The sequence below is a fragment of the Triticum urartu genome, chromosome 6, assembly GCF_003073215.2.
Source record: "Triticum urartu cultivar G1812 chromosome 6, Tu2.1, whole genome shotgun sequence".
Taxonomy (NCBI): Eukaryota; Viridiplantae; Streptophyta; class Magnoliopsida; order Poales; family Poaceae; genus Triticum; species Triticum urartu.
In genome coordinates this window covers 184,848,976-184,993,154 of record NC_053027.1, presented here as the reverse complement: position 1 = coordinate 184,993,154, position 144,179 = coordinate 184,848,976, and positions in this window count along the sequence as shown.

Here is a 144,179-nt window from a genome sequence, read left to right as displayed (position 1 = left end):
ACCTTGTAGCTCGGACCTCAGCCCTTCGCAGCAGAGCTCGTCTTCGGGGGATCTTCTTCCGGAGATGATGGAGAGCGGGACGCCTCCCCCTGCCATGCCGCCCAGCAAGGCGGGCGAACCTGAGGTGTCGTCGCGGAGGGTTTCTCCGAATCCGGCAGGGGCGGAAGATAGCTATGTGGCCCCCCGAGGTTCTCTGCGTCCGACCTTCGAAAGAGGTCATAGGGCAAGTCCGGCACCGTCTGGTGCTCGGCCGGAGGAACTAAAGATTCTGCTGGGGTGACTTCTATCTCAGAAGAGCACCGTGCATTGATGGGCACGGTGATTGAAAGGATTTCATCCGTAGAAAGCGGATTGCATGAGGCCGTCAAAAGTTTACTGACGGGTTTTGAGGTACGTTAGATAATGTACACTTTTGTCAGTTGCGCATAAATAAGATGCGCCCTGTGTAGATAGTAGCCCCTGAGACTCTGCGCGTTGTCAAGAAATGATGGCACGCAGAGGATCATAATCCCTGGTCTAAGATGTCGCCTTTGAGTGTAGGTGGCGAGGTGTCCGGAATCAAGCCGAACTGATGATGTGGCCGAACTAAAGCGGCAACTGGACGTGGCAGATGCCGACATCACGCTTGTCAACAAGTGGCTTGATGAGGCTCAAGGTATGTAATTCTTCGGGCGGCATTAGGTAACAGGAGCTTCATGCCAGTGTCTTACAATGTGTATGCTTGACGCAGATGGTACGGCCGCTGTGGAGAATCTTAGGGCAGAACTTGCGTGAGCTAAGGAGCAAGCCAGAAAAAGCGATGCGGCTGCCAAGAAGGCCCTTGAAGAGCTGAGAGCTGAACAGGCTGCTCACTGCCGAAGAAAAGAAGAGATGGCCGAGATGGCCGAGAAGTTGAAGAGTGCTGCAGACCGTTGCAAACTTCTTGAGAAAGAAGACCGGGCAAGATAGACCGATTTAGAGAAGGCCGTTGTCGGTGCCAAGGACGCTCGCTCTGCGATGATAGCTGCGAAAGAGGAGCTGCGTCAGGCCGAACAGATTGCGGCTGGAAAGCCCTTTATGCTGCGGAGGAAGGTTTGTGATCCGAAGTTTGCTCCGTTGGACCGGATTTGGAGTGTGGAGGACACCTATCTGGATTTGGCAGCAAGTGCTGCTGATGCGACCGAACACTTTCGAGATCTGGAAGATCGTGAAGTGGAAAAGCTTTTCTGGTCACAATTTCACAATCCAGAGCGTCCACTGGTAGTGGACGATCGCCTGGCTCAGTGGGCCGAGCTGAATAGATTGTCCGGACTCGCCATGAAGTATGTCATGGGTCATCTGTGACCTGGGAGATCGGAGCCGAAGAGTTATTTCAGCTTGGTGTAGCAATTCCTTAACGCGGTGCTGCGTATAGATGCAATGAAGAGGTCAACATGCATAGAGGGCGCTAGGATGGCTCTTGCCCGTGTTAAGACATACTGGGCAGAGATGGAGACCACCGTTGTTGCATCCCGAGATTCGGACAAAAGCCGAGTATCTTCCGAGCACTATTTTTAGGAAGTCCTTGAGGGCGCTCGTGTAATAGAGACGCAGTGCTCGAAAGATGCTATGTTATGATATCATATGTAATTGAAAAGTAGTATTTTGATAAACTGTAGTGGCCTTTTTTATACTTGTGCCTCCAAGTATTATTAACACCTTCTATGCGGCCGTTTTAAGATATATATATATACATGTATAGAATCTGAAAGATGGCAGTCGTTGGCTTCAGCCCCCACGCACATAGTGCGGGGGTGCTCGCAGAAGACGCATTTTCACACTTAACCCAACGTCTTGGTCCTACAAAGGAGGTGATAGCGCAGCGGGCCAGGCAACCGGACTATCATGCTTTAACACTTTCACTTAGCCATAGGAGTTTGAAAATGAGACTCTTTAGGTAGCTCCTTGGTGGCAACTGCGCTCGTCCGAATTCGGGGCGCGTATGTGCCTGACCGGGAAGCGGTCCTTCGTTAAAGCGGAGGAATCCGATAGATTCCGATCGGTCATCGAGTGGCTGACCAGTCTCACGCTACATCATGACAGTCAGTTTTCGGCTTTCTCTACTGAGGTGCTCGCCCTGGCCGAACTGGGGGCACAATCATAGTAGTTCTCCTGGTGCTACCTTAGCCGATAGAGCGGAACGTAAGGTAGCCGAACTCAGGAGCCGGGCAACCCAACATTTGACCAAAGACATGATTCGGAGCTGATGCATATAATGCCAAAACTCGCGATGCCGAACACTCCCTAAGGTGTTCGGTCTTTATGAGTGCGGGCCAAACAGCACTCTTTATTAAAAAAGCCCATAGTGTCCAGGTACGTGCAAAAATTCTGACGAGGCCACATGCCAAGACGCCAGCCTCCTCCTTGGTTATACTAGAAAGAAAAAACCAGGGGATGTGTAGCAACAAGAGACAGTAAAAAAGGTTTACGCAGGGTCTTAATCTAAAAAGAATCCTTTAGGACGGGTCCCCACTGCACGTCTGCGCCTGTGTCTCCGTTGTGCCGTATCCTGGACGGGCGCCGCACGATGTTCATCTGTAAAAGAGAGGAACTGAATTTAAAACGGGTCGCGCCGGAAAAGTTTAAAATAAGCAAAGTATAAAGTAAGATATATGAGATTGAGCTTTATTATCTCTTATTGTATATGCATGGAGCCCCTAGTGCGGGGGTATATGGCTTCTAGGCCTGCATCAATGATGATTTTGCACCGAACTCGTCTATCCGTGTTCGTGGTCTTGAATGACCTATTTTGAAGTTTATTGGCCAGTGAGGCCATTTCGCTGTGGGGCTGTCAAAGCGGCCGCACATTCCTCCGCTTGGGGAGGCGCACTTTAGTGCTTCCCCTTCAAAGAGATGATGCCTCGTGGACCGGGCATTTTGAGCGTAAGAGATGCGTAATGCGGTATTGCATTAAAGCGAGTGAAAGCTTCGCGTCCCAGTAGTGCTTGATAGCGACTTGAGAACGGGACGATATGCAAGGTCAGCTTTTCGCGGCGGAGGTTATCGGCAGAGCCGAATGAGACTGTGAGCCGGAGAAAACCCGTACAATGGGTGTCCGGACTAGGTATTACCCCTTGAAAGGAGGTTTTACTGCGGTGGATTCTTGCTGGGTTTATCCCCATGCGCTGGATTGTATCCTGATATATCAGGTGTAGTCCACTACCGCCGTCCATAAGGACATTTGAAAACTTGAGTCCGCCAATTATTGGATCGAGTATCAAGGCAGTCCAGCCTACATTCATGATATTCCTAGAATAATCTAGCTGATCGAAGATGATCGGTTTTGACAACCAGTGGCAGGACCCTTTGGGCCGTGTGGTGCGTACCTTTACGGGCGCCGCACATTTTGTTATGTGAAGTGAGTTCACTGTTTTTACTTCTTGTGGGAAGTTCTTTTGTTTCCTGGTGTTCTGCTTTTGGGGTTCGTCCTCGTCTTCGCTTGGCGTGTCGAGCCCCTTGTGTCCGGCATTGAGTCTGCCGGATTGTTTGAAAACCCAACAGTCTCTGTGGTATGGTTAGCAGGTTTCCCGGGAGTACTGTGTATTTGACATATCCTGTCCAGGATTTTATTTAGGTTGGATGGATCATCCCTGTTATCCTGGGGGGGCGATTTTTCCTGATTTTGCCGTGAGCCTTCGAATCCGGCATTGACTGCCGTGCTCTTCGGACTTTTGCCCTTAGTCCAGCGACGGTCCCTGTTGCGTCGCGATTTTCCGTTTCCATCCTTGGTTTCGGATGTACTTGGGTCGCTGGGGCTGCACCTTGCCAACCAGCTGTCTTCCCCCGCACAAAAGCGGGTCATGAGGCTTGTTAGTGCGGCCATTGTCCTTGGATTTTCTTGGCCGAGGTGTCTGGTGAGCCATTCGTCTCGGACATTATGCCTGAAAGCTGCTAAGGCTTCGGCATCCGGACAGTCGACTATCTCATTCTTTTTAGTGAGGAATCTATTCCAGAATTGCCGACCTGATTCCCCAGGTTGTTGAGTTATGTGACTAAGATCGTCTGCATCCGGGGGAAGGACATAGGTCCCTTGAAAGTTTGCTCGGAAAGCATCCTCGAGCTCTTCCCAGCTTTCGATTGTGTTTTCTAGAAGGCTTTTAAGCCAATGCCGAGCTGGCCCTTTAAGCTTAAGGGGTAGATATTTTATGGCGTGGAGATCATCTCCTCTAGCCATGTGTATGTGGAGGATATAATCCTCGATCCAGACTCCAGGGTCTATTGTTCCATCATATGCCTCTATGTTTACGGGTTTGAATCCCTCTGGGAATTCATAGTCCAGGACCTCATCGGTGAAACATAGAGGGTGTGCGGCGCCCCTGTATTTGGGTGTGCCGGATTCTGATGATGGCTTCATAGCGTTGCTTACGAGAGCTTGCTTTCTTGGCCCGTAAATGGACCTGACTGGGCCATGATGCGAATCCTCAAGAGGGTCGCATGCCGATTTAGGTGCGGCGCTGCTTGCCGCTTTATGGGGTCGTCTATCCGACCGTGTGGCTTTTTCATTTTTTGAATGCGAGGGCTCTAGGGCCTCTTCGTCGAATTCAGGCAGTAGCTTTCTTTTCGGATAGCTTTTAGTGCGGCGACTATCGCCGTACTTATCTGTTGTATTGGTTACTTTGCTCCATCTAATCCGGAGTGCATCTTCCGCTGTTTTTAGCTTCCGCTTCTGCTTTTTTGGGCTGCATGCAGTTGCAACAAGCCTCTCGTGGAGATTCTTCTGCTCCATAGGTTTATTCGGCGTGAGGTTGTCTGGGATGCTGTTTTCGCCGGGGGAGGGATGTTCGGTTTCTCTATCCGTGTTTCCCTGTTCGGATGGTTTCTCTAAGGCCTGCTCGTCGTCTACCAGCTCGTCCTGCTCTATGGCTGGGTTTTTGTCGAGGCGGGGCTTGGGTCAGCGTTTACGCCGACGCTTTGATTGCTTTTCGGGGGGTCGATCTCCCGTCCCATCCCCTTTTTCCTCGTTGTTGCTTCCTTTAGGGGTATCCACCATGTACACATCGTGGGATGAGGTGGCTGTCCAATGCCCTATGGGCGCTGGTTCGTCGGTATCTCCTGCATCGTCATCCATGCTGTCGATGTCTTCGGAGTCGAAGTTGAGCACGTCGTGTAAATTGTCGACAGTGGCTACCAAGTGGGTGGTGGGTGGGCTTTGAATTTCTTCATCGTTTGTATCCCATCCTCGCTGACCGTAATCCGGCCAGGGCTCTCCTGATAAAGAGAGAGACTTTAGAGAATTCAGGATGTCGCCGAAGGGTGAGTGCTGAAAGATGTCCGCGGCGGTGAACTCCATTATTGGTGCCCAATCGGGTTCGATCGGCAGGGACGCGAGGGGTTCGGAGTTCGGAAAGGAACCCGGCTCCTTGGAGTCACGGGCCGTGCAGAGTGCGGGGCTGGCGTTTGGCTCGATCGCCTTTGAGATTACAGCCCCCGAGGTGACGTCCAACCGCTCACCCTTGATTGGCGCAGCTGGCTCCGGATTAGGGGTCAGAGCCAGTGCGTTTGCGGCCTCCAGGGTACTGTTCGGCGGCAGAGCTAGATCATGCCCCACGAGACAGCACGGCGCGCATGGCTGTGGCTCGAATCCGTCGAAGATCAAGTCTTCGCAGATGTCAGCCGTATAGTTTAGGCTTCCAAACCTGACTTAATGGCCAGGGGCGTAGCTTTCGATCTGCTCAAGGTGGCCAAGCAAATTGGCCCGCAATGCGAAGCCGCCGAAGACGAAGATCTGTCCGGGGAGAAAAGTCTCACCCTGGACTGCATCGTTGTTGATGATCGAAGGAGCCATCGGTCCTAAAGGCCTGTCCGGCTGATCCTTTTGCTCTCCCTAAAAGTAATCCTAAAGGCAACATGTGTGGATTACCAACATGCGCATCCTAAAAGTAATCCACACACATGCGCCAAGTGCCGTTTTTCTTAAGTACCAACACTGGGTTAGCCAACCATTAAGGATGAAAAACTTTAATTATAAACCCGGCCGCCAAGAGTTGGGCCACTTCTTCACCAATGGCCTTGCGACCCTCTTCATTAAAACGACGAAGGAATTGCTTGACCGGTTTAAACTTTGGATCAACATTGAGAGTGTGCTAAGAGAGTTCTCTCGGTACACCTGGCATGTCTGAAGGCTTCCATGCAAAGATGTCCCGTTTCTCACGGATGAACTCGATGAGCTCGCTTTCCTATTTTGGATCCATACTAGCACTGATACTGAACTACTTGGATGAATTGCCAGGAACAAAATAAACCTGCTTGGTGTCATCTGCCTATTTAAACTTCAACAAAGGGTCATGCTCTGTGGTTGGATTCTTCAAGGGGGTCATATCCGCCGGGTCAACATTATCTTTGTAGAACTTTAACTCCTCTATTGCACAAACAGACTCAACATAGGCAGCATCACCCTCTTCACACTCCAAAGCTATCTTCCTATCACCATGCACCATGATGGTACCCTTACGACCCGACATTTTAAGCTGCAGATAAACATAACAAGGCTGTTCCATAAACTTGGAATAAGCCGGGCGTCCAAACAAGGCGTGATAAGGGTCTTGATCTTGACCACCTCAAAAGTCAATGTTTCAGCCATGTAGTCATGCTCATTGCCAAAAGCCACTTCTAAGGCTATCTTACCCACCGGATATGCAGACTTACCGGGCACCACCCCATGAAAAACAGTAGAAGACGGCTTAAGGTCTTTGTTAGTCAAATTCATATGGTGAAAAGTATCATAATAAAGGATATTGATACTGCTGCCCCTGTCCATAAGCACCTTTGTGAACTTGTATCCTCCAACCCGAGGAGGAACCACCAAAGCCAGCCGACCCGGGTTGTCAACTCGGGGCAAGTGATCCTCATGGTTCCATACAATAGGCTGCTCTGAGCATCGCAAGTATCGAGGGACAGCCGGCTCAACCGCGCTCACCGCTCGTTTATGAACCTTCTGGTCTTGCTTGCATAAGCTTGTGGTAAAAACATGATGCTGGCCACTATTCAGCTGCTTTCGATTACTCTGAGAACCAGACTGCTGCTGCTGATTACCTTGACTGGGCTGCTGACTAAAACCACCTTGATTGCCCTGGCCTTGAAATCCAGAGTTTGAGACGCCACCTTCAAAGTCGGGCCCGTGATTGCTGGATCCTGACCCACCATGCGGGCCATGCTTGTCCTGATAAAAGCCAGAATTTCTATACTCCCTGATGATGAAGCACTCTTTCCATAGATGAGTGGCCGGCTTCTCTTGAGAACCATGCTTTGGGAAAGGCTGATTCATTATCGCCTCAAGGTTGAACTTTGGCCCGCCAAACCGGGGCATTGATGATTTCCCCTTACGATGCGGATTATTATTCTGCGTATTGGTATTTGCCACAAAGTCTGAACTGCCGTCAGTTTGCATGCGCTTACCATTATTACCTTGACCCGCCGGATTATGCTGATGTCCCTTTGCATTGCCGTTCTTCTTCCCCTTGCTAGCCTTCTCCTCATCAGACTTAGGGTCTTTAGTATTATCAGAGTCGGCGTATTTGATGAGAGCCTCCATGAGCTCTCCCATATCATTGCAGTGGCGCTTAAGCCGCCCCAGCCTCTGTTTGAGGGGAAGGAAGCGGCAATTTTTCTCTGAAATCAGGACGGCTGAGCCGGCGTTGATGCTATCCTATGAGTGGATAATAGTCAAAATCCGGCGTACCCAATGGGCGGTTGACTCAACCTCACTCTGAATACAAGTGCCTAAATCAAGAATCGACAGAGGCTACTTGCATGTGTCCTTGAAATTCCGAATAAAGTGCGTCTTCAATTCAGCCCATGATCTGATGGAGTTAGGGAGCAGTCCTTTTAGCCAGGTGTGAGCCAGCCCATCCAACATCATGGTGAAATACTTAGCGCACACAGTGTCATTGACGTCCAACATCTCCATGGCTAGCTCATAGCTCTCAATCCATGCCTCCGAGGGTTGATCCGCTGTGTAATTGGGCACCTTGCGGAGGCCCTTAAAATCCTTGGGTAGGCGCTCATTATGCAAAGCCGGCACTAAGCATGGCACACGAATGGTTCTAGAAGTCATCCCAGCCTCCACAGACACCGACGGGTTAAGCTGAGGTTGCTGATGAGCTGCTAACTGAGCCACCAACGCAGCCTCCCGATGTGCCCTGGCCTGGTTCACCAAAACCTGAGCGTGGTTATCAGCATGTGGCGGGTCACGCCCATGAGGCTAGTTATGGCGCCACTCATTGCTGGAAACCGCCGGTGACTCAATATGTTGGGTATAACTTCGACTGGGGCGTGGAGTCAAATGAATTCGCTCGAGGTTGTATGAATACGCCGCTTGTTGAGCTACCGCGGTTTGAAGAAGCTCCCTGCCCTTCGTATCTCGACCACCGCGGGAGACTCGCCTTGCGCCTAGAGAGCTGTCAGCCATGACGCCACATCAATCATGTTATCTAGAGGGTTAGAATAATGACCTGGCGGTGTCGGCACCTGCTGAGGCGGGGTCAACTTCAGACGAGGCGGGTCTGCGAGACGTGGTTGAGCCATTGCCCCGGTCACGGGCCCCTCGACAGCCCGGTTTACCTTAGGCGGATTACTCGGCCCAACTCTAGGCGTGTTAAAAAGATTCCTCACATCGTACTCCAAAGGTAGATGAGTCTAGTGCCTTCTTTACAGAACGGCGTTGGATGCATTCTGGTCTAGCTTAACTGGAAATTTTATGCTTGAAGACTCAGCGCCCAGGGGGGCTCATTCTGTCTCCATTCTAGCATTCTTAGCGTTTAGCTCCTCCTTGGCATGTGCTATCTCATCTTGCAGTTTCGTGACGTCCACCTTATGTTGTGCTTGAGTCTCTAGTGTTACCTATGCAGCTAATAAGGTTGCCAAAGCATCCAAAAGCTCGGATAAAACTTGAGCCGGCGGGCGCACCGAACCGCTCGCCCTGGTCGTCACTGCAGCTGCTGAACTGGAAGTCATAGCCGCAGCGGTTGAGGAATTGAGCACCGGTTGGGTGCCAGCCATGAAGATCGTGACCCTGTTCCGTGACTCATAGGGGTCCGGAATACTGTTGCCATCGGAATAGCCCCCAAGCCCTCCGTCTTACAGTTGATACATTGAATTGGTCTCACCGGTTGAGGAATCATCATCAGAGTAGATGGTCGTCTCTCCACCGGATATAGATCCTTCCTCAAGATCTACTCCATGAATAAAGCCAACAAAGGTGTGTGTGCTTCATGGCGGCTTGAACCTTGGCGGGTTGTGCGCGCCGAGCCGTCTCGATGATGCATGTCGGTGTAGGCGTCCGGCTCAGGCTCCGGTTCGTCGATCTTGCCGATGAAGACGTGGATTCCGCCAAAGGGGACCCGGTACCCATATTCGATTGAATCGGCCTCGGGTCCCCAGTCTGCATCATCGATGTAGATCTTGCCGCGGCGACTCTTGGTCATCCGGCACACGACATATCACTTGATCCCTGAGAAGATGCCCTTCAAGAACTCGAAACCACCGTGCGCTGGCCCCATGGTGGGTGCCAACTATCATGGACTTAACACGATAGATGCCCTAGCAAAAGGACTTAGGTGTGGAACCACCGCAACTAGGTTAACTTGAAGGTGTTGAACGGGACAAAGGACACAAAGAGTTTACCCAGGTTCGGCCCCTCTCAGTGAGGTAAAAGCCTACTCCTTCTTTAGATTGTATTTCTTGGGTTTCGATTACTAGGGAGAGAATACACTTGACCTTGCTCTCGATTGATTGTTTCTTGAGTTAACCTGCCGCCGGGTCACCCCTTTATATTCAGTTTGATGCCCGGCGGCTTACAGAGTCCCGGCCGGCTCACACAAACGTGACCGACCAGCTCACACAAACAGAACAAGTTTAACATATGGCAGCTCACACCTTTGGGCCTCAAGTCTCCTTCGGATCTTGGGCCTTCAACAAGCTTGTCCCATGAACCGCCGTCTTCATGTTTAAGTTGCCAATGGTATGACCCAGCCCCTCCTGGGCGGGTCATACCTAGTAGTTATATGCCCAACACAAGTATCAAATGACTCATAATCAAGTGATTCGAAAAGTCCATCTGCAAGGAGTTTCTTCATGCGCTTTACACCAATATGACATAAACGGCAGTGCCACAAATATGTTGCACTATCATTATCAAGTTTGCATCTTTTGGCATCACTATTATGAATATGTGTATCACTATGATCGAGATTCAATAAACCATTGACATTGGGTGTATGATCATAGAAGGTTTTATTCATGTAAAGAAAACAACAATTGTTCTCTGACTTAAATGAATAATCGTATTGCAATAAACATGATCTAATCACATTCATGCTCAAAGCAAACACCAAATAACATTTATTTAGGTTCGACACTAATCCCGAAGGTAGAGTGAGTGTGCAATGTTGATCATATCAACCTTGGAATCAATTCCAACACTCATCGTCACCTCGCCCTTAACTAGTCTCTTTTTATTCTTCAACTCCTGTTTCGAGTTACTAATCTTAGCAACTAAACTGGTATCAAATACCCAAGGGCTACTACGAATACTCGTAAGTTACACATCAGTAACCTGTATATCAAATATACCTTTGTTCACTTTGCCATCCTTCTTATCAGCCAAATGTTTTGGGCAGTTCTGCTTCCAGTGACCATTTCCTCTGTAGTAGAAGCACTCAGTTTCAGGCTTGGGTCCAGATTTGGGCTTCTTCACGGGAGTGGCAACTTGCTTGCCATTCTTCTTGAAGTTCCCTTTCTTTCCCTTTGCCCTTTTTCTTGAAACTAGTGTTTTTGTTACCATCAACACTTTATGCTCTGGAAGATTAACTCCCACTTGATTCAAGTGATTGTAGTACCCAGACATTCTGAGCACATGCTCACTGGTCAAGCTATTCTCCTCCATCTTGTAGGCAAAGTAATTGTCATAGGTCTCATACCTCTCGACACGGGCATGAGTCTGAAATACCAATTCCAGCTCTTGGAACCTCTCATATGCTTCGTGGCATTCAAAACTTTTTTGAAGTCCCGGTTCTAAGCCGTAAAGCATGGTGCACTAAACTATTAAGTAGTCATCATATCGAGCTTGCCAAACGTTCATAACATCTACATCTGCTCTGCAATAGGTCTGTCACCTAGCGGTACATCAAGGACATAATTCTTCTGTGCAGCCATGAGGATAATCCTCAGATCATGGACCCAGTCCGCATCATTGCTACTATCATCTTTCAACTTATTTTTCTCTAGGAACATATCAAAAATATATAGGAGCTATACCGCGAGCTATTTATCTACAACATAGATATGCAAAACTAGCAAGACTAAGTTCATGATAAATTAAGTTCAATTAATCAAATTACTAATGAACTCCCACTTAAATAAACATCCATCAAGTTTATCTAAGTGATACATGATCCAAATCAACTTACCCGTGTCCAATCATCACGTGAGATGGGGTAGTCTTCAATGGTGAACATCTCTATGTTGATCATATCTACTATATGATTCATGTTCGACCTTTCGGTCTCCAGTGTTCTGAGGCCATGTCTGTACATGATAGGCTCGTCAAGTTTAACCCAAGTATTCCGCATGTGCAAATTTGTCTTGCACCCATTGTATGTGAATGTAGAGTCTATCACACCTGATCATCATGTGGTGTCTCAACATGATGAACTGTAGCAACAAGGCATACTCAGGGAGAACACTTTTACCTTGAAATTTAGTGAAAGGATCATCTTATAATGTTGCCGTCGTACTAAGCAAAATAAGATGCATAAAAGATAAACATCACATGCAATCAAAATATGTGACATGATATGGTCATCATCATCTTGTGCTTTTTATCTCCATCTCCAAAGCATCGTCATGATCTCCATCGTCACCGGCTTGACACCTTGATCTCCATCATAGCGTCATGGTCGTCTCACCAACTATTGCTTCTACAACTATCGCTAACACATAGTGATAAGTAAAAGCAATTAGATGGCGTTTGCATTTCATACCATAAAGAGACAACCATAAGGCTCCTGCCGGTTGCCGATAACTTACAAAAGATGATCATCTCATACAATAATGATTATTACATCATGTCTTGACCATATCACATCACAACATACCCTGCAAAACAAGTTAGACTTCCTCTACTTTGTTGTTGCAAGTTTTACGTGGTTGTTACGGGCTTCTAGCAAGAACCGTTCTTACCTACGCATAAAACCACAATGGTGTTTCGTCAAGTTTGTTGTTTTAACCTTCTTCAAGGACCGTCCACAGTCAAATTCGATTCAACCACCTTTAAGCAAAACTAGTTGCATGTCTGTCTGTGGAACCGGTCTCATGTGCGTGGACATGTAAGGTTGGTTGGGGCCGCTTCATCCCACAATACCGCCGAATCAAAATAAGACGTTGGTGGTAAGCTGTATGACTATCACCTCCCACAACTTTTTGTGTTCTACTCATGCATATCATCTACGTATAGACCTGGCTCTGATACCACTATTGGGAAACATTGCATGGAAAACAAAAAACTTCTACACACATGCAATGATCTATCCATGGAGATGTATAGCAACAAGGGGGAGAGTGTGTATATGTTCCCTCGTAGACCGTAAGCGGAAGCATTTCACAACGCAGTTGACGTAGTCGAACTTCTTCGCGCTTCAACTGATCAAGTACCAAACGCACGGCACCTCCGCGTTCTGCACACGTTCAGCTTGGTGATGTCCCTCGCCTTCTTGATCCAGCAAGACGTCGAGGTAGTAGATGAGTTCCGTCAGCATGATGGTGTGGTGACGGTGATGGTTAAGTGATCCTCGGAGGGCTTCACCAAAGCACTACAAAATATGACCGGGGGTGTAAACGGTGGAGGGGGGCACCGCACAGGGCTAAACAATTGTCTGGGTTATGCTAGGCGCCCCGTCCTCATATATATAGGTGGGAGGGAGAGGGAAGAGGCCAAGGGGCGCCCCAAGTAGGTCTGAATCCTACTTGGGCTACTGCCCTTGGTCGCGCCCCGTGCCATGTTTGTTGGAGGGGGAAGCAAAGAGGGGGGAGGGAGAGGGAAGGAAGTGGGAATCCTAATCCACACTTACCTTTCCCTTCTCTCCTTTCCTTCTCCTCCTTAGGCCGGCCCATATGGGTGGGCGCACCAGCCCCTTGTGGCTAGAGCGTTTCCCCTCTTGGTCCATAAGGCCCATATCTTTTGCCGGTGGTGCCCGGAACCCCTTGCGGTGACCCGATAAGTACCCGGTACCCCCAAACACTTCCGGTGTCCGAATACCTTCATCCTATATATCAATCTTTACCTCTCAACCATTTCGAGACTCCTCGTCATGTCCGTGATCTCATCCGGGACTCCGAACATCATTCGGTCACCAAATCATATAACTCATATAATACTATATCGTCATCAAACGTTAAGCGTGCGGACCCTACGGGCTCGAGAACTATGTATACATGACCGAGACACCTCTCCGGTCAATAAACAATAGAGGAACCTGGATGCCCATATTGGCTCCTACATATTCTATGAAGATCTCTATCGGTCAAACAATTATGACAACATACGTAATTCCCTTTGTCCATCGGTATGTTACTTGCCCGAGATTCGATCGTCGGTATCTTCATACCTAGCTAGTTCAATATCGTTACTGGCAAGTCTCTTTACTCGTTCCGTAATACATCACCTTGTGACTAACTACACAGTCATTTGCTTTCAAGCTTATGATGTGTATTACCGAGAGGGCCCACAGATACCTCTCTGATACTCGGAGTGACAAATCCTAATCTCGATCTATGCCAACTCAACAAACACCTTCAGAGATACCTGTAGAGCATCTTTATAATCACCTAGTTATGTTGTGACGTTTGATAGCACACAAGGCATTCCTCCGGTATCCGGGAATTGCATAATCTCATAGTCGAAGGAATATGTATTCGACATGAAGAAAGCAATAGCAATAAAACTGAACGATCATTATGCTAAGCTAACGAATGGGTCTTGTCCATCACATCATTCTCCTAATGATGTGATCCTGTTATCAAATGACAATTCATGTCCATGGTTAGGAAACCTTAATCATCTTTCATCAACGAGCTAGTCAAGTAGAGGCTCACTAGGGACACGGTGTTTGTTTATGTATTCACACATGTATTTAGGTGTCCAATCAATAGAATTGTAGCATGAATAATAAACCTTTATCATGAATAAGGAAATATAAAATAACAACTTTATTATTGACTCTAGGGCATATTTCCTTCATATATATCAATATTTACCTCCGGAGCTCCTCGTCATGTCTGTGTTCTCATCCGGGACTCCGAACAACATTTGGTCACCAAATCACATAACTCATATAATATTAATGGTCTACGGCATCTTGACGTGCTTGCTCCGCCTGAGCCTCTGAATAAAGTTCCACTCGGGGTGCATTGTGAAACAGATCGCTAGGTAGCACGGCTTCAGCTCCATACACCATGAAGAAAGGGGTTCGGTTAGTGGATCGATTGGGAGTAGTCCTCAATCCCAACAAAACAGACGGCAGTTCATTCACCCAAGATCTAGCTGCGTTTTCAAGGTCACACATGAGTCGAAGTTTCAACCCTTGGAGAATCAGACCATTTGCTATTTCTGCTTGACCATTCGACTGCGGGTGTGCAACGAATGCGTAATCTACCCGAGTGCCCTGGGAAGCGCAGAACTCTCTGAACTCTTCTGAATCGAAGTTTGAGCCATAGTCTATGATAATGTTGTGTGGAGCTCCATATCAGAATACCAACTCTTTTATAAACTTGATGGCTGTGCTTGAATCTAACTTATTGATAGGCTTGGCTTCAATCCACTTGGTAAATTTTTCGACTGCTATAGGTAGATGAGTGAAACCACTTCTGCCGGTCCTGAGGGGCCCAATCATGTCCAATCCCCACACAACAAATGGCCAGACGAGTGGAATGCTTTTCATGGCAGATGCCGGCTTGTGGGACATGTTTGCGTAGAACTGGCAACCTTCACACTTCTGAATGATTTCCTTTGCAGCTTCATTGGCCCGTGGCCAGTAGAATCCGGCTCGGTATGCTTTGGCCATGATGGTTCGAGAGGATGCATGGTGACCACAGGTCCCCGAGTGGATCTCATCCAAAATCATTCGACCCTTTTCTAGAGAAATACACCGCTAAGATACGCCAGTAACACTCTCTCTATAGAGCTGTCCGCCTATCACTGTGAAGGCCTTGGACCTACGAATGATCTGACGTGCTTCTTCATCTTTTGGAAGCTCTTGCCTGAGCAGATACGCAATGTACGTCGCTGTCTAGTCGGGGGTGATTACTAGGATCTCCATAACCAGATCAATAACTGCTGGTACCTTGATTTTTAGTCGGATTGGTAGGACTCATTGCTTGGGGAGGTTCTTCAGTAAAAGGACCCTCTTGCAATGATGGGGAATGGAGTTGCTCAAGAAACACATTGCTGGGGATAGTATTCCGAGTGGAACCTATTTATGCCAGATTGTCGGCTGCTTGATTCTTGATTTGGGGAATGTGGTGGAGTTCCAATCCCTCAAACTTTTCCCCTAACTTCCTCACTGTGTTGCAGTATCCAGTCATGGCAGGGTTCCTGACATCCCACTCCTTCATCACCTGATTGACCACCAACTCCGAGTCACCGTAGACCATCAGGGGACAAACGCCGAGTGAGATGTCCATACGCAACCTGTCGTGGTTTTGTCATGGCAGATGTCCTAGAGAAAGGACTTAGTCGTGGAGCCATCGCGATGGGTTAGCTTGAAGGGGTTAAAGCGGACACAAGGACGCAAGAGAATTTATACTAGTTCGGCCCCTTCGAGGAAGGTAAAGCCTACGTCTAGTTGTGATGGAATTGATGGGGTTTCGATGACTAGGGAGCAAACAAGCTTCGCCTATGTCTCGAGTTGTTGTCAGTCGTCCTTGAACCGCCGTCGGGTCGTCCCCTTATATACATGGGTGACGCCTGCCGGTTCAGAGAGTCCCAACAACAGTTCATACTCGTATCTGGGTTGGTCTCTCCTTGTTCCTAACTTATATTACAAGTATATGCACAAAGCTGATGTACGGCTACAGGTTGTAAAACCGCCTACGGGCCCTGGGCCTTTATCTGCCTCTTTGGGCTTTAACATCTTTAAACTACTGATGGAGTTTTTCCGGCCCAGGTAGGCCGGTTTATGCCCAGTAGTAATATCCCCAACATTAGGCCCCAGATTGATTTGAACAGGTTCATGTCAATCCTTAGCAAAAAATCTCTGTCTTCAACATCTTCTTGTAGTTGTTGAACCGCCGTGACGTCATCTTCTCTGTTTGCTATAAACCTGCGTGACATCATCTGTCATAAAGAAAACATCCATGATATCTTCTTGTTTAATAGATTCGCAATGACCGAGGTGACCGCCCTACTTCCAAAATCTGCGGTCCCTTGATTCCCGCGCCTGACACATGTCCTTTGCCTTATAAATAGGTCCGAAGGGTCATTTCGTTTCTCCCCTTCATGCCCTTCCTCTTCGTCTTCTTCGCGTCGCCAGTCTCAGAGCTCCGCCGCCGCCGTCGTCTTCTGCATCATCTTTGGCCGCTGCATCAACCTGAACGCACCAGAAAACCGCGGCGACCTTCCGCGTCTTCCTCAGCTCTGGCAGGTCTTCTGCTCTTCTCAACATAGATCTGATTTAGGGCTTCGTGTTCTTGCGGTGTTCATCACCTGTTCATACGCATGTACTAGCTCCTGGATCCACATGTGAACCCTTGCTTTGTGTAGCGGTAACTTTTAGTATCCGTCGTTAGTTTCCTTCCCAAAACCGTAGATCTCACATATACTTCTGCCCATTGATTCAATACTGTTCTACTTTGATCTTCGACTATTTTTCTTATTTTCTGAACTTGCTTCAGATCCAACGTCGTAACAAGACCTAGTGAAACCTGTTTCTGCATACTTAACCATCCGCAATCTCAATTGCTTCAATGTTTAGATCAGGCGGTTTAACCTGATAGAAAATTTTCCAAACCGGTATATGCCATTAGTCCCCTTGTTGAACCGCCATATGTTGTTGCTTCATAAAACTCCGGTTTAGATAGATCTGCTTCCGGTTGAACGTTGCACATATCAATGTACCTTGTAGATTTCATCATGGCCAAGCAAGTGTATGAGTGCAACTGGGTCCCTTCTCGCGTCACAGAGGATCAACTGGACGATTTAGTCCTGATTGGTGCCTTGGGAAGCAAAGACACCATCCATTGGAGGGCTCCTGGCAAAGAATGCCCCCCCACACCTCGAGAAGGAGAGGTTGTTGTCTTCGTAGACCACTTAGCCTGGGGTTTTAAACTACCCGGTTCTAAATTTTACCGGGATGTTCTAGCTGATTTCCAACTCCATCCGCAAGACACTGGCCCCAACTCTGTTACAAATATGTGCCACTTCCAAGTGCTCTGTGAGGTGTTCTTTCAAGAGGAGCCCACAGTGGAATTATTCAGAGATCTTTTCCATCTAAACCGCCGTACTGAGTTTACTGATGGCTCTAATACGGAGTTGGGTGGCATGGCGATTCAAAAAAGGAAAGAGGTCACATACCCTCACGCCAAGCTGCACAGTCACCCCAAGGAGTGGAATCAGACATGGTTCTACTGCAAAGACACCTCCCCTGCTGGTGAGAATCCCTTGCCTGGTTTTCGTCCGGAGCGGCTCAGCAATACCCATCCTTTTCCTCAACGATTGACTGCCCAGGAGAGAAGCAAATATGCTCCCCAGCTGTCAAAGCTCAAAGCCTTTATGGCCAACGGTTTAACAGGGGTTGACCTTGCTCGCTGTTGGATATCATGGAGCATACTGCCCCTTAATCAGCGCTCCGGTTTGATGTGCGAATATACTGATAGTGTGGATGACCCACTGCGACATTCAAGACTCCAGCTGTCCGGTGAAGAAATCATGGAGGCTGTGCGTAAGATACTAAATGAACCAGAGCACATCTACGCTAGAACCGGCCTGCTTCCCTTCTGCGCCACCAACAAACCGCCAGCTGTAAGACTTTGATTTTTCTCTTTGCTGAATCTGTTATCGATATGTCTGGCCATTGTTTCTAATATTAGTGTCTGCATAATCAGGGTGATGATCCGTTTTGGAGCAAAAAGCTACCGCAGGAAAAACTAGAGAAAACAGATAAACCAGAAAGAGTAACCCGGCAAAAAACTAAAGCTGTGAAGAAGACTGCCCATCGGAAAAGAACCACTGCATCTTCTAATCCGGCCCCTAATGACGAGGTGGATAATCCGGACTTTGAGGTAGAGCTTGACTTACTTGGTTTATTTTTCATGCATCTTATTAATGATGATATTTGTCAGGATGATGCCGAAGCCAGCCATGCGGATGTTGCAGAGGTAATTATTCTCTCTTCCGATTCAGAAACTTTGCCTTCACAAAAAATCCATCAGGTAAACCAGAAAGTTAAATTTTCTCATCCTCTTTCTTATTTGGATCCTAAACTTCTTATGAAGACTCAACAACACGAAGCTCGCCGCACCACTCGGCACAGCAGCCAGGTAGTTACCTCTGCCGGTTTACCGAACAGTATGGTTCGGAAACGTCATTCCGAGGTTCTAATTCGCTTGTCAGTACTTGTCCTAAAGAGGGCTGCTTTCGTCAACCTCTTAATCCGTCTGACTCCAATTATCAGGCTATTCCCCACTCATCTTCCAGCGAGTCGTCGGCTACTCAGCTCCCACCGCTCAAAACGGTGCTTGGGTAAGCTATATTTTTTGTGATGTTTGCAGTATATTGCCTTAGAACATATGCTGTATTTAATTTGTTATTTTTCTCAGGGCCAAACCTAGGCCGAGCAAGAAGGCCCGCCTGGATAAAGCGGCCGAAGAAGATGTCATTCTTGAACCAGGCACAACACCCAATCTTGTAGCGGCTATTCCTGAGGATATTCCCAATGATCCACCACAGCCAGATGATGATCTTACTGCTGAGGAAAGACCTACTGATACCTCAGGTCCTATCCATCAGCCCACAGGTTCCCTCCGGGTTGAAAGCTCCACCGGTCTCGCGAAACCTACTGACCAGCCAACAGCTCTAGTGCAAACCGGCGGTACAAATGATGATGAAGTTGTCATTACTGGCACTGGCCATACTGAGCCAAGCGACCCTGTCGCTTTATCCAAACATTCTGCCAAGGAGGAATTAGCTTCTTTTGGCAAAGGCAACTGGAATGCTGATCTGACGGCTTACGCTGCTCTGAACGCCTGAGATATGCATTCCGGCTATCTGAACCGGCTATATACCAGCCGTGACTATGAAGTCGGTCTGGTTAATATGATGAAGGATAAATATGAGGTAACTTCCATATGCTCCTTTTTGCTTGTATGCTTTCATTCTTGTTGACTCTCCTAGCCCCTAAGGACCGATTTGAAATACTCTTTCAAACCGGGACTTAATAATATGAATCTTGATGCTTTGAAATTTGCTGATGTAGTCCCCAAGGGCCGGTTCAACTTAGCGTAATTAAACCGGTACTTTAAGTAAATGAAACTACCGCATCAGAATACATATGATCAAATAGCCATTAGCCCCCAAGTGCCAAGTTGAATACTTGTATTGAGCTTGGGACTTTGTAAACAATTGAAAGATGAAGATCGAATATGCATTAGCCCCCAAGTGCCAAGTTGAATACTTGTATTGAGCTTGGGACTTTGTAAACCATTGAAAGATGAAGATCGAATATGCATTAGCCCCCAAGTGTTAAGCTCATAACTTGTTATGTGGTTGGCACTTGAATCCTTCTGCCGATTTGTTGAAACATATATCTGCCTGCCTGCAGGCGGAGCTGAAGGCGAAAGAAAACCAAGTCATCGATCTTCAAGAAAACTTGAAAACCCAACAAGCTGAAACCTCCAAAGCAAAAGAGGAATTGGCCAGGGCCTTAAGCGCCATGGAACAACTTAAGGAGAACTTCAAGAAGAAACGGGCGGATTGGGCCACTGAAAAGTCCGCTTTGACCAAACGAGCAGAGGATGCCGAGGCTGCATTAAAACCAGTGACAGATGAACTGACCAGCATAAAGCGGCACGTTCATGCCATGACCACTGCTATCTTTGGTAAGCCATCTTGTCTTCTGAATTGGTTCTGCCTTCTTTACAGGGTCGCCGGTTTATTAACCCTTTATGGTATTTCAGGGACACGCATTGGTCACTTGGGGTCAGATGTCTGGAGGAAACTGAAAGCCGCCTATACCTTAGTTGAACAATTGTACACTGGTGCCCAGCGGATCATCTGCACCGCATCTCATAACAAACCGGCGCCCAATTTGATTCAAGATACTCTGATGAAACTGTCAGTGCTTCCTGCCCGGGTTGAAGAGCTGAAGAAATCTGCTGTTCGAACCGGTGCAATCAACACTTTAATCCGGGCAAAAGCCTGGGTGCCGGATTTTGATCCTATTGAAGCGGCTCAGGGTTATCCCAGCTTGAAGGAAGACGGGTCAGAATTTGGTGAAGCAGATTTGCGAGCCATAAACCGGGAGGTACGTCCGCTAGCTTGTCAACTGGCTGAGGAGGCAGATTTGTCTCATTATCAAGCCAAATATGACAGCCAGAACAAGCGAATAGCTGCACCAATCCATGAATCGGAAAACCTGACCCCTCCAATCCGTAAGCATACTTACGCTCCCGATATTGATCCATCTTTGCTAATACATGACGAAGCTATTTTTCAAGCATTAATGGGAATTGACTGGACAACTGTGGATTTCCAGCCACTGGGTAGAGAAACGGAAGCTGAAGCGGCGCAAGATGACCCACAACCATCAGGCCAGGCTGGTGGCCAATCTTAAACCGGAAGCCGGTTTTAAAACTGTCTCTCCTTTGTGAAAAACAATTATGTTATTATGGGCACCATGTTGCCTTGTAATAGGCTAGCTGATACCTTTGACGTTGATATGCCTTCGTGCATAACGTGTTCTTCCTGCGGTAATGAACTTTCCAAAATACTTTCTGAAATAAGAAATTCGTTAAGTGCCACCGCGGTTGTACCGTCAGGCGGAATATGATGTATGTACGTATAAAGTCAAAACATCCAAAAAATTTTTTTAAGTATATATGATCAAAAAAATTGCAATACATAATACCTGCCACCGTTGAGTGTGAAGTTGGCTTGGCCAACCTTGAAGCGGAGTTTTGTAAACCCGCACTGTTGGAGGAAATAACGACTCCTGTATATATGTATAGTCAAATATGAAATATATCATACCTGTGACATTGAATCACATCGTTGGTTTTACCAACTTTTTGTAGTAAGGGTGATAACCCAAAATTTGAGTACTGATAATTCCTTCCATATTGTGCCGGTTTATAATAAAACCGTGCCGGGTTGTGATAAACACTATGTTACTCCGTAAGAGGATGTTAACAACAAGGATCAAACCGGGCAAATAGTCTCCGGATTGACGTGAACTGTGTTCCATCAATTGATTGGTTAAAAAACTTTGCTGGTTTAAAGAACACAATAAAAAGCAAACACCCCCCTTCAAAGAAAAGTATGAAGCAAAAGCAACGGCAAAAACGTTGGCCAAAAAAGATTTATTTAAGGTGATCAAATGGCGTAACCATGGTCAAACACGATCAAGCTCCCGTTAGGTGTAACTATGGTTCTAGTTAGCCAGGTCCCCAAGTGATTCTTGTGGCATTTATGCCGACCAAATGGCGTGGTCATGGTTCGGGTTCGACCAAGCCCCCAAGTGATTCTGTGGCCTTAGGCCGACCAAGAGGCGTGACTGGTTCAGACATGACCAAGTCCCCAAGTGATCTGGTGGCTTTCGCCTATCAAGAGGCATGGTATTGGTTCGGACACGACCAATCCTCCAAGTGATATAACACGATGCTGTTAGCAAAGCGAACTCAAGGGGTAAACCGGAGGCCATTTTAGAGCAACTCTGTGTAACCTCACATGATGTAAAAGAAGAGATACCCCGCTTTAGCTGAGGTTCCGGTTTATTATACTTAATCATAATATATACATTGTATGTACATAAGTATAGCCAATGGCTCAGGTATAGTAAGGCCGAAGATGAGCTATATTGCACGGCATGTTAGTCTCTTCCTCTGATGTACGTGAGTCCTTATGCTCTCAAATATCGATCAGATAGTATGACCCATTGTGCAAATTCTTGCTGACCACGAAAGGCCCCTCCCAAGGTGGGGATAGCTTATGCATATCAGTCTGATCTTGGATGAGCCGAAGCACCAAATCTCCTTCCTAGAAGGCTCTGGTTCTGACTCGGCGACTATGATAACGATGGAGATCCTGCTGGTAAATCGCCGACCGGGCGGCTGCGATGTCACGCTCTTCATCCAACCGGTCCAAAGCATCTTGCCGTGCTGTCTCATTGTCCTCTTCAACATAAGCCGTGACACGAGGTGAGTCATGACGGATATCACTGGGGAGAACCGCCTCGGCTCCATAAACCATGAAGAACGGTGTGTATCCTGTTGATCTGTTGGGTGTTGTATTGATGCTCCATAACACAGATGGTAATTCTTCTACCCAACAACCCGGTGTTCTCTGCAAAGGAACCATGAGTCGGGGCTTGATGCCTCTCAAGATCTCTTGATTAGCTCTTTTTGCTTGACCATTGGACTATGGATGTGCCACTGATGAAACGTCGAGCCGGATGTGCTCCCGTTCGCAAAACTCCTTCATAGCACCTTTGGACAAATTGGTACCGTTGTCTGTGATAATACTGTCCGGAAATCCAAACCGGAAAATCACCTTTTTGATGAACTGAACCGCTGTGGCCGCATCACATTTGCTAACAGGTTCTACCTCCACCCACTTTGTAAACTTGTCCACCGCCACCAGGAGGTGGGTCTTCTTATCTTTGGACCTTTTGAAAGGCCCAACCATATCCAGCCCCCAAGTCGCAAACGGCCAAGTAATTGGAATCATCCTCAATTCTTGAGCCGGTACATGAGCACGTCTTGAAAACCTTTGGCAACCATCACATCGTCTGACCAGATCCTTCGCATCAGCATGAGCAGTTAACCAATAGAAACCATGGCGAAACGCTTTAGCCACCAGAGACTTTGAACCGGAGTGGTGACCACAATCTCCTTCGTGGATCTCACGCAAAATTTCAAGGCCTTCTTCAGGAGACACGCAACGTTGAAAAGCTCCTGACACACTGCAATGATGCAACTCATCGTTGATGATAGCCGTGGACTTGGATCGCCGGATTGTCTGCCGGGCCAGAATCTCATCTTCTGGCAACTCACCCCGGTTCTTATACGCCAGGTAAGGAAGTGTCCAATCTGGAATAACATGAAGAACTGCCACCAATTGAGCCTCCGTATCAGGAATAACCAAATCCTCTTCACCAGGGATCTTCACCGACGGATTGTGCAGCACATCCAGAAAAACATTGGGCGGGACCAGTTTGCGCTGAGAGCCCAGCCGACTTAAAGTGTCCGCCGCTTCATTTTTCCGCCGGTCCACGTGGTCCACCTGATAGCCTCGGAAATAACCTGCAACAATATCCACCTCTCGACGACATGCTGCCATGAGTGGGTCCATTGAATCCCAAGTGCCAGACACTTGCTGAGCCACAAGGTCCGAGTCACCGAAGCACTTAACTCGACTTAGATTCATCTCTTTAGCCATCCGGAGACCATGGAGCAAGGCTTCATACTCAGCTGCATTGTTAGTACAAGGGAACATTAAACGGAGAACATAACAAAACTTATCTCCTCATGGGGAAGTTAATACGACTCCAGCCCCCGAGCCTTCGAACTGCCTGGATCCGTCAAAATGAATGGTCCAATACGTATGATCCGGCTTTTCTTCAGGTGCTTGCATTTCCGTCCAATCATTGATGAAATCAACAAGTTCTTGAGACTTAACCGTTGTTCGAGGCACATACTTTAAACCGTACGGTCCCAGCTCTATAGCCAACTTTGCAATCCGGCCCGTTGCTTCCTGGTTCTGGATGATATCCCCCAAAGGAGCAGAACTGACCACTGTAATTGGGTGCCCTTGGAAGTATTGCTTAAGCTTCCGGCTTGCCATAAAAACTCCGTACACCAGCTTCTGCCAATGTGGATACCTTTGCTTGGACTCAATGAGTACCTCGCTGATATAATAGACCGGATGTTGAACCGGATGCTCCTTACCTGTCTCCTTTCGCTCCACCACAATAGCCACGCTGACCGCACGAACATTAGCAGAAACATATAGCAGTAACGGCTCCTTGTCAATGGGAGCGGCGAGCACAGGCGGATTGGCCAATTGCCGCTTTAAGTCCTCAAATGCTTCATCCGCAGCAGAACTCCAGATGAACTGATCCGTCTTCTTTAACATCTGATATAAAGGAATCACCTTCTCCCCAAGGCGGCTGATAAACCGGCTTAACGCGGCAATCCGGCCTGCCAGGCGTTGAACATCATTGATACACTTTGGTTTAGCCAGGGAGGTGATGGCTGTGATCTTCTCCGGATTAGCCTCAATTCCCCTATTGGACACCAGAAAACCCAATAACTTGCCCGCCGGTACACCAAAGACACACTTGTCCAGATTGAGCATCATCTTGTACGTCCTTAGGTTATCAAAGGTTTCCTTCAAATCATCAATTAGAGTCTCCTTCTCCCTGGATTTAACTACGATATCATCCACGTAAGCATGTACATTATGGCCAATCTGCTTGTGAAGACAATTTTGTACACACCGTTGATAAGTTGCTTGGGCACGTTTGAGCCCAAAAGGCATAGACACATAGCAGAAGGCTCCAAAGGGAGTTATGAATGCCGTCTTCTCTTGGTCCTTAACTGCCATCTTGATCTGATGATAGCCAGAATATGCATCCAAAAAACTTAAACGCTCACAACCCGCCGTAGCATCAATGATTCGATCAATACGGGGGAGGGCAAAAGGATCTGCTGGACAAGCCTTATTAAGATCTTTGTAATCTACACACATGCGCCAGGTGCCGTTTTTCTTAAGGACCAGCACCGAATTGGCAAGCCACTCAGGGTGAAAAACTTCAATAATAAAGCCAGCTGCTAAGAGCCTGGCTACCTCTTCTCCAACTGCCATACGTCTTTCTTCGTTAAACCGGCGGAGGAACCGTTTCACCGATTTATATTTACGATCCAAATTAAGTGTGTGCTCAGCGAGTTGCCTCGGTACACCTGGCATGTCAGAGGGTTTCCATGCAAAAATGTCTCGATTCTCATGGATGAACTCGATGAGCGCGCTTTCCTATTTTGGATCCAAGTTGGCACTGATGTTGAACTATTTGGACGAATCACCAGGTACGAAGTCAACCAGCTTAGTTTCTGCTGCCGATTTGAACTTCAGGGCCGGATCGTGCTCCGTAGTTGGCTTCTTCAACGGAGCCATGTTCGCCGGATCAACATTGTCTTTATAGTATTTCAACTCCTCAGTGGCACAAACCGACTCTGCATAAGCCGCATCTCCTTCCTCGCATTCCAAAGCGATTTTGCGGCTTCCGTGAACTGTTATTGTCCCCTTGTGACTCGGCATCTTGAGCTGCAAATACACATAACAGGGCCGAGCCATAAACTTGGCGTATGCCGGACGCCCAAACAGGGCATGATATGGACTTTGGATTTTCACCACCTCAAACGTTAATGTCTCCGACCTGGAATCATGATCATCCCCAAAGGCCACTTCAAGAGCTATCTTACCAACGGGATATGCTGATCTGCCAGGCACTACACTGTGGAATACTGTATTGGATGGTTTGAGATTCTTATCTGTTAGTCCCATATGACGAAAGGTCTCATAGTATAGGATGTTAATGCTGCTCCCTCCATCCATGAGCACCTTGGTGAACTTGTAACCTCCCATCTGAGGCGCCACCACCAGAGCCAACTGACCCGGATTATCGACCTGGAGTGGGTGATCCTCTCTGCTCCATATGATTGGTTGTTCAGACCAACATAGATAACGGGGTGTGGCCGGTTCAACAGAGTTGACTGCCCGCCTCTGAACCTTCCGGTCTCGCTTGTCCAAGCTAGTGGTAAAGACAAGGTACTGCCCACTACTCAACTGCTTTGGGTTGCTTTGGTAACCTGACTGTTGCTGCTGTTGGTTGTAACCACCCTGGTTGTTCTGACTATTTTGACCATTATGCCCGCCCGGATTACCATTAAATCCTGAACCGGAACTTCCTGCACCATAACCCGGCTTGGATCCTGAGCCGCCGCCAGATCCGTGATCATACCGGAAATTATTAGAATTCTTGAACTCCTGCATAATAAAACAATCCTTCCAAAGGTGGTTTGCAGGCTCCTCCTTCGTCCCATGTTTTGGACAGGGCTGGTTTAGCAAATAGTTCAGGCGGTTTGGGTTGGGGTTGGGCGCTCCACTACAATTTTTCGGCCTGCCCTTGCACCGCTGGCCATTGTCCTGTACGTTGGTATTAGCCACAAAATCCATGTTGCCATCCGCTTTACGCTTGCCTCCTCCGCCATTGCCTACCCAGTGATGCTGGTGACCTTTGGAGCTGCTGTTCTTCTTCCCCTTCCCTGTCTTGTCATCATCAGACTCGGGATCCTTGGTACTATCAGAATCAGCATATTTTACCAAAGCGGCCATGAGGGTTCCCATGTCGATGCAATGACGCTTCATCCGTCCCAATTTCAACTTTAGGGGCCCAAACCGGCAGTTTCCTTCTAGGGTTAATACTGCAGTGTCAGTGTTGATGCGGTCTGAGGAGTGCAACACTTGTGAAACCCGGCGCACCCAATGAGTCGTTGACTCTCCTTCCTCCTGGACGCATGCAGCTAAGTCCACTATCGACATAGGCTATTTACAGGTATCCTTGAAATTGTTGATAAACTGGGCTCGTAATTGGGCCCATGAGCTGATAGAATTAGCGGGCAAGCTTTTTAGCCAAGTACGGGCCGTTCCTTCAAGCATCATGGTGAAGTATTTCGCACATGCCGTGTCGTCCACATCAAGCATCTCCATGGCCATCTCATAGCTCTCTACCCATGTCTCCGGTGGTTGATCCGCCGTATAATTTGGTACCTTGCGTGGGCCTTTGAAATCCTTGGGCAGGCGCATGTTGCATAAAGCGGGGACGAGGCAAGGCACCCCCAAAGAACTAGAAGTAACACCAGGTTCGATTGAAATGGTTGGACGAACCGGCATGAGCTGCCGAGCCTGATGTTGTGCGGCTAACTCAGCCTCCCTGCGCGCTCGGGCCCGGTTCACCACTTCCTGAGCGTCATCAGCACCACCCGTCGGGTTGTTACCACGGGGTGCTCCACGTCGTTCATTACTCGACACTGCTGGTTCATACATATGTCTGCTATAACTCCGGGTTGGACGTGGGGTCGAGTGGATCCGGTCGCGGCTGTACGAGTACGCTTCCTGTTGGGCCAAAGCTTTCCTCAGAAGTTCCTTGACCCGTCGCGTCTCTACTGCCTGTGGTGAGTCACCTTCAACTGGAATGGCCTCCAGCCGTGCAGCAGCGGCAACAAGATTGTCCATTGGGTTGGAGTAGTGACCCGGAGGTGTTAAAGCATCCCAAGGTATAACAGTGTTTTGACGAGGCGGGTCGATCTGACGAGGCTGAACCGGTGCACCGGTCCCAGGGGCTTCTGCCCGATTCCCCTCCAGCGGATTGCCGGCTCTCGGCCCTGGAGTGTTGAAAAGGACTCTGGCCTCGAAAACCGGAGGTAAGCGGGATCGGTGCTTCCTTCTCATGACTTCATGTGATGCGCTCTGGTCTAACATAAGCCTGTAGGCCTGTGCGTCTAAAGCAGCCCGCTCTGCGGCCATCCTGGTGTCCTCAGCCGCCAGATCCGCCTTGGCCTGGGTGATCAGTTCCTTTACCTTTACAATCTCCGTATTGTGAACGTCCTGATCTGGCGGATTAACTTCCGCCATAAGCACAGCCAACGCATCAAATAGCTCTGATAGAACCTGAGCCGGCGGGCGCACAGGGCCTCCTGCCCCGGCGGCCGTTGCTGCTGCTGAACCGGAAATCATTGCCGCAGCTGTCGAAGAATGAAGCGCTGGTTGTGTTCCGGCCATGAATATTCCAACCCGGTTGGGCAGATCAGAGGGGTCCGGAATACTGTCGCCATCGGAACAGCTCCCAATCCGGCCATCTTGTAGCTGATAAAGAGATTCGGTTTCTCCGGTCGAAGATTCGTCACCGGAACAAATGACAGTCGCCCCGCGAAATCCCGATCCATCCCCATGACTTCCTCCATGGATGACTCCCACGAAGGCATGTTTCATGGCCGGTTTAACCCGGGCGGATTGCACACGCTGAGCCGTCTCGACGAGGTCGGTGCAGATGTCCGGCTCAGGGCCCGATTCACCGATCTTACCAATGAAAACGTGAATGCTACCAAAGGGGACCCGGTACCCGTACTCAACTGAGTCGGCCTCGGGGCCCCAGCCTGCATCGTCGATGTAGAGCCTGCCGCGACGACTCTTATTCATCCGGCCTACAGCATAGCCCTCGAGTCCTTCAAAGCGGCCCTCCAAGAACTGGAAACCATCGTGCGATAGCCCCACGGTGGGCGCCAACTGTCGTGGATTTGTCACGGAAGATGTCCTAGAGAAAGGACTTAGTCGTGGAGCCATTGCGACGGGTTAGCTTGAAGGGGTTAAAGCGGAGACAAGGACACAAGAGAATTTATACTAGTTCGGCCCCTTCGAGGAAGGTAAAGCCTACGTCTAGTTGTGATGGAATTGATGGGGTTTCGATGACTAGGGAGCAAACAAGCTTCGCCTATGTCTCGAGTTGTTGTCTGTCGTCCTTGAACCGCCGCCGGGTCGTCCCCTTATATACATGGGTGACGCTTGCCGGTTCAAAGAGTCCCAACACCGGTTAATACTCGTATCCGGGTTGTCTCTCCTTGTTCCTAACTTATATTACAAGTATATGCACAAAGCTGATGTACGGCTACATGTTGTAAAACCGCCTACGGGCCCTGGGCCTATATCTGCCTCTTTGGGCTTTAACATCTTTGAACTACTGATGGAGTTAATCCGGCCCAGGTAGGCCGGTTTATGCCCAGTAGTAATATCCCCAACACAACCCGTAGAGGAGTGCTTCATACTTAGCTTTGTTATTGGAGGAATCAAAGTGAATCTGGAGGACATAACTGAGTTTATCACCTCTTGGGGACACCAGAACCACTCCGGTGCCAGAACCATTCAATATCTTAGATCCATCGAAGAACATAGTCCAGTGTTCCCAGTGAACTTAAGTCGGTTGTTGCTGTTCAATCCACCCGGCCAAGAAATTTGCGAGCGCTTGAGATTTGATCTCCTTCTTCACTTCAAACTTGATATCCAGAGGGAGAAGTTCAATTGCCCACTTAGCCACTCGACCAGTTGTGTCTCGATTGTTCATGATCTAAGACAATGGAGCATCACTGACGACTGAAACCGAGTGGTCTTGGAAATAATGTGCAACTTTCTTCGCGTTCAAGTAAATTCCATAAACAAGCTTTTGGTAATGTGGATACCTCCGCTTAGTTGGAGTCAAGACTTTAGAGATATATTATACTGGGCGTTGAACTTTATAGGACTTGCCTTCTTCTTCTCACTCCACTGTGAGCACAATGGTGACAACTTGACCAGTGGATGCGATGTATAATAGTAGAGGATCTTTGTTGTTCGGAGCAAAAAGCACCAGCTGGGTGGAGAGTAGGGCTTTGAGCTCCACAAACGCTGCTTCAGCTTCAGGAGTCCACTCAAACGTGTCAGACTTTTTCATCAGTCGGTAAAGAGTGCGGTGCCTTTTCACCGAGATGAGAAATGAACCAACTCGGTGCAGTGAGACAACCTGTGAGCTTCTGAACATCATGGACATGCACCGGGCATTTCATTCGGAGAATTAAACCGATTATCTCGGGATTGGCATCTATCCCTTGTTTGGAAACGAGAAAATCGAGTAACTTTCCTCCGGGTACTCCGAATGTGCACTTGGGCGGATTCAACTTAATGTCATACCTTTTCAGATTGGCAAAGGTTCTAGCGAGGTCAGTCAGCAGGTCGGAACATTTCTGTGACTTAACCACAATACCATCCATATACACCTCCACATTACGACTGATCTGAGTGAGTAGGCACTTCTGAATCATGCACATGAATGTGGCACCAGAGTTTTTGAGACCGAATGGCATGGTGACATAGCAAAAACACCTGGACTGGGTGATGAAGGCCGTTTTTATTTCATCTGGCACATATAGTCGGATCTGACGGTATCCGGAATATGCATCAAGAAAAGACAAATGCTCACACCCCACACTCGAGTTAACTATCTAATCGATGCGAGGGAGCAGAAAATGATCTTTCGGGCAGACCCAACTGATATTGAAGTCAATGCAAATACGGAGTCAATTATCCTTCTTAGGGACCATGACGACGTTGGCAAGACTACTCGGAGTGGTATATCCCGCGGATGAACTCAGCTGCCAGGAGCCGAGTCACTTCCTCGCGAATCGCCTTCCTCTTCTCCATGGCGGACCGACGGAGATGCTCTTTAACAAGTTTGGCTTTGGAGTCGACACGAAAATGGTGCTCGGCCAGCCCCCTGGGTACACCCGGCATGTCTGATGGTTTCCATGCGAAGATGTCATAGTTCTCATGGAGGAACTAGATGAGCGCAGCTTCCTATTTATTGTCGAGTGTCATTGAGATGTGGGTCGGAGCAGTTGTGGGATCTTCTGGGTGAATGTGAACTGGTTTCGTCTCGCCAACTGACTGAAATGTGGACTTAGGAGCAGGCTTCTTGGAATCGAGCAAATCACTCAGATTGGCATTCTTCTTGTACTCTTCCAATTCCACCACTGCCATTTGCTCGTCAGCTATCTTGGAACCTTTCTGGAGGCATTCCTCTGCTCTCTGTCTATTCTCAGTGACCATGATCACACCATTAGGCCCGGGCATCTTTAGTTTGAGATACACATAACATGGACGAGCCATGAAACGAGCATATGCCGCCCTGCCCAGGATAGCATGATAGGCACTGTGAAAATCTACCACTTCAAACATCAACTTTTCCTTACGAAAATTCTTTGAATCACCGGAAACCACATCCAAAGCAATTTGCTCAAGTGATTTTGCTTTCTTTCCTGGGATGACTCTGTGGAATTGCATGTTGCTCTCACTGAGTCGGTACATCAGAATGCCCATCCCCTAGAGGGTTTCAGCATACATAATGTTCAAACACACTACCACCATCCATGAGAACTTTGCGCAGTCGAGTGCCTCCAACAACCGGGTCGACCACCAAAGCCTGCCGCCCGAGGGTAGCAATGTGAGCTGGGTGATCCGACTGGTCGAAGGTGATAGGAGTTTTTGACCACTTGAGGTATGTTGCAGTTGCCGGAGCAACCATGTTCACCTCTGTGTTGATGACTTTCAGTCGAATTTTGCTCTCAACGTTAGCAAAAATCACCAGGGTTGCATTGACTTTTGGGTAATCATCTGCCTTTTCTTCATCTTCATCCTTATCAGAGCCTTTCTCACTCTGCTAACCTTCACAGAACTGCTGAATAAGGAATCTGCACTGTCGAGTGGTGTGCTTGGCCAAAATCAAATTACCCTCTTCATCTTTCTTTGTGTTGATGGCACACGGTAAATCCAGGACATCCTAGCCCAACTGGTCCTTGATCTTCTTGGGTATCCATGGCCCCTTGGGATTTCCCTTGAACTTTCCTTGGGTATTCACTACTGTAGCTTCAGACTGACCTATGGCTTTAGCTTTGCGCTTTTGCTTCCGACTGGGATTTCCGCCCCCAGCGTCGGGGTCGACTATCTTCCCTTTGCCATTACGGAGTCGGTCTTCTTCTTCGCCATTCGCGCACCGAGTGGCCATCTCCATCATCCGATTTAGAGTCATGGCCCCAGAGCGACCAATTTTCAGAGTGAGCTCTCTGTACCGTACGCCTTCCTTGAAACCACAGACTGCTTGGTGCTCTGAAACATTCTCCACCAGATGGTGAAGTGTAGTCCAACGCTGGATGTAATCTCTTAAACCTTCATTCGGCTTTTGGACACAATGTTGCAACTCGGACAACCCAACGGGACGCTTGCAAGTGCCTTCAAATGTCTTGATAAACCCTCGGGCCAAGTCTTCCCAACAGTATATGCTAGCGGGAGCCAACTGATTCAACTAGGCCCTGGCCGAGCCTTCAACCATCAAAGGTAGGTGCTTCATGGCCACTTCATCAATACCTCCACCAATCTGCACTGCCACTCAGTAATTCTCTAACCATGTGTCTGGCTTTGACTCGCTAGTAAACTTGCTCACTCATGCGGCCAATCTGAAGTTGGGAGGAATCTCAGCAGCTCGAATGGCTCTGCTGAAACACTCGGGTCCTGAGACGAACGTTCTTCTCCTACTTGGGTGATCTCTGTCCAGAACTTCTCTGTTAGCTCTGCCTCTGTCAACCAAGCCTTGTACGAGGACTAACCTTGCATCAAACCCGAGCTCTTGGGGGTAGACTGAATCATCTGCTCGTCATCATATGGGCGCCTGTCATCATACCGCAGGGGCGCGTATGAACCACCCCTCGAAGGGGGCGTGGGCACTCGATGGCGGTCATCACGGTGGTATCAAGGATCAAACTGTCTATGGCCTTGACCCAGGTACTGGTCCCGGCAATAACCATGATCTTCACACCGTGGAGGTGATATTGGGCTATGCGTCGATTGAACTGTGTCTGCCATGACGGACCTGCTGTGGATCCTATTGCGCGACTCAGAAACAACCAAGTTTTGTTCTCCCGCAACCCTGAGCAGTGCCTGAATCTGCTGTAAGCCTCTACCATCCTCGGAACGGGACGGCTTGATTGAATCTGCAATACGCGCAGCTACTAGAACATTTTGGATCAGAGTACGGTATACCTGACACTCTTCCCGAGGTCCAGTCGGGAACAATTGCTGCTGCCGTCGACTAGAACTTGGGAGTTGCCTGTAGGCGCGGTTGTTGAGTGCTTGCTGAAGATTCTACAGGCACGCACGCTCAGCCATAGTGGCTACGCACACAGCTTCCAAGGCCTGAGCCTCGGGGGTCTCCCTGAAGATGGGGGTCTGGAGAGCTTGATCGTTTCTACGCTGCAGCTCTTCCCTCTGCTTTGTAGTGAGAGCTTAAGGATAGTACTCATCATTGTCACGCGATAGACTGCTGCTGTCACCCCCGCCACGGGGAAATTCGGGCGGGCTGCGCTGGGGCGAACCATGAGGACCTCCGCCATGGGGTCGTTGCTTTCGCACTTGGAGAGGGTATCCGGGTAGCCAATAGACAAATCGAACAATCCATAGAGAGATTCATAGGGCTCGATTGCTGCAATTTGAGGAGTGGCCAACTGAAGGTCCACCGTGTGCTTTACCCACCTCTGGAGCTGCGAGCGACCGGATCTCTTGCGGCAACGGGCAGCGGGAAGCGAAGACGCCGCGGGAGCCGACTGATACTGAGTCGACGGCTGCCGCAGGCACTCGCACGAAAGTGCGCCGCCCCATGAATGGGGAGCGCCTCGACGTCGAGGGGGGCCTCTTGGAGCCAAGCCAAATCATCAGCGATGAAGGTGAGGGTGCCGAGACGGATCTCACGACCCAAGGACAATCCACCACCGAAAACCATGTTGACGAAGATCGAAGATTGCACCCTCACTGGAAGTCGCTTAGACGCATGCCCCATGGTGGGTGCCAACTGTCGTGGGAACAGATCTGATAGTAGAGATAGGGGGTACGTAGGAGGAGGCAGTGCCTAGCTACGGCGAGGTTGTATGCTCAGATTTACGAGTTCAGGCCCCTCTCAGAGGAGGTAACATCCCTACGTCTCGATGCCACAGAGGATCTATAGATTGGGGTGTTGAGTTACAGGGGGTGCGAACCCTTGTGCAAGAGGGGGGTAGCTTATATAGAGTACACCGACCCCTCGCAGCCCTCAGTTACACAGGGGTCCAATGAGAGAATAAACTCACGTATGTTACTGGTAACGCCGACGTTTAATGATCTTTAAGGTGACAGAGTGAATGTCCGACCGTTGCCATCCAGGGGTGGCTCTTAGTCTTTTGTCCTTCGAGTGGATTCTTGTCTTCTGAGTGAATGACGCTGGTCGAGTGGAATTGGGTTATCCGAGTGAATCTTCTGTCGAGTGGGTTGCACTCTGAGATGATTCCAGTTGGTATCTTCTTTCTATCTTCATAGGTCATGGCCTCTTGTGTAATGTCTTTGGATAGGGCATATGGGTCAGGCCTAGGACCCTACCCTAGGTACATGTCCTCATCACATGATCTGCCCGATCAAGTACCGAACGTACGGCACCACCGCATTCGGCACACTTTCAGCTCGATGACGTCCTCGCCTTCTTGATCTAGCAAGACGGGCGAAGTAGTAGATGAGTTCCAGTAGCACGACGGTGTGGTGACGGTGGTGATGTAGCTATCACCGCAGGGCTTCGCCGAGCACTACGAAAATATGACCGAGGATGAAATAGAGGGAGAGGGGCACCGCACACGGCTTGGGGATCATGGTGCATGTTGCCCCTCTCCCACCTCACATATATAGGTGGAGGGGGGCAGCCCTAGGCACACCCCCAAGGGGCTGGCGGCTGCCCTGGCCGCCCCCCTTCCATATTTTTGCATGGGGGGAGGCAAGAGGGTTGGCTGCCATAGGGCGCCTCCCCCTTCCTTCCCTCCATCCTTTGGTGCGTGGGTAGGGGTGGAGAGCGCATGCTAGCCCCCTTGTGGGCTGGTGTGCTTCCCCCCTGTCGGTGTCAAAACCGGCGGATCTCGGGTAGGGGGTCCCGAACTATGCGTCTAGGCCGGATGGTAACATGAGGCAAGGGACATGAAGTTTTACCCAGGTTCGGGCCCTCTCAATGGAGGTAAAACACTACGTCCTGCTTGATTAATATTGATGATATGGGTAGTACAAGAGTAGATCTACCACGAGATCAGAGAGGCTAAACCCTAGAAGCTAGCCTATGGTATGATTGTTGATGTGTATGTTGTCCTACGGACTAAAACCCTCCAGTTTACATAGACACCGGATAGGGTTAGGGTTACATAGAGTCGGTTACAATGGTAGGAGATCTGAATATCCGTATCGCCAAGCTTGCCTTCCATGCCAAGGAAAGTCCCTTCCGGACACGGGACGAAGTCTTCAATCTTGTATCTTCATAGTCCTGGAGTCTGGCTGAAGGTATAGTCCGGCCGTCCAGACACCCCCTAATCCAGGACTCCCTCAGTAGCCCCCGAACCAGGCTTCAATGACGATGAGTCCGGCGCGCAGATTGTCTTCGACATTGCAAGGCGGGTTCTCCTCCAAATTCCATGTACCTATTGAATAAAGTCCGGTTTCTTGTAGATGTTGCGCTCCTTGGCTTCTGCGCCCAATAATGGCCGCTCCCCACGTGTCAAACGAATAAGAAAGGTCTGAGTGTTTTTACATTCACACCCCTAGCCGCGTAAACAAGCTGACCCATTTAAGGAGACGAGGATTTAGATCCAAACTACACCTTCCACTTCGCGAGTGTTCATCAGAGCGCATTCGACAAAGATCCATTCCACCATGGTCAGCCGTCGCAACTCCTCCTCCCGCCCTAAGCCTAGATATTGGGAAAGATGCTCCATCCCGCATAGCGAGTTAGTGACGCTCCAGACCAAGGGATTTCTTCCCCCGGCCTATATGATCCCGGTTTAAGCCGGTCTTGCCGTCTATAACGGCGGAGAGCAAGCGAAGAGCAACCCTAATCCCTCCAAAGGAGAGCGGGTGTGCCTCGTCCCTTATTTAATAAGGGGGCTCGGATTTCCAATCCATCCATTTCTCCGGGGGCTGCTGGAGTTCTACGGCCTCCAGCTACATCATCTCACGACTGCCTTAGTGTTGCATATCGCGGGCTTTGTAGCCCTCTGCGAGCTGTTCTTGGGTGTTGAAGCTCATTTCGGATTGTGGAGGGATCTATTTTTCCTCGTGCCCCGTTCCAAGAAGGGGTATATGTATCAAGTGGGCGGAGCCGAAGTATGGCGCATCGCCGGGACCGGCTATCTGTCCGGAACCCCAAAGAAGGCGTGCGAAGACTGGCCCTTGGAATGGTTTTACATAGAAGATGTCCCGCTACCGGATCCTGTCCGGATCGGCCTCCTTGAATTCAACAATGCTTCCTTAAAGAAGCGCCTAAGCTGGCGCCCACGGAGCCCTCAGAGGGAAAGTGACAGGGATGTTGTTTACCTGATGGGCCGGATAAGATTGTTAGCTCATTCCGGACTAACCATGATCGGGATCATGGCCGCATGCATCATGTGAGGGGTGCAGCCGCTACAGTATAGAGGCCACCCCATGTGGGATTTCAAGGGGGAGGACGACACCACCCGCTACGGCCGTAAGGGGCTGGATTCGGCTGCGGCTGTAATAAAGACCTTGTCCGCTTTGTACAAGGGAGAAGAGGAGGATTTTCTCCGCGTTGACCCAAAGGGTGGATTTTCCATGTACAATCCTCCAAGCTGGGTGAGTGATCACATCTTGCCCATCCGTTTTATATCCCCATTGTTAAATATTTAATCTTAGTGATTTCGACGCAGGAACTACGCCAGGCTGTTAAAGAAATAAACAACCCTCCTCCACAACCCGAGGATCCAGGACGGTCCCTCGACCCGGACTCGCAAGAGGATCCGGAGCTTTCGGTGGATCTGATTGATGGAGTGTTCCATCAATTGAGCAAGGACAATGCCCTGGTGGCCATTACGGCCGATTATCCAGGGCTAATCCCGGCCTCCCAGAAATGGGAGGCCGAACCTGCGGCGACAAGCCAACGAGGGGCCGCAGGGCCCCGTGGGCAGAAAAAAGGTGCACTCCGGACCGGGGCGTCATTGCAAAGGTATGGCGCACCCCCTTATCCCAGGTGTCGTACCTTCAGGGCATATTAACACTTGTGCCCTCTTCAGGACAAAGAGACCTCGCCGAACTATATTCGGAGAGACCGCCAATCACGCCTCCACCATCCAGGCTCCAAAGCCTGGCCCGGAAGCGGGGCCAAACACAAGGCGCACACCGGACGCTCCTCCGACGGAGGATGTGGACAGGTTGTCTACCACCAACTCTGAGGTGGAGAGTGCCATGAACCACAGGCGTCGCCGGACAATTTTTCGCAACGCTTGTTTCTCCCAAGAGGCGTTAGATGCCTTTAAGTCGGGAGATGCGTACCTCCGTGCCGCTCAAAATGGTCTAACCAGAGCCACGGAGCAATATGTAAAAGACATACGGGTAAGAAAATTTTGGTAATTATATATATGTACCAGTAGCCCCCGAGACTTGAAACAGTTAAAATAACTGATTTAAGGATCATTTGTTATGCAGGTTCTTACAGAAAAGAATTCCCTACTATCCAAGGAGCTGGAAGAGTGCAAAGCCCAACTTGAGGCCGCACTAGCCGCGGCAGGGGAGCCTAAGGAGGCCCCCTCTGGTAATATACACTTCGAAAGATAAGTATTTTGCGAAGCACGACTTTGGTGCGAATCTGAAAAATGAAATTGCAGATGGCGCCGGATTGGATCCGGAAAGGCAACACCTCCTACGCCAGCTAAAGGCTGGTGAGAGGGTGCTGTTGAAGGTGATGGGGGAGAGGAACGATCTCCGAGATGCCAACACCAAGCTGGGCGTCGAGCTTTTGAAAGAAAGTTCGGCGGGGAAGTCGACTAACAGAGCAATGTCTATAGGTGTGCTGACAGGCCGTCCTACAGAGGAGATGCCCGGTTCTACGGGTGACCTTCTTCTCGAGCTCTTGCAACTGCTCGATCGAGTTCGGCAGGCGATGCGAGGCGTCGCCCAGGCCCTGTGGCCATCCGTCTCCATGCCCGAAGGTCTTGGAGAGCTTGCGGAGAAGCTAAAAGGAGCACGGCGGCGCTTCCGATTGTGGAAGACATCAGCCTGCCGTCAAGGCGCTAGGGAGGCCTGGGCCATGGTGAAGACGCGGTACGCAAAGGATGACCCCAACCACATGGCCAAGGTCGGTCCTATAGGGCCCGATGGGAAGGAGATCCCTGTAAGCTTAGTATACGGCCAAGTAGAGTTGGCTGCAAAGTATTCCCAGCAGGACTGTAAATTAGACAGCCTGTTAGATGGTATTGAAGAGGAATACGATCAGTCAAAATGACTATGTAATTTAGTTGACATTTATAATGCCTTCTAGCCGGATTGTAGATCATTTGTCATGGCCAAACTTTTCGCTTCAGCCTCGGGACCTGACGGTCCGGAGTGTGTCCGAATTCCCATGCGGTTATATAGGAACCGAGGAATGCATGGAGACCAGGCGTAGGGGTCATTAAACAGACAAGTGCCCGACTAGTTATGTTATATTACATGGTTAGTAAGAAACATCTTCCAGGGAGAATAGTTCCGTTAGGGGTTCCTTTCCCTGGGAGGCATGCCCTAAGGTGCATGTCCATGCTGTGAAAAGAAATGCAGGAAAAACATCTAGGGGCATATAGATAAAAATAAAAAAGATCATCTTTAGTTCATCGACCAAATATTCCCTTAAGAACGCTAGCTTTCGGCTTCACCCAGTCTAAGGTACACGTCCGTCTGACCCGGCAGAACAATCGCAGAGGTGCTCCCTTTACCACCTAGCCGAACAATCGAGAACGTAGGGGGTAAGCACAGGAGTCAGGCAACCCAACTTGGCCAAAACTTAAGTCATATCGATGCATATAATGGTGAATAAAAGGTACATGCGGAAGTGTGACGCATGTGTTGGGCATGAAGCCCGTATGAATAAGCTTCTTCTTAAAGAAGCCCCCAGGTTTAATGAGCGCGGATGGCGCGTCACTTTATGAGCCTTTAAGGGCTATAAGAGAGAGAGAAGAAGAAGAGAAATGCAAGACAGAAAATATATAAAAAATGGGCAGAGGAAGGAGACGAACATAGAGTCAGGCGCTAGGCATAGAATCGTCGGAGATGGGCTGCGTTCCATGGGTTCGGCTCGAGTCGGTTATCCGATGCATCTCGCAGGCGGTACGCTCCACCAGTCAGGACTTGGTCAATTATGAAGGGACCTTCCCACTTGGGCTTGAGTTTGTCCTTTTTCTTGTCCGCTAGTCGTAGAACTAATTCGCCAACATTGTAATTTTTGGCCCGTACTTCTCTGCTTTGGTATCTTCGAGCCTGCTGTTGATAGAATGCGGATCGGGCTTTTGCCACGTCACGCTCCTCCTCCAATGCCTCTAAGTTGTCCTGCCGATCGAGCTCGGCTTCTCTTTCTTTGTACATGCACACTCGAGGTGAGTCATGAATTTTTTCGCAGGGCAAAACTGCCCCTGCGTCGTACACCATAAAGGATGGTGTGTATCCGGTGGTGCGATTCGGCGTGGTCCGCAGCCCCCAGAGTACGGAGTCGAGCTCCTCTACCCAGTGTGTGTTAGAGTCCTTGAGGGACCACACTAATCTGGGTTTAATGCCACTCATGATAAGACCATTTGCACGTTCGACCTGGCCGTTAGTTTGTGGGTGATAGACGGAAGCATAGTCGAGCTTGATGCCCATGTTTTTGCACCAGAGTTTTACCTCGTCGGCCGTGAAGTTCATGCCGTTATTAGTGATAATGTTGTGGGGAACGCCGTAACGGTGTACGACCCTGGATATAAAGTCTATCACCGGTCCGGATTCGGCCGTCTTAACAGTCTTGGCTTCTATCCATTTGGTGAATTTATCCACCATGACCAGTAAGTATTTTTGCTTGTGGGTTCGCCTTTAAGGGGTCCAACCATGTCAAGCCCCCAGACTGCGAAGGGCCAAGTAATGGGGATAGTTCGGAGGGCGGTGGGTGGCATATGGCTTTGGTTTGCAAAGAGCTGCCAACCGGTGCATCATTGGACTAAGTCCTGAGCGTCTGCCCGGGCCGTCGGCCAATAAAAGCCTATACGGAAGGCCTTGCTTACAAGGGACCGAGCTGCAGCGTGATGACCGCCCAGTCCGGCATGAATTTCAGCCAGGAGGTTCCGCCCCTCCTCTTCGGAGATGCACCTTTGAAGGACTCTGGTAGTGCTTTTCTTATAAAGCTCTCCCTCGTGGACTCTGTAGGCTTTGGATCGCCACACTATGCAGCATGCCTCATTTTGGTCCTCGGGGAGTTCCTGCCTAGTGAGGTAGGCGAGGAATGGTTCTGTCCATGGTGCGATGACGGCCATTACTACGTGGGCTCAAGGTGTTATTTTATTGGCAGAGCCTCCGATTGTGTTAGAATGTTCGGTGTCGGGCAGTGCGGTTGGGTCCGTTGTGTTATTGTTTGGCTCCCCTTCCCATACTACGGATGGCTTGAACAGCCTTTCCAAGAAGATGTTGGGGGGGGATTACATCGCGTTTTGCACCGATGCGTGCCAGGACATCTGCCGCCTGATTATTTTCCCGGGTTATATGGTGAAATTCAAGCCCCTCGAACCGAGCTGACATTTTTAGGACGGCGTTGCGGTAAGCCGCCATTTTTGGATCCTTGGCATCGAACTCTCCATTTATTTGGGATATTGGGAGGTTCGAGTCCCCGCGCACCTCTAGGCGTTGAATGCCCATGGATACTGCCATCCGGAGACCATGTAAAAGGGCCTCATATTCGGCTATGTTGTTGGAGTCCGTGTACATAATCTAGAGTACGTATTGAACTGTGTCTCCTGTGGGGGACGTCAAAACGATGCCAGCCCCCAGTCCGGCCAACATCTTGGAGCCGTCGAAATGCATGATCCAATTTGAATATGTGCCGTACTCTTTAGGGAGTTCGGCCTTCGTCCATTCTGCGACGAAGTCGGCCAAGACTTGTGACTTGATGGCTCGCCGTGGCTTATAAGTTATGTCGAACGGGAGGAGCTCAATGGCCCATTTTGCAATCCGGCCCGTTGTGTCACGGTTGTTTATAATATCATTAAGTGGTACTTCCGAGGCTACTGTTATTGAACACTCTTGAAAGTAGTGTCGTAGCTTCCGGGATGCCATGAATACTGCGTACGCGGTCTTTTGATAATGCGAGTACCGTGATTTGCAAGGAGTGAGGACAGTGGACACATAATAGACCCGCTTTTGAAGGGGGAATCTGTGTCCGTCCGCTTCTCGTTCGACGACGAGCACTGCGCTTACAACCTGATGTGTTGCTGCAATATATAATAGAATTGGTTAGCCAATATTTGGCGCGGCCAGGACTGGGTTTGTTGCAAGTATGGCTTTTATCTCCTCGAGTCCGGCCATGGCTGCATCCGTCCATTCAAAGTGTTCGGTGCGCCGAAGGAGGCGGTAAAGGGGTAGGGCCTTTTCTCCCAAGCGGGAGATAAAGCGGCTTAGAGCCGCCATGCATCCGGTTAACTTTTGTATTTGTTTGAGGTCCTTTGGGATATCCAGTTGTGATAGAGGTCAGATCTTGGCTGGATTTGCTTCGATTCCTCTACCTGATACAATGAAGCCCAAGAGCTTTCCGGCTGGAACGCCAAAAACGCATTTTTCCGGGTTGAGCTTGATGTCGTATGTTCGGAGGTTATCAAATGTGAGCCTCAAGTCGTCTACTAGAGATTCGACATGTCTTGTTTTAACGACCACATCATCTACATATGCCTCCACTGTTTTGCCGATCTGGCTTGCCAGACATGTCTGAATCATGCGCTGATATGTTGCGCCGGCGTTTTTGAGCCCGAAGGGCGTTGTGTTGAAGCAGAATGGGCCGTATGGTGTGATAAATGCCGTTGCGGATTGGTCAGATTCTGCCATCTTGATTTGATGGTAGCCGGAATATGCGTCGAGGAAACTCAACGAATCGTGTCCTGTGGTAGCGTCGATAATTTGATCGATGCGGGGGAGGGGGAAGGGATCCTTTGGGCAAGCCTTGTTAAGGTCTTTAAAATCAACGCACAGGCGCCATGATTTGTCCTTCTTTGGTACCATCACCAGGTTTGCTAGCCAGTCCGGATGTTTTATATCTCTGATGAATCCGGCCTCCAATAGCTTTGCTAGCTCCTCTCCCATAGCATGTCTCTTAGGTTCGGAAAAACGCCGAAGAGCCTGTTTAACATGTTTGAATCCTGTTTGGATATTTAAGCTGTGCTCGGCCAGCCTGCGTGGGATTCCTGGCATGTCTGAAGGGTGCCAGGCGAAAATGTCCTAGTTTTCTCGTAGGAACTCTCGCAGTGCAGCGTCCACATTAGGGTTTAACTGTGCCCCGATGGAAGCTGTTTTATTTGGGTCTGTTGGATGGACTTGGAATTTGACTATTTCGTCCGCCAGTTTAAAGGAGGTAGACTTGGATCTTTTGTCGAGTACCACATCATCCCTATTCACCGTAGAGCGCAGCGCAGTCAGTTCCTCAGCCGCTAGGGCTTCGGATAGTGCCTCGAGGGCCAGTGCGGCTGTCTTGTTTTCGGCGCGGAGTGCTATGTCTGGATCACTAGCGGGAGTGATGATCCCGTTAGGCCCGGGCATTTTGAGCTTCATGTACCCGTAATGGGGTATTGCTTGGAAGATTGTAAACGCTTCCCGCCCTAGCAGAGTGTGATAACCGCTGCTGAACGGAGCCACATGGAACATGATCTCTTCGGACCTGTAATTATCCGGCGTGCCGAACACCACATCTAGTGTGATTTTTCCTGTACAACGCGCTTCCCGACTGGGGATTATTCCTCTAAAGGTTGTGCTGCTTCGCTCAATGCGGTTCCAGTCTATTTCCATTTTTTGAAGGGTTTCCTCGTGAGTGAGGTTCAATCCGCTGCCGCCGTCCATGAGTACCTTGGTAAGACGAAAGCCGTCCACTATTGGGATCAGGACCAATGCGGCTGGTGCTCGGGCTGTTCGGAATTTAGGTTCATCACTGGCATTAAAGGTAATAGACGTGTCACTCCATGGGTTTATTGTTGCTACTTGGTAGACTTTGGCAAGGCTGCGGAGTGTCCTTTTTCGCATATTATTTGATGCGAAAGTCTCGAAGACTGTTAATACCGTATGGGTGTCTCTGGGGTGGCTTTCTGTGGCCTCCGGAATTAGGAGGTTTTCGCCAATTATGGCCACCTGCCGGAGTATCCAACATGCTCTAAGGCTGTGAGTTGGTGTGGCCTCCTCTGTACTGTGAATTTTACAGGGTCCGTTAAGCCATCCTTCCAGTACGGTTCCATGCCCTATAGAGGGTTTTTGCTTTTTGGTATTTGACCTGCGTGTCTGGTTATGCTGCACCCTTTTATTTCGGACTGGGTTTGTATTTAGGGCCGGATTGTCCCAAAATTTTATTTTGGTTTTCCAGGCGCTTTCCATCGCACAATACTTTTGTACAATGGACGCCAAGTCAGTGAAGCGTGTGATATCACGGCGACTTATGGCATTGAGTACTCCCTTGTCCGTGCAATTATTGCAGAAGATTAAGATTGCGTCTTCCTCGCGGCGGTCCCTTAGCCTGTTCTTAACCAAGAGGAATCTAGCCCAGTAATGATGTACTGTTTCGTCGGGCTCTTGCCTGATTTTGGATAGATCGCTTATGTTGGGGTGGGTGGGTGGAGTTAAATCCGAAGCCTCACCCCGTCTGAGGCTCAGAGGCCGAGGAATTTCTAAACTCGAAAATTTGGATCCCTGGGTGTTGTCCAATGAATCCAGCCCATCGCCTGACTCTAAGTTCAGGTCTTGAGTGATATTCTCCCCTCCGCGGGTATCCGGCTTGGAGGGATCGGGAATCCGGATGTAGCGAGTCCTTAAGATAGACGAAGGGTCGCCGCACTGTCCCTCTACCATGGTAACGTGATGGGTGACTTGGGGAGAGTTAATCTCTCTCAGATCGGTTTTAGGCCCAATTTGGTCGTATTCTGTAGCGACTCCCAGGGCGGCGAAGCGATCCAAGAGCTCGTTTATGGAGGAAAGCTCCATTGGATCTAACTGCTCGACGAGTTCCGAACTAACATGAAGATTGTTTTCAATGGCTTGAGAGGTCATCGTCGGCGCAGAAGCCGAACAGGCGGTCATAAGAAAACCACCTAGCCGGAGGGTTTGGCCGACAGCCAAAGCTCCCTTAGCAACGGTGCCGTCTTTAAAGACGGGGCGATACATCCTTCCTGATGGCGACGACACAGAGGAACTCTCAATGAAAGCACCAATGTCGGTGTCAAAACCGGCGGATCTCGGGTAGGGGGTCCCGAACTGTGCGTCTAGGACGGATGGTAACAGGAGGCAAGGGACACGAAGTTTTACCCAGGTTCGGGCCCTCTCGATGGAGGTAAAACCCTACGTCCCGCTTGATTAATATTGATGATATGGGTAGTACAAGAGTAGATCTACCATGAGATCCGAGAGGCTAAACCCTAGAAGCTAGCCTATGGTATGATTGTTGATGTGTATGTTGTCCTACGGACTAAAACCCTCCGGTTTATATAGACACCGGATAGGGTTAGGGTTACATAGAGTCGGTTACAATGGTAGGAGATCTGAATATCCGTATCGCCAAGCTTGCCTTCCACGCCAAGGAAAGTCCCTTCCGGACACGGGACGAAGTCTTCAATCTTGTATCTTCATAGTCCTGGAGTCCGGCTGAAGGTATAGTCCGGCCATCCGGACACCCCCTAATCCAGGACTCCCTCACCCCCCCTTTGGCCCATAAGGCCCACCACTTATTGGTGGCCTCCCAGAACCCCTTCCGGCACTCCGATAAATACCCGGTACTTTCCGAAAGCTTTCCGGTGACTGAATAGCATCGTCCTATATATCAATATTTACCTCCAAACCATTCCGGAGCTCCTCGTCATGTCCGGGATCTTATCTGGGACTCCGAACAACATTCGATCACCAATTCCCATAACTTATATAGTACTATATCGTCAACGAACGTTAAGTGTGCGGACCCTACGGGCTCGAGAATGATGTGGACATGACCGAGACGCTTCTCCGGTCAATAACCAATAGCGGGACCTAGATGCCCATATTGGTTCCTACATATTACACTAAGATTGAGGGAGTCCTGGATTAGGGGGTGTTCGGGTAGCCGGACTATACCTTCAGCCGGACTCCTGGACTATGAAGATACAAGATTGAAGACTTCGTCCCGTGTCCGGATGGGACTTTCCTTGGCGTGGAAGGAAAGCTTGGCGATGCGGATATTCAAGATCTCCTACCATTGTAACCGACTTTATGTAACCCTAACCCTATCCGGTGTCTATATAAACCGGAGGGTTGTAGTCCGTAGGCAATCAACTCCATACATAACAATCATACCATAGGCTAGCTTCTTGGGTTTAGCCTCCTTGATCTCGTGGTAGATCTACTCTTGTACTACCCATATCATCAATATTAATCAAGCAGGAGTAGGGTATTACCTCCATCGAGAGGGCCCGAACCTGGGTAAAAAACATCGTGTCCCTTGTCTCCTGTTACCATCTGGCCTTGACGCATAGTTCGGGACCCCCTAGCCGAGATCCGCCGGTTTTGACACCGACATTGGTGCTTTCATTGAGAGTTCCTCTGTGTCATCGCCTTTAGGCCCGATGGCTCCTTTGATCATCAACAACGATGCGGTCTAGGGTGAGACTTTTCTCCTCGGACGGATCTTCGCTCTGCGGGCCAATTCACTTGGCCACCTTGAGCAGATCGAAAGCTACGCCCCTGGCCATCAGGTCAGGTTTGGAAGCCTAAACTACACGGCTGACATCCACGGGGACTTGATCTTCGACGGATTCGAGCCACAGCCAAGCGCGCCGCACTGTCTCGATGGGCATGATATAGCTCTGCCGCCGAACAACGCCTTGGAGGCCGCACACCATCGGTTCCGACCCCTAACTCGGAGCCTATTGCGCCAATCGAGGATGAGCGCTTGGACGTCACCTCGGGGGCTGCGAACCCAAAAGCGATCAAGCCGAACGCTAGCCCCGCACTCTGCATGATCCGTGACTCCGATGATCCGGACTCCTGCCCGGACTCCGAACCCCCCGCGCCCCTGCCAATCGAATCCGATTGGGCGCCGATAATGGAGTTCACCGCCGCAGACATCTTTCAACACTCGCCTTGTGGCGATATCCTGAAATCTCTCAAGACTCTCTCCTTATCAGGAGAGCCCTGGCCGAACTACGGTCAGCGAGGATGGGATACGGACGATGAAGAAATTCAAAGCCCACCCACCACCCACTTGGTAGCCACTGTCGACAATTTAAACGACGTGCTCAACTTCGACTCCGGAGACATCGACAACATGGATGACGATGCAGGAGATACCGACGAACCAACGCCCATAGGGCATTGGACAGCCACCTCATCTCACGATGTGTACATGGTGGATACCCCTAAAGGAAACGACAACGAGGAAAAAGGGGATGGGACGGGAGATCGACCCCCCGAAAAGCAGTCAAAGCGTCAGCATAAACGACGACCCAAGCCCCGCCTTGACAAAAACTCAGCCATAGAGCAGGACGAGCCGGTAGACGACGAGCAGGCCTTAGAGCAACCGTCCGAAGAGGGCAACACGGATAGAGAAACCGAACATCCACCCTCCGGCGAAAACGGCATTCCGGACGACCTCACGCCGAATAAACCTATGGAGCAGAAGAATCTCCACGAGAGGCTCGTTGCAACTACACGCAGCCTAAAAAAGCAGAAGCGGAAGCTAAAAACAGCGGAAGATGCACTCCGGATTAGATGGAGCAAAGTAATCAATACCACAGATAAGTACGGTGACAGTTGCCGCACTAAAAGCTATCCTAAAAGAAAGCTACTGCCTGAATTCGACGAAGAGGCCCTAGAGCCCTCGCATTCAAAAAATGAAAAAGCCACACGGTCGGATAGACGACCCCATAAAGCGGCAAGCGGCGCTGCACCTAAATTGGCATGCGACCCACTTAAGGATTCACATCATGGCCCAGTCAGGTCCATTTATGGGCCAAGAAAGCAAGCTCTCGTAAGCAATGCTATGAAGCCATCATCAGAATCTGGCACACCCAAATACAGGGGCGCCGCACACCCCCTATGTTTCACCGATGAGGTCCTGGACTATGAATTCCCAGAGGGATTCAAACCCATAAACATAGAGGCATATGATGGAACAACAGACCCTGGAGTTTGGATCGAGGATTATATCCTCGATACACACATGGCTAGAGGAGATGATCTCCATGCCAAAAATATCTACCCCTTAAGCTTAAAGGGCCAGCCCGACATTGGCTTAAAAGCCTTCCCGAAAACAAAATTGGAAGCTGGGAAGAGCTCGAGGATGCTTTCCGAGCAAACTTTCAAGGGACCTATGTCCGCCCTCTGGATGCAGACGATCTTAGTCACATAACTCAACAACCCGGAGAATCAGCTCAGCAGTTCTGGAATAGATTCCTCACTAAAAAGAATTAGATAGTGGACTGTCCGGACGCCGAAGCCTTAGCAGCTTTCAGGCATAACGTCCGAGACGAATGGCTCGCCAAACACCTCGGCCAAGAAAAGCCAAGAACAATGGCCGCACTAACAAGCCTCATGACCCGCTTTTGTGCAGGGGAGGACAGCTGGTTGGCAAGGTGCAGCCCCAGCGACCCAAGTACATCCGAAACTAGGGATGGAAACGGAAAACCGCGACGCAACAAGGACCGTCGCTGGACTAAGGACAAAAGTCCGAAGAGCACGGCAATCAATGCCGGATTCAAAGGCTCACGACAAAATCAGGAAAAATCGCCCCCCCCCAGGATAACAGGGACGATCCATCCAACCTAAATAAAATCCTGGACAGGATATGTCAGATACACAGTACTCCCGGGAAGCCTGCTAACCATACCCACAGAGACTGTTGGGTTTTCAAACAATCCGGCAGACTCAATGCCAAACACAAGGGGCTCGACACACCAAGCGAAGACGAGGACGAACCCCAAAAGCAGAGCACCAGGAAACAAAAGAACTTCCCACAAGAAGTAAAAACAGTGAACTCACTTCACATAACAAAACGTGCGGCGCCCGTAAAGGTACGCACCACACGGCCCACCCCCAAAGGGTCCTGCCACTGGTTGTCAAAACCGATCACCTTCGATCAGCTAGATTATTCTAGGAATATCAAGAATGTAGGCTGGACTGCCTTGATACTCGATCCAATAATTGGCGGACTCCAGTTTTCAAATGTCCTTATGGACGGCGGCAGTGGACTAAACCTGATATATCAGGATACAATCGAGCACATGGGGATAAACCCAGCAAGAATCCGCCGCAGCAAAACCTCCTTTCAAGGGGTAATACCTGGTCTGGACACCCATTGTATGGGTTTTCTCCGGCTCGAAGTCATATTCGGCTCTGCCGATAACCTCCGCCGCGAAAAGCTGACCTTCCATATCGTTTCGTTCTCAAGTCGCTATCAAGCACTACTGGGACGCGAAGCTTTCGCTCGCTTTAACGCAATACCGCATTATGCATCTCTTACGCTTAAGATGCCCGGTCCACGAGGCATCATCTCTTTGAAGGGGAAGCACTAAAGTGCGCCTCCCCAAGCGGAGGACTGTGCGGCCGCTTTGACAGCCCCACAGCAAAATGGCCTCACCGGCCAAAAGAAACTTCGAAATAGGTCATTCAAGACCACGAACACGGATAGACAAGTTCGGTGCAAAATCATCATTGATGTAGGCCTAGAAGCCATATACCCCCGCACTAGGGGCTCCACGCATATACGATAAGAGACAATAAAGCTCAATCTTATATATCTTACTTTATACTTTGTTTATTTTAAACTTTTGTTCGGCATGACCCGTTTTCAACTCAGTTCCTCTCTTTTACAGATGAACGTCGTGCGGCGCCCGTCCAGGATACGGCACAATGGAGACACATGCATAGACGTGTAATAGGGACCTGTCCTAAAGGATTCTTTTTATATTAAGACCCTGCGTAAACCTTTTTTACTGTCTCTTGTTGCTACACATCCCCTGGTTTTTTCTAATATAACCAAGGAGGAGGCTGGCGTCTTGGCATGTGGCCACGTCAGAATTTTTTGCACGTACCTAGACACTAGGGGCTTTTTTAAGAAAGAGTGTTGTTTCGCCCGCACTCATAAAGACGGAACACCTTAGGGAGTGTTCGGCGTCGCGAGTTTTGGCATTATATGCATCAGCTCCGAATCATGTCTTTGGTCAAATGTTGGGTTGCCCGGCTCCTGAGTTCGGCTACCTTACGTTCCGCTCTATTGGCTAAGGTAGCACCAAGAGAACTACTGTGATTGTGACCCCGGTTCGGCCGGGCGAGCACCTCAGTAGAGAAAGCCGAAAACTGACTGTCATGATGTAGTGTGAGACTGGTCAGCCACTCGATGACCTATCGGAATCTATCGGATTCCTCCGCTTTAACGAAGGGCCGCTTCCCGGTCAGGCATATACGCGCCCCGAATTCGGACGAGCGTAGTTGCCACCAAGGAGCTACCTAAAGAGTCTCATTGTCAAACTCCTATGGCTAAGTGAAAGTGTTAAAGCATTATAGTCCGGTTGCCTGGCCCGCTGTGCTATCACCTCCTTTGTAGGACCAAGACGTCGGGTTAAGTGTGAAAATGCGTCTTCTGTGAGCACCCCCGCACTATGTGCATGGGGGCTGAAGCCAACGACTGCCATCTTTCAGATTTTGTATATATATATATATCTTAAAATGGCCGCATAGGAGGTGTTCCTAATACTTGAAGGCACAAGTATAAAAAGGCCACTACAGTTTATCAAAATATTACTTTATAATTACATATGCTATCATAACATAGCATCTTTCGAGCACTGCGTCTCTATTACACGAGCGCCTTCAAGGACTTCCTAAAAATAGTGCTCGGAAGGTACTCGGCTTTTGTCCGAATATCGGGACGCAACAACGGTGGTCTCCATCTCTGCCCAGTATGTCTTGACACAGGCAAGAGCCATCCTTGCGCCCTCTATGCATGCTGACCTCTTCATTGCATTAATACGCGGCACCGTGTCAAGGAATTGCTGCACCAAGCTGAAATAACTCTTCGGCTCCGATCTCCCCGGCCACAGATGACCCATGACGTACTTCATGGCGAGTCCGGACAACCTATTCAGTTCGGACCATTCATCCAAATGATCATCCACTGCCAGTGGACGCTCTGGATTGTGAAACTGCGACCAGAAAAGCTTTTCACTTCGCGATCTTTCTGATCTCAAAAGTGTTCGGTCGCATCAGCAGCACTCGCTGCCATGTCCAGATAGGTGTCCTCCACACTCCACATCCGGTCCAACGGAGCAAACTTCGGATCACAAAACTTCCTCCGCAGCATAAAGGGCTTTCCAGCCGCAATCTGTTCGGCCTGACGCAGCTCCTCCTTCGCAGCTCTCATCACAGAGCGAGCGTCCTTGGCATCGGCAACGGCCTTCTCTAAGTATGTCTGTCTCGCCCGGTCTTCTTTCTCAAGAAGTTTGCAACGGTCTGCAGCGCTCTTTAACTTCTCGGCCATCTCGGCCATCTCTTCTTTGCTTCGGCAGTGAGCAGCCTGTTCGGCTCTCAGCTCTTCAAGAGCCTTCTCGGCAGCCGCATCACTTTTTCTGGCTTGCTCCTTAGCTCGGGCAAGTTTTGCCCTAAGATTCTCCACGGCGGCCGTACCATCTGCGTCAAGCACACACATTGTAAGACACTGGCATGAAGCTCCTCTTACCTGATGCCGCCCGAAGAATTACATACCTTGAGCCTCATCAAGCCGCTTGTTGACAAGCTCGATGTCGGCATCTGCCACGTCCAGTTGCCGCTTTAGTTCGGCCACGTCATCAGTTCGGCTTGATTCCGGACACCTCGCCACCTACATTCAAAGGCGACACCTTAGACCTGGGATTATGATCCTCTGTGTGCCGTCATTTCTTGACAACGCGCAGAGTCTCAGGGGCTACTATCTACACAGGGCGCGTCTTACTTATGCGCAACTGACAAAAGTGTACATTATCTAACGTACCTCAAAATCCGTCAGTAAACTTTTGACGGCCTCATGCAATCCGCTTTCTGTGGATGAAATCCTTTCAATCACCATGCCCATCAATGCACGGTGCTCCTCTGAGATAGAAGCTCGCCCCAGCAGAATCTTTAGCTCCTCCGGCCGAGCACCAGACGGTGCCAGACTTGTCCTATGGCCTCCTTCGAAGGCCGGACGCGGAGATCCTTGGGGGGCCACATAGCTATCTTCCGCCCCTGCCGGATTCAGAGAAACCCTCCGTGACGACACCTCAGGGTCGCCCGCCTCGCTAGGCGGTACGGCAGGGGGAGGCGTCCCGCTCTCCATCATCTCCGGAAGAAGATCCCCCGAAGACGAGCTCTGCTGAGAAGGGCTGAGGTCCGAGCTACAAGGTAAAATTTCAGTTAATCTTCTCAGATATAAATCAAGGATTTCTCTCATCCCACAAAAGGAAAACCTTTCTCTACTTACGGCTCGCTAGAGGGCTGATCCCCTTGAGGGTGTAGTCCGGCCGAGGAACTCCCCGGCGTCGGACCCTCTAACGAGGATTTTCTCCCCCGTTTCGAGGCTGTGGTTTCCGGGTCGTCAGAGGCGGCTCTCTTCTTCCCCTTAGTAGAGGAATTGTCGGTTCCTCCCTTCGGAGCAGCCCCCTTCGAGGAGGCCATAGCTTCCTTGTCCTCCCCCTCCAAAGGCATTACCTCCAGCATCCTGACCAGCACGGGATCCGGCCTGGTTTCAGGAAGGGGAGCCAGACACCTGATCAGCTTTGCCTTCGCTATCCACTCCTGTTTAAAAGGACGGCTCTTTTAGGGGCAAGTTTATGACAATTATACAGATAGAAGGTCCGGGCACAAGGTTGCTTACTTGAGTATCCGGGCGATTGCAGCTTAGGCCTGCGTCCTTGGTTAAATCCGGACACATCTCTTGTGATCCGAAGAACAGTTTATACATCTCCGCGGGCGTTGCGCCCATGAAATTCTGGAGAGCTCGTGGTCCCTCTGGGTTAAACTCCCACAGGCGAAGGGAGCAACGTTTGCTGGGCAATATTCGGCGAATCAGCATGACCTGCGTCACCTTAACTAGGATGAGGTCTCCTTCCAGGAGATCCTTAATGCGGCCCTATAACAAGGGCACGTCTTTGGGCAAACCCCAATCTAACCCTCTGTTAACCCATGACGCTAGCCGTGGTGGGGGACCCGAGCGAAAGGCAGGAGGCGCCGCCCACTTGGCGCTCCTGGGAGCGGTGATATAGAACCATTCTTGTTGCCACAAGCCGAGCTCCTCTTGAAAGGAGCCCTCGGGCCATGGAGCATCGGCATTCTTACTTATGACAGCACCTCCGCACTCTGCGTGCCGTCCCTCGATCATCTTCGGCTCCACTCCAAAAGTCTTGAGCCATAATCCAAAGTGAGGAGTAACGCGGAGGAACGCTTCGCACACAGCGATGAATGAGGAAATGTGGAGGATGGACTCCGGAGCTAAGTCATGAAATTCCAGCCCGTAATAAAACAGCAGCCCCCTCACGAAGGGATCCATCGGGAAGCCTAACCCCCGAAGGAAGTGAGACATGAACACTACGTTCTCACCGGGTTGGGGACTGGGAATAACCTGCCTTTGAGCAGGCAACCTATGCGAAATTTCGGCGGTCAAGAACTTAGCCTCTCTCAACTTTAGCACATCCTCCTCCGTGACGGAGGAGGGCATCCATCGGCCTTGAAGGTCGGAACCGGACATTGTCAAAGGTCCGAAGCGCTTGGAACTGGAGCCTAGGGTGTTGGAACTCGAGGCGACGGGCGAACTCGTTTGAGATTGGAAGGAGTAAGGCCTTGGTCTCTTTATAAGAGGTTGAATACCAGGAGCCCTCCCCGTATCCGTTTGGGACTCGCCTTTAATCGAGAAAACATGCTAACGGGCACGGTTGGATTACCCACATCCGTATTGATGAGAATCCCGTAAAGGGGGTACACGATCACTGCTTTGACAAGACGTGCCAAGGAAAGCGCCTCGCAAAACATGCTGAGGTGGAAACGTAAAAACGATTCGAGTAAAAGACTTGGCCGTAGTGTGATGACGCACTGCGGAATACGTCGACAGATTTGATTTGTGTCAATATTATTCTCTCTATGGCAATATGTGGAAACTTATTTTGCAGAGCCGGACACTACTCTTGGTGTTTACAATCTTCTATGAAGTACTTGGAGGAGGAACCCGGCTTGCAATGCCGAAGACAATTTGCACGCCGGACTCGTCATCATTGAAGCCTGTTTCAGGGGCTACTGAGGGAGTCCTGGATTAGGGGGTGTTCGGGTAGCCGGACTATACCTTCAGCCGGACTCCTGGACTATGAAGATACAAGATTGAAGATTTCGTCCCGTGTCCGGATGGGACTTTCCTTGGCGTGGAAGGCAAGCTTGGCGATGCGGATATTCAAGATCTCCTACCATTGTAACCGACTTTATGTAACCCTAACCCTATCCGGTGTCTATATAAACCGGAGGGTTGTAGTCCGTAGGCTATCAACTCCATACACAACAATCATACCATAGGCTAGCTTCTAGGGTTTAGCCTCCTTGATCTCGTGGTAGATCTACTCTTGTACTACCCATATCATCAATATTAATCAAGAAGGAGTAGGGTATTACCTCCATCGAGAGGGCCGAACCTGGGTAAAAAACATTGTGTCCCTTGTCTCCTGTTACCATCCAGCCTTGACGCACAGTTCGGGACCCCCTACCCGAGATCCGCTGGTTTTGACACCGACAAAGATCTTTATCGGTCGAACCTATATGACAACATACCTAATTCCCTTTGTCTGTCGGTATGTTACTTGCCTGACATTCGATCGTCGGTATCTCTATTATGGTGGGCGCATGGCAGATGCCAAGGGATGGCTAAAGAGAGGAGGAGGCTCGAGGGCACTGGTGGGCTCCAGAGGCGAGGTCGGCACGAGCGAGCGCGGGACGAAAGAGATACCCAGGTTTGGGGCTCTCCGGAGAGATAACACCCCTAGTCCTGCCAAGTGTGATTTATATGTAACAGTACAGGGTTGCTCCTAGAGTTGTTTGGAGGGAGAAGGAAGGCTGGCCAAGGCTTAGGCAACTCCCTCTTCCAGGGTGTTGCTACCTAGGTGTGTGTGAATGATCGCCTGTGCGAGTGAAGGAGTTTATCTCCCTGTATGCATGAGGGCTCCTGGGGGGTTTGTAGGTCAACCCCCCAGGGGTACAATGGTAATGTTACAAGGCCGTAGAGCCGGGTCGTCAATGTCCAGGAACCCGGTGCTGGGACCCGCCGATTACCAGGCCTCGCCAAGTTCCCTGGGCATGGGACCCGCCGGGTACGGGGGCACTGTTGGCCGTCTTGTCGATCGTCACGGAGTGGCCGGGTTGAGTTGGCTATAGTGGCTCTCCGTTAGGTCGCCGCTTGCTGGCGTCATTGGTGACGATGGGTGCACTGTTTCCATGCCGACCCTAGTCAGCGGGTAGGCGGGGGCACTGTTGCCTCGCCCGGCTGACCAGAGGCATGGGCGGGGTACTACGGCTTCGGTCATCAGTTGGTGGAGACTCGTCCCATCATACGATTGGCATGGGACAGGAGCTGACCCTCGGCTGGGTTGGAGAACACGCCAAGGGAGGAGCTGGCTTGTTGGAGAAGTCTTGGAATGTTGGGCTCGGCTGTCTTGAGCTGGTTGTTGGGGCTGAGTTGAGGATTAGGCCAGGTCAAGGGGCTTGGCCGGGTCGATCGACCCGGCCAAGCACAAACCGGCTTGAGGGGCGATGTTGGCCCCGTCATTTTTTAAAAGGATCCGGGTTCCGTTGCCTGCCCAGGGTTCATCCCCTCGAAAGTAGTCCCCGAAGCTGTGAAGGTCCGCCGTCTTTGGATGGGAGGGCCTTCGTAGTTTCCCCCTTTGAAGGAGGCGGATTTTGAGACCGTCGGGTCCGGCAACACCCACTGTGTGCCGGCTTCCAAACGCCGAATTGTGGCATCCCGGTAGTGGCGGGAAATCGAGGAGTCTACCGAATCTTTGAGGCGATCTTTTAGGCTTCGCGCGGGCGCCACGTGGCGTGTGGGAGCCGGAGGGGCCTGACAAGCCACGTGCGTGACGGGACGGGGCGACGCGCTGGCGCCCGCCGCCGCGCGCCCTCGTCCCACGGGCACGGATTTATTGCGACGTTTGCGAGTCGGTTGCCATTCTCGAGACAGTTATTGCACACGTATGTGCGCAGTTATTGCGGGGAAGTGGGATAGGCGAGCGCAAACGATCCAGCTCCCCCATGTTTTGAACCATAGCTTACAAATTGGGACGAGGAGGGGGCAGCGAAAATCATTCTCGCTCGCGCCCCTGCCTTCGTCTTTCTTCCTCTACTTCTTGCGACCGCCGCGCACCATGATGCCCATTGCTTCGAGCAGAGCCTTGTAGCCATCTTCTTCTTCTTCCTCTCATATCTTCATCGATGGCATTGTCGCCGGGCTCGTGGATGGGCTCGACCGTCACCCTCGATGACATCACCTATCTCCGCACCACCAGGCGCCTGCCAGGGGAGACGGAGGTCTCCGCGCGCCTCCCACGGGGCGAGCGGGAGCCGTGGCCCGAGGGCACGGAGCGTGTCGTCTTCTTCCCGCACTTCAAGCGCGGGTTTGGGCTTCTCGCGAGCGGCTTCTTCTGCGACTTCCTGGAGTTTTTCGGGCACTAGCCCCATCATCTGGGCGCCGGCGCTATCATGCAGTTGTTGGGCTTCGTCACCCTCTGCGAGGGGTACCTGGGGGTCGAACCTTTGATCGACCTCTGGGTGCGTTTCTTCTCCCTGAAGTAGCAGGTGCCGAGGGCCAGAGAGATGTCTGAGTGTGGGGCCGCCGTCATCTCCAAGCGGTCGGGCGCTGATTTCCCGAAGATGCCACTGGAGGTTCTGAGAATTCTTTCTTCTACGTCCGCAACCTCGATGCGGACCGCATCAACTTGCCCAAGCGTCCGTCGCAGGAGGTGTTCAACCTGTGCGAGCGGGTGTCGGTGATGACAGAGTGATAACCCACAAGTATAGGGGATCGCAACAGTTTTCAAGGGTAGAGTATTCAACCCAAATTTATTGATTCGACACAAGGGGAGCCAAATAATATTCTCAAGTATTAGCAGCTGAGTTATCAATTCAACCACACGTGGAAACTTAATATCTGCAGCAAAGTGTTTAGTAGCAAAGTAATATGATAGTAGTGGTAACGGTAGCAAAAGGTAACGATAGCAAAAGTAATGTTTTTGGTATTTTGTAGTGATGATAGCAATAGCAACGGAAAAGTAAATAAGCGAAGAACAATATATGGAAAGCTCATAGGCAATGTTTCGGTGATAGAGAATTATGCCGATGCGGTTCATCATGTAACAGTCATAACCTAGTGTCGGTGTCAAAACCGGTGGATCTCGGGTAGGGGGTCCCGAACTGTGCGTCTAGGCCGGATGGTAACAAGAGATAGGGGACACTTTGTTTTACCCAGGTTCGGGCCCTCTCGATGGAGGTAATACCCTACTCCTACTTGATTAATATTGATGATATGGGTAGTACAAGAGTAGATCTACCACGAGATCAAGGAGGCTAAACCCTAGAAGCTAGCCTATGGTATGATTGTTGTGTACGGAGTTGATTGCCTACGGACTACAACCCTCCAGTTTATATAGACACCGGATAGGGTTAGGGTTACATAGAGTCGGTTACAATGGTAGGAGATCTTGAATATCCGCATTGCCAAGCTTGCCTTCCACGCCAAGGAAAGTCCCATCCGGACATGGGACGAAGTCTTCAATCTTGTATCTTCATAGTCCAGGAATCCGGCCGAAGGTATAGTCCGGCTACCTGAACACCCCCTAATCCAGGACTCCCTCAGTTGCCGCTGAACCAGGCTTCAATGACGACGAGTCCGGCGCGCAAATTGTCTTCGGCATTGCAAGGCGGGTTCCTCCTCCAAGTCCTTCGTAGAAGTTTTGTAAACACCAAGAGTAGTGTCCGGTTCTGCAAAATAAGTTTCCACATATTGCCATAGAGAGAACAATATTGACACAAATCAAATCTGCTGACGTATTCCGCAGTGCGCTATCACACTACGGCCAAGTCCTTTACTCGAATCGTTTTTACTTTTCCACCTCAGCATGTTTTGCAAGGCGGTTTCCTTGGCATGTCTTGTCAAAGCAGAGATCGTGCACCCTTTTTACGGGTTTCTCATCAATACGGACGTGGTAACCCTAACTGCGCCATTTACCACGGTGCTTGGGAGGCAAGCGAGTCTTATTAGGCAGGTGGGAACGCACAACCGCATCCGCCCATATAAGATGATAAGGATCCACCTTTTTACCTACGCCTTCTTCCTCCTTTGCCTGTCCATCTCCTGCGCACTCGAGCTCCAGTGCCCAAGCCCGCACTTCCTACCTCAACCTTCTCTAGCAATGTCCGGAGCGGGAGGCAAGTGGATGGTCTCCTCCGTTACGGAGGGCCATGTCAAAACGCTAAGGAAGGTCGGATACTTGTCCAAAGACATCACGCACCGGCTTCCCGAGGAGGGGCAGCTTCTCCCCACCCCAAGGCCCCATGAGAGGGTAGTATTCCTTCCCCACTTCCTCCGTGGACTGGGTTTTCCACTCCACCCATTTGTCCGGGGGCTCATGCTCTACTACGGCCTGGATTTCCACGATCTGGCCCCGAACTTCATCCTCAACATCTCGGCGTTTATCATCGTGTGCGAGGCTTTCCTCCGCATCCGCCCTCATTTTGGCCTCTGGCTCAAGACCTTCAACGTCAAGCCCAAGGTGGTGCGCGGCAGCCAGGCGGAGTGCGGAGGCGCCAAGGCGAGCAAGATGGCCAACGTCCTATGGCTCGAGGGCTCCTTCGTGGAGACCCTGAAGGGGTGGCAATCGTGGTGGTTTTACATCACCGAGCCGTGCGATCCGAAATGGATCGCAGCCCCCGAGTTCCGATCCGGACCCCCCACGCGGCTTATGTCCTAGAAAGAGACGGGCCTGTCATGGGGCGACGAAAAAGAGCTGACCGGACTGCAGACATGCATCCAGTCCCTGGAGAGCAAGCCGATCAAGCTCGTCGATGTAGTCCAGGTTATGCTCGTCCGCCGGATCCTCCCGTGTCAACAACGGGATTTTAATCTGTGGGAGTTCGACCCGGCGCAGCACCGAACCCTTAACAAGCTCTTCGACACGACGTATGAAGACGTCTGGAGGGTGCTAACCAAAGGCGCCGAGGCTCCCACATCCGCTTCCGAGGATAGCGGATACAGCTCGCAGCGTCACGCTAGCGAGGTAAGACATTTTCACCTTTTACAGGATGTTAAGTTTTTTCATAGTTTGACTCTATGCGGGATCTAAGCTCCCTTACCTTTGATAGGCTTGGCGGGCGAAGTCTGGATCGATTAACTGTCCGGCTCCCTTGCCCGAAGACCAAGCCCCCGCTCTACTAGCGAAGCTGCTGGTCCCGGCACCTTATGTGGTGCTGGAGAAGAAGGCCAAGAAGAAGAAGGCCATGGGGACTCGAAAGAGTTCCCGGCATATGGTGGTGTCGGACTCGTCGTCCGACGAGTCCAAGACGCACTCCTCCTGTGGAGACGAGGAGGAGGAAGAAGAAACCTCTCCCCCTCCAGCGGGGGGAGGAAAGAAGAGGAAGGCCGCCCCAGTAAGGGGGCCGAAGGGTCCAAGAAGAGGAAAACCCCTCCGCCGGACTACGCCCCCGACGCCAACGAGGACAAAGAGGAGTGGTCAGACAGGACCAGGCGTCCGGCGAAATCGTAAGTGTTCGGATACCAGAGTAACTCATGATATTCCTTTTGTTGCACAACTTTCCCTAATGTCGAATATAATCATGCAGCCCGCCCCGGGCCGAACTCAACGAGTCGTCGAGCGGCTCCCTGGATTCATCGGACGTGAACTCAGTTCCGCCCGCTGTCTCCCCCCGCACTGCGGATGATGCCGAAGTGGTCCTGGAGGAGTCGCAAGGCGACCTCCCGGACTCCAGGAGTAAAGGGGACAAGACCCCCTAGGGCTCCAAGTCCGGCTCTGATCCGGACACCATGCCGGAATCTTCAACGATTCCGGACCGCGGTAGGCGAACTCCTTCCAAGAGGAGCAAGCCTTCTGAGCCGGCAGCCTCCGTCCAACCGGAGGTGCCGGACAATCTGCTGGAGGTGCTTGAAGGCGCCTCCGTCGACGAGGAGCACCGTACTATTATGAGTACGGTGATCCAGAAGGTTCAGTCCGCTAAGAGCGGACTGAGTGAAGCTTGCGCTAGCCTCCTAACAGGCTTCGAGGTAAGTAAAAAATATGTAAAAATATTACCGCATAGACAGTAGCCCCTGATGCTCTGTTTGGCGTTCGGAAAGAAAAGCTGAATAGAGGATCTATTAAATTTCGCAGGAGTCTAACAATAAAGAGTCAATATGCGTATGCAGGCTTCGCTGCTATCCACCGCCGCACTGATTGCAGAGGTGGGTGTCCTGAAACAGGATCTCGGGCGGACCGAGCAAGAGCTCGGCCTTGCCAAGCGGCAGCTCAAGGAGAAAGAATGTAAGAAATACCTTACTGAAAAGGGTGCCTATAGAGAGGCGTGATTGCAAAAATAACAGGATTGTACTGCTTATTGTAGGGGCCACGACTGAGGTGGTGACCCTCAAGCAGGCGCTATCTGAGGCTGAAAAGAAGACGGCCGCGGAGCGCACCGAGCGAGAGAAACTTGGGGCTCAGGTCGGCGAGGTGCAGCGACAGCTTCAGGATCTCATGAAAAAACATGAGAGTTTGGAGCTTGAGTCAAAGACCCAAGCGTCCGAGCTCGCGACAGCGAGTGAGGGACGGGCCGCCGCCGGGGAAGGAGCATCGCAAGCCCGAGAACTACTATAAGGATGTTCTTGCGGGAGCCCGCCTTGTGGCGGACGAATGTACCAAGGATGTAATTTTTGAATGAACTCGCTCGATTTTATCCTGTGCGCTGAAAACTTGTTCATATGCGCTAAGCAATGCTTATTGAATTTAAAATATTATTTTCTGTGTGGCCGTTTATCAAAAATTGAGAGATGGCTAGTCGTCGGCTTCTGCCCCCATGCCACTAGTGCTAGGGTGTTCGGTGATAAACCTGTGCGCTCTTTTTCCCATGTTTGGGTCTTTCGAGGGAGGCGCTCAGCACGACGAACCAGGCAATCGGACTATAATGCTTGAACACTCTCACTTAGCCATAGAACTTTATAATTTTAAATTTCGGCGAAGCCCCTAGTTCGGAAGACCGAGTTCGGGGCGCTATCCGCGCCTTGGATGGGGTTATCCAGCTCCTCGCTCGAAGCGGCATAAGTCTTTAGGGACCCAAAAAACCTCTCGAACAGCGACCGGTCTCTCGCCTCATCATGACAGTCAGTTTTAGCTTTCTCCACTGAGGTGCTTAACCCAGCTCAACCGGGGCACAATCGCAGTGGTTCTCCTAGTGCTACCTTAGCCGATATAGCGGAACGTAAGGCACCAAAACATAGGAGCCGGGCAAACCCAACTATTGATCCAAATCATGATTCGGAGCCGATGCATATAGTGCTATAAGTTCGGGGTGCCGCACTTGTGAAAGTGTACGGACTTCTCTCGCCATATTAAAGGGTACTGAAGCCCCTGGCATACTTGCCGTACCATAGTGTACGGGTGAAACATGTCATTAATGAACATATATAAAAGAGAGTAATGCAAAAAATAGACAAAAAGCTAATCATTGTTTATAGAGAGGCTATTTATCAAAGCCGAACGATACAAATAGTGCGGTAAGCAAAAGATATTGGACTATTCAGTATGTCCTGACCAGGGGCAGGCCGCGGAATTGTATTTAAAACAGGTATACCGCTCGTAACAGAGACCACCTGGGAGTTCCATAATGCGGCATGGCTTGTCTGCCTCCCTGGATCTTGCATCGTTTGTGCGGCAGTCGAATTGCCGAACAGGTCATCCGAAGTATGGGGTCCTGAAAGTAAGAAAAAAAGTAATCTGGCAGCCCCTAGTACGTTTTAAGCCGTATTTTGGGGGTGCCGTTATTGTGCCCCTTCCCCTGTGGCCATTGAATTTCCAAGGCGTAGTTATGTACGCGAGGTACTGGTTTCGCTATGTTGCGAAAGCTGGGCTTGGGGCCGCATTGCTACGCTTGCTTAGAGCATGCCAGGCAGTCCTGCTGTGGATTACTTCGGGCGCGCTTGGCAGTGTCTGGCTTTTTAATGGACGGACTGGAGAATTGCCTGAGAAGGCTACTTTGTACCTCTGCTGCGAGAGCCGCCGTATGCTCCTCCGTACGGAGGGAGCATTCGGTGTTTCCGTTGACCGTAATTACTCCTCGAGGGCCTGGCATCTTGAGCTTGAGATATGCGTAGTGCGGCACCGCATTGAACTTTGCAAATGCGGTTCGTCCGAGCAGGGCGTGATAGCCACTGCAAAACGGGACTATATCGAAGATTAACTCTTCGCTTCGGAAATTGTCTGGGGATCCGAAGACCACGTCAAGTGTTACTGAGCCTGTACAGTTGGCTTCTACACCTGGTATAACGCCTTTAAAGGTCGTTCTTGTGGGTTTAATCCTTGAGGGATCTATGCCCATTTTCCACACTGTATCCTGATAAAGCAGGTTCAGGCTACTGCCGCCGTCCATGAGGACTCTTGTGAGATGAAATCCGTCGATGATTGGGTCGAGAACCAATGTGGCGAAGCCGCCATGACGGATGCTAGTGGGATGGTCCCTTCGATCAAAAGTGATCGGGCAGGAGGACCATGGGTTGAACTTTGGGGCGACTGGCTCCATCGCGTATACGTCCCTTAGCGCACGCTTCCGCTCCCGATTGGGAATGTGGGTTGCGTATATCATGTTCACCGTCCGCACTTGTGGGGGAAAGCCCTTCTGTCCATTGTTGTTCGGCGGCTTGGGCTCCTCGTCGTCGCTGTGCAGCCCCTTGTCTCTGTTTTCGGCCCTTAACTTGCCTGCCTGCTTGAACACCCAACAATCCCTGTTAGTGTGATTGGCTGGCCTTTCGGGGGTGCCATGTATCTGGCACAAGCGATCGAGTATTCGTTCCAAACTGGACGGGCCCTGAGTATTCTTTTTGAATGGCTTTTTCCGCTGACCGGATTTATAGCCTTTGAATCCGGCATTGACTGCCGTGTCTTCATTACTGTCGCTGTTAATGTGGCGCTTTTGCTTATTCCGACGTGTCCTGCCACTTTTGTCCTTGGTATCCGAATTACCAGGGTTCTTCGATAAGTTCTTACTGCGAGCTAGCCAGCTGTCTTCTCCCGCGCAAAAGCGGGTCATGAGTGTCATGAGGGCTGCCATGGATTTCGGCTTTTCCTGTCCCAGGTGCCGGGCAAGCCACTCGTCGTGGATGTTATGTTTGAAGGCTGCTAGGGCCTCTGCGTCCGGACAGTCGATTATCTGGTTTTTCTTTGTTAGGAATGTTGGAAATATGCCCTAGAGGCAATAATAAATTGGTTATTATTATATTTCCTTGTTCATGATAATCGTTTATTATCCATGCTAGAATTGTATTGATAGGAAACTCAGATACATCTGTGGATACATAGACAACACCATGTCCCTAGTAAGCCTCCAGTTGACTAACTCGTTGATAAATAGATGGTTACGGTTTCCTGACCATGGACATTGGATGTCATTGATAACGGGATCACATCATTAGAAGAATGATGTGATGGACAAGACCCAATCCTAAGCCTAGCACAAGATCATGTAGTTCGTATGCTAAAGCTTTTCTAATGTCAAGTATCATTTCCTTAGACCATGAGATTGTGCAACTCCCGGATACCGTAGGAGTGCTTTGGGTGTGCCAAACGTCACAACGTAACTGGGTCGCTATAAAGGTACACTACAGGTATCTCCGAAAGTGTCTGTTGGGTTGCACGAATCAAGACTGGGATTTGTCACTCCGTGTAAACGGAGAGGTATCTCTAGGCCCACTCGGTAGGACATCATCATAATGTGCACAATGTGACCAAGGAGTTGATCACGGGATGATGTGTTACGGAACGAGTAAAGAAGACTTGCCGGTAACGAGATTGAACAAGGTATCGGGATACCGACGATCGAATCTCGGGCAAGTATCGTACCGAGACAAAGGGAATTGTATACGGGATTGATTAAGTCCTTGACATCGTGGTTCATCCGATGAGATCATCGTGGAAGCATGTGGGAGCCAACATGGGTATCCAGATCCCGCTGTTGGTTATTGACCGGAGAACGTCTCGGTCATGTCTGCATGATTCCCGAACCCGTAGGGTCTACACACTTAAGGTTCGGTGACGCTAGGGTTATAGGGATATGTATATGCAGTAACCCGAATGTTGTTCGGAGTCCCGGATGAGATCCTGGACGTCACGAGGAGTTCCGGAATGGTCCGGAGGTAAAGAATTACATATAGGAAGTGCTACGGCCATCGGGACAAGTTTCGGGGTCACCGGTATTGTACCGGGACCACCGGAAGGGTCCCGGGGGTCCACCGGTGGGGCCACCTGCCCTGGGGGGCCACATGGGCTGTAGGGGGTGCGCCTTGGCCTATATGGGCCAAGGGCACCAGCCAAGAGGCCCATGCGCCTAGGGATAAGGAAGGGAAGAGTCCCAAAAGGGGAAGGCACCTAGGTGCCTTGGGGAGGAGGGATTCCTCCCTTGGCCCCGCCCCCCTAGGAGATTGGATCTCCTAGGGCCGGCGCCCCCCCTAGGCTCCCTATATATAGTGGGGGAAGGAGGGGCCTTCATACCTTTTGCCTTGGTGCCTCCCTCTCCCTCTCCAACAACTCCTCCTCCTCCATAGAGCTTGGCGAATCCTTGCCGGAGTACTACAGCTCCACCACCACCACGCCGTCGTGCTACTGCTGGAGCCATCTCCATCAACCTCTCCTCCCACCTTGCTGGATCAAGAAGGAGGAGACGTCGCTGCTCCGTACGTGTGTTGAACGCGGAGGTGCCGTCCGTTCGGCGCTAGGATCATCGGTGATTTGGATCACGACGAGTACGACTCCATCAACCCCGTTCTCTTGAACGCTTCCGCGCGCGATCTACAAGGGTATGTAGATCCACTCCTCCCTCGTTGCTAGATGACTCCATAGATAGATCTTGGTGACACGTAGGAAAATTTTGAATTTATGCTACGTTCCCCAACAGTGGCGATCATGAGCTAGGTCTATGCGTAGTTTCTATGCACGAGTAGAACACAAAGTAGTTGTGGGCGTTGATTTTGTTCAATATGCTTACCGTTACTAGTCCAATCTTGATTCGGTGGCATTGTGGGATGAAGCGGCCCGGACCGACCTTACACGTACTCTTACGTGAGACTGGTTCCACCGACTGACATGCACTAGTTGCATAAGGTGGCTAGCGGGTGTCTGTCTCTCCCACTTTAGTCGGATCGGATTCGATGAAAAGGGTCCTTATGAAGGGTAAATAGCAATTGGCATATCACGTTGTGGTTTTTGCGTAGGTAAGAAACGTTCTTGCTAGAAACCCATAGCAGCCACGTAAAACATGCAAACAACAATTAGAGGACGTCTAACTTGTTTTTGCAGGGTATGCTATGTGATGTGATATGTCCAAAGGATGTCATGAATGATATATGTGATGTATGAGATGATCATGTTCTTGTAATAGGAATCACGACTTGCATGTCGATGAGTATGACAACCGGCAGGAGCCATAGGAGTTGTCTTAATTTATTTATGACCTGCGTGTCAACATAAACGTCATGTAATTACTTTACTTTATTGCTAACCGTTAGCTGTAGTAGTAGAAGTAATAGTTGGCGAGGCAACTTCATGGAGACACGATGATGGAGATCATGATGATGGAGATCATGGTGTCATGCCGGTGACGATGATGATCATGGAGCCCCGAAGATGAAGATCAAAAGGAGCAATATGATATTGGCCATATCATGTCACTATTTGATTGCATGTGATGTTTATCATGTTTATACATCTTATTTGCTTAGAACGACGGTAGTAAATAAGATGATCCATCACTAAAATTTCAAGAAGGTGTTCCCCCTAACTGTGCACCGTTGCGAAAGTTCATCGTTTCGAAGCACCACGTGATGATCGGGTGTGATAGATTCTTACGTTCGAATACAACGGGTGTTGACGAGCCTAGCATGTACAGACATGGCCTCGGAACACATGCAAAACACTTAGGTTGACTTGATGAGCCTAGCATGTACAAACATGGCCTCGGAACACAAGAGACCGAAAGGTCGAGCATGAGTCGTATAGAAGATACGATCAACATGAAGATGTTCACCGATGTTGACTAGTCCGTCTCACGTGATGATCGGACACGGCCTAGTTGACTCGGATCATGTAATCACTTAGATGACTAGAGGGATGTCTATCTGAGTGGGAGTGCATAAGATGAACTTAATTATCCTGAACATAGTCAAAAGGTCTTCGCAAATTATGTCGTAGCTCGCGCTTCAGTTCTACTGTTTAGATATGTTCCTAGAGAAAATTTAGTTGAAAGTTGATAGTAGTAATTATGCGGACTAGGTCCGTAAACTGAGGTTTGTCCTCATTGCTTCATAGAAGGCTTATGTCCTTAATGCACCGCTCAGTGTGCTGAACCTCGAACATTGTCTATGGATGTTGCGAACATCTGACATACACATTTTGATAACTACGTGATAGTTCAGTTAAACGGCTTAGAGTTGAGGCACCGAAGACATTTTGAAACGTCGCGAAACATATGAGATGTTTCGAGGGCTGAAATTGGGATTTCAGGCTCGTGCCCACGTCAAGAGGTATAAGACCTCCGACGATTTTCTTAGCCTGCAAACTAAGGGAGAAAAGCTCAATTGTTGAACTTGTGCTTAGATTGTCTGAGTACAACAATCGCTTGAATCGAGTGGGAGTTGATCTTCCAGATGAAATAGTGATGGTTCTCCGAAGTCATTACCACCAAGCTGCTTGAGCTTCATTATGAACTATAATATATCAGGGACATATATGATGATCCTTGAGATATTTGCGATGTTTGACACCACAAAAGTAGAGATCAAGAAGGAGCATCAATTGTTGATGGTGGTGAAACCACTAGTTTCAAGAAGGGAAAGGGAAAAAAGGGATGCTTCATGAAACGGCAAATCAGCTGCTGCTCTAGTGAAGAAACCCAAGGTTGAACCCAAACCCGAGACTAAGTGCTTCTGTAATAAAGGGAACAGCCACTGGAGCAGAATTACCCTAGATACTTGGTAGATAAGAAGGCTGGCAAGGTCGATAGAAGTATATTGGATGTATTATGTTAATGTGTACTTTACTAGTACTCCTAGTAGCACCAGGGTATTAGATACCGGTTCGGTTGCTAAGTGTTAGTAACTCGAAATAAAAGCTACGGAATAAACGGAGACTAGCTAAAGGTGAGATGACGATATGTGTTGGAAGTATTTCCAAGGTTGATCAAATATCGTACGCTCCCTCTACCATCGAGATTGGTGTTTGCGTTGAGCATAGACATGATTGGATTATGTCTATCACAATACGGTTATTCATTTAAAGAGAATAATTGTTACTTTGTTTATTTGAATAATACCTTCAATGGTCTTACACCTGAAATGAATGGTTTATTGAATCTCGATCGTCGTGATACACATGTTCATGCCAAAAGATAGTAATGATAGTACCACCTACTTGTGGCACTGCCACGTAAGTCATATCGGTATAAAACGCATGAAGAAGCTCCATGTTGATGGATCTTTGGACTCACTCATTTTTGAAAGGATTGAGACATGCGAACCATGATTGTTGGTAGATATGCATGAAGAAACTCTATACAGATGGATCGTTTGGACTCACTTGATTTTGAATCACTTGAGACATGCAAATCATACCACATGGGCAAGATGACTGAAAGCCTCGTTTTCAGTAAAATGGAACTAGAAAGCAACTTGTTGGAAGTAATACATTTTGATGTGTGCAATCCAATGAGTGCTGAGGCATGTAGTGGATATCGTTATGTTCTTACTTCACACATGATTTGAGTAGATGTTGAGTACATTTACTTGATGAATCACGATTCTGAATTATTGAAAGTTTCAAGTAATTTCAGGGTGAAGTTGAAAGATCGTCGTGACAAGAGGATAAAATATCTATGATATGATCATAGAGATGAATATCTGAATTACGAGTTTGGCACAGAATTAAGACATTGTGGAAATTGTTTCACAACTAATACAGCCTGGAACACCATAGTGTGATGGTGTGTCCGAACATCATAACTGCACCCTATTGGATATGATGCATACCATGATGTCTCTTATCGAATTACCATGATAGTTTATGGGTTAGGCATTAGAGACAACCGCATTCACTTTAAATAGAGCACCACGTAATTCCGATGAGATGACACCGTATGAACTATGGTTTAGAGAAACCTAAGCTGTCATTTCTTAAAAGTTTGGGGCTGCGACGCTTATGTGAAAAAGTTTCGGGCTGATAAGCTCGAACCCAAAGCGGATAAATGCATCTTCATAGGACACCCAAAACAGTTGGGTATACCTCCTATCTCAGATTCGAAAGCAATAAGGGATTGTTTCTAGAATCGGATCCTTTCTCGAGGAAAAGTTTCTCTCGAAAGAATTGAGTGGGAGGATGGTGGAGACTTGATGAGGTTATTGAACCGTCTCTTCAACTAGTGTGTGGCAGAGCACAGGGAGTTGTTCCTGTGGCACCTACAACAATTGAAGTGGAAGCTTATGATAGTGATCATGAAACTTCAGATCAAGTCACTACCAAACCTCGTGGGATGACAAGGATGCATACTACTTCAGAGTGGTACGTAATCCTGTCTTGGAAGTCATGTTGCTAGACAACAATGAACCTACGAGCTATGGAGAAGCGGTGGTGGGCCTGGATTCCGATAAATGGCTCGAGGCCATAAAATCCGAGAGAGAATCCATGTATGAAAACAAAGTGTAGACTTTGGAAGAACTACTCGATGGTCGTAAGGCTGTTGAGTACAGATGGATTTTTAAAAGGAAGACGGACAATGATGGTAGGTATCACCATTAAGAAAGCTCGACTTGTCGTTAAGATGTTTTCCGACAAGTTCAAGGAGTTGACTACGATGAGACTTTCTCACTCATAGCGATGCTAAGAGTCTGTTGGAATTATATTAGCAATTACTGCATTATTTGTGAAATCTTGCAGATAGGATGCCAAAAACCATTGTTTCCTCAACGATTTTTGAGGAAAGGTTGTATGTGATACAACCGGAAGGTTTTGTTAATCCTGAAAGATGCTAATAAGTATGCAAAGCTCCAGCAATCCTTCTAAGGACTGGAGTAAGCATCTCGGAGTTGGAATGTATGCTTTGATAAGATGATCAAAGTTTTGGGTGTATACAAAGTTTATGAGAAACTTGTATTTCCAAAGAAGTGAGTTGGAGCACTATAGAATTTCTGACAAATATATGTTGACATATTGTTGATCAGAAATGACGTGGAATTTCTGGAAAGCATATAGGGTTATTTGAAAAGTGTTTTTCAATGGAAAACCTGGATTAGGCTACTTGAGTATTGAGCATTAAGATCTATAAGGATAGATCAAAACGCTTAATAGTACTTTCGAATGAGCACATACCTTGACATGATCTTGAAGGTGTTCAAGATGGACCAGTCAAAGAAGGAGTTCTTGCCTGAGTTGTAAGGTATGAAGTTAAGACTTAAAGCTCGAGCACGACAGAAGAAAGAGGAAGGACGAAGGCCGTCCCCTATGCTTTTGTCATAGGCTCTATATGGTATGCCATGCTATGTACCGCACCTGAAATGTGCCTTGCCCTGAGTCAGTCAAGGGGTACAAGAGTGATCCAAGAATGGATCACAAGACAGCGGTCAAAGTTATCCTTAGTAACTAGTGGACTAAGGAATTTTCTCGATTATGGAGGTGGTAAAAGAGTTTGTCGTAAAGGGTTACGCCGATGCAAACTTTGACACTAATCCAGATTATTCTGAGTAGTAAACTGGATTCGTATAGTAGAATAGTTATTTGGAATAGCTCCAAATGTAGCATAGTAGTTGCATCTACAAGATGACATAGAAATTTGCCAAGTACATACGGATCTGAAAGATTCAGACCCGTTGACTATAACATCTCTCACTAGCATAACATGATCAAACCCAGAACTCATCGAGTGTTAATCACATATCGATGTGAACTAGATTATTGACTCTAGTAAACTCTTTGGGTGTTAGTCACATGGGGATGTGACCTTGAGTGTTAATCACATATCGATGTGAACTGGATTATTGACTCTAGTGCAAGTGGGAGACTGTTGGAAATATGCCCTAGAGGCAATAATAAATTGGTTATTATTATATTTCCTTGTTCATGATAATCGTTTATTATCCATGCTAGAATTGTATTGATAGGAAACTCAGATACATGTGTGGATACATAGACAACACCATGTCCCTAGTAAGCCTCTAGTTGACTAGCTCGTTGATCAATAGATGGTTACGGTTTCCTGACCATGGACATTGGATGTCATTGATAACGGGATCACATCATTAGAAGAATGATGTGATGGACAAGACCCAATCCTAAGCCTAGCACAAGATCATGTAGTTCGTATGCTAAAGCTTTTCTAATGTCAAGTATCATTTCCTTAGACCATGAGATTGTGCAACTCCCGGATACCGTAGGAGTGCTTTGGGTGTGCCAAACGTCACAACGTAACTGGGTGGCTATAAAGGTACACTACAGGTATCTCCGAAAGTGTCTGTTGGGTTGGCACGAATCAAGACTGGGATTTGTCACTCCGTGTAAACGGAGAGGTATCTCTGGGCCCACTCGGTAGGACATCATCATAATGTGCACAATTTGACCAAGGAGTTGATCACGGGATGATGTGTTACGGAACGAGTAAAGAGACTTGCCGGTAACGAGATTGAACAAGGTATCGGGATACCGACGATCGAATCTCGGGCAAGTATCGTACCGCTAGACAAAGGGAATTGTATACGGGATTGATTAAGTCCTTGATATCGTGGTTCATCCGATGAGATCATCGAGGAGAATGTGGGAGCCAACATGGGTATCCAGATCCCGCTGTTAGTTATTGACCGGAGAGCAATCTCGGTCATGTCTACATGTCTCCCGAACCCGTAGGGTCTACACACTTAAGGTTCGGTGACGCTAGGGTTGTAGGGATATGTATATGCAGTAACCCGAATGTTGTTCGGAGTCCCGGATGAGATCCCAGACGTCACGAGGAGTTCCAGAATGGTCCAGAGGTAAATAATTATATATAGGAAGTGCTATTTCGGCCATCGGGACAAGTTTCGGGGTCACCGGTATTGTACCGAGACCACCAGAAGGGTCCCGGGGGTCCACCGAGTGGGGCCACCTGCCCTAGGGGACCACATGGGCTGTAGGGGTTGCCCCTTGGCCTATGTGGGCCAAGGGCACCAGCCCCAAAAGGCCCATGCGCCAAGAGATAAGGAAGGGAAGAGTCCCAAAAGGGGAAGGCACCTCCTAGGTGCCTTGGGGAGGAGGGATTCCTCCCTTGGCCGGCGCCCCCTAGGAGATTGGATCTCCTAGGGCCGGCGCCCCCCCCTAGGCTCCCTATATATAGTGGAAGAAGGAGGGCCTCTCAAGACACGCCTTTGGTGCCTCCCTCTTCCTCTCCAACACATCCTCCTCCTCCATAGAGCTTGGCGAAGCCCTGCCGGAGTACTGCAGCTCCACCACCACCACGCCGTCGTGCTGCTGCTGGAGCCGTCTTCCATCAACCTCTCCTCCCCCCTTGCTGGATCAAGAAGGAGGAGACATCGCTGCTCCGTACGTGTGTTGAACGCGGAGGTGCCGTCCGTTCGGCGCTAGGATCATCGGTGATTTGGATCACGACGAGTACGAATCCATCAAGCCCGTTCTCTTGAACGCTTCCGCGTGCGATCTACAAGGGTATGTAGATCCACTCCTCCCTCGTTGCTAGATGACTCCATAGATAGATCTTGGTGACACGTAGGAAAATTTTGAATTTATGCTACGTTCCCCAACAAGGAACCGTGTCCAGAATTGTCTGGCCGATTCTTCTGGCTGCTGAATTATGTGGCTTAAGTTGTCGGCATCTGGCGGTCGCACGTAAGTGACCTGGAAGTTGTCGAGGAACGCGGCTTCCAGGTCCTCCCAAGAACCGATTGAGTCTGCTGGCAGGCTGTTAAGCCAATGCCGGGCTGGTCCTTTAAGTTTGAGCGGAAGGTATTTGATGGCGTGTAGATCATCGCCGCGTGCCATGTGGATGTGAAGGAGATAATCCTCTATCCATACCGCCGGGTCTGTTGTGCCATCGTATGATTCGATGTTTACGGGTTTGAAACCCTCTGGGATTTTATGATCCATTACTTCATTTGTGAAGCATAGCGGGTGTGCGGCGCCTCTGTACTGGGCTATATCACGACGCAGCTCGGAAGAGCTATGTCTGTTGTCTTCGGCCCGGCCGGATTTGTTGTATCTGGAGTGAAGATCATTGTCACATGCCGTAGGGCGCCTGCGCGATTCGTAGATCGATCTTGTTTGTCTTGCCTTATCCTCCAGTATTTCTCGCAGGTCGGGCGCATTTTCCCGTGCCTTAGTTGAGCGGCGTCGGGGCATGGCCTGGGGGGAGGGCCGACAGGCCTCTCTGTCGCGGCCGCGAGGTGGCCGGTCTGCCATGTCATGCGCTAGTGATGTAGGTGCTTCCTCCTCTGATCGGGGTAGCGGCCTGCGCTTCGGGTAACTCTTGGAGGGGCGTTCGAGTTCGTACTTTTCGGCCGCAAGGTCTTCAGTCCATCTGTCAGCTAGCAATTCTTGGGAAGCTCTAAGCTGTTGCTGCTTTTTCTTGAGGCTGCTTGCCGTAGCTAAAAGCCTGCATTTAAAACGCTCTTGTTCGCCGGGGTCTGATGGTATGACGAATTCGTCGTCATCGAGGCTAGCCTCGTCTTCGGAGGGAGGCATATAGTTATCATCCTCGACCTCTCGGTCTGCCACTCTTTCATGAGGGCTGGTTTCTCCATCTTCCTGTGCCAAATTTTGCTGAGGTGGGTGTTCTTCGGCGCTATCCGAGGTAGTATTATCTCCCGTGCCGGAATCACCGTTTTTGCTTTGGCGGGATTTAGAGCGGCGCCGCTGACGCCGGCGCTTTTGCTGTTTCTTGGGGGCGTCATCCCCCACTGTTCCATCGCCATCTCCATATTTTGGAGTATCCACCATATATATGGCATATGACGAGGTGGCCTTCCAGTGCCCTACAGGTGCTGGTTCTTGTTCGTCTCCTGCATCGTCGTCCATGCCGTCGATGTCTTCGGAGTCGAAGTCAAGCGTGTCGGTTAAGTCGTCGATAGTGGCTACGAAGTGGGTGGTGGGTGGGCTTTGAATTTCTTCGTCGTCCGTATCCCAACCTTGCTGACTGTAGTCCGGCCAGGGCTCTCCTGATAAAGAGAGAGACTTTAGAGAATTCAGGATGTCGTCGAAGGGCGAGTGCTGAGAGATGTCCGCGGCGGTGAACTCCATGATTGGCACCCAATCGGATTCGATCGGCTGGGGCGCGGGGGGCTTGGAGCTCGGAGAGGAATCCGGCTCCTCAAAGTCGCGGGTCATGCGGAGTGCGGGGCTGGAGTTCGGCTCAATCACCTCTAAGATCGCAGCCCCTGAGGCAGCGTCCAACCGCTGATCCTCGATCAGTGTAGTAGGCTCCAAATCAATGGTCGGAACCGATGCGTGTGCGGCCTCCCACGCACTGTTCGGTGGCAGAGCTATATCATGCCCATCGAGACAGTGCGGCGCGCTTGGCTGTGGCTCGAATCCGTCGAAGATCAAGTCCCCGCGGATGTCAGCCGTGTAGTTTAGGCTTTCAAACCTGACCTGATGGCCAGGGGCGTAGCTTTCGATCTGCTCCAGGTGGCCAAGCGGATTGGCCCGCAGTGCGAAGCCGCCGAAGACGAAGATCTGTCTGGGGAGAAAAGTCTCACCCTAGACTGCATCGTTGTTGATGATTGAAGGAGCCATCGGGCCTAAAAGCGACGACACAGAGGAGCCCTCAATGAAAGCACCAATGTCGGTGTCAAAACCGGCGGATCTCGGGTAGGGGGTCCCGAACTGTGCGTCTAGGCCGGATGGTAACAGGAGACAGGGGACACTTTGTTTTACCCAGGTTCGGGCCCTCTCGATGGAGGTAATACCCTACTCCTGCTTGATTAATATTGATGATATGGGTAGTACAAGAGTAGATCTACCACGAGATCAAGGAGGCTAAACCCTAGAAGCTAGCCTATGGTATGATTGTTGTGTATGGAGTTGATTGCCTACGGACTACACCCCTCTGGTTTATATAGACACCGGATAGGGTTAGGGTTACACAGAGTCAGTTACAATGGTAGGAGATCTTGAATATCCGCATCGCCAAGCTTGCCTTCCACGCCAAGGAAAGTCCCATCCGGACACGGTACGAAGTCTTCAATCTTGTATCTTCATAGTCCAGGAGTCCGGCCGAAGGTATAGTCCGGCTACCCGAACACCCCCTAATCCAGGACTCCCTCACCTAGGGTGACACAGAAATATCTCCAATTCATCAATGTAATGTAGGGATGTATTCTGAATATAGTCATACGTGCTTATGGAAAAGAACTTGCATGACATCTTTTGTCCTACCCTCCCGTGGTAGCGGGGTCCTAGTGGAAACTAAGGGTTATTAAGGCCTCCTTTTAATTGAGTACCGGACCAAAGAATTAACACATAGTGAATACATGAACTCCTCAAACTACGGTCATCACCGGTAAGTATCCCGATTATTGTCACTTCGGGGTTAACGGATCACAACACATAATAGGTGACTATAGACTTGAAAGATAGGATCAAGAACTCTCATATATTTATGAAAACATATAAGGTTCAGATCTGAAATCATGGCACTCGGGCCCTAGTGACAAGCATTAAGCATAGCAAAGTCATAGCAACATCAATCTTAGAACATAGTGGATACTAGGGATCAAACCCTAACAAAACTAACTCGGTTACATGATAAATCTCATCCAACCCATCACCGTCATGCAAGCCTAAGATGGAATTACTCACGCACGGTGGTGAGCATCATGAAATTGGTGATGGAGGAAGGTTGATGATGATGATGATGGCGACGGATTCCTCTCTCTGGAGCCCCGAACGGACTCCAGATCAGCCCTCCCGAGAGGTTTTAGAGCTTGGCGGCGGCTCCGTATCATAAAACGCGATGAATCCTTCTCTCTGATTTTCCCCGAAAGCAAATATATAGAGTTGGAGTCGAGGACGGAGGAGCTCCAGGGGGGCCACGAGGTAGGGGGCGTGCCCCCACGCTCGTGGCTAGGGTGTGGGCCCCCTGGTCTTCATCTTTTGCAAGGATTTTTTATTATTTCCAAATAGACGTTCCATGAAGTTTCAGGTCATTCCGAGAACTTTTATTTCTGCACATAAATAACACCATGGCAATTCTGCTGAAAACAGCGTCAGTCCGGGTTAGTTCCATTCAAATCATGCAAGTTAGAGTCCAAAACAAGATCAAAAGTGTTTGGAAAAGTAGATACGACGGAGACGTATCAACTCCCCCAAGCTTAAACCTTTGCTTGTCCTCAAGCTATTCAGTTGATAAACTGAAAGTGATAAAGAAAAACTTTTCCAAACTCTGTTTGCTCTTGTTGTTGTAAATATGTCAAGCCAGCATTCAAGTTTTCAGCAAAGATTATGAACTAACCATATTCACAATAACGCATAGGTCTCATGTTTACTCATATCAATGGCATAATCAACTAGCGAGCAATAACAATAAATCTCCGATGACAACACTTTCTCAAAACAATCATAATATGATATAACAAGATGGTATCTCGCTAGCCCTTTCTGAGACCACATAACATAAATGCATAGCACCTTTAAAGATCAAGGACTGACTAGACATTGTAATTCATGGTAAAAGAGATCCAGTCAAGTCATACTCAATGTAAACTAACAGTAATGAATGCAAATGACAGCGGTGCTCTCCAACTTGTGCTCTTTAATAAGAAGATGATGACTCAACATGAAAGTAAATAGATAGGCCCTTCGTAGAGGGAAGCAGGGATTTGTAGAGGTGCCGGAGCTCGGTTTTGAAATAGAGGTGAATAATATTTTGAGCGGTATAATTTCATTGTCAACATAACAACCAAGAGATGGCGATATCTTCCATGCTACACACATTATAGGCAATTCCCAAACAGAATGGTAAAGTTTATACTCCCCCTCCACCAACAAGCATCAATCCATGGCTTGCTCGAAACAACGAGTGCCTCCAACTAACAAGAGTCCCAGGGGGAGTTTTGTTTGCAATTATTTTGATTTGATTTGCATAATGCATGTGACTGGGCATCCCGGTGACCAGCCAATTTCTCATGAGTGAGGAGCTTGAGTCCACTCCTCTTGAGAATAACCCGCCTAACATGGAAGATACGGAATGCCCTAGTTGATACATGAGCTATTCGAGCATACAAAACAGGATATTTATTAGAAGGTTTAGAGTTTGGCACATACAAATTTACTTGGAACGGCATGTAGATACAGTATATAGGTAGGTATAGTGGACTCATATGGAATAACTTTGGGTTTATGGAGTTGGATGCACAAGCAGTATTCCCGTTTAGTACAGGTGAAGGCTAGCAAAAGACTGGGGGCCGACCAGCTAGAGAGCGACAACATTCATGAACATGCATTAAAATTAATCAACACCGAATGCAAGCATGAGTAGGATATAATCCACCATGAACATAAATATCGTGAAGGCTATGTTGATTTTGTTTCAACTACATGCGTGAACATGTGCCAAGTCAAGTCACTTAAATCATTCAGAGGAGGATACCACCCTATCATACCACATCACAACCATTTTAATAGCATGTTGGCATGCAAGGTAAACCATTATAAGCTCCTAGCTAATCAAGCATGGCACAAGAAATTATGATCTCTAATTGTCATTGCAAACATGTTTATTCATAATAGGCTGAATCAGGAACGATGAACTAATCATATTTACAAAAACAAGAGAGGTCGAGTTCATACCAGCTTTTCTCATCTCAATAAGTTCATCATATAATCATCATTATTGCCTTTCACTTACACGACCGAACGATGTGGATAATAATAATAGTGCACGTCCATTGGACTAAGATGGAATATGCAAGCATTCAATAAACAGGAGAAGACAAGGCAATATGGGCTCTTTTGTCAGATCAACAATAATGCATATAAGGCCACTTCAACAATTTAATCATGGTCTTCTCCTATCGACCCCCAAAGAAAAGAAAAGAAATAAAACTATTTACACGAGAAAGCTCCCAACAAGCAAAAGAAGAACAGGAAATCTTCTTGGGTTTTCTTTTTAATTACTACTACAAGCATGGAAATTAAAACTAGCTAAAAGCTACAACTATTTTTTTGGTTTTTCTTAAGGTTTATTAAACACACAAGAAGAAATCTTAAAAAGGAAATAAACTAGCATGGATATTACAATGAAAAAGTATGAGCACCGACATCTAGCAATTAGTGTGTGAACATGAATGTAATGTCTGTGGGAAATACGTACTCCCCCAAGCTTAGGCTTTTGGCCTAAGTTGGTCTATGGCCACGGTTGGCCTGGCGGATATCCATAGTAATAGTTGCGGTCGTAATGAGATGCTGCGGCTATCGCCTCCTGAGCTGTAGCATGGCAACGAGCGGCCTACGCCCTCCTCTCATACTCATCTGCCTCCTCTCTGGTAATAACATATCTTCCTTTTGCCTGATAATCAAAGAAGGTAGGAGCAGGGAGAGTAATACGGACAGCACGGCGTCTGTCAAAGATTAAGAGATACTAGAGGGGTGATTCATTCCTCTCGACAAACTGGTGGTGAACCATAGCCTCATAATCCAAATAAGCAGGAGGCAACTCAATATCATCTTCACGTATGGCTATACCAAGAAAATTAGATATGCGGGTTGCGTAAATTCCACCAAAGAAATCTCCATTAAATCTATTAAGATGCAACCTACATGCAACAAGGGCTCCCAAATTATAAGATTTATCTCCCAACACAGCACTCCTAAGAATACTGAGGTCAGGGATACACATGTGACATGCCTCATCTTTACCATTAATGCATCTACCTATGAAGAGGGCAAAATAATGTATAGCAATAAAGTGAAAGCACCCTATGGTAGCTTGTGTTATATCTCTAGATTCCCCCATAGTTATACTAGCAAGAAAATCTCTAAATTCATATTTGCGAGGTTCCCTGACACTACCCCATTGTGGAAGTTTGCAAGCAGTGGTAAAATCCTCTAAGTCCATAGTGTAAGAATTCTCATAAAGATCAAACAGGACAGTTGGAGAATTACGTGAAGATTAAAATTCAAACCTCCTCACAAAGGAACTAGTGAGATAGTGGTACTGGTGGCATTTTTCTTCCTCGAAGCTCACAAGATCAGTGTTACGCAAGTATGCATTAAATTCTTCCTTAATCCCCGCTCGATCCATGAAGTCCTCTGAAGGCCATTCACATGGCCGCACTGGAGCGTACCTTGGTGGCTCATCATCAGCATCACGCATTGCAAGCCTGGGCTCTTGTTTCCTTGAAGAGCCACCTTTGTAAATTTTCCTAAACATATTTCTTCCTCTGAAAAATTTCTGAAATTTTTAGTAACTTAAAAATAAAAGTAAACCAAACTCGACAAAATTGATATCAACTACTCCTACAAGTGCCTAGAGCCTATATCATGCATCAAAACTACTTTTGACCATATAAATTTGACATGCAAGCTCAAGAACAGGGTCACCTAAGCAGCAAAAATTTACAATGAATAAAGCACTAGAATAAAAACTAATTGGACCAATGGAGGAGTCACATACCAAGGAACAATCTCCCCAAGCAGTTTTGTGAGAGGTGCTTTGAGCAAGGAGATCGAAAATCGCAGCAAAATGAGCTAGAACTCGTGCTTGAGCTAGATATTCATGTTTGTGGGAGGAAGAAGAAGTGTGTGGGTGCAGGAATACATGGAGGAGGGCCACCATGGGCCCACGAGGCAGGGGGCGCGCCCAGGGGGGTCGGGCATGCCCTCCACCCTTGTGGCTAGGTGGATGCCCCTCCTACTGTGTTCTTAGTGCCAAATATTCTCAAATATTCCAAAAAATCATATTTAAATTTCAGGGCATTTGGAGAACTATTTTTATATTGCACAGATAAATCAGATAACAGATGGAAAATACTTATTTTTATTTTATTTAATATAAATAACAGAAAGTAAAAGGAGGGTACAGAGAGTTGTGTTTTCTAAATTCATCCATCTCATGATCATCAAAAGGAATCCATTAACAAGGTTGATCAGGTCTTGTTAACGAACTCATTCCGAATAACATGGAACCGGAGAAATTTCGAATAACACTAGGTTACCTCAACGGGGATATGCACATCCCCAACAATAAGAATATAATATTTCTTCTTGACAGTAGGAAGAGGAAATTCAAAACCTCCAATAGTGATTGTTGAAGTTTTCCAATAGAATTGATACTGTGGACTTGAGGTTGTTTCCTCGGAAAGTGTACCGTATGCTCATTACCATTACATGAAAAGTGACATTGCCTTTAGTGCAATCAATAACAGCCCCTGCAGTATTCAAAAAGGGCCATCCAAGAATAATAGACATACTATCGTCCTCGGGAATATCAAGAATAACAAAGTCCGTTAAAATAGTAACGTTTGCAACCACAACAGGCACATCCTCACAAATACCGACAGGTATAGCAGTTGATTTATCAGCCAATTGCAAAGATATTTCAGTAGGTGTAAACTTATTCAAATCAAGTCTACGATATAAAGAGAGAGGCATAACACTAACACCGGCTCCAAGATCACATAAAGCAGTTTTCACATAGTTTCTTTTAATGGAGCATGGTATAGTGGGTACTCCTGGATCTCCGAGTTTCTTTGGTATTCCACCTTTAAATGTATAATTAGCAAGCATGGTGGAAATTTCATCTTCCGGTATCTTCCTTTTATTAGTGACAATATCTTTCATGTACTTAGCATAAGGATTCATTTTAAGCATATCAGTTAATCGCATACGCAAAAAGATAGGTCTAATCATTTCAGCAAAGCGCTCAAAATCCTCATCATCCTTTTTCTTGGTTGGTTTGGGAGGAAAAGGCATGGGTTTCTCAACCCATGGTTCCCTTTCTTTACCATGTTTCCTAGCAACACAGTCTTTCTTATCATAACGTTGATTCTTTGATTGTGGGTTATCAAGATCAACAACAGGTTCAATTTCTATATCATTATCATTACTAGGTTGAGCATCATCATGAACATTATTATTAGCATTATCACTAGTTTCAGGTTCATTACCAGATTGTGTTTCAGCATCAGAAATTGAAATATCATTTGGATTCTCTGGTGTTTCAGCAATAGGTTCACTAGAAGCATGCAAAGTCCTATCATTTTACTTTTTCTTCCTTTTAGAAGAACTAGGTTCATCTATATTGTTTCTCTAAGAATCTTGCTCAATTATCTTAGGTGGCCTTCAGGATACAGAGGTTCCTGAGTCATTTTACCACCTCTAGTCATAACTCTAACAACATTATCATTATTCTTACTATTCAATTCATTGAGCAAATCATTTTGAGCCTTAAGTACTTATTCTACTAGAGTAGTAACCATAGAAGCATGTTTACTAATAAATTTAAGTTCACCTTTGACATTAGCCATATAATCACACAAGTGTTCAAGCATATTTGAATTTTATTTCAATTGTCTTCCAAAATAAGCATTAAAATCTTCTTTCTTAACCATAAATTTATCAAACTCATCTAAGCATGGGATAGCAAACTTAGTAAATGGGACTTCAGCTTTATCATATCTATAGAGAGAATTTACCTTTACTACTTGTGTCGGGTTATCAAGACCATGTGTTTCTTCAATAGGAGGTAGGTTAAGATCATATGTTTCTTCAACAGGTGGTACATTAAGACCGTGTATTTATTCAATAGGAGGTAAATTCTTAACATCTTCAGCTTTAATACCCTTTTCTTTCATAGATTTCTTTGCCTCTTGCATATCTTCAAGACTGAGAAATAGAATACCCCTCTTCTTCGGAGTTGGTTTAGGAATAGGCTCAGGAAGTGTCCAATTATTTTCATTTGCCAACATATTATTCAATAGAATTTCAGCTTCATCCGGTGTTCTTTCCCTGAAAATAGAACCAGCACAACTATCCAGGTAATCTCTGGAAGCATCGGTTGGTCCATTATAAAAGATATCAAGTATTTCATTTTTATTAAGAGGATGATCAGACAAAGCATTAAGTAACTTGAGAAGCCTCCCCCAAGCTTGTGGGAGACTCTCTTCTTCAAGTTGCACAAAATTATATATATATCCCTTAAAGCGGCTTGTTTCTTATGAGCAGGGAAATATTTAGCAGAGAAGTAATAAATCATATCCTGGGGACTACGCACACAACCAGGATCCAGAGAATTAAACCATATCTTAGCATCACCCTTTAATGAGAACGGAAATATTTTAAGGATATAAAAGTAATGAGTTCTCTCATAATTAGTGAACAGGGTAACTATAGCATTTAATTTAGTAAGATGTGCCACAACAGTTTCAGATTCATAGCCATGAAAAGGATCAGATTCAACCGAAGTAATTATATCAGGATCAACAGAGAATTCATAATCCTTATCAGTGACACAGATAGGTGAATTAGCAAAAGCAGGGTCAGGTTTCATTCTAGCATTAAGAGATTTCTCCTTCAATTTAGCTAATAACCTCTTGAGCTCGTATCTATCTTTGCAAGCTAAAATAGCTAGAGCAGCTTCTTCTTCAAAAACATAACCCTTAGGAATAACAGGTGATTCATATTAATTAGAGGGAGAGTCTTCATCATCAGTTTCATCAATATTATCAGATTCAATATTTTCATTCTCTCTAACCCTAGCAAGTTGTTCATTCAGAAATTCACCAAGTGGCACCGTAGTATCAAGCATAGAAGTAGTTTCATCATAAGTATCGTGCATAGAAGAAGCGGCATCATCAATAACATGCGACATATCAGAACGAATAGCAGAAGCAGGTTTAGGTGTCGCAAGCTTACTCAAAACAGAAGGTGAATCAAGTGCAGAGCTAGATGGCAGTTCCTTACCTCCCCTCGTAGTTGAGGGATAAATCTTGGTTTTTGGATCTCTCAAGTTCTTCATAATGATAAGCAAATATAAATCCCAAGTGACTCAAAGAATAGAGCTATGCTCCCCGGCAACGGCGCCAGAAAATAGTCTTGATAACCCACAAGTATAAGGGATCGCAACAGTTTTTGAGGGTAGAGTATTCAACCCAAATTTATTGATTCGACACAAGGGGAGCCAAAGAATATTCTCAAGTATTAGCAGCTGAGTTGTCAATTCAACCACACCTAGAAACTTAATATCTGCAGCAAAGTGTTTAGTAGCAAAGTAATATGATAGTAGTGGTAACGATAGCAAAGGTAATGTTTTTGGTATTTTCTAGTGATGATAACAATAGCAATGGAAAAGTAAATAAGCAAAGAACAATATATGGAAAGGTCGTAGGCAATGGATCGGTGATAAAGAATTAGGCCGGATGCGGTTCATCATGTAACAGTCATAACCTTGGGTGACACAGAACTAGCTCCAATTCATCAATGCAATGTAGGCATGTATTCCGAATATGGTCATACGTGCTTATGGAAAAGAACTTGCATGACATCTTTTGTCCTACCCTCCCGTGGCAGCGAGGTCCTAGCGGAAACTAAGGGTTATTAAGGCCTCCTTTTAATACAGTACCGGACCAAAGCATTAACACATAGTGAATACATGAACTCCTGAAAATACGGTCATCACCGGTAAGTATCCCGATTATTGTCACTTCGGGGTTAACGGATCACAACACATAATAGGTGACTCTAGACTTGCAAGATAGGATCAAGAACTCTCATATATTGATGAAAACATAATAGGTTCAGATCTGAAATCATGGCACTCGAGCCCTAGTAACAAGCATTAAGCATAGCAAAGTCATAGCAACATCAATCTCAGAACATAGTGGATACTAGGGATCAAACCCTAACAAAACTAACTCGATTACATGATAAACCTCATCCAACCCATCACCGTCCAGCAAGCCTACGATGGAATTACTCACGCGCGGCGGTGAGCATCATGAAATTGGTGATGGAGGAAGGTTGATGATGACGATGGCGACAGATTCCCCTCTTAGGAGCCCTGAACGGACTCCAGATCAGCCCTCCCGAGAGCTTTTAGGGCTTGGCGGTGGCTCCATATCGTAAAACGCGATGAATCCTTCTCTCTGATTTTTTTTCTCCCTGAAAGCAAATATATAGAGTTGGAATCGAGGATGGAGGAGCTCCAGGGGGCCCACGAGGTAGGGGCGCACCCTAGGGGGGCAGGTGCACCCCCACCCTCATGGCTAGGGTGTGGCCCCCCTGGTCTTCATCTTTTGCAAGGATTTATTATTATTTCCGAATAGATGTTCCGTGAAGTTTTAGGTCATTCCGAGAACTTTTGTTTCTGCACATAAATAGCACCATGGCAATTCTGCTAAAAACATCGTCAGTGAGGGTTAGTTCCATTAAATTCATGCTAGTTAGAGTCCAAAACAACGGCAAAAGTGTTTGGAAAAGTAGATACAACAGAGACGTATCAAGGAGCGGGAGGGTCTCACCGACACCGACCTCATCACCGCCTTCGTCGTCCACCGGGTGCTGCCGCTACAGCAGTGCAGCCACCTCATCGGTCAGATGAGCGGCCTCCAGGACCCCAACCGCATGGCTAACACGCGGCTGGGCGCGGACCAGGTTGCGCACCGGGCCAACGACATCTCCAAGGCCAACCTGTAGGTTGACCGAAAGTTCGGGAAAGCACCGAACAGCCACGCAAACCCAACACCATTGGTCAGTCCTTGGTCTCCATATTTCGCTGCTGCTTGTCTTCTTGTCCGCGGGAGGTGCTTCTGAACGCCATTCGGCATCCTTACGACCAGGCGCGGGTGGTGCGCGTCGCCTCGGAGGAGCTCGAGGCCCACGGCGGAGAGGAGGAGGCGACCGCTCACGCGGGCGCAGGGCGCCGAGCCGATAAGTCTTGTGTTTATTTCTTGAGTCGCCGGTCACGGGACGGTCTTGAGGGGCTGACGCGAGTCGTTGATGTAGCAACGTCAGGTGGAGGAGGTGGTGGCGAGGCCGCAACCAGGTCGTCTCGGGGGGCACCGGCGGCGAGGCGGCCGCACAAGAAGGACAGTGTGGCATCATGGGCCCGACCATGAAGCGCGCGGCGGACCCGGCTGGGGTGGCGAAGCCGCCCGCCAAGAGGAGGCACGCCGCGCCGCAAGAGAGGGTGGCGAGGCCCGCCGTTCCGGTGGTGCCGGGGTGAGTTTCTTTTTCGGTTTGAACCATGTTGCCTAGCGGCTCTGCTTGGCCTGTATTTAGTTTGTCTTGCGTTTCAGGTCGCTGATCTCGCTGGCGCTGGCGGCGATGGATGCAGCGTCCGTCGAGGGTGCCGTGTTCCGGAGGAGCCGGTCTAGCACCGTCAACCGGGACGAGGAGGAAGAGGAGCGGGCGGATCCGGACCTCGGTCTGGATCCGGCCGACGCCGAAGGCCTAGCCTAGCGGGACTGGAACCGGGCCGAGGCGGATTTGGAGGCGGCGTCGACCCATGCCTACGTTAGCGCCACGGCGACGTGGGTGCGAGCCCGCGTGGCCGGAGATGCCGGCTGGGACGGTGGCGGCGACGACGGTCTTCGTGCCATCGTCGGAGGGGAGCACGGCCAGGGCAGCCATGCAGACACGACACCCCGCCACGGAGCAACGTGGCCGAGCGGGCGGGGGCCGATGGAGGCGGCGGTGACGCCGTCTTGGGGGAGGCGTCGCGGGCGGCCCCGGCGAAGGCGGCTCAGGCGCCGACGAGCGAGGCGCCGCCGGTGGTGCAGTAGCAAGCCACTCGGCCCACCAAGCCGGCGTCGGTGCTGGAGAGGGTGCCCGAGGGGCGCCGGCCCCAGGGGAGGCGGCCAGCGGGGAGCACGCCCTGGTGCTCAGGCCTGGTGATAACCCACAAGTATAGGGGATCACAACAGTTTTCGAGGGTAGAGTATTCAACCCAAATTTATTGATTCGACACAAGGGGAGCCAAAGTATATTCTCAAGTATTAGCAGCAGAATTGTCAATTCAGCCACACCTGGAAACTTAATATCTGTAGCAAGGTATTTAGTAGCAAAGTAATATGATAGTAGTGGTAACGATAGCAAAAGTAACTGTAGCAAAAGTAATATTTTTGGGTTTGATAGTGATTGTAACAGTAGCAGCGAAAAAGTAAATAAGCGAAGGACAATATATGGAAAGCTCGTAGGCAATGGATCGGTGATGGAGAATTATGCCGGATGCGATCGATCATGTAACAGTCATAACCTAGGGTGACACAGAACTAGCTCCAGTTCATCAATGTAATGTAGGCATGTATTCCGGATATAGTCATACATGCTTATGGAAAAGAACTTGCATGACATCTTTTGTCCTACCCTCCCGTGGCAGCGGGGTCCTAATGGAAACTAAGGGATATTAAAGCCTCCTTTTAATAGAGTACCAGACCAAAGCATTAGCACATAGTGAATACATGAACTCCTCAAACCACGGTCATCACCGGTAAGTATCCGATTATTGTCACTTCGGGGTTAATGGCTCATAACACATAATAGGTGACTATAGACTTGCAAGATAGGATCAAGAACTCTCATATATTGATGAAAACATAATAGGTTCAGATCTGATATCATGGCACTCGGGTCATAGTGACAAGCATTAAGCATAGCAAAGTCATAGCAACATCAATCTCGCAACATAGTGGATACTAGGGATCAAACCCTAACAAAACTAACTCGATTACATGATAAATCTCATCCAACCCGTCACCGTCCCGCAAGCCTACGATGGAATTACTCACACACGGCGGTGAGCATCATGAAATTGGTGACGGAGGAAGGTTGATGATGACGATGGCGATGGATTCCCCTCTCCGGAGCCCCGAACGGACTCTAGATCAGCCCTCCTGAGAGAGTTTAGGGCATGGTGGCGGCTCCATATCGTAAAACACATTGAATCCTTTTCTCTATTTTTTCTCCCCGAAAGTGAATATATGGAGTCAAGGTTGAGGTCGGTGGAGCGTCAGGGGGCCCACGAGGCATGGGGCGCGCCAGGGGGTAGGGCGCGCCCCCACCCTTGTGGACAGGGTGTGGGCCCCCTGACCTGGATCTTTCTTCCAGTATTTTTTATACATTCCAAAATAATTCTCCGTTGATTTTCAGGTCATTTCGAGAACTTTTATTTCTGCACAAAAATAACACCATGGTAATTCTGCTGAAAACAGCGTCAGTCCGGGTTAATTCCATTCAAATCATGCAAGTTAGTGTCCAAAACAAGGGCAAAAGTGTTTGGAAAAGTAGATATGACGGAGACGTATCAACTCCCCCAAGCTTAAACATTTGCTTGCCCTCAAGCAATTCAGTTGATAAACTGAAAGTGATAAAGAAAAACTTTTACAAAATCTATAGGCTCTTGTTGTTGTAAATATGTAAAGCCAGCATTCAAGTTTTCATCAAAGACTATGAACTAACCATATTCACAATAACATTTAGGTCTCATGTTTACTTGTATCAATGGCATAATCAACTAGCGAGCAATAATAATAAATCTCGGATGACAACACTTTCTCAAAACAATCATGATATGATATAACAAGATGGTATCTCGCTATCCCTTTCTGAGACCGCAAAACATAAATGCGGAGCACCTTTAAAGATCAAGGACTGACTAGACATTGTAATTCATGGTAAAAGAGATCCAGTCAAGTCATACTCAATGTAAACTGATAACCCACAAGTATAGGGGATCGCAACAGTTTTCGATAAGTAAGAGTGTCGAACCCAACGAGGAGCTAAAGGTAGAACAAATATTCCCTCAAGTTCTATCGACCATCGATACAACTCTACGCACGCTTGACGTTCGCTTTACCTAGAACAAGTATGAAACTAGAAGTACTTTGTAGGTGTTATTGGATAGGTTTGCAAGATAATAAAGAGCAAGTAAATAAAAGGTAGGGGCTGTTTATATTAAGAAAAAATAAAGTAAATATAGCGAGTGTGGAAAAGAGGTGGTAGGAGTTGCGAAATTGCCCCTAAGCAATTGACTACTTTACTAGACCGATAGCAAGTATTATGTGGGAGAGGCCACTGCAAGCATGTAATTCCTGACTTGGAATTTTATGCACTTATGATTGGAACTATTAGCAAGCATCCGCAACTACTAACGTTCATTAAGGTAAAACCCAACCATAGCATTAAGATATATTGTCCCCCCTTCAATCCCGTATGCATCAATTTCTATGCTAGGTTGAAGCTTCTGTCACTCTTGCCCTCCAATACATAGTCCTATCAACATACAACTAACCCTAGGGTGTGATCCATGCGCACAATCATATGATGGGCACCAAAGGACAGCAACATAACCACAAGCAAATTAAATCAATCATAGCAATTCATCAACCACCGATATGACAACGAAAATCTACTCAGACATCATAGGATGGCAACACATCATTGGATAATAATATCAAGCATAAAGCACCATGTTCAAGTAGAGGGTACAACGGGTTGCGAGAGAGTGGACCACTGTAGATAGAGGGGGGAAGGTGATGGAGATGTTGGTGAAGATGGCAGAGGTGTTGGTGTAGATCACGGTGATGATGATGGCCCCCGGTGGCACTCCGGTGCCACCGGAAGCGAGGGGGAGAGAGCCCCTCTCCTTCTTCTTCTTCCTTGACCTCCTCCCTAGATGGGAGAAGGGGTTCCCCTCTGGTCCATGGCCTCCATGGCACAGGAGGGGTGAGAGGCGCTCCGAGATTGGATCTATCTCTCTGTCTCTCTTTGTTTCTGCGTTCCCAGATTCTTCCCTTTCACCGTTTCTTATATTCCCGGAGATCTGTAACTATGATTGGTCTGAAATTTTGACACGATCTCTATCCGGAAATTAGCTTTCTTGCGGAGAAAGAAGGGAACCAACCGCATTACGGGTGGCCCACGAGGGTCAGGGGCGCACCTGGGGCACCGTATCGCGTGGATTTTTCTTCCCAAAAATCATATATATATATTCCAAAAAAAATCTCCGTCAGTTTTTATCCCGTTTGGACTCCATTTGATATGGATATTCTGTAAAACAAAAAACATGCAACAAACAGGAACTGGCACTAGGCACTGGATCAATATGTTAGTCCCAAAAATAGTATAAAAAGTTGCCAAAAGTATATGAAAGTTGTAGAATATTGGCATGGAACAATCAAAAATTATAGATACGACGGAGACGTATCAGCATCCCCAAGCTTAATTCCTGCTCGTCCTCGAGTAGGTAAATGATAAAAAAGATAATTTTTGATGTGGAATGCTACCTAGCATAATCTTGATCATATGTCTAATCATGGCATGAATATTAAGACACGAGTGATTCAAAGCAATAGTCTATCATTTGACATAAAAACAATAATACTTCAAGCCTACTAATAAAGCAATCATGTCTTTTCAAAATAACAAGGCCAAAGAAAGTTATCCCTACAAAATCTTATAGTCTGGCTATGCTCCATCTTCACCACACAAAATACTCACATCATGCACAACCCCGATGACAAGCCAAGCAATTGTTTCATACTTTTGATGTTCTCAAACCTTTTCAACTTTCACGCAATACATGAGCGTGAGCCATGGACATATCACTATAGGTGGAATAGAATATGATGGTGGAGAAGACAAAAAGGAGAAGATAGTCTCACATCAACTAGGCGTATCAACGGGCTATGGAGATGCCCATCAATAGATATCAATGTGAGTGAGTAGGGATTGCCATGCAACGGATGCACTAGAGCTATAAGTGTATGAAAGCTCCAACTGAAAATAAGTGGGTGTGCATCCAACTTGCTTGCTCATGAAGACCTCGGGCATTTGAGGAAGCCCATCATCGGAATATACAAGCCAAGTTCTATAATGAAAATTCCCACTAGTATATGAAAGTGATAACTCAAGAGACTCTCTATATGAAGAACATGGTGCTACTTTGAAGCACAAGTGTGGAAAAAGGATAGTAGCACGGCCCCTTCTCTCTTTTTCTCTCATTTTTTGTTTTTATTTTTATTTTATTTTTAATTTTTCTGGTGGGCTTATTTGGCCTCTTTTTTTATTTGGGCTTCTTTGGCCTCTTTTATTTTTTTGTAAAGTCCGGAGTCTCATCCCGACTTATGGGGGAATCATAGTCTCCATCATCCTTTCCTCACTGGGGCAATGCTCTAATAATGATGATCATCACACTTTTATTTACATACAACTCAATATTACAACTCAATGTCTATAACAAAGTATGACTCTATATGGATGCCTCCGGCGGTGTACCAGGATGTGCAATGATCTAGCGTAGCAATGACATCAAAAAATGGACAAGCCATGAAAACATCATGCTAGCTATCTTACGATCATGCAAAGCAATATGACAATGAATGCTCAAGTCATGTATATGATGATGATGGAAGTTGCATGGCAATATATCTCGGAATGGCTATGGAAATGCCATGATAGGTAGGTATTGTGGTTGTTTTGAGGAAGATATATGGTGGGTTTATGGTACCGGTGAAACTTGCGCGGTACTAGAGAGGCTAGCAATGGTGGAAGGGTGAGAGTGCGTATAATCCATGGACTCAACATTAGTCATAAAGAACTCACATACTTATTGCAAAAGTCTATTAGCTATCAAAACAAAGTACTATGTGCATGCTCCTAGGGGGATAGATTGGTAGGAAAAGACCATCGCTCGTCCCCGACCGCCACTCATAAGGAAGACAATCAATAAATAAATCATGCTCCGACTTCATCACATAACGGTTCACCATACGTGCATGCTACGGGAATCACAAACCTCAACACAAGTATTTCTACTAATCCACAACTACCCACTAGCATGACTCTAATATCACCATCTTTATATCACAAAACTATTGCAAGGAATCAAACATATCATATTCAGTGATCTATAAGTTTTATGTAGGATTTTATGACTAACCATGTGAATGACCAATTCATGTCATCTCTCTAAATAGATATAAGTGAAGAAAGAGAGTTTAATTCTTTCTACAAAAGATATGCCCACGCTCTAACAATATAACTAAAGCAAAAGAGCATTCTACAAATGGCGGTTGTCTATGTTAAGAGAAACAGGCAATCCAAACTTCAAATGATATAAGTGAAGCACATGAAGCATTCTATAAAGCCATACTCAAAAGATATAAGTGAAGTGCAAAGAGCATTCCATAAATCGACCAAGGACTATCTCATACCAGCATGGTGCATAAAATAAAAATGAAAACTAAATGCAAAAGACGCTCCAAGATTGCACATATCGCATGAACGAAATGAATCCGAAAACATACCGATACTTGTTGAAGAAAGAGGGGATGCCTTCCGGGGCATCCCCAAGCTTAGACGCTTGAGTCTCCTTAAATATTTACTTGGGGTGCCTCGGGAATCCCCAAGCTTGAGCTCTTTCCTCTATTCCTTCTTCTCACATCAAGACCTTCTCGATCATCGAACACTTCCTCCACACAAAACTTCAACAGAAAACTCGGTAAGATCCGTTAGTATAATAAAGCAAATCACTACTCTAAGTACTGTTGCAAACCAATTCATATTTTTTTTGCATTGTGTATACTGTAGTATAACTTTTTCATGACTTAATCCACTAATATAAATTGATAGTTCCATCAAAACAAGCAAACTATGCATCAACAACAGAATCTGTCTAAAACAGAACAGTCTGTAATAATCTGAACATTCACCATACTTCTGATACTTGAAAAATTCTACCAAAATTAGGAAAAATAAAAAATTTGTATAGGAATACAGTGCAAAGAGAATCAGAACCATTTGACATTCCAGCTAAAAATGTAAAATCGCGCACTACAGCCAAAGTTCCTGTCCTGCACCGTACAAACCATCAAGCAAATGTAAACATCCTAAAGGCAAACCTCGGCACATTATTTTTATAATACAATGGAATTGTACAAGGGGATAATTATTTTTATTGAAAAGTTTCTGTAATAAAGATTCACAAAGTTTCCGTGAGCATGAACAAAGTTCAAGGCTAGCTCCCACTTCAACAATGCTTGTTTTTCTCACTTTCGCTTTCCTTTTTGAAAAAGTGTTGGGTTCCCCTCTTTATTATTGTTGTTTTTAAACTATATAAAATCACTCAACAGAAATAAATGACTCTCTAAAACTTCCGGGTTGTCTCCCTGGCAGCGCTTTCTTTAAAGCCATTAAGCTAGGCATATAGTGCTCAAGTAGTGAATCCACCCGGATCCCAAGGTATATCAAAGCCAATTTTAATTAACAATGATTTATAATTTAGTAGTGAGCACAAAGTAAGATATATCATGTAACTACGAAGTCTAACTCTCTTCCTATGCATCGGCATGGCATAAAAGAACAATTCATGCACACATAGTAAAGGCCAATGCATAGTATAAATAGTTTCCTCCAATTTTATCGTATTGGAAACATAGAGAGGTGGAGATATAGTTCCTCTCTCATAATAATTGCAAGTAGGAGCAGAAAGCACATGCATATTATATTCATCAAAATCATCATGTGCAACGGTAAAAGGCAACCCATCAATATAATCCTTAATAAGTGCAAACTTCTCCGATATAGTGTAGTCGGGAGAATTCAAAAAGATAATAGGACTATCATGCGTGAGTGCAATAGCAACAATTTCATGTTTAACATAAGGAACTATAGCAAGTTCATATCCATAAGCATAATTCATATTGGCATCTTGGCCACAAGCATAGCAAGCATCATCAAAAAGGGATATTTCAAAAGAATCAATGGGATCATAACAATCATCATAGCAATCGTCCTCCGGTAAGCACGAAGGGAAATTAAACAATGTATGAGTTGAAGAGTTACTCTCATTAGAAGGTGGGAACGGGTAGCTAATCCGCTCTTCCTCCTTTTGTTCTTCACTCTCCTCCTCATCTTTTTCATCCAATGAGCTCATAGTTTCATCAATTTCTTCTTCCATAGACTCCTCCAAAATATTAGTCTCTTCTTGGACAGCGGAGTAGTACTCAATATATGGTTCAACATAGTCATTAGAAGCATAATTATCATAGAAGTATTTAAGTATGGCAAAATTTTCAGATTTGTAAAGGGTAGCATCATACTTTTCAATCAAAGAAGCAATTTCATAAGCACCCTTAAAAGCAACAAATTCTTCAATTTGTTGAACATCATAGTAACTATAAACACCCTTAGCATACGAAGATATGATTCCATTATCACTAAACAAACATTGGTAGGGAAGGTGTTTCTCAGGGTCTTCAGAACAACAAGTATAATCATATATTTCACATAAATTCCAAGCATAGCATTGCAAACGATGAATTTGATCCAGTAAAGTTTTCCCTTTTTCAGATATTCGGTGTCGCACATAACAAGCATGATCATCTAAAGATTTGCCCTCAACTAAGCTAGTTGGGGATTCAGCACGAGCACATAGGGGTCGAAGATGATCCAAGTAATAAGCTTCAGCACTGTAATAGATTTTGAGTGGTTCTTCAACCATTGGTTCAGTAGGTACAACTAATTTTTTTTGGTATTTTGCATTTCCTACCCATAACTAAAGATAGAAAACAACTAAGAACAGTAAATAAAAATTACTTAGTGATAAAGCAAACAAGCACACACGAGAATATTCACCCCACGCTATTGCTCCCCGGCAACGGCGCCAGAAAAAGGTCTTGATAACCCACAAGTATAGGGGATCACAATAGTTTTCGATAAGTAAGAGTGTCAAACCCAACGAGGTGCTAAAGGTAGAACAAATATTCCCTCAAGTTCTATCGACCACCGATAAAACTCTACGCCCGCTTGACGTTCGCTTTACCTAGAACAAGTATGAAACTAGAAGTACTTTGTAGGTGTTATTGGATAGGTTTGCAAGATAATAAAGAGCAAGTAAATAAAAGGTAGGGCCTAATTAGATTAAGAAACAATAAAGTAAATATAGCGAGTGTAGAAAAGTGGTGGTAGGAGTTGCGAAATTGCCCCCAAGCAATTGACCATTTTACTAGACCGATAGCAAGTATTATGTGGGAGAGGCCACTGCTAGCATGTAATCCCTGACTTGGAATTCTATGCACTTATGATTGGAACTATTAGCAAGCGTCCGCAACTACTCACGTTCATTAAGGTAAAACCCAACCGTAGCATTAAGATATATTGGTCCCCCTTCAATCCTGTATGCATTAATTTCTATGCTAGGTTGAAGCTTCTGTCACTCTTGCCCTCCAATACATAGTCCTATCAACATACAACTAACCCTAGGGTGTGATCCACGCACGCAATCATATGATGGGCACCAAAGGACAACAACATAACCACAAGAAAATTAAATCAATCATAGCAATTCATCAACCACCGATAGGACAACGAAAATCTACTTAGATATCATAGGATGGCAACACATTATTGGATAAAAATATGAAGCATAAAGCACCATGTTCAAGTAGAGGGTATAGCGGGTTGCGGGAGAGTGGACCACTATAGATAGAGGGGGGAAGGTAATGGAGATGTTGGTGAAGATGGCAGAGGTGTTGGTGTAGATTGCGGTGATGATGATGGCCCCCGATGGCACTCCGGTGCCACCGGAAGCGAGGGGGAGAGAGCCCCCCTCCTTCTTCTTCCTTGACCTCCTCCCTAGATGGGAGAAGGGTTTCCCCTCTGGTCCATGGCCTCCATGGCACGAGAGGGGCAAGAGCCCCTCCGAGATTGGATATGTCTCTCTCTGTTTCTGCGTTCCTAGATTCTTCCCTTTCACCGTTTCTTATATTCCCGGAGATCCGTAACTTCGATTGGGCTGAAATTTTGACACGATCTCTATCCAGAAATTAGCTTTCTTGCGGCGAAAGAAGGGCACCAACTGCCTTACGGGTGCCCCATGAGGGTCAGGGGCGCGCCTGGGGCACCGTCTCGCGTGGATTTTTCTTCCCAAAAATCATATATATTCCAAAAAAAAATCTCCATCAGTTTTTATCCTGTTTGGACTCCGATTAATATGGATATTCTGTGAAACAAAAAACATGCAACAGACAGGAACTGGCACTGGGCACTGGATCAATATGTTAGTCCCAAAAATAGTATAAAAAGTTGCCAAAAGTATATGAAAGTTGTAGAATATTGGCATGAAACAATCAAAAATTATAGATACGACGGAGACGTATCATAAACTAACAGTGATGGATGCAAATGACAAAGGTGCTCTCCAACTGGTGCTTTTTAATAAGAGGATAATGACTCAACATAAAAGTAAATAGACAGGCCCTTCGCAGAGGGTAGTAGGGATTTGTAGAGGTGCCAGAGCTCGTTTTTGAAATAGATATGAATAATATTTTGAGCGGTATACTTTCATTGTCAACATGACAACCGAGAGATCTCGATATCTTCCATGCTACACACATTATAGGCGGTTCCCAAACAGAATGGTATATTTTGTACTCCCCTTCCACCAACAAGCATCAATCCATGGCTTGCTCGAAACAACGAGTGCCTCCAACTAACAAGAGTCCCGGGGGAGTTTTGTTTGCAGTTATTTTGATTTGATTTGCATAAGGCATGGGACTGGGCATCCCGGTGACCAGCCATTTTCTCGTGAGTGAGGAGCGGAGTCCACTCCTCTTGAGAATAACCCGCCTAGCATGGAAGATACAGACAACCCTAGTTGATACATGAGCTATTCGAGCATACAAAACAGAATGTTTATTTGAAGGTTTAGAGTTTGGCACATACAAATTTACTTGGAACGGCAGGTAGATACCGTATATAGGCAGGTATGGTGGATTCATATGGAACAACTTTGGGTTTTATGGAATTGGATGCATAAGCAGTATTCCCGCTTAGTACAAGTGAAGGCTAGAAAAAGATGGGGAAGCGACCAGCTAGAGAGCGACAACAGTCATGAACATGCATTAAAATTAATCAACACCGAATGCAAGCATGAGTGGATATAATGTACCATGAACATAAATATCATGGAGGCTATGTTGATTTTGTTTCAACTACATGCGTGAACATGTGCCAAGTCAAGCCACTCGAATCGTTCAAAGCAGGATACCACCCTATCATACCACATCACAACCATTTTAATAACATGTTGGAACTCAAGGTAAACCATTATAAACTCCTAACTAATTAAGCATGGCATAAGCAACTATAATCCCTAATTGGCATTGCAAATATGTTTCTTTCATAATAGGCTGAATCAGGAATGATGAACTAATCATATTTACAAAAACAAGAGAGGTCGAGTTCATACCAGCTTTTCTCATCTAAATAAGTTCATCATATAATCATCATTATTGCCTTTCACTTGCATGACCGAATAGTGTGGATAATGATAACAGTGCACGTGCATTGGACTAAGCTAGAATCTGCAAGCATTCAATTCAAAAGAGAAGACAAGGTGATATGGGCTCTTTGTTAGATCAACAATAATGCATATAAGAGATATAAGAGCCACTCAACATTTTCATTATGGTGTTCTCCTCTCGACCCCCAAAGAACAAGAAAAGAAATAAAATATTTACACGGGAAAGCTCCCAACAAGCAAAAGAAGAACGAGAAATCTTTTTGGGTTTTCTTTTTAGCTACTCCTACTACAGGCATGGGAAGCAAACTAGCTAAAAGCTACAACTAATTTTTTTGGTTTTCTTAAGGTTTATCAATCACACAAGAAGAAAGCATAAAAAGGGAATAAACGAGCATGGATATTACAGTGAAAAAGTATGAGCACCAACAACTAGCATGAGTGTGTGAACATAAATGTAATGTCGGTGAGAAATACGTACTCCCCCAAGCTTAGGCTTTTGGCCTAAGTTGGTCTATGGCCACGGCTGGCCTGGCGGATATCCAAAGTTATAGTTGGGGTCGTACTGAGATGCAGCGGCAATTTCCTGATGAGCTGCAGCTTGGAGGTGAGCTGTCTCTGCCCTCCTCTCGTACTCGGTCGCCTTCTCCCTAGTTATAACATATCTCCCCTTTGCCTGAAAGTCAAAGAAAGTAGGAGCAGGGAGAGCGACGTGATAGGTTCGTCGTCTGTCAAAGATTAGTCGGTACTGGAGGAACTGATCCTTCCTCTCAACAAACTGATGAAGAACCATAGCATCATAATCTAGATAAGAAGGAGGCAACTCAATATCATCTCCACGTATGGGTATCTCAAGAAAGTTAGGCATACGAGTTGCATAAATTCCACCAAAGAAATCTCCATGAATACGATTATTATGAAACCTACGTGCAACAATAGCGCCCAAGTTATATTCTTTATCTCCTAAAGCAGCGCTCCTGAGAACGCTAAGATCTGGTACACACATGTGACATGCTTCATCTTTACCGTTAATGCATCTACCTATGAAGAGAGCAAAATAATGGATAGCAGGAAAATGAATGCTCCCTATGGTGGCTTGTGTTACATCTCTAGATTCCCCCACTGTAATACTAGCAAGAAAATCTCTAAATTCAGATTTGCGGGTTCACTAACATTACCCCACTGTGGGAGTTTACAAGCAGTGTTAAAATCTTCTAAGTCCATGGTATAAGATTTATCATAAAGATCAAACAGGACAATGTGAGAATTACGTGAAGATGAAAATTTGAACCTTCTCACAAAGGAATCAGTTAGGTGATAGTATTGAGGGCACTTATCTGCCTCGAAGCTCTCAAGATCGGCATTATGCACATATGTTTCAAATTCCTCCTTGATTCCTGCTCCAACCATGAAGTCGTCTGACGGCCATTCACAAGGCCGCACTTGAGCTTCTCTTGGTGGTTCCTCGTGGGCCGAACAATTTTTTTTGTCATACATATGACACTTCTATGACGATAATTGTGACAAAACCCGGTATCATCATAGATGTGGTGGGCTCCTACTTCTATGACAAAAAATCATGACAGAAAATGGGCTTTTCATCCTGGGCGGGCCGGAGACGCAGCTGCATGACATTCTTTGGGCCGTCCATGACGGAAAAAACCATGGTAGAAGTGAGGGGCGAGGAAAATTTCAGGGAGTTCCCGGTTACGGTGGGAGGTCGGGAGCCGAGTGATGCGTGTTTCTCTCGTACACGTACGCGCGCGTGTGTGAGGCGTTGGCTCTAACTGAACCCGAGCAAGGCGTTGGGCTCTAACTGAACCCGAGCGATTGCACTGCAGGCTACGCGTTACTGAACCCGAGCGATCGATTAATGGCTGTTAACTTAACACGATCGAGCAATTCCTTCGCTACTGCTGCTAACTGAAGCCGATCGATGGTGCCTCTGGATGAACAGTGAGCGTTGCAGGGGGGTGGGGGGGTGGATGAACAGTTCCCGGTGGGGGTGGATGAACAGGACCCCGTGGTGTTGCCTCTGGATGAACATGACCCCGATTGATCAAGCCGGTTGGGGATGGATGAACAGGACCCCGTGGAGGGCTGGATGAATAGGACCACCCCGTGGAGGGCAGGATGAACAGTAGACGGTGGAGGGCAGGATGAACAGTAGCCCATGGAGGGGTGGTTGAACAGGAGCCCGTGGAGAGGGCTGGTTGAACAGTAGCCGGTGGAGTAGCGCGCGGTGGAGGCTGGATGAACAGGAGCCCGTGGAGAACAGTCGCAGGTGGAGGCTGGAGGAGGTTGACGGTGGATGAACAGTAGCTCGTGGAGGCTGGAGGGGGTCGACGGTGGAGATGAACAGTATCCCGTGGAGTCCCGTTTTGCGGTACGCCACACCCCTCCCGATGAACAGGACCCCCGTTTCGACCGTAGTGCTCCAACACAACTCCGTTTCGTCCATTTTGCGATACGCCACACCCCTCCCGATGAACAGGACCCCCGTTTCAACAGTAGGAGGTTCGTTTCCTCCGTTTTGCGGTACGCCAGACCCCTCCCGATCAACAAGACCCCGTTCCGAACGTAGGAGGTCTATTTCCTCTGTTGTGCGGTACGCCAGGCCTCGTTTCCATCGCATGTTCCGTCCAAGCCCTTCCAATGAACACGACCACGCATTCAGTTCCGACCCAGCCGGTTGGCTCCCACGCGTTCCGTTGCCTCCCCATGAACACGACGCATTCCGTTGCCTCCCCATGAACACGACGATGACGTTGTTTCTCCGTTCCGACCCAGCAATGTACACGAGCCCTGGCCGTACGTATGTGCGAGTAGCCTTCGAGACCCCGCCCGTATGTACACATACATGGCCGTATTTTCTTTCTTGCACCCTGGCCGCTGTACGTACGTGTACATGCTACGTACGCGCCTCTACTACGACACGTGCACGCCTCTACTACGACACGTGTGCGCCTCTACATCGACCAGTATGCACGTACACGTTCGTGACCAGAATGACAACGCTACGTACGCTTCGACCAGGTGGGTACCGACTGTCAGGAACTTCCTTGCCTGCGAAGATGTAGCTGGTGGGTCCCAGGAGTCAGGGGGCGAATCGTTTTTTTTGCCCAGACGCACTTCCTTGCGTGCGAAGATGTAGCTGGTGGGTCCCAGCAGTCAGGGGGAAACGTTTTTTTCATGAAATACAGTGGCCCGTACGGTGGGTCCCAGCTGTCAGGTGGAGGAATCATTGTTTTCCGCGTAATAAGGAGGCACTTCCATGCTGCGGCCGTGGACCCAGCTGTCAGCCTCTCCACGTACAGTCCATGTCCGATGGAAGTCGTTCCTTGACCACGTTGACCACGCCGCGCCGAGAGCACCAGGGCGGTGGACGACGGCGAGGCCTAGGAAGGGGACGACACGGAGGCAGGGAAGACTCGGCAGTTGTTTCCCATGCGGAGGGGAGTACAACTGTACGAGGGTTTACTGGTTCGTCTGCTGTCGCTGGAGAATAACAACAGGTGTGGGTGAGTAGAGGGATGGCTAGGCCAGCGATGGGAGTACGGTTGGGCGGTGAGGCCTGCGCGGCAGCATAGCCGGCCAAGAGGAGGAGGGAGCAGGCAGTCCCGCTGGTGCTTGTTTGAGCGGCTGGAGCAGGAAGAGCCGAGATTGAAGAAGCACGACGGTCGTTGGATGGACATCCAACAGTGAGTGCTTGTGCGTCAACCTTTCTTTTAGGAAACCCTCAAATCTATGGAAAACAGCATACAACCCATCTGCCATTATTTCTAATAATTTACAGCCCATTTGCTAATTCTTAAGGTTTTTTGGAGCCCATATTCTTTTTGTTAGCATTACAGCCCATATTGTGGCAACGGTTAAAAAAATATACAAAATTTTCCATATTTCGGTGAGGTCCGAACTGTTTTTAATCCTGAAATTTCGACTCACATTCAAACTGATTTTAAAAATAAATGTATATCAATATAAAATCCAACAAATTCTCCATGTATAAAAATTAATGTAACTTAAAATCTTGAAATGAAAAAAAAAGAGATTTGAAACTAATTTCTGGTTTGATGTGTTTTAAAAATGTACAACCCATTTCTCATTACTGATGGGCCATTTTCTCGGCCAGCCGAATGAAAGTTCTCCTCGTCTTGAAAGATTTGCAGCCCAACAGGCCTGACAAAGCGACTTACTTGGAAAATCACAAAAAAACTGGGCTGTGGCTGTGGACCCAGCTGTCAGCCTCTCCATGTACAGTACTCTTCTGATGGAAGTCGTTCCTTGACCATGTTGACCATGCCGCGCGGAGAGCACCTCGGCGGTGGACGACGGTGAGGCCTAGGAAGGGGACGACGCGGCAGTGGAAGCCCGCGTGAGGAGGACTATGAGGGTTCACTGGTTCGGCTGTGGTGTGAGGCTGCCGTCGCCGCAGGGCCTGGCCAGCGGTGGGAATAGTAGGGGGCGGTGAGGCCTCTGCGGCAGCACAGCCGGCACGGGAGGCAGGAGCATGCGGCACGACCGACGCTGCTTTGGGCGGCTGGAGCAAGAAGACCAGAGGTTGAAGAAGCACTACGGCCGTCGGATGGACATCGTACGGTCACTGGAGCTAGAATCGTTCATATTGACTAAGTTGACAAAGCCCTTCGTCCCCATCAACTTAGTAGGCCCACAAGTCAGCCTCCCAGCAAGGTGGGTCCCAGCTAGCCGGGGGAGTATTCATTTTTTGTGCGTAATAAGGAGGCATTTCCGGTGGGTCCGAGCTGACAGCGGGGGGAACGTTTTTTTGCGAAATACGGTGGCCCGTCCAATGGGTCCCAACAGTCAGGGGGAAGGATTTTTTCGCAAAATACTGGTGGCCCGTCCGGTGGGTCCCTGCTGTCAGGTGGAGGAATCATTATTTTCCACGTAATAAGGAGGCACTTCCTTGCTGCCACCGTGGACCCAGCTATCAGCCTCTCCACATACAGACCATGTCCGATGGAAGTCGTTCCTTCCACGTTGACCACGTCGTGCCGAGAGCACCAGGGCGGTGGACGATGGCGAGGCCTAGGAAGGGGACGACGCGGAGCCAGTGAAGACGCAACAGTGGATGCCCACGCGGAGAGGGGTATGAGGGTTCACTCGTTTGGCTGCGTTGTGAGGCTGCCGTCGCCGCAGGGCCTGGCCAGCGGTGGGAATAGTAGGGGGCGGTGAGGCCTCCACGACAGCACAGCAGGCCACGGGAGGCAGGAGCAGGCGGCATGACCGGCGCTGCTTGGGCGGCTGGAGCAAGAAGACCAGAGGTTGAAGAAGCACTACGGCCATTCGATGGACATCGTACGGTCGCTGCATCTAGAATCGTTTATATTGACTAAGTTGACAAAGCCCTTGGTACGTCAACTTAGTAGGCCCACAGGTCAGCTTCCAAAACGGTGCGCCCCAGATGTCAGGGGGAGGAATCATTTTTTGCGTGGGTGAAGCTAGAATATCCGAGATTGAAGAAGAAGCACGGCATCCGTTGGATGGACATCCAACGGCCACTACTGCTAGAACCGTGTGTTGACTATAAGTTGACAAAGCCTTGCATACGCGTCAACTCTGTTTTTTTAGGGGACGCGTCAACTTAGTAAGGCCAGAAGTGTGTGGCAGAGAACTTATAGCCCATTTGGGATTTGTAAGAATGTGTGGCCCATTTTTGAATTCTAATGGAATTTACTACAGCCCATTTATAGTTTGTTAAAAGTACAACCCATTTCAACCAACCGTTCAAAACAGAATTCAATAAAATTTCCCACATTTTGATGGGATCCGAAATATTTTTATCCCGAAATTTCTAGTCAGATTAAATACAATTTCAATATAAATTTATATTACGTAAAAATCCAATGAAACATTGCGCTTGCAAAAATTAATGAAATTGAAATTTTCAATATCCAAAAATAATATTTTATAAAGTAATCACGTGTTTGGTTCATTTTTTTATAGTTACTGCCCAGTTTTTATAATTACATCCCGTTTATTATTTCTTAAAGCCCATTTTCTTGTTAAGCCTAATGCATCCCTCCTAGGAAAGATTTGCAGCCCAGCGGGGCGGAGAATAACAACTTGACCTTGCCTGGTTATTCCTAAAAAAAAGTATAGCTGGGCTAGCCATTTTCAGCTTGAAAAAAATTAATATCTGGGCTAGATATTTGGCCTGGGCTAGACGGGCTACAGCCCACCTAGTTAATACCTGCAGTGATGTTTTCGTTGTTGTTCAGAGGAGAAAAATTAATATATGAGCTAAACATTGAAAAACTCTGCAGTGCTCACACCTCAAAAACACAAATACTGCTCGAGCTGCTTGGTCCCAGCTGTCGGCCGCTTCTTGTGCAATTCTCTCGTTTATTGACTAGTACTACATAGGTTGACAATGGTGTGGGACTGTGATGTCAGGAAACCAGGGGGGAGCAAAATAAATAACTCCAGCGAGCGCTTCCACCTCTGCCTCGTTGTCTCCCATGGAAATCCCTTTCCTCCTTTTTTTTGCTCGGGCAAGGACCAATGCATGCAGCACGTCCATGCGGTTATTAGGCAAGAAATAAAAGTGCTTTGCATGCTATGAATTACGATGGCCTGCATGGGTAGCTAATAAGGCATCCTCTTAACTGCTGTGATTAAATGTTGTGTTTAGAAGAGAGAAATATTCTTCTTTTCCACCAATCTTCTTGCACCTAGGTCGTGATGCACCCTCTAATACGACTTATTCACCTAGATGGAGGGAGTATAGTTTTATACATATATATATATAATAAGGAGGCACTTGCGTACGTGAGGCTATGGACCTGGTGGGTCCCCATTGTCATCCTCTCCAAGTACAGTCATCTCCTCACCCGCGCGCGCTTTCCGCCTGAAACAGTCAGCGCCGCCCGCCCCGCTTCCCGGTGCAGGCGATTGCTGCACCTTCAGACGACACAATTGTCGTCCGTCCGTCCATCTGCCACCCACATTAATGATACGCGGTTGCCGAGGCGGCTACTCCGGCGCCACACGTTCGTCTCTCTGCCCGCCCACCATTGCTATATAAACTGCTGCGCCGGCCATAGCTGCAGTCATCCGCATCCGTTCCCTTTCTCCTGTCCACACCACTATTTCCCACCATGGCTTCCTCGCGCTCCAGCGCTCTTCGGGACGGGCGGACGACGGACCACAAGGATATGGTAGCCATTGCTGCAGACCGGCTGGCCGGCAGGCAGCCGGAGGATGACGATGTCCCAATGGAGAACATGGTAGTCGACGATCCGGCGCCAACCCCCTCCTCCGCGCCATCCTCGCCGGTGCATTGCACCATGACCATCGGCGAGGCCCGTGCCCAATATATGGACAGTGTGAGGCAGAAGCGTCAGGAGCAGTTCCGGGAGGCGCAGGACGACGCCGCCTACAAACACCATCTCCTCCAGGAGCACCTGTAGGCGGAGGAGCAGATCACCGCGGAGCGGGCGGAGCAGGAGGCGCTGCTCGACTCGCACCACTCCGCCAGCAAGGGCCGCCTCGAGCGCTGGCAGGACTGCATGCAGGAGGCGGAGGCTGCGGCCGCCTACAAAGAGGCTAGCAAAGAGGGCGATGAACCGGGCGAGGCGCTGTTTGGCGAGACCGAGGACGAGGCAGAGGACAATGCCGGCTCCGACGAGTCCCCGCTCCGCTGGCGTCGACGAGGCCCTGCTCCGCCGAGGCCCGCGGCTCCAACAACGAGGCAGAGGACACCACCAGCTCCACCGAGGCCCCGTCCCGCCAACAACGAGGCAGAGGACATCGCTGGCTCAGCCGAGGCCCCACCCTGCCGGCAATGCAGGGGAGGATTTCCACCGCTCCGCTGAGGCGCCGTCCGCCGGCAACGAGACAGAGGACATCGCCGGCTCTGCCGAGGCCCCGCCCCGCTACCAACGAGGCCGCGCCACACAGAAAACGAGGAAGAGTAGAACACGGTAGGTCGCCACCGCTCGGGTCCAAGTAAGGCCACCGCTGCTACCCTCCTGTTGAAGCCAAGCTAGGCGGGTTGGCCATTGACGGCCGGTTAGCTTCTTGGCGGCGACGTGGAGTCGGGGATTTCTGCTGGAGAATAACGCTGCGTCTACTTAACTGCTGGTGCAGTTGGCTGACTGACACGTGGGCCCAACAGGCCACATGTCAGTTACGCAACTGCACCTGCAGTTAAGTCATTGAAGCTTCTGTTCGGCTCAGTGGGACACAGGTGGGTAGCTTCGGTTAATTAATTATACCTCCAGCGCACCCCTTTTTAGTTGAAGAATGTATGAAATGTAACGAAATCTGGCATGTTTATATGAAATCCGACCGTGTATGAATGAATTTATTTCGGTTAGTTCGAATTCCTGTATCACTGGCATTGGATGAACATGCAAAGCAATATGTGCTAGCATTATTCCCAGGGTGATCACCTCGTTTGCGGCAGTTTCACATGTACTCCCTCCGGTCCTTTCTAGTCTGCATACAAGTTTTGTCTATAGTCAAAGTATCTCTACTTTGACCAATCTTATACAAAAAAGTATGCACTTTCACAATGTGCGAAGTAAAAAGGAACAGAAGGAGTACAAAGAGTTTGAGCTGGTTTTTAGCGTTTCGGTACATTGCAATCAAACACACAGGCCTGGCAATTCATAGAGAACATTCAAAACAATCGATGATTATGCATCTTAGCGACTCACATGTCAGAGGCAATATTTACTTCACAATTAAAAAATAAATAAAAAAATTTACCGATGCTGCTGACAGCAAGGGCGTCCCATTCGAAAATATGAAACGCATGTCTTGCTAAAATCAATGACCAAAATTTGACAAGGTTGTCCCATTCCAAAATATCAAATGCCTACGATTGTGCAATGGGCAGGGTTTGCCATCAGTTTGGACATTGACATGGCACCTCGTGATAAATAAACCAGCTGTTCTTTTTGTGCAGTTCCACCAAAATCAACAAAATTCGCGTGTAGCTTGTATGATTTCGCCCTTATATGTTGCAACACCTTAAACTTATCGGCACCTCCTTTCTTGTGGTGGAAATGAATGATTCGATGTATTCATGAACATTTTGTGCAGTTCCCATTGAAATCAAGCTGAGCACCCCTGTTTGCACAAATACAAAAAAGTGATTAGTATAGAGCAAACTGTACTATGAATTGACAGTTTCAACAGGCACATACATGGTCCATGTAGAGCACACTTTTAGAAAAATGGAACTCACCAGAAAGAATCCTGGAACAACATTGTACTCGCGTATCACAGCAAAAAATGGAGATTTTGTCAGTCCTTCTGAGCTGAAGTTAGTTTGGTCTTGTGGGGAGTAATGTAACTATCCTTCAACTGCTCCTTCTGATGATAAGATAGACAGTGCTTCTTCATCCTGGCATAATCGGAACTAGTCACTTCACGTACTCCATATTCTTCTTCAGAGGAAGATGATCCTGTTGTGCAAAGACAAGAGGACTACTAAATGCTAGCATCACTGTTTGCTCGGAAAAAAGGAAAGGAAATATTTAAAACATCACAGACGAAGCACTTCTCAAGGACAATACCACTTTTTCATGACAGTATCTAAACAGTAGCACAAAACCAATAGAGATGACAAAGCTCAATCATATGGATGAAATCAGTGGGCGAGTACCAACCTTTGTCAGGAGGCTTATTGTGTACAGCATACAGATGAAGCAATTCTCCGGAACCATCTGTTGCAATCTACGGTGGTGGCCATGCTTACTATATACTCCTCGATTAGTTTAATGTTTCCAACATCTTCTTGTGCAGTTCCACTAAAATATATGGTATCTTCAAAGAAGATCCCTGTTTGCACAAGTAGAGATAATTACATATTACATTAAGAGTGGCATCAAATCAGTGGCAAAACAATTGCTTGTTCCAGCCATAGCAATAAATTAAGATGCAAAACTATATCATTACTTGTGTCATCACAGTTCCAGTGCTTCATTACAGCATCGGGAGTTGATTTTTGTTTTTCTTCCCCTTGTTCTTCCCCTTCATCACTTGGTTCAATAACAAACAAGCTTCGCCTTCAATGTAAGATTTGGCATGTTAATTAGGGAGCACAAGTATAGTACTAAACTTAATTTTCTGATGAAAGTGGCAAAATACAGGCCAACAGTTGTGAAATATCCTTATATTACCTCAATGGGATATTACGGTGCACATACAGATTGGAAGTCTTGTCTCCATTTGTGTAGTTCACTAAAATCAAGCAATATTATCGTACAAGTAGCACAACATATGAAAGCACACTGCAGAATCATGTGAAAGAAGGCTAGTACTGACCTCTCATGATGCGGAATTCAAATAACTCACAAGAAGAAGATCTGAACCAAATTCGCCTTAACGGATAGGAAGTAAGATCTCCTCTTGTGCAGTTCCACTAAGATCAAGCAATCAAGCAACATTGTCGCTGTGACATTTTGGTTGAACTGCACAAAACACTCTTAAAACAAAAGTGTTTTGTGCAGTGCAACAAAAGGTCACAATGGCAACGAGGTGAAGCAGATAACCCTATTTACACAGAGGTGCAAAGGAAACAATTAGTGGTCAATAATGGTGGATGACACAGAAGCCAACAAAAAGAAGCATCTACCTTATCTAAATGGGAAAGAAAGCAAGACAGTAGCATTTCTCAAACGGTGGCATTGATTAATATTAACATAGAGATTATATTAACAATAAAATTTGTTAAACATGTAATTTGCTTTTAACTGTGGCATTGCATCAATTTTCCAGCGGCATTATTAGAGGGTGTTTGTTTAGAGGGACATTTTGGTGTAGGGACTAAAAAACCTCCGTGTCAGTCCCATCTAAACCAAAGAGGAGGGACTTTTAGGGACTAAAAGTGGGCATTTGGGACTAAAGAAAGAAGACCCCGAGGGAGTCTTTTTGGGACTTTTTCCAACAGTTCCCCTGCCACGCATCGTACCTTGTCTCTATTAGTTCATTACTAGGGGCAACATGGTATTTTAGCATGTCATTTAATAACCTCTAGTCCATGTTTAGTCCCTGGAACCCAGCAGGTAGGGACTAGGGAGTTTTTAACCAAACGGGGCCTTAGATTAACAACAACTAATGAGTTGCACGGGATAGTGGACGCAACACCACCATGTGCATCTACTGATGTACTGTGGTCATGCACAGTCTGTTGCAACAAAGAACAAGCAACCAAGGAGCATATTTGTGTTGGTCACAGTTTTTTTTATCTTTAGACGCCTTTCCCTATGTGAGCGCAGCAAATCTAGTCCTTCTCAAACTCTATAGCCTTGTCCCTTCCTTTCCTTTTTGAACTAGTACTTTCGCCCCTTCCTTTCCTCTTTGAACCACGTCCTAGATTTATGCGATACAACTTTCCCCATTCCTTTCCTCTTTGAACCACGTCCTAGATTAATGCTATACAACTTTCCCCCTTCATTTCCTCTTTGAACCACGTCCTAGATTCATGCTATATAAAACTTTTCCCACTACTTTCCCCCACTCCTTTCCTCTTTGAACCACGTCCTAGATTCATGGTATACATGCAGCTAGAGCAATGCATGTGGAGTAAGTAAATTATACCTTAAGGTTCTTGGGGCGTGGTTCGGTGGGCGATGGGACGTCGGCGAAGAAGAAGGGGTCGGAGGCCCTCCCACGCCGCCGCTAGGTGGAAAGTGAACAGCTACGCCGGTAGTACCTCGCCGACAGCGACAGCATTAAGCCTCCTTCCCTTCCCGGCGGACGGATCCTGCCGGCTCGTTGAGCAGCAGTGAGGGGAGAGAGAGGCCAACGAAGTCTTGTTTAGATCTGGAGAGGGTGAGAGAGTGTGAAGAGAGCAACTACAAGCGCTGAGGCTCCAGCGGGAGAGGGCGAGAGAGTGAGCGAATAGGCTAACCAGCTACACAACCCTCCTGTTATGTTCAATGAGAGGGAAATAACCTTTTATACATTCCTGCATTCGTGTGACAAGCATGCCGTGTTTTTTGTGTGTGTGGGAGTCATTGGGATTTCAATCATAATCGTGTCATGTGGCTTTGGTGGTAAGACTATCCACAATGGTGCAGAAATAATGCAGCCTTAGTCACCTTACCTCTCTCCACGTAGTATGTTGGGTCCCACCAGTCAGAGGGTGAAACAAACAAATTAATAAGAAAAATGAAAAGTGCCAGCGGTGTATCTTACCTCACACATCTCGCTACTGCTCGGGAACACTGTCCAATTGATCCCTCTGTTCACTCACGTATTATTTTAAGTGAATCCTTATTATAACATGCACACAAATTTTGGGCACTTGTATTCGACTTAAGTCAGTGTGCCACCGTATCTCGTATACTTACTACTCCCTCCGTCTAGGTGTAGTAAGTCACGTTAGAAGGTTCAACGGGACCAAGGTGCGTGTGTGTGTGTGTGTTTAACACCATGTTTGTGTTAGAGAGAGCGACAGATCGACCTACTCCTACAGAGAGATGTTGTGTAGTGTACGATTTTAGCCGCGAGAGTCGGTGCATCCTCTCTTTTCCGGGCATGTCTGGTAGGGACATGCAGACAGCTGCCACGCCCGCTCCTGACCAGCCTGGCCCACCCAAAGCCCCTCCATCGCCCGCGCGCGCTTCCCGCCCGAAACAGTCAGCGCCGCTCCAAAGAATCGGTGCCGCATTCATGCCGGGCAGAGCGGACGCGACCTCTCACTGGCGCAAGAGTGATGGTTGCTTCGTTCATCCAACTTACTGCTGGGTCTCTGTGATTTGATGGCTCATTGGTCTTTATTACTGAGGTGGTAGGACTGCTAGATGTCCCATGCTTTCAGCGAAAGGAGGTATACTACTACTACTAGATTACAATATTCTCCATTCTTACAGCGGAGGCGTGCAAGAGCAGTGAAAACACGCAGGCTCAGTGATTACATGGCCCACCTCACACTATCACCGTGTGACACCTAACTCTTTACATAGTACTCCCTCCATTCCTAAATATTAATAGATGAGTCCCCATGCGTTGGCGCGGAACAGCGGTATATCTCTCTGCGCAAAATTATCGATTTCATAGAACAAAAAAAAACTCTATAACCGCATGACAAATGTGGTAGCCAAACTAAATAAACTCCCATCATCATTTAGATCATCCCACGTAAGGAAAAAAGATCAGCCAACTCCTACTGCGTAATGGGATTATATTTTTCTTTTTGACATGTTAATGGGACTTAAAAGCTCACTTACATGCATGCTACCGGTGCATGCTTGCATGCATACATGTTGATGTGATTTAAAACCCACTCACATGCATGTGGCACGGTATTTCTGCATGCTTGCATGTGGCTTAGTGCGGAGCCTCTCAACATCAAAATCAGACGGCTATTATGGATTGATTTACTTCATCTAACAGCTACGTCAATTTTGATGACGTGGCTCAAGGAGAGGATAGAGAATTCCTAGTAGTGGGGGCTAGCTATTACTAGTAGATATAAGTCTTTGTAGAGATTCCACTACATACGGAACAAAATGAATGAATCTACACTTAAAATGCATCTATATACTTCCGCATGTGGTTCATGGTGAAATCTCTACAAAGACTTATATTTAGGAACGGAGGAAGTACTAGTATAGTACGTACTGTAATTTATCAGCGAGATAAATTTGTACAATGTTATGAAGCTTCCAGCTTCTGTTACATGTATCTTGCATCCAAGGTTGCCCGTTGCAACATTTCATCAAATACAAAGGAGACTAACATGCATGCTATTGCATCTCAATGATTGACACATCATAGCAAATATGTACTCCCTCTGTTCCAAAATAAGTTTCTCAACTTTGTGCAAACTTTAGTACAAAGTTGTACTACTAATAAAGTTGACACTTATTTTGGAACAGAGGCAGCTAAAGAAAAAATGATCCATGCAGTCCCTAGCCCTTGAACCGTGAACCCTGACCAGGCTTCAATTTGCTGGCAACGTTCAAGCTTTCCTAATAAATGAAGTTTGCAACGCTTTTGACCATCGGATCATTTTGTGCAGTTTCACCAAAATCGAGATGAGCATCCCTGTGGCAAAGAAATTGAACAAGCGTGATTAGAATAAGATTACTGGGACTAGTTGATGAGACATAAAATCATCACAAATACAGTACGTATAAGCCAGTAGAGGTATGTGTGGGGCAAAGAAGTAGAGAAATATCCACAGGGAGTGATGTGGGCAGCTGGAGCAGTGGTGCAAGCCGGCTGTAAAGGGAGTTGTACCTGAGGGACGTAGCTCAACCTTGAGGAGGGCGGCGGGAGGCGCAACTGCCCACGTCGCGGCAATGAGCAAGGGACGAAGGCAACCTCACCGGCTTTGTGAGAGAGAATGGCGGGGACCCCTGATCATGACGTGCCGACAGTGGGTTTTCGCCGTCGGCGACGGCCACCGCATCTACACTAAGCATCCACCCCTTCCCCAAGCGGACGTGATCCACCGGGATGTTAGAGATGTGGCCATAGTCGTTTTGTGCGAGAGAGTGTGAAGAGAGCAACCCCAGCAAGCAACCATGTAGGCTGGCCCGTCCTGACTATGTATATAGTGGAGCGGTTTCCTTTTCTCTCCATATGAACCTATCATATTGCGTACGTGCCACTGAAGAATAAAAACTTTATTTATAAATGATGTGGCACCTACTACTCGTTCTCCTATAACCTTACGCTTGGCATCTCCACAATATTGACCTTGCGATTGGCTCTTCGCCTCTTCGGGAAGTCGAGGAATAATGGTAGTGCAGTATATATCGTTCTGGCTATATGAGACCGAATGAATTGCTGCACATCCACCACGTGGGCGAGGGTCGAAGGGCAAGGGAGAGTGCTACATACAGAGCAAAATGAGTGAATCTACACTCTAAAATACGTCTATATACATCAGTGTTTGGAGTATGTACTAGTAGTTCATATTGAAATCTACTAAAGGACATATATATTCCAAACAATATGATATAATCTCTATAACCAAGGTAGTAGGGACGAGGAGTAAACAGAGGGAGTAGTAAATTTTTCTCCTCGTCCTGCAAGCCACCGCGCTCATGGGTGAGGGAGCGGGCGTAAGGCGTAGTAAGCAAGCTTCACCTCATCCTGCGAGCCACCGCGCCCATGGGCGGGGGAGACGGCGTACTAAGCAAGCTTCTCCTCATTCTGTGAGTTGACGCGACACATCAAAAGTACTCCAGCGTATAGAGCCTTGCCTCTAAGGTAGGCCCCACATGGTTTGCCTCTTTTTTTTAACATAGCACGTCAAGTCGCAATTTGTTTGTTCACCCGTGGTAGACGATCCTCCCTCCACCAAGTGGACAACCAGTACACGTGCCAAATTACCATGTGGGCTGCCTTTTTCGTACAGAAATGAGCTCCACCATGTACCCGCGTGGGTGTGGTTGGGAAAGAGACAGGAGTACGTGCGCCGTGCATGCACCTCTTCTCTTCGTGCACGTCCCCCACCTACGTGGGTGTGTGTGAGAGATACAAACCGCGTTTGTGAGTGTTTTTTGTTTTGGGGTGGGGGTGGGGTGGGGGGTTGATTTCGTGAATTATTTGTGGGAATATGTGTCGATGACATCTCAAACAAAATTTTGCATGCAATGTGTGTGAAATGGAGGCCTATCCATATCATACATAGAGGGTTGGGCAATCCACGAGAAGAGAGGGAGGGGTCATAGCTATCGATAGAGTCGAAGAGAGGATCAAGTGGGTGGGTGAGAGATCGATTAAGAGAGCCATCGAAATTGTGTGTGTGTACAAGTCAAAGATATAGGGCGACTGGCCTACCGGAACGTTAGAGGGCGCACGTCAAGTTTGTGTGTGGCAGGGAGACATGACTAGAGCGCTTGATGTATCGGTGGGGGGGGGGGGGGGGGGGGGGGGGGAGGGGTAGGCAGAGGCCTAACTATAGAGGTAGAATGACTCGTATATGTGTTGAGAAGGAGAGACCCAGCTATGTCTTGAGGGAGATTGGTCGACATCCATACATAACTGAAGGACGGGAAATATGATGGGAGAGAGAGAGGAGAGAGAGAGGAAGGGAGAGGGGTAGAGTGTTGGATGGGTGATGGAGTTGCTTCTCGAAGATGGTGGGAGAGGCCTACTAGACAAACTGAGGGTGGAACTACAATGTTATCAATAAGAGTGGGGATGTGTTTATGTGTGTGCCTGTGCGTGATAGATTTGTCGGGACGCATCCATGGATGATGAAGGGGAACCATGTGTTTGGTAAGCAAACCTAACTAGATCGGTAGATCAATTGTTGTTTGTCGGAGGAAGGGAGAGACACAACTAATGAGGTAGATCGATTGACGTGTGGGTAAAAACGAGTTATAAGGACCTAGCTAGCTATATGTATAGCGAGAGATCGGTCAGTGTACGTCCATTTGTTAGAGGCAAATAAGGCCCAGCGAGACGGATAGACAGAGAGAATGGACCTAGGAGGTGGTGCGAGAGTCCCAACTACTAGCTAGATAGGGGGAGGAGTGTGCGGTTGTGAGAGCGATGAAAAGAGGGGCGAGAGTTTACACGTGTGTCTGACTGTATGAGAGACACGAGGCAAGGACACATAAAGGAGGAGATTGAAGGTGTGTTTGTATGTTGTAGGCAGGCATTGCTGGAGAGGTTTATCGATCGGTGTGTGTCGGAAAGGAGTTGTGGAGACTCTAGGAGAACGACCTAAAGAAAAAAATGAATGTGCCCGGTGGATAGAATGCCGAGGGAGGGGGAGGGCGAGGAGGGCGTGTGCATGCACAAGAGAAAGTTAGTGGTAGCTACAAAGGTTAGAGGATTGTGTGGGTGTAAGAGACTAACAAAGATCATAATTTGATATGAAAGCAGATTCATATATTTGAATAGGAGATCATAGTGTTTTAAACATTGCATGCATGAATAAAGCAGTGATACACGTGCTGTGCACATGTTATACCATAATGTGATAATGCATGGTGTTTGCAACTCACAGCTAAATGCCGAACAATCTAAACCATACTATACATCAAACAATCTCACATTTTATTTGAATTTGTGATAATGTGTGGCGTTTGCAGCTTACAACTAAATATCGAACAATATAAACAACACTATATATCGAACATTCTCACATTTTATTTGAATTTGTGGTAATGTGTGGTGTTTGCAACTCACATCTAAATACTTGTAGGCGTAGGGGGCGGGGCACCATACATAATGTGATAAACACATTATACATATGAGACATGGTTTAGATTATGAAGATATAGCTAGAGCTAGAAATGTAATGTGATTTGAAATCAAAATAAAGTGGATTCAAAAAATCTAGTTCGAGTTCGTATAGTACACATAGTTCATATGTAACTCGAGACTAATCATGTGGTGTGCTGTGAAGATAATACACAAACGATGGTTTAACTTGACAATAATGATGATTATAGATCTTACTAAAACAGAGAAATGAATTCAAATGCTTTGACTTCACAACAATCATTACTGTAGATCTTATTCAAATAGAGAAACGAATTCAAATTTAGTTCATATTGAAGCGGTAGTATATACGTTTGGAATGCACTAAAACGTTCATTTGAGTAGTAGGTTGCATGCATTATACACGTAGCGAAATATTTTAATTGAACATAACATGAATTCATAGTTTTGAATGGCATTTGTAGGGCGCATTGATTTGGTACAGTACACGTTAGGCTTGTCCGGAAATTTCATCCCGCGCCTTGTTAGCCCGAAATATTTAAGATATATCTTTGTCTCGTTGTGCTCCGACAACTCCCTCCATCTCAACTCGCGCCTTGCTATTCCGAAATTAAAACGCGTGCGAAAACTCCCACCTCCTGTGAAATCCCGACACGTGAAATGCACGTGGTACCCCTAAACGGAAAGAACCGCCTCAAATTAGTGGGGGTACTTTCGTAATTTACCCCACATTTCAGACAAGCGCGTCTCTAAGCCATGGTTCCCCACTGCCATCCCATCCGCCCACCCATTCGTACACCGAGGCCGCAAAAACCCGCGACGAAACCCCACACCCTGCTCCGTCCGCCACCCAGCCGGAGCCTCTTCCCCAACGACGTCGTCCACAGCAACACCTCGACGTCCCTCATCCACCGTACCAGATGAGGATCCGTCGCCGATCTCATCGTCCCGCCGGTTCAGCCACCCCGTCCTCCACCTCCAAGGAGCTACACCGATGTTCCCCTCGTCTTTCGTGCCACCTCCATTCCCACACGCCGTCTTCACCTACACCACCGGAAGAGCATCATCATCACCGTTTCCTCCGATGAAGCTGCGGCCTAATCGGCGCCTCCAAAGAGGTTGTACACTAATCGCCGCATTTTCTTCTTGATTCGATCTCACGGTGCTGCCGGCGCTCGGCCCCGAGCCGACATGGCGCGGCTCCATCCACGGTGGCGTCGCTGGCCACTTCCTCCACGGCGTCGCTCCCTCAGCGGCGACGTCCACATCAGTAGGACCTGCTGTTGCTTTAGCTCTCACTCGCGCTGCTGCTCTGCTCTTTCTCTCGGTCCCCTGCCTGGTCCGCTCTTGCTATTGCTCTTGCTCGCGCTGCTGCTCTCGCTCTTGCTCTTGCTTGCGATGCTGCTCCGATTTAGCTACAGTTCACTCCGATGCCGCCGGGGTGAAGGAAGAACCAGCCGCAGCGGGGAGGGGGGCTCGCCGGAGAGGTACCGCACTATCTATCTTAGGGTTTAGGATGGGGGCGGTGGTCGCCGGCGGTGGCGGGGTGTTGGCGGGGCTGTGGCGTGGGGATCGCCAGAGAAAAATCTCAGCACGGGGGGGGGGCCTAGAGGGATGGCCGGGGCGGCGGCGGACCGGCGGTGGGGAGTGTTTTCGGGGCGGGCGGGGCGGCGCACCGCCGGCCGCGGGCGGCAGGGGGCTGCTGTTTGGCCGGCTCAGGGGGGTGGAGGTTGAAGATGAACCGTAGGCCCTTGATTTCGTATCCAACAGCTGCAAAATCGACTGACCAGAGATGAAAAGGTCAGTCGACCGACGTGTAGCCTCACCTTGCTAGTGCGTTCAGTTTCAACAGCAAAATTTAGTTTCGACAATTAAGTTTAGTTTCGACAGTTATGTTCAGTTTCGACAGTTAAATTCAGTTTCGAGAGTTAAGTTCAGAGATGAGCGGCTGATGTATTTTACATCTAGCACTTTGTGGTTATGTATTTTACGTCATGTATTGGAGATGCTATTAGAATTCCACTCAGGTTAACGTTGTTTGTTGTCTCTCTTGTCCTGCTTCAGCCTCAGCGTCGTACAACTCACCGGAGCTGCTCCAACGACGAAACCCTCCATCACAGCGGAGCAGTACCTTGGACTCCATCTCCAGACGCCTAAGATCTTCTTCCCCTCCTCCGACAGCCAAGTCAGCCGGAGCATCCTCACCGGCCAAACCAATCACGCTGAGATCGACATGGCTTCGCCAAAGAGGTTGTACACTTGTTGCATCTCTTTTTACTCTACATATTATATATATTGTCCACTGAGCACACGGATTTGTTCCTTTAGTGTCTCCTTGAAAGAAAAAACGTCGAAATTTTAATTTTCACTTGTCCTCCTTTTCAAATTCCTATTCATGAAGCACAAGACTAAGAGATAGTAGCATAATAGCATTATAACCGTACATTTTCTTGTGGTTTGAATTAATCTCACCATGCTTCGTTGCATCCTGTGATCTTCCAATTGTTGTGAATCAAACACCCAGATTGGCAGAAATCCTGTGTTTTTAAATTCTCTGTTTTGCACGTGCATTCCTATCCTATTCATGTCTATTTCCTATCCCTGCATTGTTGGAATCCTCCAATTCAAATGATCCCTTACAGAATTACTTCTCTTACAGATAGTTGTCAAAGAAAACCTTGCGTGGTTTGTCCCGCTCCTGCTGCATCGTCGTCCACCCCAGCTCAGCTGCTCCAATGACAGAAGGGTCCAGCACAGCAGGGATCCGGCCTCCAGATTGTCTTTCGCCGCCTCAGATCTTCTTCCCCGCCACTGGCAGCCATGAAAAATGCACTACCATCATCAACCGAGCATATGACCTCGAGGACTACACGGGTCCGCAAGAGAGGTCGCACTCTTTCGTGTCTGCTTACGTTATGCATCGTTTAATATTACATGCTACTTTATCGTCCTCTTCACCGATTAGACTCTGAGTCAGCTCCAAATTAATGGTCAAACTTGAGTTTTTAAATGGTTGTGGGGTACATATCGGGGGCGCTATCAATAGTATATATCTACTATCTGGTTAATCTCCGGTGTCTACTATGAGTTTCATGTTTGGTGGGAAACAAACAGTAAAGAAGCCATTATCTATATTTTTAACGGAAGCCATTATCTGCCTGCTATTATTGGTTTTGGGTCTATCCACAGGTTGCTACCATCACTCTGGATTTCTGCATGCACTCCTTACATAATCTCACTATGTTTTATTCCTATGCATGACAGTTATTGTAAACAATGGAACTGAACATGTAGAGCAAAAGAGACGAGCCTTGTGTGGCAATAAAATTTCATGCAGACGTCGCTCCATGGTAGGCGCAAAGGCAGCCCCCCCTCCACGCATTTCGGATTGTAATCGAGAGGAAGATATCTGCTCTGAGGGGGATTTAGAAGGAGAAGACAACTCCTATTTACCCCCTGAGGTCTTCGCTCTAACTTGGCATGCTGATGTTGGTTATATCATGCATATGGTGTCTTGCATTGCTTACTTTATACATCAAATATGTCATCTGCTTAGTTTAGACATCCTTTGTGTGAATGCCATCTGTTTAGTTTATTCATCATTTATGTGAATTATGCAACACCATCTTGTTTAGCCAGGCATCATATATGTGAATTTTGCAATGCCATCCTGCTTAGCCAGTCATCTTATATGTAAATTATATCAGGCCATCCTTTTTTCGTTACCTATTACATTTGTCAACAATGTTATTACATTCAACTGCTCTTCGTGTGCATCAGCCATTTGACACGGTGATGGCAAATTCTGGAGTGAAAACAAGGTCTTCAGAGCAGACTATGCTATCTGACGAAGCGCATATCTCGCTGGTTACGGATAGCTCCTCAGAGGAGGATTCAGAGACAGATGAGCAGTCCTACCCCCCCCCCACGAGGTGTATGCTCTAACTTGGCAAGGTTATGTTGCTCATATCGTGCGTACGGTGTCTCACATTGCTATGTCATTTGATTAGTTTAGACATGCTTTGTGTGAATGCCACCTGTTCAGTGTCTAATGACCATATATGTGAATTATGCATTGCCATCTTGTTGCAAGACATTATATATGTGAATTATACAATGCTATCTTATTGCAAAGGCAATATATATGTGAATTATGCAATGCCATGCTGTTTAGCCAATCATCATGTATGTGAATTATATCATGCTATCATTTTTTTGTATTACATGTTCCATTTGGCGACAATGTTTGTATATTCAACTACTCTTCCTGTGCATCAGCCATTTGTAGCGGTGATGGAAGTATCTGGAGTGAAAACAAGGTATTCAGAGCAGACAATGCTACCTGCTGAAGCAGACATCTTGCTGGTTACAGAGAGCTCCTCAGAGGAGGATTCAGAGACTGATGACCAGTCCTATTTTCCCCCTGAGGTCTATGCTCAAACTTGGCAGGGTTATATTACCCATGTCATGCATGTTGTCTTGCATTGCTTAGTTTTTACATCATATATGGATTGCCATCTGCTTACTTGCTTACTATATAAATCATATATTTGAATTATATCATGCCATCATGTTTACATAGTACATACACATCATCTATCTGAATTATGGCATGGTAACCCATTTAATAAAGACATCATATAGTTATATCATCTCATCCTGTTTAGTGTTTACAGTCACCATATTTTGAATTATGGCATTCTATCCGTGAATGTATGTGAATTATGGCATGCCAACCTATTTAATAAACACATTATATAGTTATGTCATGTCATCCTGTTTACATAGTCTCATATTTTGAACTATGTCTTTCCATCTTTTTTAGTTAGCCATCATAATGTGAAATTGTGTCATGCTATCCTATTTAGTTAGCCATCATATATGTGAAATTGTGTCATGCTATCCTGTTTGGTTAGACAACATAAATATGAATTATTTCATGCCCTCTTTTATTCCCCACTATCCATTGCACTTGTCTATCATACAATGTCTATATTTTCAATTACTTTTCTTGTTTATCAGCCATTTGAATTGGAGAGCGTGATGGCAGTATCTAAGGGAGTAACAACACGGTCTTCAGAAAAGATAGTGCTACCAGTCGATGTAGATAGAACCACGGTTGTACTTGCCCAGGGACCAGATCCACCACACATAACCCAGACTCTCGCAGATTGTACCCTACCCAGTTGGACAGAGAACCAGCTACACCCCTTCTAACCCCAACCCCGGCAGATAGTAACCCAGTTCTAGTTGACACATCACCGTCTCCACCACAGAGCACCCAAACACGAGCAGTTAGTAAGGGAACTGGAGTGCCCAAAGCACGAGGACCACCACTCCGAATCCCAACTCAACGCTTAAAGGAGAAGAGGATTTGCTCTCAGGTCAGGTTCTGTAGCTATGGTTCATACTCCTTTGCTCTTGCATGACTGTATTTACTCATACCAACTATTTTCAAATTTGAAGGATGGAATTGACACTCCAATGGCACAACAGGTATGTTTTAAACCTGTTTCTTTAACTGGTTTGCTGTTGTAACCTGCTCTATGTTGATTTCAGTTTCAATTGAATAAACAGTTATGTTCTCATGTCATGCACATTACAAGTGTTGTTATTGCTCTATAGTTACCCACACTTATATTCTGTATATTCTGCTTTGTCTTGAACAAATATTATTTGAGCTGTGTCTCTATCTTGATTTGGCAACAAAAACTAGAATGATATAGACCATAAAGTGACCATGGTACATAGATATATGTTTGTTTCATGCTGTTATCCTGTCTACTTTACTACTAAACTCATTTACCAAAATGAGTTTCATATACAACATGGTAAACATGTGATGTGTCTGCTTGTTTCTCTTTTAGAATGCGGACAAAATATTGGAGAATAGTACCGCGTTATCCAATGGTAAAGGAAGTAATGCAGATAAGGTTCAAGATAGTGAGACATCCCTGTTGGTCTCCAAGGAAGCTGATAAAAACTATCTTGACGACAGTGAGGGAACCCAAAAGTCCTATCTTGATGTAGTGTTCGAGTTACTGGCCACTACTGCTGGCACAAGCTCTTCGAACTCGCTGCCTGAATCAGTTCGTCTTCTTGAGTCTCAACTTCAAGTTGAAAGACATCGATCAGATGTGCTGCGACAGGAAGCTGAAGGACTGAGGAAGTCCCTGCAGAATTCAGATGCATATTTTCTGGTGCAACAGCAAGCGCTGGAGGATTTAAGCGCCAAACAAGAGAAAGTTAATAAGCTTGCTAAGCATCTTGCCAGCATTATGGGTACCTAGGATATTGTTTCTTGAGATCTTCGGAAGTAGTTTCAGTTCAGGAGTTGTTTTGCTGCGGCGTTTATTTGTGCTGGTCGCCAACTTTGACAACTAGTGTATATGATATGCTACTTTGTTCCCTATATTTGCACTAGTGGCAAACTTTGATGCCCAGTGGATGTAATATGTGTAATAGCCGTGATAGCCTAGCGTTAGTTGCTTGCTTATTTATTCCCTTGTTGTCTTGTTTATTTGTTTGATTGTAGTCATTGCAGTTCTTTTTCCGCGGTTAGCTAGTGGCTGCAATAACCTATTTTTTTAAACTAGGCCACAATAACCATGGGCTAATATTTACTGTAGTGACACTAGGCCTCCTACTGGACGTAGAAACAGTGGGCCTTCTACGGGTCGTAGAAACAATGGGCCTTCTACGGGCCGTAGAAACAATGGGCCTTCTGCGGGCCGTATTATCAATGGGCCTTATACAGGCCATATAATCGATTGGCCAAACATGGGCCAAACAGACCGCATTATGGCCGTAAACGGGCTAGAGTTGGAATCGTCCGTTCATGGACCGACCATAACGGGCCATCATTAATAGGCCGTATTTGATGATGCTATGAAATCGGCCCAACGTATTAACCGACCACAAACGGGCCGACTATAACCACAGGCTGAATTTGGCCCACGAGCAGAAAATGACAGTAACGGGCCATAAGTAAACGAATGCTGGAAATGAGCCCAAGAATAAATGGGCTCTGAGAAGGCCGAAAGATAACATGGGCTGGAAACGGCCCAATGGAATAACGGGCTGTTAATGGGTATAAAGTGATACACTGTTCATTACGGGCCAGTTTTACCACGGGTCGTTAATGGGTGTAAAGTGATACACTGTTCATTACGGGCCAGTTTCACCACGGGCCGTTGGTAGGCCAAGAGTTACATAGGGCCTCATATGGGCCGAAAGACGTCATGGGCCATACATGGGCCAGAAGTGAAAACGGGGTGGAATCATATTGGATGGCCTACATGACGCTACTGGGCCTAATTCGGATAGGGCGTAACGGGCCTTGGGTTAGCGGGTTGTAAATGGGCTATATGCGAACATGCCGTTAACAGACTTTCCATGGGCCGGTCCGCCACCTTTTGACCAAGTCAAACGGGCGGGCCTTTTCACAGGAATGGGCCTCTGTTGGGCCGTGCCACATGTCGACGTATCATAGGCGCCTATCTGACCCACTGACGAGCTGACACAAGTTTCATCCGACCAATAAGAATTTTATACGTGGAAATTTCCCATTGGTCGGGGCTGTTAACGGGTTATCGGATCCAAAACCCGACCCGATAGCTTAACGGCGTTCCGTTACGGTGGATGCCACGTGTCGGTCACCCTTGACGAAAGCACTTCTGTGACGCGCGATTTATCGTCATGGAAGTGGACACTTCCGTGATGATAATTTTGGTAATGTCATGGAACACTTCTACGACAGCACAGGTATGACTATATTGATTCTGTCATAAATTTGTCATGGATGTACACGCATGACAAAAAAAGCGACCTACTATGACAAACATGTATCATCACGGAAGTGTATTTTTTTGTAGTGAGAACTACTTTTGACCATATAAATTTGACATGCAAGCTCAAGAAAAGGGTCACATAAGTAGCAAAAATTTACAATGAATAAAGCACTAGAACAAAAACTAATTGGACCATTGGAGGAGTCACATACCAAAGAACAATCCCCCAAAGCAGTTTTGTGAATGGAGCTTTGAGCAAGGAGATCGAAAATGGCAGCAAGATGAGCTAGAACTTCGGGTTTGAGATGGCTAGTGATTTTTTGGGAGGAAGAAGGAGTGTGTGGTGGCTGGAATAAGTGGATGGGAGCCACCATGGGCCCACGAGGTAGGGGGCGCGCCATGTACCCTCGTGGTTAGGTGCTTGCTCCCCCTGGTGTGTTCTCAGTGCCAGATATTCTCAAATATTCTAGAAAAAATCATATTTAATTTTCAGGGCATTTGGAGAACTTTTATTTTTGGGGTATTTTTTAATGCACGGATAGTTCAGAAAACAGACAGAAAAATACTATTTTTGCTTTATTCTATATGAATAACAGAAAGTAAAAAGAGGGTACAGAGAGTTGTGTTTTCTAAATTCATCCATCTCATGCTCATCAAAAGGAATCCACTAACAAGGTTGATCAAGTCTTGTTAACAAACTCATTCCAAATTGCATGAAACCGGAGAATTTTTGAATAACACTAGGTTACCTCAACGGGGAAGAGTGCCTTATTAAGCAACAGTAAAGGAAGTAATTCAGATAAGGTTCAGGATAGTGATACATCCTGTCTTGGTTTAGTGTTGGAGTTACTAGCCACTACCGCTTGCACAAGCTATTCAAACTCACTGTCTGAATCAGTTCGTTTCTTGAGTCTCAACTACAAGCTGAAAGACATCGATCAGCTGTGCTGCGACAAGAAGCGGAAGGACTGCGGAAGTCCCTGGATCATTCAGATGCATACTTTCTGGTGCAACAGCAAGCGTTGGAGGATTTTAGCGCCAAACAGGACAAAGCTAATCAGCTTGCTATGCTTATTGCCAGCATGGTGGATACCCAGGATAACGCTTCTTGAGCTCTTCTGAAGTTGTTTCAGTTATGCTCTTGTTTTGCTGCCGCGTTTATTTGCACTGGTGGCCAATTTTGACGGCCAGTGTATATGATATGCTGCTTTGTTCCCTATATTTGCACTGGTGGCGAACTTTGATGTCTAGTGGATGTAATATGTGTAATAGCCGTGATAGCCTAGCATTAGTTGCTTGCTTATTTATTTCCTTGTTGTCTTGTTTATTTGTTTGCTTGTAGTCATTGCAGTTCTTTTTCCGCGGTTAACTAGTGGTTGCAATAACCTATTTTTTAAAACTAGGCCACAATAACCATGGGCTAATATTAACTGTAGTGACACTGGGCCTCCTACGGGCCATAGAAACAGTGGGCCTTCTACGGGCCGTAGAAACAGTAGGCCTTCTACGGGCCGTAGAAACAATGGGCCTTCTATGGGCCGTATCATCAATGGGCCTTATACGGGCCGTATGATCGATTGGCCAAACATGGGCCAATAACAGGCCGCATTATGGCCATAAACGGGCTAGAGTTGGAATCATCCGTTCATGGGCCAACCGTAATGGGCCATCGTTAATAGGCCGTATTTGATGATGCTATGAAAACAGCCCAACGTATTAACGGACCACAAACGGGCCGACTGTAACCACGGGCTGAATTTGGCCCACAAGCAGAAAATGACAGTAACGGGCCATAAGTAAAAGAATGCTGGAAATGAGCCCAAGAATAAATGGGCTCTGAGAAGGCCGAAAGATAACATGGGCTGGAAACGGCCCAACGGAATAACGGGCCGTTAATGGGTATAAAGTGATACACTGTTCATTACGGGCCAGTTTCACCACGGGCTGTTAATGGGTGTAAGGTGATAGACTGTTCATTACGGGCCAGTTTCACCACGGGCCATTAATAGGCCAAGAGTTACATAGGGCCTCATATGGGTCGAAAGACGTCATGGGTCATACATGGGCCATAAGTGAAAACGGACTGGAATCATATTGGATGGCCCAGATGACGCTACTGGGCCTAATTCGGATAGGGCGTAACGGGCCTTGGGTTAGCGGGCTGTAAATGGGTTATATAGCAAACATGTCGTTAATAGGCTTTCCATGGGCTGGCCCGCCAGCTTTTGACCAAGTCAAACGGGCCGGCCTTTTCACAGGAATGGGCCTGTGTTGGGCCATGCCACGTGTCGACGTATAATAGGCGCCTTCCGTCCAATGAGTGGTTGACATCTGTCCCAACAATGAGCCGACACATGTTTCCTCCAGCCAATGATGATTTTACACGTGGAAAATCCCCATTGGTCAGGGCTGTTAACGGGTTATCGGATCCAAAACCCGACCCGACAGCTTAACGGCGTTCCGTTACGGTGGATGCCACGTGTCGGTCACCCTTGACGAAAGCACTTCTGTGACGTGCGATTTATCGTCATGGAAGTGGACACTTCCGTGATGATAATTTTGGTAATGTCATGGAACACTTCTACGACAGCACAGGTATGACTATCTTGATTCTGTCATACATTTGTCATGGATGTACATGCATGACATAAAAAGCGACCTACTGTGACAAACACGTATCATCACGGAAGTGTATTTTTTTGTAGTGAGAACTACTTTTGACCATATAAATTTGACATGCAAGCTCAAGAAAAAGGTCACATAAGTAGCAAAAATTTGCAATGAATAAAGCACTAGAACAAAAACTAATTGGACCATTGGAGGAGTCACATACCAAAGAACAATCCCCCAAAGCAGTTTTGTGAATGGAGCTTTGAGCAAGGAGATCGAAAATGGCAGCAAGATGAGCTAGAACTTCGGGTTTGAGATGGCTAGTGATTTTTTGGGAGGAAGAAGGAGTGTGTGGTAGCTGGAATAAGTGGATGGGAGCCACCATGGGCCCATGAGGCAGGGGGCGCGCCATGTACCCTCGTGGTTAGGTGCTTGCTCCCCCTGGTGTGTTCTCAGTGCCAGATATTCTCAAATATTCTAGAAAAAATCATATTTAATTTTCAGGGCATTTGGAGAACTTTTATTTTCGGGGTATTTTTTAATGCATGGATAATTCAGAAAACAGATAGAAAAATATTATTTTTGCTTTATTCTATATGAATAACAGAAAGTGAAAAGAGGGTATAGAGAGTTGTGTTTTCTAAATTCATCCATCTCATGCTCATCAAAAGGAATCCACTAACAAGGTTGATCAAGTCTTGTTAACAAACTCATTCCAAATTGCATGAAACCAGAGAATTTTTGAATAACACTAGGTTACCTCAACGGGGATATGCACATACCCAACAATAAGAATATCATATTTCTTCTTGACAGTAGGAAGAGGAAATTCAAAACCTCCAATAGTGATTGTTGAAATTTTTCCAATACAATTGATACTGTGGACTTGAGGTTGTTTCCTTGAAAAGTGTACCGTATGCTCATTACCATTAACATGAAAAGTGACATTGCCTTTGGTGCAATCAATAACAGCCCCTGCAGTATTCAAAAAGGGTCTTCCAAGAATAATAGACATACTATCGTCCTCAGGAATATCAAGAATAACAAAGTCCGTTAAAAAAGTAACGTTTACAACCACAACAGGCACATCCTCACAAATACGACAGGTATAGCAGTTGATTTGTCAGCCATTTGCAAAGATATTTCAGTAGGTTGTCAACTTATTCAAATCAAGTCTACGATATAAAGAGAGAGGCATAACACTAACACCGGCTCCAAGATCACATAAAGCAGTTTTAAGAATAGTTTCTTTTAATGGAGCATGGTATAGTTGGTACTCCTGGATCTCCAAGTTTCTTTGGTATTCCACCCTTAAAAGTACAATTGGCAAGCATGGTGGAAATTTTAGCTTCCGGTATCTTTCTTTTATTAGTAACAATATCCTTCATATATTTAGCATAAGGATTCATTTTAAGCATATCGGTCAAACGCATACGCAAAAAGATAGGTCTAATCATTTCAGCAAAGCGCTCAAAATCCTCATCATCCTTTTTCTTGGATGGTTTAGGAGGAAAAGGCATGGGTTTCTGAACCCATGGTTCTCTTTCTTTACCGTGCTTCCTAGCAACAATGTCTCTCTTATCATAACGTTGATTCTTTCATTGTGGGTTATCAAGATCAACAGCAGGTTCAATCTCTACATCATTATTATTGCTAGGTTGAGCATCAACATGAACATCATCAGTAACATTATTACTAGGTTCATGTTCATTACCAGATTGTGTTTCAGCATTATAAATAGAAATATCTTTGGGATTCTCAGGTGTGTCTACAACAGGTTCACTAGAAGCATGCAAAGTCCTATCATTTTTCTTTTTCTTCCTCTTAGAAGGACTAGGTGCATCAACATTATTTCTCTGAGAGTCCTGCTCAATTCTCTTAGGGTGACCCTCAGGATACAAAGGTTCCTGAGTCACTTTAGCTCCTCTAGTTGCAACTCTAACAGCAAAGTCAGTATTCTTACTATTCAATTCATTGAGCAAATCATTCTGAGCTTTAAGCACTTGTTCTACTTGAGTGGTAACCATAGAAGCATGTTTACTAATAAGTTTAAGTTCACCTTTAACACTAGCCATATAATCATTCAAGTGTTCAATCATATAAGCATTATGTTTCAATTGTGTACCAACATAGGCATTAAAATCTTCTTGCTTAACCATAAAGTTATCAAATTCATCCAAACATTGGCCAGCAAACTTAGCAGGAGGGATTTCAGCTTTATCATATCTATAGAGAGAGTTTACCTTTACCACCTGTGTTGGATTATCGAGACCGTGTGTTTCTTCAATAGGTGATGAATTAAGACCATGTATTTCTTCAACAGGCGGTAAATTCTTAACATCTTCAGCTTTTATACCTTTTTCTTTCATAGATTTCTTTGCCTCTTGCATATCTTCGGGACTGAGAAATAGAATACCCCTTTTCTTCGGAGTTGGCTTAGGAGTTGGTTCAGGAAGTTTCCAATTATTTTCAATAGTCAACATATTATTCAATAGAATTTCAGCTTGATCAACTGTTCTTTCCCTGAAAACACAACCAGTACACTATCCAGGTAATCTCTGGAAGCATCGGTTAGTCCATTATAAAAGATATCAACTATTTCATTTTTCTTGAGAGGATGATCAGGCAAAGCATTAAGTAATTGGAGAAGCCTCCCCCAAGCTTGTGGGAGACTCTCTTCTTCAATTTGCACAAAATTATATATTTCCCTTAAAGCAGCTTGTTTCTTATGAGCGGGGAAATATTTAGCAGAGAAGTCGTAAATCATATCTTGGGGACTACGCACACAACCAGGATCAAGAGAATTAAGCCATATCTTAGCATCACCCTTTAATGAGAACAGAAATAATTTAAGGATATAATAGTAGCGAGTTTTCTCATCATTAGTGAACAGGGTAGCTATATCATTTAATTTAGTAAGATGTGCCACAACAGTTTCAGATTCATAGCCATAGAAAGGATCAGATTCAACCAAAGTAATTAACTCAGGATCAATAGAGAAATCATAATCCTTATCAGTAACAAAGATAGGTGAAGTAGCATAAGCAGGATCATATTTCATTCTAGCATTCAGAGATTTTACTTTCAGCTTAGCTAATACTCCCTCGGTTCCACAATACATGTCTTCCATTTGTCAAAATATAGATGGATCTAGACATGTTTTAGTATATAGGTACATCCATTTTTGGACAAATGGAAGTCAAGTATTTTGGAACAGAGGGGTAGTTTCTTAAGATCACTTCAATCATTGCAAGCTAAGAAGTCTCTAGCAGTTTCTTCATCCATAACATAACCCACAGGAACATCAGGCAATTCATATCTAGGGGGAGAATCCTCATCATAACTTTCATCAATATTATCAGTTTCAATAATTTCATTCTCTCTAGCCCTAGAAAGTTGTTCATCAAGAAATTCACCAAGTGGCACAGTAGTATCAAGCATAGAAGTAGTTTCATCATAAGTATCATGCAAAGCAGAAGTGGCATCATCAATAACATGCGACATATCAGAATTAATAGCAGAAGCAGGTTTAGGTGTCGCAATTTTACTCAAAACAGAAGGTGAATCAAATGCAGAGCTACATGGCAGTTCCTTACCTTCCCTCGTAGTTGAGGGAAAATTTTTGTTCTTTGATCTTTCAAGTTCTTCATAATGATAAGCAGATATAAATCCCAAGTGACTCAAATAATAGAGCTATGCTCCCCGGCAACGGTGCCAAAAAATGTTCTTGATAACCCACAAGTATAGAGGATCGCAACAGTTTTCGAGGGTAGAGTATTCAACCCAAATTTATTGATTCGACACAAGGAGAGCCAAAGAATATTCTCAAGTATTAGCAGCTGAGTTGTCAATTCAACCACACCTGGAAACTTAATATCTGCAGTAAGGTATTTAGTAGCAAGGTAATATGATAGTAGTGGTAACGATAGCAAAAGTAACAGTAGCAAAAGTAATATTTTTGGGTTTGATAGTGATTGTAACAGTAGAAGCGGAAAAGTAAATAAGCAAAGAACAATATATGAAAAGCTCGTAGGCAATGGATCGGTGATGGAGAATTATGCCGGATGCGATCGATCATTTAACAGTCATAACCTAGGGTGACACAGAACTAGCTCCAGTTCATCAATGTAATGTAGGCATGTATTCCGGATATAGTCATACGTGCTTATGGAAAAGAACTTCCATGACAACGGGGTCCTAATGGAAACTAAGGGATATTAAGGCCTCCTTTTAATAGAGTACCGGACCAAAGCATTAACACATAGTGAATGCATGAACTCCTCAAACTACGGTCATCACCGGTAAGTATCTCGATTATTGTCACTTCGCGGTTAATGGATCATAACACATAATAGGTGAATATAGAATTGCAAGATAGGATCAAGAACTCTCATATATTGATGAAAACATAATAGGTTCAGATCTAAAATCATGGCACTCGGGCCCTAGTGACAAGCATTAAGCATAGCAAAGTCATAGCAACATCAATATCAGAACATAGTGGATAGTAGGGATCAAACCCTAACAAAACTAACTCGATTACATGATAAATCTCATCCAACCCATCACCATCCAGCAAGCCTACGATGGAATTACTCACACACGGCGGTGAGCATCATGAAATTGGTGATGGAGGAAGGTTGATGATGACGATGGCAAAGGATTCCCATCTCTGGAGCCCCGAACGGACTCCAGATCAGGCCTCCCGAGAGAGTTTAGGGCTTGGCGGCGGCTCTGTATCATAAAACACGATGAATCCTTTTCTCTGATTTTTTTTCTCCCCGAAAGTGAATATATGGAGTCAAGGTTGACGTCGGTGGAGCGTCAGGGGCCCCACGAGGAAGGGGGCGCGCCCAGGGCGGTAGGGTGCGCCCACGTTCCAGTATTTTTTATATATTACAAAATAATTCTTCGTTGATTTCAGGTCATTTCGAGAACTTTTATTTCTGCACAAAAATAACACCATGGCAATTCTGCTGAAAACAGCATCAGTCTGGGTTAGTTCCATTCAAATCATGCAAGTTAGAGTCCAAAACAAGGGAAAAGTGTTTGGAAAAGTAGATACGATGGAGACGTATCACCCAGCGGTCGCCAGGTCGCCAGGTCACAGCCGATGCGGAGCGGGACCGGTGAGGTCTTCTTCAGGCCTCCAACCCAGGAGGAGGCAGCGATGGCCGCCGTGACCCGGTGCCTGCGAGGGCGGGCAGACCGGATCCAGGCCTTCGCCCAGGCCGAGGTCGAGGCGACGTAGGAGCTGGAGCGCGCCGTGTTTGTAAATTTCCCTTGCATTCTTTTTTTCGTTTTCATTGCTTCTTCTTCGTGGGGGCCAGCCAGCGCACCCACTCAGTGTAGCCCCCGAGATTCGGGCCAACTGTGTAGCGGTTGGGTCGAATCTTATCTTGCTGGCTTGTATTGATCGTTGCTTTCTGCAGCAAATGGACTCCTACCGGGTCGACGTCTTCAACCGGCTCCTTGGGACGCACCCGCGTCTCAAGGAAAGGCTCGCCGCCAAGGAGGAGGAGCTCTGCTTCGTGGCAGGTACTTGTCTTGCATGCTCTTTTTTAGTGGGGGCACGCTAGCGCACCCACTGGGTGTTGCCCCCGAGATTCGGGCCAACTATGTAGCAGTTGGGTCGAATCTGAAAGTAGTACTTTGTTTCCGAGTCTCTCTTCTACAACCGAGGTGCTGTCTTGGAGGACCCGACTGATTCGGGCCGGCTTCCACTATGACTGGGTCGTTGTTGACGCCGGTCGGCTTGGAGCTGAGGTGGAGAGGGCGAGGGCGAGGGCGAGGGCGGAGGCAACGGGAGCCCGGCGGGCGCTCGACGAAGCCAGCCGACTGTAGGAGCACCTGGGGAGCGACAAGGGCCGCCTCGAGGCCGAGGTGGAGCGCCTCAAGGCGGAGGCCGCCAAAGCTGTCACTACAAAAAAAGACACATCCGTGACATTTTGGGCCGAACGAAAAAAATTTCTGTCATACATATGACACTTCTATGACGATAATTGTGACAAAACCCGGTATCATCATAGATGTGGTGGGCTCCTACTTCTATGACAAAAAATCATGATAGAAAATGGGCTTTTCGTCCTGGGCGGGACGGAGATGCAGCTGCATGACATTCTTTGGGTTGTCCATGACGGAAAAAACCATGGCAGAAGCGAGGGGGAGGAAAATTTCGGGGAGTTCCCGGTTACGGTGGGAGGTCGGGGGCCGAGCGATGCGCGTTTCTCTCGTACACGTATGCGCGTGTGTGCGAGGTGTTGGCTGTAACTGAACCCGAGCGAGGCGTTGGGCTCTAACTGAACCCGAGCGATTGCACTGCAGGCTACGCGTTACTGAACCCGAGCAATCGATCGATGGCTATTAACTGAACCCGATCGAGCGATTCCTTCGCTACTGCTGCTAACTGAAGCCGATCGATGGGATGAACAGTGAGCGTTGCGGGAGGTTTGGATGAACAGTGAGCGGTGGCGTTGCCTCTGGATGAACAGGACCCCGTGGTGTGGTGGAGGGCTAGATGAACAATAGACGGTGGAGGGGTGCCCGTGGAGGGGTGGATGAACAGTACCCGTGGTGTGGAGGGGTGCCCGTGGAGGGGTGGTTGAACAGGACCCCGTGGTGTGGAGGGATGGATGAACAGTAGACGGTGGAGGGGTGCCCGTGGAGGGGTGGTTGAACAGGACCCCGTGGTGTGGAGGGCTGGATGAACAGTAGACGGTGGAGGGGTGGTTGAACAGTAGCCGGTGGAGTAGCGCGCGGTGGAGGCTGGATGAACAGGAGCCCGTGGAGGCTGGAGGAGGTCGACGGTGGAGATGAACAGTATCCTGTGGAGTCCCATTTTGCGGTACGCCACACCCCTCCCGATGAACAGGACCCCCGTTTCGACCGTAGCGCTCCAACACAAGTCCGTTTCGTCTGTTTTGCGGTACGCCACACCCCTCCCAATCAACAGGACCCCTGTTTCGACCATAGGAGGTCCGTTTCCTCCGTTTTGCGGTACGCCAGACCCCTCCCGATGAACAGGATCCTGTTTCGAACGTGGCCGGTCGAACACAAGGCCGTTTCCTCCGTTCTGCGGTACGCCAGGCCTCGTTTCCATCGCCGGTTCCGTCCAAGCTCTCCCGATGAACACGACGCATTCCGTTGCCTCCCCATGAACACGGCGCATTCCGTTGCCTCCCCATGAACACGACGCATTCCATTGCCTCCCCATGAACACTACGACGACGCTATTTCTCACTTCCGACCCAGCCATGTACACGAGCCCTAGCCGTACGTATGCGCGAGTAGGCATTCGAGACCCCGCCCGTATGTACACATGCGTGTCCGTATTTTCTTTCTTGCACCCTGGCTGCTGTACGTACGTGTAAATGCTACGTGCGCGCCTCTACTACGACACGTGCGCGCCTCTACTACGACACGTGCGTGCCTCTACATCGACCAGTATGTACGTACACGTTCGCAACCAGAATGACAACGCTACGTACGCTTCGACCAGGTGGGTCCCGTCTGTCACGCACTTCCTTGCCTGCGAAGATGTAGCTGGTGGGTCCCAGCAGTGAGGGGGCGAATCGTTTTTTTTTGCCCAGACGCACTTCCTTGCATGCGAAGATGTAGCTGGTGGGTCCCAGCAGTCAGGGGGAAACGTTTCTTCGCGAAATACAGTGGCCCGTCCGGTGGGTCCCAGCTGTCAGGTGGAGGAATCATTATTTTCCGCGTAATAAGGAGGCACTTGCTGCGGCCGTGGACCCAGCTGTCAGCCTCTCCACGTACAGTCCACGTCCGATGGAAGTCGTTCCTTGACCATGTTGACCATGCCACGCCGTGAGCACCAGGGCGGTGGACGATGGCGAGGCCTAAGAAGGGGACGACACGGAGGCAGGGAAGACTCGGCAGTTGTTTCCCACGCGGAGGGGAGTACGAACGTACAAGGGTTTACTAGTTCGTCTGCCGTCGTCGGAAAATAACAGCAGGTGTGGGTGCGTAGAGGGATGGCTAGGCCAGCGATGGGAGCATGGTCGGGCGGTGAGGCCTGCGCGGCAGCATAGCCGGCCGCGAGAAGGAGGGAGCAGGAAGTCCCGCCGGCGCTTGTTTGAGCGGTTGGAGCAGGAGGAGCAGAGATTGAAGAAGCACGACGGCCATTGGATGGACATCCAATAGTCAGTGCTTGTGCGTCAACCTTTTTTAGGAAAGCCTCAAATCTGTGGAAAACAGCATACAGCCCATCTGCCATTATTTCTAATAATTTACAGCCCATTTGCTAATTCTTAAGGTTTTTTTGGAGCCCATATTCTTTCTGTTAGCATTACAGCCCATATTGTGGCAACGGTTAAAAAATTATACGAAATTTTGCATATTTCGGTGCGGTCCGAACTGTTTTTAATCCCGAAATTTTGACTCACATTCAAACTGATTTTAAAAATAAATGTATATCAATATAAAATCTAACAAATTCTCCACGCACAAAAATTAATGTAATTTAAAATCTTGAAATGAAAAAAAAGATATTTGAAACTAATTGCCGGTTTGATGTGTTTTAAAAATGTACAACCCATTTCTCATTACTGATGGGCCATTTTCTCGGCCAGCCGAATGAAAGCTCTCCTTTTCTTGAAAGATTTGCAGCCCAACAGGCCTGACAAAGCGACTTACATAGCAAATCACAAAAAAACTGGGCTGTGGCCGTGGACCCAACTGTCAGCCTCTCCACATACAGTACTCTTCCGATGGAAGTCCTTCCTTGACCATGTTGACCACGCCGCGCGGAGAGCACCACGGCGGTGGACGACGGCGAGGCCTGGGAAGGGGACGACGCGGCAGTAGAAGCTCGCGCGGAGAGGACTACGAGGGTTCACTGGTTCGGCTGCGGTGTGAGGCTGCCGTCGCCGCAGGGCCTGGCCAGCGGTGGGAATAGTAGGGGGCGGTGAGGCCTCTGTGGCAGTACAGCCGGCCACGGGAGGCAGGAGCATGCGGCACGACCGGCGCTGCTTTGGGCGGCTGGAGAAAGAAGACCATAGGTTGAAGAAGCATTACGGCCGTTGGATGGACATCGTACGGTCACTGGAGCTAGAATTGTTCATATTGACTAAGTTGACAAAGCCCTTTGTCCCTGTCAACTTAGTAGGCCCACAAGTCAGCCTCCTAGCAAGGTGGATCCCAGCTAGCCGGGGCAGTATTCATTTTTTTGTGCGTAATAAGGAGGCACTTCCGGTGGGTCCCAGCTGACAGAGGGGGGAATGTTTTTTTAGCGAAATACGGTGGCACGTCCAGTGGGTCCCAGCAGTCAGGGGGAAACGATTTTTTTCACAAAATACTGGTGGCCCGTCCGGTGGGTCCCCGCTATCAGGTGGAGGAATAATTATTTTCCGCGTAATAAGGAGGCACTTCCTTGCGGCTGTCGTGGACCCAGCTGTCAGCCTCTCCACGTACAGTACTCTTCTGAGGGAAGTCGGTCATTGACCATGTTGACCACGCCGCGCCGAGAGCACCAGGGCGGTGGACGACGGCGAGGACTAGGAAGGGGACGACTCGGAGCCAGGGAAGACGCAGCAGTGGATGCCCACGCGAAGAGGAGTACGAGGGTTCACTGGTTCGGCTACGGTGTGAGGCTCCTGTCGCCGCAGAATAACAGAGGGTGTGGGTCAGTAGATGGATGGCCTGGCCAGCGGTGGGAGTAGTAGGGGCGGTGAGGCCTCCGCGGCATCACAGCCAGCCACGGGAGGCAGGAGCACGCGGCACGATCGGCGCTGGTTTGGGCGGCTGGAGCAAGAAGACCAGAGATTGAAGAAGCACTACGGCCGTTGGATGAACATCGTACGGTAACAGGAGCTAGAATCATTCATATTGACTAAGTTGACAAAGCCCTCCATCCCCGTCAACTTGGTAGGCCCACAAGTCAGCCTCCCACTATGCTAGGTTCCAGCTGGCAGGGGGAATATTCATTTTTGTGCTTAATAAGGAGGCACTTCCTTGCGTGCGAAGATAGCTGGTGGGTCCGACATGTCAGCGGGGGGCACTTTATTTCGCGAAATACAGGGGCCCTTCCGGTGGGTCCCAGATGTCAGGTGGAGGAATCATTATTTTGCACGTAGTAAGGAGGCATTTCCTTGTGTGCGGCCGTGGACCCAGCTGTCAGCCTCTCCACGCACAGTCTACTTCCGATGGTGTCGTTCGTTGACCATGTTGATCACGCCGCGCCGAGCGCATCCAAGGTGGTGGACGACGGTGAGGCCCCGGACAGCAACGAGCCGGAGATGGGAAGACGCGGGAGTAGAGTCGCAGACAGAGAGGTGTACGAGGGTTAACTGGTTCTAGTGCGGTGTGGTTCGGCAGTCGGTGGAGAAGAACAAGAGGTGTGGAGGGGTGGATGGATGGCCTGGCCAACGATGGAGTAGCGCTTCATAGCGAAGCGTGCTAAGCAGAGCTGCTAGCAGCAGGAGGCGGGAGGTGGTCCCGGCGGCGCTGGAGGAAGAAGACGAGAGATTGAAGATGGATGCCGGTCGTTGGATGTAAATCCAACGGCTAACATGTCAGAATCATTTGTTGACTAAATTGACAATGACTTGCATTGGCTTCGACCTATTGGCCCACATTTCAGCCTCCAAAAATGTGGCACGTATTCAACCCATTTTTTCAGAATTTACAGTCTTTTTTTGCGCAGTACAATTTATAGTCAATTTGATCTTTCTTTTTTGAATTACAGCCATTAGTTGGGCTGGGTGAACAAATAATGTAGCGTCCATGCGGCCCGTTTATTTTATTTCCTAAAAAATTACAGCCCATTTGCACTTTCTCGAAATACATGATTTTGCTGGGCTGATTCTAATTATAATGTTGGGTTGGGCCAGCAATGTTATCAAAAAATAAAAAGGGGCTGAGCATTTTGTTATAAATATATTTAAATATTAAGTGATATTATTACATTCGTCCTTAAATCATACCAAGCTTTTGTACACAATCACTAGGATTTTTGTGCCAAAACAATCCAGGATTTTATTTGTTAAGAAATTATTTTTATAAGTTAATAAGATGTGAGATATTGTTTTCTTACATATGTAAGTATTTGTTAAATATATGATGACAATAAAAATAATATAAAATAACATATAAAATATTTTTTTAGAAAAACAGGGAGCATCTCCCCGGTTCCATTGTTGAGAACGAAACCACAACATATTCTGATACAGCAGCTCAAAGTGTAGTTCGAAAGCAAAGGTAGAAAAGCCACAAACTAGGGGGGGTGGATGAACAAGTTCTCTGAATAACACAAATCACCCGAGCGGTGCCAAAAGCAGAGCGGATAGAGCACTCAAATGACACAAGGAGGGTCCAGCGAAGCCTTCATGTTCTTCAACCGAGGGGCCGTGTCAGCCTGCGGCGACCAGTAAGCAAGCGGAAACACCGGGCTGGAAGGCGTAGCATGGTGGATGTCCCTCTTTTTCGGCGCCAGGTTCCCATCATCTTCATCAGAGATCTTGAGACGAGCCCACGGGTCCAGCCCTAGAGCAGGTCGAGCCTTGTTTAGCCACAAGTGATCGCCAACGGTTTCTGGATGGATCTTGTTAGGGTTTCCACGAAGCTCATCAACTTGTCCTTGTCCGATCCGGAGGAGAGAATCGCCCAGTTCCTCACCATGTTCCTGATCAACCTCAAGACCCGCGAGATGGAAATCCAGGAGGTGTTACTGAAAATCATAGCATTTCTATATTTCCAGAGGCACCAAAGGACAACTGACCTAACAGTGTTTAAAACTAAGCACTTTTTGGTAGCAATCCAGAATCTGGCGACAGATTCGAAGGATGATCCAATCTGACTAGAGAAATATTCCTCAATGTGGGCCCAGAGATGTTTAGCAACTATACATTCAAAAAATTGGTGAGAACAAGACTCTTGTTCCAAGCAGTAAACACAATCAATTTGTTTTTGGAGAGAAGCCAGAGAAATACATGAATTTTAGGGGGAAACAAGAAGGGAATCCCATCAGGACCAGGAGCCCCATCAGGATAAGAGCTAAAAATGGCTTCCTTCACCTCTGTCTCTGAAAAAGGGGCTTCTAACAGCTCATTTTCAGCAGGAGAGACTTTTCCAGAAGCAGAGAAAAAATTGTTTTGTAGAGAGAACCCAGAAGGGTTTTCTTTCTTAAATAGTTCTTTGTAGAAGTCACTAGCCACTTTCAGCATCTCATCTACCTCAGTAATAGGGCCATTAGGGCCATCAAGGGAGTGAATGAGGGTTTTCATCCTCCTCTGGTTAGCTACTGCATGGAAGTAAGCAGTATTTCTACCACCCTCCTTAATGTTCCTATCTCTAGACCTTTGTTTGGCTTTGATTTCTTCTTGAAGCCAAATTTTCTTGAGCTCTCCATGGACAAAGTTTAATCTATTAGTCTCAGCCTCAGAGAGGTCAGTGGTTTCTGCCTTAATATCTAGAGAATCAAACTCAAGGAGGATAAGCCTTTTGTATCTTCTAAGATTAGCTTCCTCATTGGAGTTCCACCCTTTGATAGTTCTTCTAAATCACCTAATTTTGATCTCCCAGTTTTCTAGGGGGCAGCTGCTCCCAGTAGGCTCATTCCAGATTTTCCTGACTAGCTCAGTAAAATCTTCTCTAAGCAACCACCACTTTTCAAATTTAAAACTATTGCTCTTTGGAGTTTGGTTAAGACCAGAGTCCCAAAGCAAAGGAGTGTGGTCACTACCACATCTGGGCAGAGCTCTACAACTAGAAAGGAGAAAGAAACTATCTAATTTTGTGTCACAGAAAATTCTGTCAATGGTGGACATAATCCTGGAGCAGCACTTCCAACATATCTAGCAGAACTGTGGGTTTTCCTTCTGACAGGGCAATTCTCAACTTTATGGGTAACCATTTTGCAGATAAAACAACTCTTGCGCATGACACATTTATCCAAATGATGCCCTGGTTCCCCACAGTTGTAGCAGATTGCCTCAGAGTATGCCATAAGGCCCGAAGCAGGGGCAGGAGCAGTTTTCTGGATGTCCTATCTCTTCTTTTGCTGATTCTTGCCTTGAGATTTCCCACTGATCTGAGAATCAGAACCACCAGCAGATTGATCTTGGGCAATTACAGGAGCCTGCCCAGATTGTGCCCCCACTTGGGGCGGAGTGGGCCGTACCACTGCCCAACCGGTGCTCCCCCCATTGTGATAGGGGAAATTCATCGGAGTTCCTGGTTCCTTCTCATCCTCCAGCCAGATGTTGTCTCTCAGGAAGCAGAAATAACCACCAGACAACTCAATTGAAGCAGATTGCAAGCCTAATTTCAATCTTCTGCAGGTTTGGGGGAGAGGTAAGGTAGGGGATCCACCTGCTCCGGCTCCGGTGGCGTGCTGGTGGGCAGGAGTCCAGTCAAGCATTCCCATCTCGCAGCACGGCGTGGATCTCCTGAGTTCACTTCTCCTTTCTCCCATCGAACGAACGCAATCGGCGGCTCAATGGGGTGGGGCATCCTGTGCTTCTCCGAGAAATCTCCTTCGAAGTAGATCCGTAGGGCTATATTCAGCAGCTCCGAATCCACATGATCCTTGCACATCCGAGCATCCTGCATGAGTGAGAGAACGGATTCGGTCCCTCCTCGACTTCCTCCCTCGCAGCTTCCTCCTCTGCTTCCCTCCATTCACGCGTGCACTGGGTCCAGGAGAGAGCGTTGTCGCGGATCCGCATCGCTCGCTCCCTCCATCTCCTCCCTCGAGTCTCCCGCAACACCGCCGGCGCGACAGAGTCGAGCGGCTAGAGCATCCGTGGGAAGGCTTTCTAGACATGTGGGAGATGCATCTTGTACATCTGCCTGTCTTCCAGCCATTCCCTCGTGGATATGGCCGGCGACTCCATGGGGCGCGCGAGCGGACTTGCTGAGGGGGGCAGGCGCGCCCGGAGTCAGGAGGCGGGGGGTGGCGGCGAGATCTATGGCAGCGGCGAGGGTGGAGGTAGTGGCGGGGGTGGCGGCGAGGGTGGAGGTGGTGGCGGGGGCGAAGGGGATCACGAGAGCGGTCATCTATTTGCCAATTATGTGAACTAAACAGTCAACATATAAAATAATTTAAATATATATAATATAGTTAGAAGGGAAACATAAGTTGGACCTGGCGTTCCTATTCTTATATAGAAAAATAGAACAGACCTCTGTGTTTTCTTCAAAAAAAAACATAAATTGGGCTGCCAATAATAAAACCTCGGATGGGAGGTCCATAGGCCGGTCGATACATGACGGCCCTAAGAAAATACAAACAGGCCTATGGACCTCCCATCCGAGGACGTGGGCTGCGCATGTTAAAAATGAAAGCCTAGACGGGGCAGCCCAAAACCACGTCCAACACTTGCCAAAACTTCGTCCCTCGTTTTCTCTATGTTTCGCACACTCGACATTGTGTGGGCATTTTGACTGTGCATCATATGAAGATGTGCTATGCATGAATGTTGATCAGCATGATGTTAACTGGCTGGTAGTTCCATTTTCGACCATGAATAAAACTTCCAACATGACGTTAACCCTGTTTGAAAAGGTCGTGTTAATATAAATGCTCTGCCTCTGAAAGTTGCAGTTTCTTATCTGAAACTGAACTTGCAGTTTCTTATCTGAAACTGAAACTTGCAGTTTCTTCTCTGAGAATCACATTGTCTGCACTTTTATACTCCTATGAAACTACATTTTTTTAAGTGCTAAAAATCGATATCTAGAATTCATAAAATACTTCATATGCTCAATACTGCAAATCTGAAATTCAAAAGACATTCATATCTGAAAGTACTCTCAAAATACACAACACAAAACACAATTCACAACCTGCAAATACTGACAACCCTAAGCTACTCCTGACAATTCACAACATGCCCGACTATTGGGCTGGGGGGGCAGCCCCCTCCTATTCCTCGGCGGCAGACAGCCGCCCCATGAGACGATCTGAACGGCGAGGGAGACGATGGCGGGGAAGCATCGTCGGGCCAACTGCTTTTCTCCTCTTGTAGTTGGGTTCGGTCGACGAAGACTCCACCAGCTCGCTCTGGCAGGACACCCTCACAAACGGCACTCTGTAGATGCTCGATCCTTCAATCTCTGGTGGATGCCCCATCTGGGATCGATACTCCGACCACCGCTCCCTCATGATTGGATTTGGTGAATCTGTTTGCTCCATGGCCCAGAGGAGCATCTCTATGTACTCCGGTGCGACTCCCTCCGGGAGTATCGCCGCCTTTTCGCTCTGCTGCAGATATTTGGCCATGGATGTCGCTGTTGCCGCTAGTTGGTCCTTGTTGTCAAACCAAGACTGTATCTCCAACATCCTAGCTAGCTTCACAGGGTCGCCGTCTGCGATCCTCACGTATCGGTTGTACTCCTCCATCGATCTACTTCTCCACAGCACCTTCACTCGCCGGCGGTGGTTTTTGAATGGAAGAGGAGAGGAGCAGCACTGGTTTTGGACTAGAACGGGAGAGGAGCGACGCTGGTTTTGGACTAGAACAGGAGAGGAGGGGCGGTGGTTTTGAAATGGAAGAGGAGAGGAGCGGCGCTGCATTTATACTGGAACAGGAGAGGAGCGGCGGTGGTTTAAGAGGAGAAGAGCGGAAGAGCGGCGCTGGTCTTGGAAGTAGTTTTTTGTTGTTTCGCGTATTTTGGGTCAAAGTTTGACCACGTACTGTATTTGACAAGAAAAATGTGAATGCATGTCACCAAAAATTGTATCGTTTGGTTCATATCTGAATGTACTTTCAAATTATACTCCCTCCATTTTTGTATACAAGGCCACAAACTCATATTACAGGTACCAAGGTAAAAATCAATGCTATGTTGAAGTCAATGTTGCAAGCTAGCTTGTCACCTTGATTGTCGTGTTAATTAATGTGGTTTTTCTCTCCCAAGCACAACAAGCCAACCCTCTTACTCCTCATTGGTTGATTAATGTTGGGAATCCAAGCTAACCTTCTCACTCCCGCATGCACACAAGGGATATTAATGTCCTCGGGTGCTAGTACCAGGCAAACACCATCATTTTTGCCTCGATTAATGTTAGTGGCCTTGTATAGTTGCAAATTGTAATTTTGATAGTGGCCTTGTATACAACGTATAACATATATTTTATGTGCGAAAATCATGGTCAATTATGACCAAGAATAAAAGGGAGACTAGTTAATGTGGGGTCTCTTTCTTAATTGAAGGGTAAATTGATTTTGATTTTGATCCAGTCAGAGCGCGCCGGCCCTCTCGTCCAATCCTAAATCGCTGCCGCACGCTCATCTCCCTCTTCTCCATTGCAAAACCACCTCCTCTCCTCTCCTCTCCATCATCTCCATTCCAAAACCACCGTCTCGCCTCTCCCTCTTCTCTATTGCAATACCACCGTCTCTCCTCCGTTTTCTAGACGCTTTGCTCCATGGCACGGGCGCAATCCATGGATACAAAATTAGTATACTGTATACTATTTGAAAGTCGAGGGCGGGGATTTTCCTGCACGGTAGGCGGCGGGGCTGTTCCTCCTAGTTGGTTCGACAGAGACGTGAGAAGACGAGGGAGTAGGCTGCTGCAAACGTAGGGCTATGTGATTTGACAGTGAGTTACTGCTGGACAGGTGGGGCCCTGTGATTTGACTTGCCATTATCATTTTAACTGCGGCGCTACGACCGGCGTGAGTCTCCCAGATTCCTGACCACCTCCATACAGGTGCCTCTCCCAATGCTCCACCATGTAGTAGAGGCTGGCTCTTGCATGAGAGCCCACTTCTCCACTTTTTTCCTTGCCTCTCTTTCCTCCACATATGCAAAAATGCCATGTAAAGCGCACTATTGTACTTACTTTTACTTGCTCCTACAGGTGCTTAAGCTTGCCACATAAGCATAAAGTCTGATGTGGCAAGTTAATCAAGAAGAGAGAGACTAGTTTGGTGACCCAAGGAAGAAACGATGCTAAGCGCGTGTACCTAGGTGAAAAGACAATTTTGAGTCTATAGCTAATTAAATGAAGCAACTTAGCAACACCATTTCATTGGAAGAGGTCACTCCTTGGCAAATGCAATAAATACACGCGCTTAGCACCGTTTCTTCCTTGAGTACAAAGAAAGAGATAGAGAGGAGTAAAAAATACACTTATAGCCAACCTTGTTGTAGTATGAGTGACTAAGTGATGACTATGTATGACATGCCAACATCAGATAGCCTAACACACCGTGTTAAATCTCCAAGGGCGCGACCACGCGAGCGACGCGAAGGTCGTGGTAGGCGCGACCATGATACAAGCTGCTGGCAGCCCTTGGATCTGAGATCAAACGGTCGCATGCTAAGTTGCTGAAAATTTGCAGAATAACCCTCCAGGATAGGATATTCACCCATAGGTCTAGAATCACGCCATGCAACCGTTCGATCTCAGATCCAAGGGCTCTCGGAAGCCCGTATCATGGGAGAATGGAAGGCCACTACCCTGCCATTCGCACGCTAGCAGTTCGCTCCTACTCGTCCCCGCACGTCCTTCAATACTACAGCGGTTCGCTCCTAGTCGTCCTATCCATTCACATTACGGCAGTTCCACTAATCCTAACCCTCCTCCCAAATCCATGGTGTCCCAAATCTCCATGATCGGCGGTGAGTACAAGGTTAGAACCATCACCGTCGATGAGTTCGACGTCATCTACACCCGTTCTTCCACAACGGTGAAAGGATGACTTTCTCGCTTCAGACGCATGTTCGAAGACTCAGATGATGAGTGGGTCACTAGGCTAGATGTTGAGTACACCATAGTCCTGGGACGAGAGAAGGATCTAAAGGACGAAGAGAGGAAGAAGCCCGCCGTGATCCAGGTTTGCGTGCATGACTTATGCATGGTCTACCACATATGCCATGCCGACATTGAGTGCCAGGATTTTAAGGACTTCATCGAGAGGAACCTAGTCAAATTCGTTACTGCAGACTTTGGTAATGACAAAGAAGTCCTGCATCGGATAGGCCTCGTTGTAGGCAACACCTTCGACCTCCAGAAGAATCGGCTAGTGTCCTCTCGTCAGCCTTCAATGCCGACCCTGGCAGGAGCCATGGTTCATCCTTCGTACGGTAAACTGGAGAAACCTCATTACACGTTTCATTGTCATGCATGGCAGCAGAATTTACTAGATATAGACCACATCCACTATGCTGCAATGGATGGCTACCTTTGCTTCAATATCTACAAGGGTTGGATGAAGAGCAACAGCCAAGTGTGCGGTTCAAGCAAAGAAGTATCGGCCAAGAGGAAGAGGGACAAGGACGAAGTCGAGGACGTGGACGAGGACTCCGAGTAAGGTGGCAGTGTTGTTGCTCATGGTGGTTCTAATGCAGTGTCTACCGGAATAGTTGCAAAGTTTAATTTCAGATGTGCTTAATTTAATTTGAGGGGTGTGTTGTGCTGAGCCCCCAGCCGAACTATGTTATGTTTCTTCTTGTTACTTTAACTCTTCAGTACGTACATACTAGTATTTCTTACATTTCATCTTTTAGTTGGTATAGTACTACCACTCGTTTCTTCACATTATATACATACAATATATATGGCCAACATCATATAGCCAGCAGTTTAGTTGTCAAAGAATTTCAGGGTGCTTAGTTTTGTCAAAGAATTCCAAGATGCTTAGAGGGTGCTTGGATCCAAGGGACTTATTTTAGTCTGACTAAAAATAGTCTCTTTAAGAGGCTAAAGTTCCAAGCACCCCTGACTAAAGAGGGGCTAAAACTAGTCTTGAGACTAAAAAAATTTAGTCAGGGGTACCCCTACTAAAATGTGGATTAGTCCTCTCTCTACTCATTTAACTCCTCTCCTTTAACACACGCGAGTTCTGGATTGGAGGGTTTGGAGGATAATACATGCTCATTAACTTGATTTTAGCCTTTTTAGTATTTGGATCCAAGCATGGGTGAGGCTAGCATGTTTTAGTCCCACTACTTTTAGTCATGGGACTAAAACGTATCCAAGCACCCTCTTAGTTTTATTTGAGGGGTGGGTTGTGCTAGACACCATTATTGTGACTAGCCTTTTAATAGTACTATATGCATAATTTGGCGACGAGCGCTCTCTATATGTACCACCTTTTTTTAATTTCAAGTTTTGCTCCATGGCGCAATCCATCGATACTATTGTTGTACAAAAGTATACATTTTTTAAAAGGCTAGAGGGCGGGGCAGTCTAGCTTGGTTGGTTTCACGAGAGGCGAGGGCCTTTGTGATTTGACGGCTCATTACTGTTGGAAGGCGGGGCCTTGTGATTTGACTGCTCGTATAAATGCGCCGACGACCTGATCGAGGAGGAGCAAAGAACCGTGCGGTATACTCAAGTTTTCCACTGGAGTAGTACTGCGATGGAGGAGCACGAAACACTGCAACCCAGTGCCATATGGCGATAAAAAATGATCTAATTTGCTAGTCATCTCATTGTTATCATTGTTCAATTCATTCCCTCAAAAAAACATTGTTCTATTCATGCCTCGCAGAGGACGTGACACGTGCGGCGAAACACCCGAAGCAAAAGATGAAACACAGGAGCAAAAGAAGAAGGAAGATTATCACCCCAAATGATCTAATTCGCCGCAGAGTCGTAACTGCTTCTTCATCGCCTCCATGACCTCCATCTCCTTGCGCGTCTCCTCCGCCATCTTCATCATTGTGTCCATGACGCAGCATTTCTTGACGCGAGCCTTCATCATCTGTTCCACGGCCATATTACGTACCTTGACAGCAGTCGGGTGCTCGATGCGGAGCTTCGCCAACTCTTCCTTCTATTCCATGGCGAGGTCCTGTAGCATCTTCATCGAGGAACTACTATTCTCATGCCGCTTCTTCCAGCCGGCGTTCTTCTCCTTCAATAGGTCGATCTCGTGGCAGAGCTTCGCATTGTCCTCCCGAAGTCACAGGATTTCGCCGGTCGCCTTCTTCTCCGAGGCAATGCTCTTCTTCAGCAGCATCACCATGCCGGCGGTCAACTCCCCCTACTGATTCAGCTCAGCGTACATGTCGTCGAGGCTCTCCTTCAGCAACTCCATAAAGCCTTGGATGAACTCCTTCTGCTTATTGAGCTGATCGGGCATGCCGTGGAGGGATAACGACTCCAGCTCCGCCGGCTCGGCATGTTCGCCTCCGCGGCTAGGGCGCTCCTGGGAGCCATCGCCTGCCCATGAGAGATCTTTCGAGGTCTCTGCGTGGCGGCGAGCCCTCTTTTTTTCCACAGCCTTGGTTGCCGCTCCCTTGTTACGAGTAGTTCTCGACCTAGAGCTCTGCTCACCGGCCATGGCAACGACGGATGAAGAAGAAGCACTTATGAGGAGGAAAGGTAGAGTGATTTTCGGTTAGGTAGTTCCCCTTTTTATATCCTAAGTACTAGCACTAGTACTAATACCTGCATAGTGGGAACACGTTCAGGTTTGGTACGTACTACTAGTAGGTGTGAGCAGGCTTTCGAATGTGATGGGAACAAGGTAAAGATTAATTGATGGTTTTGGTTTCGAGGCCCGAAACGGCTCCCGATGAGTTTAGCGAAACATAAATTTCAAGTACTACACTGCTCAAATGCGTAAATATTATGTTACTGTCAAAAATTGGCACAAAATACGAAGGAGACCAATGGAAGTACTACTAGCAACCCATGATTTAACTACTCGCATGCGCGCAGTGGAGTAATAATGTCTTTCTTCCTCCCTCACGTCCACTCAATTTGCATGCGCTATATTAATTGACCATCAATGAAGTGAACGACTGTACATGCGTCAAATTATCACATGGGGTGGATCTTGGTACAAAATTGCATCCGCCCGTGTACCCGCGTGTGCGTGCGAGGAATGAGTGCGTGCATGGCGTGCGTGCACATCTTTGCTTCGTGCATGTACCGTCAGTATGGCTCAGGGAGGACGAGTACATTCTTCTGGAACCAGCAGCACGTCACTGTGACCAATCCACGCAAGGAGGTCGAGACAACGCCTACACATGTGCCACGTGGCTTCATGAACTGTAAGAGAGACACTGTGTAGCGTGCCATTGGTATTCTAATTTACCTGTTTTGCACATACTCGAAGTACTAGTAAGGTACACGTGCATTGCACGCATCAGATTTTGCAACCAAATTATGAATAAATACCACACTATAGCATGTAAGCTCTGAGTCATATATGCGTGATGTAGCCCTTCGTTTAATTCTTATAGTTCATCTCATTCAAAATCAATTAGTTTTTATAAAAAAGCTAAGAACGCGGGAATAGGAAAAACATGGGATTATAGTGGAATGTCGTCTTGAATCCTACAGGATTGTACGAGTGTTTAATTGTGCATAGAAAAAACGCAGAATTCTTTCAAAGATGTTTGAGTGGATGGGATGTTTCCTATGAAATCTAGTGCAAACGAATCATATGGAAAAATCCTATGGTTTACAATCCTACGAATCAAACAACCAAGATAGGAAAAATTCCTAATGATTAGAATCCTCCAAAATTCCTTTGAGAATCCTTTGAATCAAAGAAGCCCTTAATCTATTTTATGATTCATGGAATTGTGCGTTGTAAAGCATAAAGTAAAAACAAATAATGGCAATTCAACTAGAAAAAAGTTTGGGCAGTTATGATACGGAAAATTCTAGAACAAAAGAGAACCACTGTTGTTTTGAGGTTTGTGCATTATGCTTAAGTTCAACCATGGGTCTGCTAGATTGTACATGTGGCAAAATCCGGTGGGGGGCTAGAAGATGGTGCGAGGGGCCGAGTGGAGGGAGACTATGAAGGAATGCACAAGTGTGAGATCGATATTTAGAGAGAGGGGGCGAACACGTGCGCTGATGCGCGCAGTGGCGGAGCCACGAAAAATAAATGAGCTAGGGGCCAAGCATTGCTAATCCTTTACGAGGAGGGTCAATTCATGAACTTAAACCATTTTTAGCAGCAATTGTCTAATGATCACATTCATATTAGCCTTGATATACAGTGATGTTAGGGGGGAGGGGGGCAGGGCCCTTACTGCCCCCTATCTTCGCCATTGTGCACGCGTCTGAGAGATGAAGTGGAAGGCATGGATGATGAGAGGGGGACGTTGGATACATAATTAATGTGGATGTATTAGCTATATATGTTAATCCTATATAGAGAGGTATAGATTGATCGATGTGGACGTGGGAAAGAGGGTGAGACCTCACTGGATATATCGATTGATTGGTTTGTGTGGAAAACTATGAAAGACCTAGCTATATACACACATACA